A 144179-nucleotide genomic window follows, 5' to 3' on the forward strand; every position below is an offset into this window, starting at 1 on the left:
ATCATCCTTTCGTAATCCCCACATCACAGAACATCCAAAGCAACGACGCTGTAAATTAAATCCCGCTCCAGGATAAGCAATGGAAGTGTTCCCGTACGCAGCACTTTATTAGCAGCTGAACACCAAGACGATAGCTGCAACCAATTTCATGCCCTACCTACCTAACCCGAAGCAATCCTCTCTCTGTCACAAATATCTTGGTGGAAATTGATGAAGAAAGAGGTCAACACTGCGCGACATAATTAGTCAACCAACCAATTGGTGGTTGACTCTGTTTCTAGAGTTGAGTTGAGCGCCATAGTGTGTCTCACTATGGTCAATGATCAAATTGAACTGGTCTGCATATTGTTTGAGGGGCACTAGCGAAGATTGATCCTGGCTCTACACAAGTTCCCTATGGGAACAGACTAAATGTAAGGAAACCACCAAAATCTAAGCGACACCGAAAACAAAACTACACCAATAATTTTTCTCGGACTCACTCATCTGCTGCTTGTGGACAGATGAATACAACAAGAAAAGATTGAGCTCATGTTCTAAGCCATTAACAAATGGATGATCATCCTAAAACCACCAAGATGCAGTCCAAAGCCAAACTAATGCACTTATATTCCTGTGGACTTGCAAATTATAGTGGTCTGTCCTTTTTATTCATCAAGTGGATAATTACCTCAATGATGGAAGTCAACCACCAAATGCCATGACAGATAAGTCCCATTCACGAACCGACAAAAAAATCAGCACGATGGGTTCCAAAATGATCTTCAGTCCCTTTTTCGTAATCAAACATGCACTACAAAGTTAGTTATTTATATGCAAAGCTCCACATTCATCAGACTGCCCAAGAACTAAAAATTTCGGAGAAGCATTTCCAAGCACAAGCATGGGCAACTGCTTAGCTCTGAGAAAGGAAAATCAAGATTGTGAAAAACAGAAGGTAAAGTCCTGAGTATAGGACAGAACTAAAAGTCCAAAAGGCGAAAGTTTCTTTTCTAGATCAACGGATCGAGGATTACGAGGAAGCTGGTCTTCAAGAGTGAAGCTGATAATCAGTAGAAGAGAACTGCAGCAGATGCTACAGGAAGGAGCAGTTTCAGTAGGTGACCGGGGATTGCTGCTTCTTGAGAGAGAACAGACTTTGCAGAAAGTCAAATATTGATGACAGAGGTCATTATGAAGGATGGAAGCCTATATTACAAAGTATACCTGAATTAGACTCAGTCTCTCTCTCTCAATGATCTGAGAACGCCAAGTACAAAATGTTGCAATTAATGACATAAGAAAATGAATTTTTAAAAGTTAGTTGATGTTGTTATGTAGTTGAGTGTCTCTTGTTGTAATCGTACCACAACACAAGAATATGCTAACTATTAGTCTTAAAAGACAGCCATGCTTTTCTGTGGTTGGTTCAGTCTCGTTGGGACACCCTTTCTCCGTGTGGATAGAAGTAAGTCACAGCTAATAAAAAAGACATGAAAAATGGAGAAGGCAAAAAACAAGGAACACGTGATATGAATATAAAATGCCCATATCACCAAATACATGCTCAAGTTAACTAAATCATGCTAGCAAGTCAGAAATTATCAGTCGATGAGTTTGTTATCAATCAAAACTGTGTTTGCACCAGGTGATTTAAGACCAACTAATATACAGAAACGCCATCGTCACTCATGACTAAGGGATACCCAGCTCAGGGCAACAGAAAAATGCAGCAGCACTTTCAACCTTGAGGGGCCTCTCCCACTTGCCAACTTGGAGGAAAAGTTTAGATATGAACAAGAAAGCACTGAACTCTTCCTTAAAAGTTTTGTCAATCACTTAATGGTTTTTTTTTTTTCCCTTCCTTTTCAATTTGGCCAATCATGAACTATTTGAAGGCTCAATCACTAGCAATTGACTAACTATTCTTGATTTAGTTAACTATTACATCAATTATGACAACTTTAACACTTTGACAAAGGTTTGTCCTCTCGTGACATTTTGCCTCCTTGTCTATTGTTTTTACTCCAAGACTTGGAGGATTTCATAGTCTCAATCCTTCTTGCGGATGTTCTTTACATGTATGCAAAGCCCCAAAAAGCCAGAGGTATAACTAAGTGATGCTTGATGGTCACTCCTTAACCCTCTGAGCAGGTCGGGGGAAAATAAAAATAAAAAGTACCAGACGGGGCCACTTTTAGGGACCCGTCTTCCACTTTCTTGTGGAAAGCTTTATGAGATAGACGATCAGAAAAAATAAGTGTAATAGGGGCTATCATGAAGGCAAACAATGCCATGGCTTCCTTTAGAGCAGAGCCCAAATGGCTAAACAAAATAACTGTTTAGCCAAAAGATGGATTTCACTGGCAAAAGGATTCAAGAACTGAAGACTTAAGGAAGCCTTTATGTACAGCCTACTATATATACATTAGTTATTTCACCTTGGGCAAATAGCCAGTAATGAGAAGATGAGGAGCAACAGCAGAGCTCCATAGGATGCATGCAGACACTAGTAAATGCCACGTGATCATGGCTTAACAGGATGATCTTAAATTACAGACAATGGCAATGATATTCCTAAGATTTAGTGATCTAAGGAAAAATTTAGACATTATTTACAATCACTACTATCAACCCCTCCTTGAGAGCAGTAGTTGCATGGTGCACACGAGCCATTTTTTGGGCCTCTTTACAAGGAAAAAGTGAAGAAACATGAGCCTTAATCAATAGCGGGGCTGGTGCAGGGTATATCAACCACTGATCATGTGCATCTCACTGAGGCCCATGTGATCCACAGCTAAAAGTAGCTGTGCTCACGCACCAGATCATGCAAGAAATTTGACTCCTCTGGTCCGACAGTTTTAAAATTGGCCAAATTAGGTGCATGAGGCTTCTCACATTAATAGCTAGAGATAACCAGATGATTGCACATTTAAGCATACAATTAGCTATGAAAGCGTTTCCATTGACATGATATTCAGTAGTCTTTCAGGTCATTCAGAACGCTCAGTTCCACATCGTCCTGCTTTACAAAATATATTTAGCTCAAAGCACCCACCTTTGCCTCTATTTATATACAGGTAGTTTCCACTTTACAAAGGATAAGAGGTTCTTTATACACCATTCCTCCAAGTTCTAGGGATTTCCAGATAAGAGCTACTGTCCTTCCTTTCCACCTCCACGGCAACCTCATTACGACGTGTAAAAGGTAGCGTAAAAGGTGGATTGTACTGCAATAATATAAAAATAATAAAAGATTGAGAACCTTTCATTACTAAAAGTCTGCGGTAACAAGATCATCCCAAAAAATTTATGCTGGACCTACCTGTGCAACTTCCACAGAAGTACCTCCTTTTACCCTGAACTCTCCATCACTTCTTCAGAGCATCTCTAAGTTTTAACTCCCGTAGATAACTTCTCCATCAGTAACAAAACCTGATTTCGAAGAGAGATAAACAATCTACTTATGATTTAGAATTCTTATTACCAAAAACACCATACTATGTAACTAGTGAGTGTCCACGTGATTCTGGAAGACAGATTGCCCAGAAGAAGAAAAGCAGCACAAATGGCGACCAAAAATAGCTATGGGAAAGGGTGCATGCTTATCAAATTGCACACCTTCTACCGAAAGAAAAAAAATTGCTACCAGAAAAGATGGCGTTTATATGCACAAATGACTAATGCATATATGTCACATATCATATTCACTTAACAGTCAATATTGATTTACACATCACAGACTTCACTTATGACCACTTCTATTCATGTAATTCAGGATGTAAATCTATTTCAAGGAGAAAGGAATTTCATTGAAATCAAAGCTGCGTAGGCTGAGCTTTATCTGTTTATGGAGAGAACAAACCTGAAAAGGCAACAACAGCAACAATTTTCCTGGAACCTCTTTAACCCTTACTGATGGATCTCTAGGTGATGGTATATTTGGCACCATACTTGAGGGCATAACAAAGGACATCTGCCACTTCCTTCATTTTCCACCTACATTCAGTAACAAGCAAAACAAGTTTTGAAATGAAATGCCGAATCATCTCAGCATAAATACTTCGCTGCTAGAAAGAAAATTAACACAACATCAGGTTAAGTTCTTAATAACCAAAGGAGGAGAATCTGTTATAATTGTCATAGTTCAACATAAGGTACTGAAGCTGTAAAGTATCCTCTAAACTAATACTTAGAACATATTGCAGAGAAAAGAGTTTGAGATTCCCAAATTAGGAGCTAAAACCATTATTGATGTCAATAGATCAATGTGCCCCCAATGTCAAGAACAATCAGCCAATGCCCTTCTTTTAAAGAGTTAACAGGGATTGCATGGCATAGACTCTACCACACTCCATCTGCCAACAGCCCTCTAATTATCAAACTTGATGTCGACAAGGATATTGGACAACTCACCTTCTTTTGTTATTACGGGTGTCGTCATTTCCATTCGCTTCCATCAGATGGACTTTATGTATAAACAGGGGTAGTCATCTCCATTTGCTTTGTTGTGTTCTGATTGAAAGGTCCACATAAGCATATTAAGTAATGGAATGGTCATTTTGGTGACGTGATAGAGAAGGTAACTGAAAGGATTGATTAACTACCTACCGAAGAGGTACTCGGCTAAGACATTGAAGGATTGAGAAGCCCCATTGAGGTCGAATCCAGTCTTTCCAGGCATTGTCGTTTCCGCTATGTAGTAAGGCTATTCACATTCACAAATGCAAGGTAAGTAGACGAAAGCAGTGATCGGATACAAAAAGCCCAGGAGCAGGAAAACTTAACTAGAATCCTAATCATGCCGTTTATCGCGAGTACAACTAAATGAAGGGAACATAAATTCTCAGAGAGAAAGGACGCACGCTGAGCAGTTTATACCTCCAATTTCTTTATTTCATACTGCCCTCCTGCTCAAAACTTTGAACTTCACCGTCTCGAGATCCGGAACTGAAACAGGGCAGCTAACAAAACGAAAACCCCCGATAAAACATACAGTTTAGACTTCTGAATTATCCCAATTTACACCATCCCAAGCCTAGCTTTCCACCACGAAAGGCAAACTTGGAGTACCTGCCATCAAAGCCTCCAAATTGCGGCTCGAACCTCTTTCGGGAACACGTACTTCGCGGTTTCGGTCGCCAAATCCGCCAGAACTGCACCACAGATTACAGCGACCTAAATTGAGCCCGACATGCTCGCAAATACTCACGCTCGAGAAACGATGTGGAAAAAAGACAAGAGTTCGGCGGGAGAACATGTACGTCGCTGGGAGACGGAAGAGGCCTGGGAAGCGGGGGCGAACACGAGGGAGACCCGAGCCTCTAAGGCGGAGATGGGCCGCCTGCGCGAAGGAGGAGAAACGGCAGCGGCGGCGGCGGCGGCCCTGTCGGCGGCGGCCGTGGACATGACGGCGGCGCGGCCGGCGCTCGTGGATCGTCGGGGGCATCGTGAGGTCGGCACGAGGGTTCTCGAGAGGGATGGACCGAGCAACGACGAGGGCTCGCACAGAGACATGGTCCGGGGGGGTGGAGCAACGGAGTGTTCGAATTTCGGTTACGGCGGAGAGAGCGGCAGTTGCGGAGGACGAGTGGCGGTTACGGGCTTTCCTTCCCTGAACCGGCTTTGCTCGTGTAGCCGTCCCCGCGCGCATTGTTGTCTCCTTGATATTTTTCAGAATCTAATAATATAATTTCGTTTTTGCCCGAAATTTCTCGGTAATCGGTAAAGGACAAAGGACGTGACACTCAAAGAGTGGTCTCTTCCCGACCACTGGAGCAACTACAGCGTTTTGAAGAAGATGGGATGCGCCATCTTCAATCTTGCTGGAAGGGCAGCGCCGATGGGCAACTTGCGGGTTTTTTTTTTTTTTTTTTTTTTTTTTTTTTTTTTAAGGCAAGGGTTAAGAATATATTACGCTTGGATAAATATACAAGAAATCGGAGCCAAAAACTCCCACTCTATCTGCGGAAAACAGGAGGGAGAGGGAGCCGAATCAAAAGATACAAAGGCAAAAAAGAACAAGCTAAACAATCCACGGCACTACAAACTACCACAAACCATACCACCCTCAATCAAAAAGACAAAAGAATGGAGAGGGTGTTAGGGAAGATGTAGCCGAGTTAAACACTTGAGGATCAAGTCCCAACTTCTTTGGAGTCTTTTGTTTCTTGGAGTAGGCGGAGCATTATTAAACGTAAGAGCCTTGTCCTTCACAACCTTGATTAGGTGATCTTTAATAGCTGGGATCACCAAGGAATCTCCCCGAAAAATGATGGAATTCATCTTCTTCCAGATAAGGTGGCACATGGTCCCGAAAGAAAAATGTGCAATACTATGAAAAAATCCTTTCCACTTAGGAATTTTAATGCCCAAGACAAAAAGTTATTCACCCACGTCCTATTCCTCCAAGGAAGATTACACTGGAATCCCAAAAATATGCAAGAGTTGCGGAGGTCTCACATTCAAAAACAAGTGGTCAACGGAATCAGAATGAAGCGCAAAAGGTGCACACGAAAACTCAGCTTCTTCCATGAGAAAGGAGTAAGGTTGAGTTGGCAACCGATTTTTAGTGATTAGCCACATATTAAATTGAAACCTAGGGGCAATTGCATTATCCCAAATAAAAGAAGCCCAAGGCACACGTTCCTTTTTAATCTAATAGTATTCAGGGCGGAAGTAACTGAAAACAACTCCGAAGGGTCATTGCGCCAAGTGAAGCGGTCATGGGTCGTGGAGCGATCGAGAATAGATGCCCCACATTGCGAGGAAGAGTCTAAGCGATCGACCTGCGGTTAGGAGAAGAGATCGGCCACCACCGATAGCTTGGAAGGTCAAAACCGGCCCATAAGATTTGGTGGTACAAACAAATGTAATGGTCCACAAGTTAGCCAATGGTTGTGCCATAGAGCGAGTAACCATGACCAATCTGGCAAAAGAAAGAGCACGACTGAAAAACTTCAAATCTGAGAATTTTTCCACGCCCACGAACATACGATGGGTTGGGAAGAATTCCAAAAATTGTCCTTCTTTAAGAAATACGAATGAACCCAATGACACCATAGGAATTTCTTTATCGGTGAAGAGAAACCAAATATATTTAAGCAAGGAGGTTGTATTGCAATCTTTCAGCTTACGAATGCCTAAACCACATTCCTCCTTAGGAGACAAAATATCATCCCAAGACACTTTGGCCCCGCCACGACCAAGTGAGGTGTCCTTCCACAAAAATTGTCTTAACAATTGTTCAATCCCTATCAATGACAAGCAGGCAAAGAAAAACACTTGCCCAAAGGCCTAGATAGAATGCAACACTAACCTTATAAGTTGAACCCTTCCTCGCAAAGGATAAAACCGATGGGTCCAAGATTGACTCCCTTGCGGTGATGATCAATCGGCATAATACAATCACCTTTTCTCGAGTCTGTAAGAGATGATAGGAACCCCCGGAGTAACGAACCGGTAGTGTACCTTCCCCGGAAGCCAAATGCAAGCTGAATATTATCTCTAATAGAAACGGAACCACCCGAAAGAAACACTTCGCTCTTGTTTTTGTTTGGATTCAACCCACTCCAAGATGAGAAAAATGTCTAAACTTCTCTTAAGCATAGTAGCCGAGACCTAATCAGCTTGGCAAAAAAGAAAAAACGTCATTGGCAAAAAATAGGTGAGAGCTTCACTTTCTTGCAGCTCCAAAAGTATTTAAACTCCTTCACCGAAGATCGGGCATTTAAAATCCCTGAGAACACCTCCATAACAAGCGTAAATAGATAGGGCGACAAGGGATCACCTTGGTGAAGACCACAACCGCCAGAAGTTCACCATTAATAGATACAGAGAATTTAGGCGTTCTAACACAAACCATAATCAAGCGGATGATCCAATCGAAACCCGAAAGCTACAAAGCGTGAGTTCCAAGAAATCCCAAATCGACGGTATCATACGCCTTTTGAAAATCGACTTTGATGGCACATTTTGGTAGATATAGCTCTAAGTGAAACCAAAAAACAATTCTGAGCAGGGAGAATGTTATTTCGATTCTTCTACCTTTAACAAACGTTTTGGGGGCAGAGCTAATCAAATCATTTAACATAATAGCCACTAGATTAGCAAGGATTTTTGTAATAACTCTTTATAAATGGTGTTACAACACACAATAGGCCTATAATCCGTGATAGCAGAAGCATTCGGAACTTTGGGAATCAAAGCAAGGATAGTGTTGTTTACCTTTTTAGAAGATATCCCAAAGAAAAGAAGTCCTTAACTACTTCTAAGCTCCAGAGACCCGAATGTTCCCAATTGGTTTTGAAAAATTCGATAGAGAAACCATTAGGACCTCGGGGCTTTACTCCTTGCAAGAGAGAATAGTGTTTCCTTTATCTCGACATCGAATCGGACAAGCGATAGAGCAAGATTGCGCATCCGATAGTGGTCGGTGGATGAACGTCTTCAACTCTTGAAGAGAAGGCTTAGAAAGACCCACCCGAGGTGAAAGCATTTCGAGAGAAATATAATACAAACACTTGTGGCACAAGGAAAAGGGCCGTGATGATGGAGCCGGATGGATCTTTCACTAAAATGATGTGGTTATTGAGTTGTCTATTTTTCAGCAGTGGTGAAAGAACTTGGTGTTTTGATCACCCTCCTCTTTAGCCATTTCACCCTAGACTTTGACAGAAAAATGATTCTTCTTGGAGACGAGTTCAACAAAAGCACGACGCCGAAATTTCTCAAGGTCTACGCAAGAGAAGAATTAGTGGGAGATAACTCCAGGTTCCTTCGGAAATGGTAAGATCTTATCAACTTGAAGACCAACTTGAGTGCTTTGCGAAGAGCTTCTCTAGCTTCCACCGTTCTCACCGAGATGTTCGAGAAAATTCTTTGTTGAGGGTCTTGAGGCGACCTTTTACAATTTTCAGTTTGAACACAAGGCGAAACATGGTACTCCCACACCGGGCTATCCCAAGCATGATTGATAATCGATGAGAAATCTAGGTGCTCGGCCAAAGTCAAAGTATTTTAAAAGGCTTTCTTCTTAGCACCGGATCAAGAACTCTAACGATCATAGGAGTGATGGGAGATCCTGGTTAAGAAAAGAAGCTTTAGAGAAGAGAACTGCCGGTTCCAATTAGAGTTGGAGTAACTCCTGGGTCAATCTTTTCGCATCTTCCCGCGGCACTGCACGATGTAGACCCCGATAAAACGAAGTAACATAACGAAGATCCACCAAATCGGTCAAATAAGCATAATCAAAACTCATCAAAATTAGAAATCCAAGAATTTGAACCCCCAACCCTATCCGAGGGTCTCTTATGGCATTGGAAATCACTTGCCACAAGCCAAGCTAAGTCTTGCAAGACTTCATTGTAATGGATAAGATCATCCCATGCGTCACGTCGCACAAAGGTATGATCTCCATAACCGCCAAAATGTAGCAACTCATGCTAGAGATGTTGAAAGTAAGGTAACCATGAATAGCTTGTGCATTAGAAGAGAGGGGATCAAAAGTAACAACATTGGGGTCCCACCCGACCCATATTCTACCTCTGAGAGTAGTCATAAACTTCCATCCTCTTAATAAGGTCAAGGAGATGGAGTCAAACAAAGGTTCGGGAACATGTGTCTCAAAAATGCCAATCAAGCACAAATTATTCGAGTAAACAAGCTTCATGATCTCAGCTCGTCTAATAGGACCGAGAATACCCCAAACATTCCAAAACCCAAAAACATATTTACAATGGGGTAGGGAGAGAATCACCTCTTCTTAGAGGCCTTACGACTAGTAAGAGGTCGACGTTCACCGAAGGGGGCGGGTCCTGTCCGAGAAGCAGTTGCTCCCGGAGACTTTCGACCTTACATCCGATATACGGTGCCCGAGGAGAAGAATTGATGGAAAGTAAATCTTCATCGTCAAAAGCAGCATGTGGGACTACCAATTTCATCGGGCATTGGCAAGTATCCGAAAGGGGGAAATCGAGGTGTGAGCATTTTTACACAACCATCATGCACCTTGGAAGGGGCCTTCAAAGACCTTTAGAAATCTACATAGGTGGAAGGAGTGGTGGTTTAATTAGTGCCGAAGTCTTCAACTTCAACTTCAAGCCGCCCTACCTTCACTAGGTCGAGCTAAACTGGAAAGAATCCGCCTTTTAGTTGCGGGTTGCTTTTTCTTCTTCCCTTTTGCTTGTTGTCATCCCTCATCAAGCGAAGATGAATTAGTCACAAAAGGAGTTGAGGCGAGAGGTGTAAGGCCACCTTGCGAGCAACAACGAGTCCGATTGAGGAGCATTATGTTCATCAACGGGGTCGGGCAATCATGTGCCGATCCGAAGTGGTCTCCCCGCTGGGTAATGTCCAACATTCGGCCTATTAATAAATAAGGGATTGTCTCGCGTATTGTCTTTAGTCCGTACACATTGAGGGGCATTTGCATGACTCCGGGAGACAGAGCGGAGGGCAGGAACCAAAAGACACATATTGAGGGATCGGAGGTGCACGATCAGGGTCGTTGAACATTCTTTTCAATAGAATGCACAGAATCGGATTGCATTTATGGCCAAAATGCCACACCCTCGCACAAGTCGTGGGTCTATATATATTCTATATCAACCACGCATGATTCACCATGATGAACCACCTCAATTGATTCACATGAATGTGCTTTGCTATGATTTCTACGAGACTCTAGGATATGCTAACATTTTCATATGTTCCATTCTTTGGTCTACATAGAGCGGCCTCCCAACGGCGCTAGCAACTTTGCTAATTGCCTGAGAGGAAAAAAAAAGCAGCAGGAAGATTTATAAGCTTTACCCACACAGGAACGGTTAGAAGAGCATCCATCCTCAACTCTAGGGCCGGCCTCCATTGTTGAAGAACGATCATAGGCACTTTTGAGACGGTAAAAGGCCGCCACCTTCTAATACCTTCCTCCAAAAAATCATTGTCCGGAATGTGGAAAAAGAAAAATCCCTTTTCATTGGCCATAACTTCAACCAAGTTCACACCCCAAGCTTTCTTGGCTTAGCTTGATAACTTTGAAGGAATTCTCCTCCCAATATAGTAGCCAACAAGACAATCTTGAAGTTTAGGATCGGCGGCTTGAAGATCTTAAATCGATCATTTCAATAATCGGTTTATTATCAACATAAGTTGGAGGCGTAACTCAAATCGTATCTTTTGGTTGACACCTAGCCCCCACACTCGCCCAAACGAAGATTGAGCTCGTCGAGGTTGCTCGAGGCCGTGTAGAACTCAACTCGCTTTTTACTCCTGCCCTCTCGGCCCACCTTGAGCTTGGGTAGATCGAAAGCACGGCGAAGCATTAATCAAACCAAGAGGGGTCTGGGCGGTAAAACCCTATTCTCATTCACGGGACCACGCAGAAGGGATGGATCATTATCGGGATGGGGAGGGCTACGAATTCCAAACCCCGGCTCCTCATTTTAGGGCGAAACCATTCCGGAATCATAGCAAGTCTGTAAACGAAAACGCAGAAACGGGCGGAAAAAACCCTAGCTAAAGCCGGCCATCAAACCCAAGGAGGAGCACGTACTAGGCCGAGCTTGAATGGGTTTGAATATGCCTTCAAGGCGCCACGAGATCCCCGAGAATAGAGCCTCAATGAACGCTCAACACTTCGGGAATTAGTACGCAAGAAATCGGATGAACAGTGAAAAAATCGTCAAACTAGGAGTTCTTTGCTTCGTACGCAAGAAATCGGGCTTAATATATTAGAAATGCTAAAGATTTTCACTAAGTCATTTGTGGTGCATTTAGTAATGTTTCGCGTTAAAAAATTATTCCATAATATATATATTTATGTTCCGAGGAATAATACCACCGACCGTGGTGGCTCTATTTGATAAGAGCTTCATTGATCATTGCCTAAAGGCGAGGGGTTCAAATCCAGGTGGAGGCACTTGGTGTCTTAAGTGTGACGTCGAGATGGTGGAGTCCTCCGCTAGCGTCACTTTAGGGTTACTCGCCAGGCCGTCGGGCCGTCATTTGCATTCCGCTTGTACGAGGTTCCCCAGGTATAAATATATATATATATATATATATATATATATATATATATATTTGATAACTGCACTTGATAAACTTGTATAATTTTTTATTGCTTTTAATTTTTAATATTTTTATTTTATTTTTCTTTATTTTTATTTTTTTTTCTTCCTTTTTGGTAGATCGCTTAGCCTCGGCCATGGTCGGTAACCGACCGACGAGGGCCGACGGCAATCTTTGGATCCGGGCAGTGGGCTCGCCCGGTAAAAGCATGAGCCGGCAATGCTCCGGCGAGATCGTTGGCCATGGCCAAGGCGGCGACTAGCCAAAAAAAAAAAGAAAAGAAAAAAAAGAAGGAAAAAAATAGGAGAGAGGAAATTGTTTTTAAGTGTTCACCCGAAACAAAGAACAGTTTTTCTTGTTTATATTTCATTCAAAATTTGTTCTTGGAAGAAACAAAATCACAAACAAAAACGTAAACAAATGCATTTTTTATTTTTTTTTTTGTTTAAAAAAAACAAAAAAAAAGCAGAAATTGTGTTCATGACAAGAAAAAAACACAAACAAATAGGCCTTAAGTATCAAATTGGATAAAAATGATCATTTAAACGCTATCAACAAGAAATTTCGGCCAATATCATCACGTGAGTTTTATAAATAAAATTTTAATATAAGTTTGCATATTTTATAAACGTCGCACACTGTCGCTTTTTTTTTTTTTTTTCAATCCGTTGACTCTTTCTTTGAGGAAATACACGATATTGCCACCAAGGAGGCTGAGGCGGATGAAGGAGGAGGTGCGGCGGGTGGTGGAGCAAGCAAAGGAACTACAGGCCGCCGCTACAAATGTCGCCAGCACGTCGAGCAAGGAGCAGTCATTCAGCAGCGTACGCCCATGCTCGACTTGTACATTCATCGCCTTCGGGTGTCCATCAGTGCTCAGGCGAGCTGATAGCTGCTGGATTAGCGAGTCCTTTTGTAGCTGCTATTCACGTCCCTTTGGCACCTGATATTGACAGTACACTCCATCGCGCCTCATCCTCCTTGCGTGCCACCAATTTCGGCAGCTCATTTGCTCTCTACAAATTACCATCTTCACAACTCACTTTCAAGGCATCATCTGACCTAACCTGTGAAATTTGGCTTTCCTCGCTTGCATACACAATCTCACGAGCATTCCCACCGGAGGCAAAGAAAAAGTTTAACCTCGTGTGCAGGCGGCTTCGTGAAGGGAAGAGTGTGACTTTAAGGGGAAAATTATATTAGGTTTTGAATTTTACGAAAATTAAAATCAGGATTTTGAATTTGAGGCAAATGTTGAAAACATCATTGTTAAAGGTATTATATATGCTGATGAAGCATTCCAGCGAGCCACGTCAATACGAGATATTAATAAAAAACAAGGCAAAATTAGATTTGTGACGACTTCAAATCAAAATTAACATTTAAGTGATTTTTTTTTAAAAGTAACACTTAAGTGATCTAAAAGAAATTTTTAGCAACAAAGAAAGCGTTGCATACAACTTTATGCACCCCGGTATACTTACTTAACAACGTGCATTTGGTCCTTGGGGTGCAATGATGAAGACGACAATTGAAACTTGCTCTTTCAATACAAATGTCTTCAAATTTTTGATGTCAAGGGCACGAATGATAATCTTTTGTTCTTGAGAATAATTTATAGTCAGAAATATATTTTTCTTTTTCTTTTCTATTTCCTAAACGAGTTTCTAAGTAGAGATACATATTTGATAACGAGACAATTTTTTTCTTTCCAAAACAGAAATTTGTTTGATAGGCCCTTTTAAATATCTCCCTCTCTTGCTCTTTTTCATTCATAGTGCTCCACTCTTTGTGAAATAAAACATCCTTAATCAATTAAATTAAAAGCGTCAATGCAGAAATCATACAATAATAGACAGCAGGAGGCGAGTGCAAGTAATGCGAAGAGTTTTTATTTTTGTTTCTATTAAGTAGAGAATTTTTACTTATTTTTTCATTCCAAATTTTTTAGGCTAAAATTTCCTCATAAATTGAAAAAAAATTGTATTACCAAAGCACTTCTACTCCAAATCTATTCCCATAAACCAAAAAAATAAACAAAAATAAAAAGTAAAGAGACAAAATGATCATCATGCATGTCCTAAATATTCAAAGAGCAAGACTAAAAGATGAGTTGGTGACGTCCTTATACACGGCTGCCAATTCTGTCTCCTCTGCCGAACAAGTGTTTGAAAATCTGCCTTTTTGATCCGTGCTAAAGCTCCCTTGTGATCTTGAGCTACCACTCCTGCTACAGCCTGCTTCGAACCATCCATCCAGTCAACACTTTCTGAACATTTAACAGCACTCTTCCTAAGTTGCAGAAACTCCTCTACGGCCCTATTTATCTTTTCAACTATCGCCGCAGGTTCAGAGGATCGCATTCGGTACCTGCAGAGTTCCTCAAAGTGAATTCTGGTCTAAGCCTGACAGCAAATCGGGCCTCGAGAAAAATCGCCATTTGGATCTTAGGATCTAGAACATAAGACATTTGCCGCAAATAATAAACCGTCTTGACTGATGGAATTAACCGGGTCCCTACGAGATCCCAACACCCTACATCAATCAAGAAAAGATAAAAATTAATAACCCTTTCATCAAGCTGAGAATTCATTATCATGCTGAGCGTACAAAGTTACTTTTAATATTTTGACACAACGTAAGATTTAGCCAAATCAATTGCTTTCAGTGATTGGCAAGCTTGTTAAGTCATTTGCTTCTCGGACTTAGAAGGGTTCTGGGTCATGTATCCATGCTGATAAATCCTAAGCATAAAGAAGACGAATAAGAAATCCAAACTCAATCCAAACTAAGGCCTCTCTCAATCTGGTTCATAGCTCGACTGTCTACATGGTCTTTAGTGTAATAAACAGCCTCTTCTGAATAGGCGAGCAAGAACCCAATATTGGTAGTTGCACGCGATCATGTCCAATGGCTGAATTGATACAGAGAATCACAAGATAATGTCAAGAGATGATTAAACAGGCAAAGCCTGCTGCTGAGCATGCCACGCCACAACGTCTTTGTATGCCAAGTTGCCCCCGAAAATATCCAAAGCGCTTCCTACCGTCACATCCACACGTCCCATGCCGGCCACTTTTATCCTCTCCAGATCTTCCATTACCGTAACACCACCTGCGTAGGTCACCGGAATCTGATGTCCAAAACAGGCTGGTGTCAATGTTGCATGCAGAACATGCATACTCGATGCCCAGCAACCAACAGATAAACAGCAAATGAAAATAAAAGGAATTCTTTTTCAGTGATGAAATGAAACACGCGCGTCTTGCTAACAGAGGTAAAAAAAGAATAGCATTTCCACAGTTTCAAAAATGCACTAGGATGTTCCAGAAAAGAAAAAGGCCATCACACGATCTTGCCACGTCTTAAAATCCACTGAGGCCTAGGTGAGGCTCACCACCAGACGAGTCAAGAAACTGCAGGTCTTGGTCTATCTAAGTGCACTAAAACATGCAAAATGTTTATCTTTATGGCAAATTGAATGAATTTCTAACACGCGTCTGGAAGGAAACATTATCAACCAAATGATAATTAAAAAACATAGATAATAGCAAAGAACTCGCCCAAGTGGTAATTGACGTACTACTTACCTGAGATTACTTATAAAGCAAAGCCACAAGCTCTTCATCAATTCCTAATCTGTAGTAAACAAGCATTCAAAGGTTAGAATCATGGAGATCAGCACATATAAAATGTAGCAAAAGTCAAAGTTGCAAAAGCACAAGGGGACAATTCACTTAAAATATAAAGAAAGTTGAAGTTGCAAAGCACAAAGGGGACCATTGACATGGACAGCATGGACTCACTGCCCAACAGTAATTAGTTGAGAATCCGCGATAAAATTCCACATTTTACAAACAAATCACAGAACTATTTTTTTATCAGTACAATCGAAAATAATATTGCAAAGAACATGTCTATGTCCTTGTAAGAGTAAAGAGCATCCATTTGCTTAAGAGATTGGTAAGAGATGGCTCCTGGACTTGTTTAATGTTACTCAAAGATTTCTATGAAGGAAACTCAACGCCATTGACTGAAAAGAGAAACAGGAGTGAAAAATGAACTAAAGTATATTCACATTAAGAAGCTATGAATCATGACGACCAAAATCTGAATTTCATGGCAGATTAAGACAAATTAAATGGAAAACATTAGAACAACCAGGAATTTGTTTTCTTTATTTATCAATGAGAAAAATCAAAAATGTGTAGTTGGTTAAGTAGATGTTCTTTATGTAGATTTTCTTTTTGCATAAATGGGTGAACAAAAAAAAGATTGATTAGCATGTGAGAAGAATGTTTTTCCAGTACCACTCTAGAAGTGCTTTGCAACAAAAAAGAAAGTACACATGAAGCTTAGAACACCAACAAGGAAAAAAATTGATAGCTTAATAAAAACATTTATTTTGAAAAAAATCATGTTTATCTTTTGTAAAATATCATGTCTATTGAAATATAATACTTTTACCAGATTAACTTATTCTTATAATGGGTCAAAAAACAAAGGCTCAGCATCAAGCACAGAAAACCAAAATTCCTCTTCAACCTATTAGTCCTCCAGCAGTAAGAATAATTAATCACGGTTCAAGGTGACTTAAAACAGTGACGCCTAATAACAACTGCTATCTCTTAAAAGATGTCACATATGATAGGTTAAAAGCAGTAGACAAAAACAAGGCCAAGGCATTAATAGAGGTGCAGTTCTAAAGCAGAGAAGGGTTTTCCCTTTGCAATAGGTGAAGGAATCAAAGGTACATACTTTTTCCTTCCACGTCAACACCATGGACCAAGAACTCATCAGCATAGCTCGCAAGAAACTCTAATATCTTTCTCATCCAGATACACATCACTAAATTTCTGCCATCTGTCAGTGACAATTGCATATTTACCCTCCTGAACATAAACAAGCAGCGAAGATATAATAACTTGGTAATGAACTCACTGAACCCAAAAAGAAAAAAAGCCAAACTGAACATTGGTCTTGATGAAAACTTTGTTCAGCTAGTTTGACACACCCACATCTCAGCACATGGCACTAACTTTCAGAAAGTATAAGAAATCAGAAGTTCCTCCAAAGAAGCTATGCCAACTCTTTAAGCCTAATCTCTCGCGCAAAAGCTTAAGTTAGACAAAATTTATACAAAAGAAACTATATCAAACCTTCTTCCTGCAGCTAAGATCCAACAACACCAGACGGTCTTTTCCCACCACATGCACAAGATCCTTAAGCCTTTCAAGGTCCATTCGTCCATTATTGAACACATACTGTAACAAGAATATCAAAAGAAAAGAGCTCAATTGCACTCACTAGTACAGTTTTGATAACATGCGGAAGTATGACAGCTACAATGTTCAATTTCATTCCCATCTATCAGAAATGTGCAAACTTTTATGCTGCGAGTTAAGTGAGTGTAAACAAGCATGGGAATGATACCATAGAAAAGCTACATCTTGTATGACCTGACAGTTTAAATCAACATGTTCATGTGAGATCTGGAAACTAATTATCCTTTCGAAAAAGCCCATAACTGCTGCTCTGTTTATCCCCTGCTTTCACTAAATACCTAGCAATACAGTGAAAGGAAATAAGAACAAGAAAAGGACTGTCATATGAAGAAGGCTGAGCTTTTTTTTTTTAACAAAAGAGAACAGGAAATACTAAAGTAAAAAATGACATACCGATGACAATGACATGGCTTGCCCCTTCTTCTATGTAATTCAGACAATTTTCTGAATTGATTCCACCTCCTACTTGCAGACCGCCTAGCATAAGGAAGTCCTCACCATAAGTTCAGCAGAGGAAACATCTGTAAGTTTCAGGCGATAGTATCCACCATAAGATAAGAAGGAATGTAGTCACAGGCTTTTTAACCACCAAACCATGATTAATGAAGAGAAAGATGCTCAAAAAAATAGAATGGAACAATATACTTTATCCATGCCTTGCACACATCAGAAAACATTCTCTCACTTTTGCATATAAATAGTCTGCTAATCTAAGGTGAAGTTATTGAGGAGAACAGCCATCAACCTTAGTACCTCATAACCCCAGATTTTCATTTAGGAAATCACATGGAAAAGCATGGACATTTTCTATGGCGAGCACTAAGCGAAACAAAAGGTAGCTGAATTGCAAAACAAAGAAACAAGAGGAAAATTCATTTTTATAATTTAAGGACAATCTATAAGGATGGAACGGGAAACACCTAATACTCTCTTGAGTTTGTATTTGTAGCAAAAAACCTTAAGCTCAGTACAAATTGCATATAAGCAACTGTGCAAGTATGTATAATTAATGACAAAAACTCAACCTACCAGGATATGCATGCAATGCTTCAATTGCTGCAGCATTGCTTAGAGGATCTGCTCCAAGCATGATGACATGACCACCTGCTAGCCCATCTTCTTGGTATAATTTTGCGTACTCTGCTGAAGATACGTCTGATTCAAATTGGTCACAGGAGCAGATTCATTGCCCTTCAAATCACAAAGGGTCTAACCCTACAATTTGTTTCACTTTACTGATAACAATACATTGAATTTGATCAACTGGCTGCTACAATGACCAAGTGAAGATGCAGATTGTGTCCATGGAAGACCTCACAACAAATGATGCATCTAACTGAAAGGAACAAGCAACATCCTCCATTCAAACTGCATAGCACTGGCCTTCTTAACCCAATGAAAAACAACAGGCAACAGAACAGGTCAAACAATGATTTAAGCAAAATTGACTTCTGAGGCAACTTAAAGAGGCAAATGGAACTTATTCTCATGGAAGCTCTTGGCATAGATGCAACATATGGAGCAGTTAAAGATGCGAAAATGTGGATGGAACAATTGACCGATGAACTAAGTCAATTCGAAGAGAATAAGGAGAAACAAATTAGCCATTATTGACTCCTAAAAATCAGATAAGTCAAAAAGAAAAAAAAATTTACTTCCGGTAACAACAACACCCATATGCAAAATCAAAGATGCATTTCGGAGACAACCACGCAGTCTCCAGCTGGGAATTCACCATTCCTGAAGAGCAATGCTAGACCCACCAATACCCATTCAAATTTCGACGCAGCACTTTGAAACAAATTTCCGAAACAGTTATTCCTACACCTATTAAGCACCACTCCATGAAAGCTCATAAAGATAGACTTTGATAGCAAAAAAACCCCCGCAATGTTTTTCCACCCTTTTTCGCCCCTCTTAGAAGAACAGATACTCTGAACATACATGAAGTGCACTAACAAACAACCAAAGGAAGCTTACTCCATCGAAACCCAGGACCATCATAAGGCCCTTGCCAAAAGGAGCACCTTGTGTATATCGATGCAAGGACGGAATCGAACGGCGCACCGTACGGACATCCGCGCGGAGGATCCTGGGCAAAAGCAAAAGCAAGAATAAGATAAATAAGGACTTGAGGATTGCGATATGACCCAGAAACGCTCGGCATTCTCGCGCAGCTAGAGACCGTACGTACTCGAAATGGGCATCGTCGGGGTACAACGGCAGCCGTCGCGCGAGCCGATCGAGGAGCAGAAGCCGAGACGGGGCGAGCTGGAGATGGGGAACCGAGCTGGTGCGGAGGCTGCTCATCCTCATTCTTGTAGACTATAGATTTGAAACTGTAAAGACGGAAGCTTCTTTTGCCCTCTGTCTCTGTATTTCGATTTCCTCCTTTCAGGCTACCAGGTACGATGTCGAACTCGAGCTTTCGAGGTTGTCTTCTTTATTTGCTGTCGGCTTGCTCGTCGGAAGAACCACGACACGAAACGGGAAGGGAATTCGTAGTCCCAGTCAGTTTTTTTAGCCGCCGCCGCGGCCGAAACGAGGGCTGCACCCGTTAAATGGGGGATCCGAGTCGGGTTTGGTGAGAGTCATAAATGATTCGACCAAAATTAACTCATTTAATATATGTTTATGATATTTATCTAATACAAAATTTTTAGTAAATCTTCATAATCTCCGATTTATATTTGATCCATTTCGACTCATTTAATTTATATATATTATTTTTTAAAAAAATTGTATTATTAAAATATTTTTTTATACAATGTAAATTTAATAGATAATTTTTATAATTTTTAAATAATTATTTTTAAAAATCGATTTTTTTTTAAATAAAATAACGCGGTCATTAGGCCACAGCATGAGCTTCGAGCTCACCGGTTCGGGCAAGGCTCAAGCCTCACTCGACGCCGGGCGAGCTCGAGCCCGCCAGACATTAACGAGGCTTCCGCCTCGCTAGATCCGGTGAGCTTGAGCTCACCCGATTGGCTGATGCCGACGCAGGTTGAGTCTCATTGCCTCTCGCGGCGATCCGCCATCACTCACATCACCACATGACCGAGGAAGAAGAAAGGAAAAAATAAAAAATAAAAAAAATAAAATAAAAAAATAATTATAATTTATCACTTCTAGTAGGATAGACTACATCGTGAGTTATTTTTATTTAGTTGGTAAATGGGTTTTAAATAAGTACAAAATAGACCCATTTAAAACCCATAATTTTAGTCATTTTATTTTAAAATCCCATCATGGGTGCCTCGGGAAATAAGACTAACCTGTTTAATTCGACCTATTTAAGCAAATTGGTTGTGTACCCATTTTAACACCTCTCTACTGAGGGCCATTGCGCTACTATTTTTCAATTTTCATCCCTCGTCCATGGAAATCTTAGTCTAGCGAAAAGTGTGAAATATAGTCCTACATTGGCCCCTTCGAATCTCTAATTTTGTTCAATTAAGCCGTTATACCTTTTGAATCGAATCCGAGTTCTATCCCTATAATCAATTTGATTTTGCTTCGTATGTGACAATCAACTCGGTTCCAAAGCATACCAATAAGGGCTTGTTTGTTTTATTTTTGTTTTTGTTCCTCGGAACAAATTTTTTTATTCTTTTCGTTTCCGGAGAACAAAAAAAGAATAAAAACGCGTTTGTAAAAATTTTGTTCCCGATAACAAATTTGGAGCAGTAAAAACAAGATAAGTGAAAAAGTTGTTTCTTGTTCCTGAATACCCCGGGTAAAAACAATTTTTCTCTCCTCTTTTTTTTTTTCTTCTCTTTATTTTCTTCTTCTTCTTCTTCTTCTTCTTTCTTCTTTCTTCCTTTTACCAATCACCGACCTTAGCCATGGCCGATGTGCCGTGACCAATCGTCAGAAAGGGCCAACGACTCGCACGGAGCATCACTAACCCCCGAGAAGCCGAGCTCTCGGCCGACGCGCGAGAGGCTCGCCCGCCAAGCTAGGGCAAAGGCCGACCTCACACCGCCTAAGCGAGTTTGAGCCCTCGCGGTGGCCTTGATGACCAAGTGAGCCTCGCAAAGGTACAAGTGAGGCTCGGCGAGCTCGCCTAGCAAATAAACTGGCCGCTACCATGGCCGACAAACAGGCCACAAAGAGAAAGAAGGAAAATAAAAGAAAAAATGAAAAAATATAATAAAAAATATTGAAAACTAAAAAGAAATAACAAAATTATATAAGTTTACCAAATGAATGGAGTAAAAAAAATTGCGATTACCAAACGCATTCTTATACTTAGAATTTTTTTTTTTTGATAAATATTCATTCCGCACAACCAGAAAAATATACTTAGAAATTGTTTAGAGAACAAAAAAAAAAATTCTATTAAAAATTGTTCCTAAAATAAAAATGTTACTAAACGCGCCCCTCCACGTGCTCAAGAGGCACGACCCATGCTCGAGCAAATTCTAGCGAGGTACATGCTTAATCACAAAGCTACCATGTAAATTTTGTTATTTTGTTCCAGGGAATAAAAAAAAAAACGTTTGTTTAAACTTGTTTCCAATATGAGATTTGAAACATAAATAAGAAGTAGAAAAACTTGTTTCTTGTTCCAGGAACACTTCCAAGAAACATTTCTTTTTCTTTGGCCTATTGCCGACCTCGGCCATGGTCGACGACGCCATTGAGGTCCAGTGACCTCATCGGAGCGTCCGCCCTCGGGCCGACCTCTCGTTGGGCCAGCGCCAAGTCGGCCTAGCGATGGCCCGGCGAGGCTCGAGTATAGTCGGATTTGGGCTAGATGACCGGCCAAAGGAAGAAAGAAAAAAAAAGAAAAAGAAAAAAAGGAAAATGAATATTAAAAAATTAAAATAAACAAAAAAATTATACAAGTTTACCAAACGTGTTTCTATTATTTTTCTATTCCGTGGACGGAAATTTGTGCGGTTACCGTCGTAAATGTTCTCAAAAATTAGTTCCCTAAAACAGAAATAGTTTTTATATTCTCGTTTCAAGAACAATTTTAACAAAACGTTACCAATGCAACCTAAAACAGGTGGATGTCATTGAATTTGGCCGCACCAAGGGTGCAAGCTAGCGAGGCGAGGGTCAAGGGCCCTCCGACGGAGGATGAAAATTGGATAGCACAATGCTAACTTCATTAAAAACCTGTAAATTCTCGTGAGCATCTAACGCATGAGTGAGAAATGTCAGCGAATAGGGCTGGAAAGAAACAATGTTCATTCACTTGCCCCATGGTCCATTCTGCAGTATGTGTAACTCGTGTCTAGGGTTCTATTTGTTAATTGATTCTTTTTCTTTCTTCTGGGAGTAAAAAACAAAACAAATATTTTTTTGTTCCTGGGAATAGATTTAAAACTAAAAAAAAAAATTATTTTTTCGTTTAGAGAACAATTCCGAAATCAATATCAATCTAGTTTTCTTTTTTTCTTTTTCTCTTTTCTCCTTCTCTCCTCTTTTCCTCCCAACTCGGTCACCAATCATTGTCGACCGCTGCAACCGCCGCCGTCTTGTGGCTAACAACCGATCACAAAGGAGGAAGAAAAAGAGATAAGGAAAAAGAAAAGAAAATATAATAAAAAGTATTAAAAATTTCAAAGAAACAAAAAAAAAATTAAGAATTCTACCAAATGCATTTCTATTTTGAGAATAAAAATTTTGGGCAATTACCAAACGTCTTTAAATACTAAGAAATTATTCCTAGAAATAGAATAAAAAAGCAAAACTTGTTCTCCCAAACGCACTCTTACATAACTCACCTCCATCACCATCAATATAGGTAATAAATGTAAATTTTGTTATAAAAAAAAAAAGGTTATACAAGCTGCATATATAAAAAATAATCCTAAGTTGTTACCTCAGAGACATACGTTGATCCCAATGCTTCGTTTAGAGGTAGGAACATGGTATAACATAGAAGAGTGGCATCTCAGATCGACACCTTTGTTGAAACTTTTAGGGGACAATTTATACATGTTACCGGCAAGGGACTTTCCTGTGTATCTTTTGCCTTCAATTGGCTGGATCGGAGGCGTTAGCACATCTAAATTTTCGCCACCAATCGGTTTTAAGGGAAGATAACCGAAACTCTTCCACCACTACTTTTGTCTATGCTTCTGTGGAGATACAGCATGAGAAAATTGAACATCTAGTGAGTCAAGGTGCTCCACAGGCATTAGGAAAGTAAGAAAATCAACTGCAACCACCTTGCGAAGGGTCGGGCGAAAAAGAGGAGAGCGGCCATCCACTTCATTAACCAAGGTCCTCTATCAAATATACTCGGCAGCAAAATGCTTGCCGATGACGTGCCGACATAAATATGCATAGATAAAAATGTACGAAACAGTCTCGAGAAATATTTGCACGTTCCTTAATTGGGAAAAGAAAAATTATGGAAATCAAAGTCTGGTCATGTAAATGGTGAGAAGTGAGGAAGACTCGGAAAACCATCGATGCATTCCCCCCATTATCGTTGCATCCCCCATGTAACTTATGGACTCCATAACTACTACCCTCACTCAACATCGAATACGTCTACAGCCCACGAATCATCATTACACACTCGAAATGGCACGTGCGATATATGCAGCTGAAGCCTGAAACTCGCAAGAGGTTATCCAAGTGCACCCTATCGCCCGATATAAACTTCCAACATGGCGAAACAACCCCAAGCTCAAGAGTTTTAGAGTTTGTCACCACGCCATTTATCACATGCCAATAGCCCACAACGGCAGATGACCATCTCCACGATCAAAGTACAATAGTCTATCTCTTTCATCCAAAGAAATAAGATAAGCTAACTTTTGGATGAATATACTGACAAGTAGTTAAGGCTAACAAACTGTAGCCAACCCTAAGACTTTCAAACGTGTTGATGCAGCTTAAACATGACGGCCAAAAGCTGCACCATACTATATCATCCGATGGCCGTCCAGATAGAACAAAAGGCAACTCTAATACCTATAGAAAACGAAATACTACCAACATTTGGCTACATCTCAAACAAAACCTCAAGTCACGTAAGAACTATACACGATTTACAAACTTAAACCTCTCCTGAAAGGTAAGAAGCGGAAATCGCAAAGGAGGCAACTTTTTTGTGGTAATATAAACACATCCTAATAAGATCAAGCTCGGAAAGCGTGACGCCTTCTTCTTTAGGAACTCAGGGATTTCCACTGAAGTGCCTTCACCATATGAAGAGGGCCGCCTATTTAGTCCATCTCCTTGTATCTGGCCCGACTGTATTTTCAAAGAAACTTGATTCCGGCTTCAGTACCAAAGCAAACATGCATAACAAACAAGCACACAAATGGAGATACAAGAAGATAAAAGGAGCAAAATCTTCAGGGATTAGATGGTTGGGGAGGAAGGTAGAAACCTGAAGCGACCTTCCTTCGCTTTCTTCTTGGCGTTTGAATCCAGTTGCAATTAAAGGTATGCTGACCTGATGCAAAACAAGACAAATGTCCCATCAGAAAGTATTCTTCTCTTCATTGACATCTGATTGCAAGCAAGAATGACCAATCATACTTTGCTTCTGTGGAATACATTCAGGCAGCATAGCGTAAGTTACAAGAAAAAAATGGGGAAGGGACCTAACCTGTTTGTGATCTTATTAATGACATACATGTACGGTTTACCAGTTCTAGGGATAATAATACCTTTGGATGTCACTCCAAAGAACAAGATAAGTGCACCGTTAGCCACTATTGTGCCTAAGTGGAATGTTTACCATAAATTTGCTTTCTGTAAGCATATCTTCGTAATAATGTCTCTCTATTAGTGCTCAACAAAAATAGTCCCCGAAATGCCCACCCTTACCTGGCCAGACAGTGATGGATCAATCACTGCTCAAATATCAGATTGGCCGTTGGATCCACTAGGTCATATATGACCTCAGCAGCAGCATTGACCTGTATGATGGCCACATAAGCAACAGGACAAGGGAAAGTCAAGATCAAGATTTAGCAAGCGAGTATTCTACAGCATCAAAAAAGATCAAGGGACCAAATTGTTGCTCAATGAGGGCCCAACTTTCCAATTTTTCTTGCAAAAAAAAAGAGAGACTTGGGCATTTTGGAAAAGATATACTAATAGGGCCATTGCAACCAAGTTATCACTGAGCTAGAGACTTGGATGCACCCAACCTTCATCAGTTGGATAGACCCAAGAATCAAAGCCCAAACTGCGGCTAATCCTTCATTCATGATGCATACAGCCCAGATAGAACAGTTGACTTTCATCTTATAATTTCTTTATGCTGCTACTGACCATGCTTTGCACTGTGCCTTGGAAAATGAAAGTAGAAGCGTCTCGTTATCAAGCATATTGCTCTTGCTAGTAAAGAAATTTAGCAGAAGTCTGTCACTTATAACACCTACCGGAAAGGCTTAATTAGCAGCAGAAAAATAAATGAATCATATTGGGGACAGAAAAACATTGCATTTCCAGATAAGCTTTCTCACAAAAAATAAAATAAAATAAAAATTGAAAGTCAATAATAACAAATTGCCAGATAATGTGACTCATATATTTAAGTGTCCTTGTGGCCTGAAGAGCCAGGGTTTAGGATAGAAAAGCAAGGGGAATGCTCAAACTAAGATGGTAGGGAATACCTCAAACAAAGGTCAGGTCGCTTCCACCAGTTATGTTCCAAACTATTCCAGTAGCCCTCTCAATACCAATATCAAGTAATGGAGATTGGATGGCATTTAATGCAGCATCTCTTGCCCTTGTCTTCCCTGACAAAAAAAAGAAGATGACACCCAAGAATATTAATGAGTTAATCGAGAAAGCAGAAGTGGCTTTATTAAATGACACCACGAAAAGAAAATCATTCTTTTCATTTTCATTTATACACGACAAGTTCCATTATCATATACAATTTTGCTAGAACGGTAAGAGAGTCCATGTGGAGCTTCTTGTGCACATGAGGATAGGATGATGAGGCCATCTACTTAATTCTAATATGCTTTGCATGCAAATTACACATGAGTCTCTACTTCAAGTTTGTATTGCAAAAACAGTATATAGCTAAGATAGTTGGCTGCACCATTTTTTTTGTTTTTTTCGGGTTTAAGGAAAGTTTTAATGTAAATTCAAAGACCCCCTGGTTTTCATAACTAAGTGCAGTTCTACTCACAACAAGACACTCCGGTATAATATGGATTTGTTTGGAATCATGCTCGGCATATCTTAAGATCTTCCTATTGATTCTGGCAATCAGCAAAACTAGCCATCGGTCAGAACCGCATTGCATTAAAAAGTCTGTATTTTCTTTCTTAGCAATTAATTCTGGATTATATTGTAAAATATGTCATCCATTTTATGGATATATATGGCTTCACAACATGGGCAGATATATTGCTTCAGTAGTGCTTCATGCAGATTACACATTCTATGGTCAAATGAAGTTATGCTTCATGAAAAAGGGTATCTGTCTTGCATATGAAAGTAATATAGTCAACTTTGAGCTTTTTTGTGTCATCCTAGTTCTAAGAACTTTACTATCTTCTTGAGAATAATCTCTGAAAGAATAAGTCAAAACTTTTAGATAGCTAAGTTGAATACTACCTGTTGCAGTCCCTATCCCCATTAATGAAGATCCTGCATTAGCCATTATAGCCCGCACATCAGCAAAATCAACATTGACCAGCCCCGGTATCTGCATGTAAGATGATTCAGCATCATATAGAGTAAAACAACTACGCCAGTCCATAAGAGTACTTCAACGAAACATTAGTTCATCATCTGGAAATGGATGATGCAAAGGTTTTGCAAAAAAGAACTGTTGATTCGACCAAATCACAGTGGAGGACAAACGAAGTCCTGGTGAATGGAGGCTTAGGATGACCAAAGTCAACACCGACAAAGCAATGCTTAACTTAGCTATAGAATGAAGATGAGCATATACAACCTTGGGGAAAGAGGAATTAAGTTTAGTATCTAGCCATCCAAGATTAAAAAGAAGGAAATTGTGAAAATGTAAATGCTCAGCGTTAGTGGCTATAACAATATCTTTGTGCTGCTTCTTGTGCACCAGGGTCAGAGAAGCAATTTATGATTACCAACCTTTCGCATGATCTTTGTACTGAGCTACAGAGAGATTCGAATCAGAAATATCTGAGAGAGTGTCCAAGAAAATAAAGAGTAGAAAGGGTCAATTTGGTAAGAGCACATTGTTCTATGTATTTACTTGTGGTGAGAGTGAGCAGTGTAACAGCTAAATGTAGTTTTATACAATAAATATGCAATGTGTATAGTAATTGCAAGACAGAGATATGTTCCGCATAATTTGACATAACTTGGCATGCGCATGTTGATTGTCTTATACAATTTTCTTCTTCTACCCTCTAATAAGTTGTATCAGAGCCCAAAATACTAAACAAAGTATTCTTGCCACAACCTTTAGCATGAAAGGACTTTCAAACTTCTCAATAACAGGGACCAAAATCAGAAGAGGAATCATTGATCTGACTTAATATGTGTTTAGAAGGAGATCTGAATATAAGGGTTCATATTCAGTATGTCTTTTCAAGAAAAATGAGGCTTGAAGCATCAAGCACATCATGAACATTGACAGCTCTTGGCATATCTCCTCTTTCGTCTTGCTAGTATGCTTCATCTAAGTGACACTGAGTCTTGAAAGAAGGAATTTCGCCTAATTAAAGAGCTTCCAAAAGCATCTCATCATGCAGTGGCTGTAACTCAACCTATAATCCCAAACTGTCTGTATTTCTTTTGAAACTTCCATTTTTCCAGTGCATTACAAAAGAAGAGAAACTAAAGAGTCCTCAAAAGAGGTGGTAGTAGTCTATACCGTGATTATGTCAGAGATTCCCGAACGCCTTTGCCTAAGAATGTCATCAGCCAGATTAAATGCTTCTGTGACCGGGGTCGATGGCTAATCCGTCAACAACTTGTCGTTTGGGAATAACAATCAAAGTGTCCACATTGTCTCTCAGAGATGCTATTCCTTCCTGGGCTTGAACAGTTCGCTTTCGTCCTTCAAAAGAAAATGGGGTTGTCACAATACCAACGGTCAATATACCCATTGATTTTGCTACTCCTGCAATTATAGGAGTACCCCCAGTGCCGGTTCCTCCCACCCATTCCAGCCTGCACACGATAATTATGGAACAAGGAAATCAAATAAACATCTACTTACAATATGGGCCATTGACTAATGATATTTAATTGAAGTGGATATCATTGTTTGCAACACTGTTCCTAATCACCATGAAAGGTACAATGGAGGATAAATCAATCCTCGATGAAGATGAATAAGCAAAAGGCACAACAGGACGTCAACTATGCTAAGTAGCAGATTAGTCCATCCATATTATCACTCTCTATGTGCATCGCCATCCAAATCAACCATATCTTTAAAGTAATTATTTAGCACTAAGGTCAAGGTGTTCCACACAAAAATTATGTTTCAAGTGATGATTGATAACCACCATATTGGCATATCAAAGACCTGGGTCCTAGATACATCAACGGAGATGGTTCTTCAATGAATGGAGATAACATTTAATAGCTCTATATAAAGTTCATCTACCATTTATGAATCAGGATGCAACATTTAGAGCCACTTTATAAGTCCTCAAATAGAAAGAAACAGCAGGGGAGAAAATTTAAATGACAATTTGAAAACACTCAGCATATACTATCTATAGTAGATTGGAACTGAAACTGCAAGCTGAAAGATAGATTACCATGTAAAGTACAACCTACCGTGACAAAGACCATATCTGAGCCATAAAGTGCCTCTTCTTATTGCTTCTTTGCTTTCTTTGGCAGCATTCATGCCAATTTCAGGGTTCCCCCTGCTCCAAGACCTCTAGTCAGCTCTTGACCAATCTGCAAACGATTATCAGGAAACACAGGAGACATTCTCATGGCTTGGATATCTGTGTTCACGATCCAAAACTCCACGCCCTTCATAGCACTTTCTATCATGCGATTGACTGCATTTTGACCCACCACCTCCAACTCCTATAACCTTGATCTTAGCTTCACTGTGATTACTTTGGTTGGATGTGTCTCTTAAGCTTTCACCACATTTCCACCCAAACCATCATTCTGTTTGTTTGCTGTGTTATTTCCTCGCCTTTATTCCCCTCTAAGCATGGCAACTTCAGGGTGTGAATTCAGAAAGGATCTTTACTTTGATATGTGCTAACACTATGAGAGTTGGTCAGAACACATAATTTGAGGCAGAACAGACCTCATGTTGGCACCCAGAAAATTATTTCTTTGTTCCAATCATCTTCCCGGACTTCACTTCAAACCACCGATTCTCCACCAACACTCTGCCTCCTCTTAAATTCAACACTCCCTTACGGTTTCCACCAACCGATGGTGCGAGATTTGTCGATAAACAGGTCGACATGTCTGAATGGGTAGAAGGATACCCTGGATATGTTAAGGTGGCCAGGAAGTTTCCTCCCAAATTCAACGGACGGAGAGGCTGAAGTTGAAATTGGCCAAATACAGATTTTCAGCAGATACCTGTGTAAAGACGGCAGAAAATTAACGATGGAGCAAGAATAATCTCATCAGCGAAGTTATCAGCACACACAATTCACCAGAAATTACAAAAGACAGTCCTCTCCAGAGAATCGAGCATTACAGGAGACAAGCAACTGGCTTTAATTCCAAATGACCTTTAATGTCCTCTACTCAAAGTCGAAAAGAACAGGAGATAGCTCGAACCGAACAGCGAATTGCACTAGTTCCCTAAGAACGACCGCCGTTCCTACAATCTAACCCGTGCGCATGCCCCTCCCATCTCCGGAAGCGCTTCTCGTTAACACGAACCAATCTAGTCCGAACTAAGAACCTACATTAAGGAATAAAAAATAAAAATAAAAAACTAGGCTCCAAATCCGTCCTCCATTGAAGCAACCGGCGACTCAAGAGAGAACGCCACGCGCGCATAAAGGAATCGAGAATCGAAGGGCCGTTATCGACGCAGCGCCTCCGACCGTGCAGCATCGATGAAGGCGAACCGCGACCGGCCGGCGAAACGAAACGAAACGAAACGAAACGCATTGGTGAACCAGGACAAACGACTGCCGGAAGAGAGAGAGACCTGAGGTAGTTGCGGCGCTCGGGCACCGGGAGGGCAATGCAATTCGGAATCAGGAGATGGAAATGAGGGGCCTTGAGGCGACTTCACGAGAAGCGCAAGAAAATGGTGGAGGAGGAAGGAGGAGCAGTGGGAGTGGAGAGGGACAGGGAAGTGACTCCAAAGCCAACGGAGGAGACGTTTGCTGCTTTGGCGCATCTTTTCTTTGCTCATCCCTTCGTCGGTCGGTCTTCGGCCATCGCCAGTCGTTAACCCACAGGGTTTTTAGCTGTGGGCCGGGCTTTGTGGGGAACGTTTTGGGTCGGGCTTTGAGGGAATGTTTTGGGCCGTGTTAGAAGGGGAATGTTTTTTTTTTGGGAAATGACACAAATTGTCTTTGAATTTTAATTTAATCACGCAATATGATCTATCCATTTTTAATTTGCTTAGTATGGTCTTTGAACTGTGACCAAATGTACAATATGGTCCGTAAAATTTCAATTTGTTCAATGTGATGCCTGAACTATACGATGATATTCAATGTTATCCCTTAACTTAAATTAATAGAAAAATTATATTGAATATTTTCATATAATTTGGGATTAAATTAAGCATATATTAAAGGTCTCATTATCATGTCGAACTAATTAAAAATTTAAGAGTCGCTTTGCATGTTAGGCTACAAGTTTATGAATTACATTGAATAAATTAAAAGTTTTTAAATATCACATTGCGCATTTAACCAAAGTTCAAGCACCATTTATATCACTATTATCTCACACTTCTTTGATCAATGTCATAATTGTGATGTGAAATGACAAGAGTGTCAATTCATGTTCACGTTTCCGTGTCGATGTTAGATTAACTTAAGGGTATATTGGTCAATTCAAAACGACACGTTTCATTAATCATTTCCGGAAAGTTCAACCATAACACACGATTGTGTTCATTAAATAGGCAATACAAATATCCCTAGCATAGCATGTCAATTCGATAAGTCGAATTTGGCCAATCCAATCCGAACGTGACGCTACAATGCAAATAGCATTTTTGAGATGAGATTTAGCAGTTAAAATTATTATTTTTTCACAAAATTGACGTGTTTAATAAGTTAATATAAATGCTTACACAACTGAATTGATTAAAAAATATCAATAAGATCGTGAATGTCTTCTTTTGCTCTCAATTACGGAAAAGATCACAATTTTAGTACATTGTCAACTATGATGTGGTCAATTTCTATTCTTGCACCGTCTCCCCCCCCACACATCCTATTTTGAGGTTCTCTGGCCAATGCAAGAGAGGATCTGCACGCATTGAGGTTAGGCTTTATCATTTGTTGAATGGTTGCTATCCTTGAGTTCTTCGTTTCATTACCAATTTGGTTTTCATCAACACAAAGAAAAGGGATATGTTCAGCAAGTCCAAAACTTGTCCAGAAGATACATTCTGAACTTACAAAAAGCTCAATAAAAAAACTTGTCAGTTAGTTCAATTGAGTCATAATGTTAACACCGTTTAGCTTCTTTTCCGTTAAAAATGTTGACGTGTCATTTTCAATTATTTTTTATTTTCCACATGATTTTTTAATGATTTTTATTCATTTTAAAAAAGAATTAAAACTAAAAATTAATTTATTCATTTTATCTAAAAATTAAAAAGAAAAGTTATAAAAGTTATTTTTAAAATTGTTTTTAAAAAAAGCAGCCCTCTTTCTCCTCGCCGCCGCCACCCATCGCCTGGAGGGGCCGAGCGAGCGGTCGCCGGCCATGGGCGGTGGCCGACGAGGGCGAGGGCAGGCGACCGTCGCCCGCCCCGGGTGAGGCCCGCCCAGATCCGCGAGGCTCGCGGCCCAGCGAGGGCCGACGAGGCTCGCCTGTGGCGGGCGACGGCCACTCGGCCCTGTGTGAGGGATGAGACTCCGCCGCCCGCCTCCCGGGCGAGGCCTCGCTCGCCCGCCGGGCCGGCGAACCCTCGCAGATCCGGGCGAGCCTCGCGAGATTCGGAGAGCTCGCCGGCCCCGAGCGAGGGCCGACGAGGCCTCACCTGTGGCGGGCAACCTCGCCGCGCCCCCTAAGTGAGGGCCGGCCACCCCGCCTGTGGCCGGGCGACGATCACCGCCCTCCGGCGATGGGCGGCAGCTGAAGTCCACCGCTCTTTTTTTTGAACAATTTTGTTTTTTTTTAAATAAATTTAGATTTTTCCTTTTTAAATAAATTTAGATTTTCCTTTTTTAGTTTTTAATCTAATTTTTAAAGATTTTGAATAAAAAATAATTTTAAAAGCCATTTGAAAAATAAAAAATCATTTAAAATATGACGCCGCCACGTCAGCAATTTTCGTTAACTTTCTTAACGGTGTTAACTTTAGACTCAATTGAACCAATTGACAAAGCTTGTGACTTGATCAACTTTTTGTGAAGTTTTGCACTCACCGACTTTCTGATAAATTTTAGATTCCCGCTGAACATATCCCAAAGAAATGTTCAAGGACAAGTCGACAGTTTGGTCGATAGAAACCTGTCAAAAAAGTGATGAAGTAAGATGAAATCATGGACAATTTTCAATGATTTGTAGGTGGTGCAAATTTAGGCGATCTACTACCTGTCCCGCTAAATGTTTATGCATGTTACACTTATAATATATGCTCCAAATTTATATGAGATTTTGACATCGCCCACTATATTTGTTGCCACCATTCACTTTTTTCCTCGTGAAAGATGGCAAAGTCGTTCGATTATTTCTTAAATTATTTGTTTTCTTTATCGGTCATTAAAGATTGTCATTGATCGGAAAGTCGCATGTATATTTTCTTTATGATTGATAATGTCCTACTCACCACGTTGCAAATGAAAATAAATAAGATCATAACGTAATAGGAGATATGCAAGTTTATTTAGACATGCTTTCACCCACAGTTACTCGAGTAGACATTAAATAGAAGATGTGACAATAATAGATTACCAAAGCGAAGGGACAAACTGAATTTGAATACGAGGAATTGGTCATCTTCCCTTTCGCTCGACTAAATGTGACTAAGGGTCCGTTTGTTAACTTCCGTCTCTAATGTGCCGAAAATTTATATTCTTTTTGTTTCCGAAAGTAGATTCAGAATAAAATGCATTTGGAAAATTTTGTTCCTTCCGGGAGCCTCTCCTAGCCACTAGCGAGGCTCCCACGAGGCTCGCCTAACAAGGCATGCCTCGCCGAGGACCAACAATGCTCCAATGAGGTTGTCTGGCCTTTGTCCGGCCGATCAGATCCTCCCAAGGCTGGAGACCAACCACCTTGAAGAAGAAGAAGAAGGAAGAAGAAGAAGAAGGAAAAAATAAATAAAATTAAAAAAGAAAAAGATTCGAAGTAGAAATTTTGATTACATTATCAAAAACAATTCTATTTATGGGAATCGAAATTTTGAATAGTTACCAAACGTTTTAAAATGCTTAAAAATTGTTTAGGGATTGTTTCTTAAGGAAGCTACCAAACGCATCCTAAAAAGCCTCCATTCCCTTTCAGCATCATACGTGTAGCAATTTGATTTTGCCGAAAACTAAAAATTGTCCAAGTGTTGTAGCTTGACAGCTTGACGACAGGAACTTGTTAAAGGTAGTAAATACAATTATCAGTAGTGGAGTCGACGTCTTTCTGTCGTTTTTACTAAAAATATGTATAAGAACATGTATATTTTCTCGTGACCAAGATAGGTCCGGTCAATTCTTATAATGTAGTGGACAAACTTTTCTAACTGTATTTGGAAGTGCTGCAAATAGAGGAAAAGAGGTGGAAGAACCAAGCAAGCAGGAATTGGTATGGAAAACTACAACCTTTCCACACTGATACTTATTATGAAAATTGTGTTGTTTGGTGTAGAAATAGAACCTTTACAGGGAGAGAACTATGTTATTTCTTGTCCGCTCTGGAATATTATACACCTCTGAATCGCAGTAAAACAGTATAAGACGTGTAATGGCATGTAGTCAACAGGGTATGGTGCAGATTATATATGCAGACAGTTGATCAGGCTATGATCGATCAGAAGCCGGGGGAAATATAGGAAAGTGAGGACATGTACAGTGGACAGGTTCAGACTATGTAACGGCGAAGATAATCTACTCGAGCCGGATGCTTGAGCTTCATGAGCGCCTTCACTTCATGCTTGCGGACCATCTCCTGGATATGTTCAAGTTCCCGGCGATCTCTCCTAATGTTCGGTCACCTTTACCATCGAGCCCGTACCTCTGTCTGATGACTAGACTTTCCTTGGGCTTCAAGGAGTCGAGCTGCAACAAGAAAATATGCAGTCAAAACCATCTCAAATGAGGACCAACAAGCAGAAAATCTTTCAGCCCCATCTAGCGTGCATTGTCAGAAGTGGCTATAAATAGCTACATCGTTCTTCCTACTATCAACGATTCTATATCATTTAACATTAGTTTGAGTTTTGCTTTTTTGTTAGTATAGCCAGAGTTGGATTTAACATGTCACAAATCTAATCAAGTGGTCTGCAATTGGTATACATAATTTCTCCGCAGTCAATCTCTGGTGTTATACCAGAGTACTTCACATCCGAACAAAATCAGAAATCTTATTATGCCACACACTTCCAGATTAATTGAAGAAAAGAGTAGGCAGTGTTGTGCAAGCTTTCTTTGATTACCACATCATCAAGAGCAAGCCTGAGAAGAGCCGGTTGCCTCCTACTGTCTCCTCCAACTCCATCAACATCAGTAATTCCATAATGAACTCTTCTTTGTGTGACCGAGTGCCTAGAATGAAGAGAGAAAACGGGCCTTGAGGCCCTCATACTTCGTGGTACCTCTCAGGTGAGATACCGACTTTATCAATTATCTCTTCCTCTGTTGGCAATCTCTTTAGTTGAAACATCAACTCAAGTTTTGCCCTTTGGATCTCAACTCTGACCTGCAAAATTATCAAACTCATCAAACATTTCAATCATTTCAGATTGGCAAACTTTAGGTGTTCATTCCACTAGTTCCCACAAAATTTTCTTGTCTCTCAAACCGAAAGACAATTGGTCAGAGCCATTACTGAGCCTCCCTCTTTGTGAAAGGCAACATGAGACTTGAATTTGCAATTTAAACGAAAAACAAGCACCATTTACAGTAACAGCAACTTCAATCACTTGATATGCTCCATAAGCAAGGTCTGTCAACATATTTTAGTCTTCCATGGTAACAACAGAGACACTGTCTATGATGCATGAGAGATCTCAAACTAACTTGCCTGAATCTTTCTCTAGAGGGTACAGACAGTGAGAATGCATCCATGCTCATGAAATACATAAAACTGTTAGTGGTAAAGGAAAACAGACTTACCGACTCAAGGCCAAATGAGACACGCGTGAAGCTAGAAACGGTCATTGAACGTATAATGGCATGCCTGATCCAGAAGAGGCTATAAGTAGATAGCCGGAATCTCCTTTTTGGTTCAAAACGGTCAATAGCTGTGATAAGTCCTTTTACCCCAGCTTGGCAAAGATCTTGAAACTTCGGACCATTTGCAAAGTCTTGAAAATACTTATTCATAACAAACAGGACAAGCCGAAGATTATGCTGCAATAAATGCTAGAAGTCAATACACTTTACTTAATACATAGGCATATCATTCATACTTAAAACTGCAGAGATCAAAGTACATCTAAAGACAATCCAGCTACTACTTGTGCAGCAAATCATTAAAAAGAACATTGGCACCATCCTTTTGACTGGCAAAAGACTACAAAGGGAATAATGAGTAAGAGATAACTATGACAGAATGGGACCACAATAGCAACAGAAGAAAATTATAACATCCTTGGCAGTTTAAACAAATTGAACTGAATTAACAAGGTTGTTCAATTTTGGAGCTCCTTGAGGAAGGCAGACATGAACAGGATTCCTAAAAAGTTCCTCGTTCACCAATTTATGCATTGTACCATGCCAAAAAGTTAGGTTTTCCCATTTTCTTTCTTTTTAAATCACAATGAGCAGATATCCATAAATCAGACAAAACTTATGAATAAGATCCACAGCCAACAAGCCTTGGATACAGGAACCTAAAACTATTATCGAGTATACCCATTGTGGAGGATACTACTTATTTATTCATTTATTCAACAAATTCGATTGATTGATACGAGTTGATTTTCTGTTACGATAAATTGACGAAACAATAGCTAACCCAATAGCTGCTTCAGTAATAGCTATAACAAAAATGGAGAAAATATCTCCCTTTTAATTGTCGACTATCAAAAATATCTGAAAATGTTACAAAATTTATATTAACCGCATTGAGGATACTTTAGAGTATACCCATGGTGGAGGATCACTTTAGCGACAGAAATAGCTCAACACACATTGAAATGTCAACAGTTAATACCCTCCTGAAGTTCTAATATCCTCCCACAAGCATCAAAGCATCATCAACTTTCTATAAGAACTGATCACTTGCATCCAAGTTTCAGGGGATACTTAAGATCTAAAAAGAAGGAGAAGTATGTACCTTAATAAGTTTGCTTCTGGCAGCATGACCAACCTCCAGCTGTCTTCTTAATTGAGCTACGCTCATATTTGTTGCCTCAGCCATTTCAGCTTCTATTGGCTCCTATCCAAATCACTTCGTAAATTTTCCTTCACTTGAAGAAAGAGCCTGAAATTGAGTCGACGCAGATTAGCATGACAGCACTCCAATTTCAATTCACCAAAGGGACAACCAAATCTAAATCAATCTCACCCATGACATGGACCAGGAAGCTTTTATGTTGTTTTATCATTCAGTTGGACTGCTAAATGATAAAAAGTCTCACCTTCATTGGTTTGCATCAACTTGAATAACCAGGCATGTTCCGTAGAAGGAAGAACAGGAGGAATCTTCATCTTCTTCCAGTCCAAGCGACAAATCGGTTGAAGCTGAATAGTCCCTAACAAGCTCCAATCTTCTCTTCTTCACTCAGAACCTCTCTTTTCCTCTGAACTGAATAGGTCGCTTGTTCTTCCTTTCTCCTTTTATTGTGATCCTTCCATCCAGGCTCAAACGTTTTGTATTTCTCTTCCGGGTACGGACCACTCTTTTACTAGTTTTACTTTCTTCTCCCTTATCAACATCCTTAGTCTTCTTCGTCCTCCGTCTGCGTCTCCTCACACCATGATCAACATTTGCACCATAACAGGTTTCTGCCGCAGGTGTCAGCTTGTATATATTCTCAAGTTTGGCTGCGGCATCATTATAATCAACTTCCAAGGTAGACGGAGAAATTTCATCTGTACAAACAGCCTTCTCGATGGTTTTCTTGCATTTTTCTGTTTCTTCTGTTGCTCCTTATTGGTTTCTACAGGATAGTATGTCTGTTCATGATGCGTCAGCAAAAGCTGTTTTATTGTTCTTATCTGCTCTGAATGCTATGATCAAGGGTCTTTTTGTTGCAGATCTGCTAGTTGAAAACTTCGCATTAAATCCAAGTGGTGTGCGAGAAGCTGAGCTTGAGATAGTCACAACTCCCATTCCAAGTTGTCGGAGAGTATATAATTTGATAAATGGAAGCTTTCTCTCTGCAAAAAACTCTGCTCCAGTCAAACACATAAAATGAGATTTTAATTCCTGAATTGCAGCAAACTTTATGAAGCATCCACACTTGTCAGAGAAAGGCACGCCATGGCAACTATCTAAAGTAAAGGCGCATAAAAACATGTGCAACTAGACATGTGGAAGCATTTTGGCCCCAGAAAAAGCACATGAAATTTTGCCAATCACTTGCACTCATTTCAGGCCAAAAAAAAAAAACAGTCTTGGCAAGATATGCAGAAAGCGCAAAAGGCAAAAACAAACCCGATCCACACTGAATAAAAATCATTACTTTTCATGAGACCATTTTCAGCTCATTCACACATCAAAGAAAGATAAAAAACAGGCCGTTAGTGGGAATCAAACGAGTGTGAGGAGTTCAATTCCAGACAAGGGAAGAAACATGGTGGCGAGAAAATCAAGTGGACCATGCACGGTGGGTTGTCTGAATGAAAGGTAAGTTAACTTGGGACTTCTGAAAGACAGCGTTGGGCTTGGAGCAAGTTCAACTGGTTATAGTAAATAGGAACTTGATTCCGCTGCCAACTAGGATCATCGTTTCACTTCCCCCGAAGATTTCATTTAAGCAAGAGTTGCTACCTGTTGAATTACATGGGAGAACTCCTACACACAACGACTTCACCATAAAAAAATTTAAAAAATTTAAAAAAAGAAGAAGACAAATTGCCTACTAAACCAGGCCAGGCCAGGCCAGGCAAATGCATCAATCCATCAGTCCAACCCACATCACTGGAAGAAAAGCAACCCGCAACACTCGCAAATGGCGAGCAGACCGTGCACTCTCTCCCTCGTCGAGAAAACAAACTGACCCGACAGAAAATAAGTTCTCCACTTCCCTCGGAACTGCAGAATGCGACTGGGACACAGCTAGCGAACCGAAGCGACACAACCGATTCATCCGACGGACAAAGAGTCAACGAAGCAATGCAGAGGAACTACTTCAGATCACGATCACAACACTAACAATAACAACAACAACAACAACAACAACAAAACAACAACCGAAGATACCTTTACAGCGGACGTCTGAATTTCGCTTCAAAAGACAGAAACGTCGAGCTATAATCGGAGCAGAGACACGGAGACATTCTCCGGCGAGGGAGATTCTTGGAGTTTAATACCGCACGAAGCAGGAGTTCTCGAGATCACCATGTCCACAAATTAAATCGCCGCCCATGAACGAATCGACGGCCGGGATTCATGGCGCGAGAAATCGAGGGCGGATGCGACGCACAAGTCAGCGCGGGGAGACACAGAGAGAGAGAAGAGCCAAGAACCTGCGTGGCGAATTCTGGAGGAGGAGAAAAAGATATATTTTTTTCCTCCTTTTTCGGGCGGGAGCTGAATTTTATTTAATGGATTAGATTGATAGACGTGGTTGGCCGTGACTGGTGCCTTCGTGTGTTACACGAGTTTGTAGGTCCCAGGCGCTTGCCATGCGCACGTAGCCTAACACTGGCCACTTGAAAAAGTGGAATTTCTTTTATACATTTTCGAGACCCTCTTTTATTGTTTTAATTCTGGACGGTGCGGTATTGTCTTTCCCTCGTTAAATTTTGGGTTCTGATTTTGAGACTCTCGGCTTGGAGAAACCTATAAAATCGTAGCCACTAGAATAAATTCTTCGAAACTCGACCATTGAAAAATTATTTGTCGTGGATCTCTTAACTCTGATTAAAAGAAGACATTTTAGGTGATGCTCCGTCTTGTTTCGCAAATTTAACAATATTTTTCTATGTTTAGCTCAAGTTTAGAAATGAATTGAAGAATATTCTTTTGTCATTTAAAAAAGAAAAATCTGCTCTATTTTCCTAAATAAACATGCATTATTCAACATATGAGTTACTAGGGCATAGGTAATTAAGAGATCAAGCATGAGCGCTGGAGTCCTGAGCCCAGTCTCTGTGGATTTACATTGAGAGTTGAGGAGTAGGGCACAAAACGCTTGGGCTTCAGGACAATCGAGGCTGGGCCGTGACCATAGAGGCTAGGCTTGGGACCACGGAACCTTGGCCCCAATTCATGAAGATTGTGCCCAGACCCTAGAGAACAAGCCTGGAGACTCTAATGCCTGTGCCCAAGTCCTCACGCTCGCCCACATCCATCAAGCACAGCGCCTGCGTCCACGGCGCTTGCGCTGCCTCCAATGAGCGTTAGGTTCTTTGCGCTGTGCAAAGTCTCATGACCTAATCCCGACATGTTATGACTTAGGAATAGGCATTAGGATTTTTTTGTGGGCCCAAATGTAAAATCTCCTGTCCAAAAGAGTGGAGATGAGCTCAAGGAAGCGGTTCCCGACCTAGAACCTGGAACCGCCTGCAAGCGACCTGTTCGAAAATCTAACCGCATCCACTCGTTGTTTGCAGATAAATCGTGAATTTATCATTGACCCCGGTCCTGGCCCGGCCTCAGTGAACTACGGGAATCGGCCCTATCAACCACGGATTGAAAATCTTAATTAGTTTCAAATAAAATCCGAGAAATGATATTCTTATATAAAAGGCCAACATTCTCGCTATAACCTCGACAAACAAACCTAGAGAAAAATAAACAAAAGAATTGGGAAAGACCATATTAGAGTTCAAAGACTCACCAGAAGAGAATTTTGTCCGCAAACACTTCGGCAACTCTAAAACTTCCATAAGCTGCAATAGTGAACTACTACTATAAGATATGACAAGCGAGGGCATAAGAATCCGATCGTCACCCCACAACGAAACCACAGTTCGCAGCGACTAAGAAGTTAGATGGACAGTGTTCAAGCAATTAAAATTCTCCACTTTGTATAACCTCATGTCCATATTAGATATGCTGTGGATACTAGCAAAAATGTGGGGACATTGGGATGAAACCACACCATCGATGCCAAGTCATTGTCAAGCTTCCCTATTACCAACAAGCTCCAAGGCCTCATCCTGACTAAACCACTACTTGCAGATCTACTGAAAAAGCATTCTAGTCCAAGACGTACCTAACGACATCGCGAGTCAAATTACTTCCTCAAATGCCTATTATACTCGCATCACTTGCATCATCGTATCAACTTGCTCACTCAACCCAAGGATGGATGAGGCACGTATTTCAACACTCCATCTGACTCATCGAATTTGGTTTTGGTGGTATATTCTCTTTCGACAATTGCGTCCAACTACAAACAAGGGAATCAGCAACATCCTGGCACGCGCGACAGCAGAGCACGACCAAATTCACTCTTGTCGCGACGAGAAACCGGAGGAACGAGAAAACAAAAAGAAAAGAAAAACAAACGGGAGGGCTCGAGACTCACGGGTCGTGGCGTATTCCTCGAGAGGGATGGTCTTCCGGTTGTGCTCTCCCTGGCCTCCGACTACCGTGGCAGCGAAGTGAGCGCGAGCGTGAGCGGCAACGACAGTGAAGAGATCAAGATCATGAGCCTCAGCAAAGCGCTGCTGAGCCGGAGGGGCGAGCTGGGCTTCGCGACGTCCGGCGCCGGTTTGAGGCGGCTGCTGGACGGAGAAGACAAACCGTTGAGGGCGGGTTTGCGGAAGCCCGGACTGAAAGAACACTTCAACCAGTAAACCGGAGAGACACGCTGCTAAGTGCTAACACTATCTAGGGTTTGTTTTGTTTTAGTAATTTTTTTATATTAAAAATTAATCGGTCCGGTTCAGGCAAGGCGAGGCGTGGCGGATCCGCCTGGTGGAACCGGGAATCGGATCGGTACCCACCGGCTCAAAAATTAACCGAACCGGACGGGCCTCAAGAACCGCCTGTTCCGGTGTGGTTCCGGTCCGTTCCCGGCGGTCCTGGTGTACCTGGTTTTTGCACACCCCTAGTCCAAGTGTTGATCTCCGTCGTATTTTTAAAAATGATTTCTACCTGTGAAAAAGAACATCATTTTTCCTAAATTTAAGGATTAGTTTTTCATGGACTTATTTTCTTTTTAGCGATTTAAAATAGCAAAGAATGAAGAATATGGTTACTCTAAAAAATTCCCAGCAAACAAATGGAGTTTAGATTCTTCCTTTGTTTGCTACTATGATAGCTAACACAGAACGAACGCATGCTCGGCACATATGTTTACGAGTTTTAAGAAAAAAAAATTTAAAAAAAAATTGCTTTTATTTTCTATAAATAACTGTGAAATAAACTTCATCATGGTTATTTGTATGGTTGCTGAATATAATAGGAAAATATCAAAGTTGAGACATCAATTATAGAGCATCAAAATTGAGAGATCTTTATTGCATTTCTTAAGTTGACTTGTCGTTGTAATAGCTGAAGATATACACATACCCTCGTAAGTGAAATCTCTCATCACGAAAAACAGGCATCTTCCAATTTTGAAGAAGAAGGATAAAACATTTTGAAGTGTTCTGCAAGTCAGATTAATTTTAAACCACAAAGTAACTTTTAACACTTAGATTTTCAAGTAGTCTCTTTTTACTTTGAAAATAAACTTTCACGAGTCTAAAGAAAATTTGTGGGATTTTATCATTATTATATGGGAGAGGATGTTTATATATATATATAATCGAAAACACAACTTACATTTAAGATAACGAGTTACAACCTGAAAGGAAAGCATCAACGGTTACAAGATCAAGTAAAGCCAACGGGAAAAGATAAGCTGTTATGGGCCGAAGCTGATTTTGGGCCTTAGCCCAGTCAAGGGCATCGAAATGCTTACGGGGAACCGGAAAAAAAAATATAACCTTAAAAAATGACATGTGAATTCAAATCTTTTTCCAGACCAAAAACAAAAAAATGAATTCATAACTGTTCTCTCTCTCATATTTTCAATTTTCACCTTCCTTTCGACGATTAACCCATCAATAATCCTATGTTTATTTCCTTTTTTAACTTTTTTTTCCTTTGATAAAAGCTTCTGACCAATTTCACTGCAAACATAGGATAGTGACGGAACTTCCATTCGAACATGTATTCATGTCCAAAACGACTTTCGCGCATGAATCATTAACATGGTCCGCCTTTTTCAGATACAATTTCTTTTTTTTAAGGAAAGTTTTAGCAAATATGTTTGAAATAACTGTAATTAAGAAAAACCTTAGAAAATGTGGTTAAATGGGTGCATGGAAGATTTTCCCAAAGTCGATTTGCTCGTTAAAAAATGACCAATTCGATTTTTCTTAGAATTAATACCCCGAGAAATCCCAAACTAATACACCTTTAATAAATTTATCCCTAAAGTAGTACATTTGTAACAAATTTATCCTTTGTTAATTTCCGTCAAATTTTACCATCAAATTATTGAATTGAACGACACGTGATAGTGAACTAATGTATTAGTTTGGGATTTTACTATATGCTTGTTATAGTTGCAACATTTTTGTAGTTTTTTGTGTTATTTATCAAATTTAACAAATGGTATATTTGTCACAAATATATCAGTTTAGGGTTTGTAGTGGTCGAACAAATTAATTTAGGGTAAATTTGCTACAAATGTAACGGTTTATTTTGAACTTGATGTAAATTTATCATAAAAATACTCCAAATATTTCCGAAATTCACTGCAAAATAAAGAACAAATCACGGATAAATCGCAATTATGTTCGTCATGCTCCCACCAAAGGCCATGATGTCAAAAAGGACGGAATTATTCGGGGCCGGCTAATCGAGCCGTCCACACGAAAGGCTCGAGCGAGCCGTCCCTCGCACTTCCGGACTTGCTCGCTGGCCCTTCTTCCCTCATCCTCACCTCTCTCCTCTTCATTCAGCTCCTCCTCCTCCTTAAAAATCCTCTTCATTCTCCTTTTACTCTCTCCTCTTCATTTTGCTCTTCCCTCCTCTTTTTTCACCTCCTTAAAAATCCTCTTCATCTCTCCTTTTACCTCTCATTTTCATTTTGCTCCTCCCTCCTGCTTAACTCACCCCTCTCCCTCTCTCTTTTCTGTTCACCTCTTCCTCTTCTTCCTTCCTCCTCTCCATTCCTGTAAAACATGCCATCTCAGCAAGAGCTCGAGAAAATGACTAAAGACGTTGAGGATGGTATTGCCGAACTGAACAAGGCGATAACTGAGGAGTGGCATCAAGATGAAGATGCTCGGGATCTTCATCTCCACCGTAGGATTGATCATAGGTCACGTCCACGCCAAAGGCCTAGCATGCAAGCACTCTTGAATGCCTATAGCACTCACGGTGCTGGTTGCAACGCCATTTTATACAATGTTCCTAAAGAGAGTTTTCGAAAGCGTAGGGTCGAAAAAGAAACTCAGGGTCCAAAAGTAGCGGTTATAGCATCTCAAGTAAATATAGTTGTCGGCGCCACAACTGTCATCTGGGCCATCGTCGTTGGTGCCACCGCCGTCATAATTGGGTTATGACGGACAGCTGTCACCACCACTGGAGCCTCCAGCGCTAGCGTTGGAAGACGGATCAATCTCGTCTGGGGAGGCGACGTTGGCGCAGGATGTTGGAGTTTCATGAATCATGTATAAGAAAAATCAACAAAACGCAGCGGAAACAAAGATAAATATTACATGATTTTCCTTAGGCGTTGTTCGCCTGTGTTTTAATCAAAAATCTAAACATAAAAGAGAGTTAAACGAAATACCTCTCGAAGCGCGCTTTAAACAAGTCGGTTCGGATGTTCTACAGTTCGAGTCCCACAAGTGTCAGACCTCTAGTTCGACACACCAACAACGAACGTCGAACGGAAGAGAGAATTTCAGATATTCACCACCTCGATCGTGCTAGCAATCACGTGGAAACAAAACCGTCGTATCCTTGATGTATAATAGTCACGACCCGAACGAGATAATGTTCTTCTTTCTCGCGTCTCAAAAACACAAGAACACGCACACAATTTGCTCTCTCAAGTTTCAGCAAAGCATTTTCTCTCTAAAACACAAATGCACACCCACCTTTTCTCTCGTCTTTTCAACCCGTTTAAGTGTCGCAAAAACAACTCTTTAAACTAAAAATATAAACCGATCAGCAACGCTATCAGCAACCGTTGTTAACGTCCCACTCATGCACGAACAATCGTGCATGAGCGGTTGCTCATGCATGACACGTGCATGATGGCCGCAACCACCGACCGTTCATGCACGACTGCGGATGATGGTCAGCGGTTGCTGACCATCCAGTTTCATGCATGTGCTTCAGGCACATGCTGTGAAGCTTTATATATATAATTTATGTTGGTTATTAAAAAGTATTAATTAATTAATTAAATGAACAAATAATTAATTAATCAATTCCTTTTTGGGCATATATCTAACAATCTCCCACTTGCACTAAAGCCAACTTATTTGGTATGTTAACATATATCCACTTTGGGCATGCGTGTGCATCATATGCAAGTAGGCTTGTAACTATAATACAAATTAAATTAAATCTCATTTAATTTAATTTCAAATCGACTCAATTCAATTGTAGTAATTGCAAACACATTTGCAATAATATTTCTCTTGTTCCACGTCATCCTAATTGTTTATGGTGTGTGACATCCCTAGGTTTATCACTAAGCCGGGTAGTAAGACTTGTACTAACACATTAAGACTTCCAAAAGAATTAATTGTCCCGATTAATCTTTGGGTCTTACAAACCACGATTGACATCTAAAGCAATATGTCATGGCTACCCAGATAGTGTGAATACTTTAAGAACATAATGAACCCGCCAGCTTTGGCTACAAAGTGTAATTCAATCCTTCTGTCTTACTGTCCCGATCAAACAAAGATCATGGAATATCAGTCAAGTCATTAATTCGATCATATGCACAAATCTAATTGATATGCATTTTTATTCGAGACATAAACAATTTATTCTCGACATAAACTCGCCGAAGATTTTGATGCAGTGTCACAATTAGATCACATAGGACATCATTACTTCATAACTTGCATAAAGAAGGGAGACAGATTCCATATTGCGCACACGTGTAACTTCATATATGAACAAATTATGACCATCGGGTCTAAAGACGGATCAATGACCCTGCATCATGCACCCGTGAACCATAGTTGTTCAATACACAAGTTAACACCGTGCCTCAAGGTCTAAGGATTATTTACACAAGACCAAAACATGAACAATTAGACATTGACCACGCTAAAAGCTTCCATGTCGCTAATCGTTCCATATCGTCACGTTCAAAGGAATTTGTCTAATACAAACACTTGTGTTCTAACGAGCATCATAATACCCAATGACATGTGACTCATCATTCCCTTAAGTATCCAATACTTAATGGCGAAGTTAAGAACCCACTCAATAATCCATCGACCGGGAACAATTTAAAGATTCAGTCTAACTATGAACTCATCACATATATTCTTGACATCTCAAGAATATGTCTAGTTGCAACCGATCTTATGGATCATTCATCAATATAAAATAATTGGACAAATGAATGAATACGTCATTGCCATTAGTTAAATAATAATAATGAAAGTACAACTGAAATCCCTAATATGTAATTATTACATAGCAACTTTAAGGCATACATCTAACAATTTCTCATTTACACTAAAGCCAACTATGTCGGTACCTCAAACCTATTTTGTCAATATGTCTTTCAAAAGAAGATTGAGGCCTTAGTGAAGGATCGCTACGTTTTCTCGCGAGGCAATTTTTTGCAAGGCGATATCACCTCTCCCAACAATTCTCCCGATGAGATGGGCGTCTCTCCAATGTGCTTGGACTTCTCGGGTAGAGACCTGGTTCCTTAGCTTGAGCTATCGCCCCATTGTTGTCACAAAACAATGTGTCGCTTTGCTCCCAATTAAAGGAACGACTCCAAGTTCAAAAATAAACTTCTTCATCCAAGCGGGCTTCTTGCCGCTCGAAGCAACTTCATACTCTCCCCCTCGGTGGTGGAATCGGCGGTTATACTTTGTTTGGAACTTTTCCAACTAATCGCACCACCGTTGAATGTGAAGACAAACCCCATACGTAGACTTATAGTCATTAGGATCCGATTGAAAATCGGAATCGCATAAGCTAGCAACTTTAAATTCTCCTTCTTCCATATATCAAGAATAAATCTTTAGTCCTTCGTATAAGTTCTTAGAATATTCTTGGATCGTTAATCCGCGTGCTCTTTTCTCTCGGGATCGATCGATATCTCGCTAGTAATACTTACAGCAGTAATATCGAGGTCTAGTACATAGCATAGCATACATTATGCTTCCAATAGCGGATGCATATGGTATCTTTGCCATTCGCTCTATTTCTTCGGGAGTGTTGGGACACATCTCTGTGAGAAAACGGATCCCTTGCCTAAAAGGCAATAATCCTCTCTTGGAACATTGCATGTTAAACCGTGTTAACACTTTGTCTATGTACGTAGTATCAGAGAGGCAATCAATCGTCTTGATCTATCTCTATAGATCTTATACCTAAAATGTAGGTTGCCTCCTAAATCTTTCATGGAGAATTTTTCTGTGACAAAAATAGTTTTATTGATGATATCATTAGTACATTATTTCCAATCAAAAGTATATCATCGGCATACAAAACTAGAAATGCAATTGCACTTTTGATCTTCTTGTATACACAAGTTCATCCGGATTTTTGATGAAGCCAAACGATTTGACTACCTCATCAAACGGATGTTCCAACTTCCGGAGGCTTGTTTGAGTCCATAAATGGATCTCTTAAGCTTACACACCTTATATTTTCACTATTGGATTCAAAACCCCAGCTGTTCCATATAAATGTCCTCATCGAGAAAACCATTTAGAAAAGCCGTTTTGACATCCATTTGAAATATCTCATAATCAAGGTGTGCGGCTATAGCCAACATAATCCGAATGGATTTTAGCATGGCCACAGGTGAGAAAGTTTCGTCATAATCAATTCCTTCTTTTGTGATATTCTTTCGCCACCAGCCGTGCTTTGTAAATTCCAATTTGACCTTCAACATTCATCTTCCTCTTGAAGATCCATTTACTGACCAATTGGTACAATACCATCGTGCGGGTCGGTCAAGGTCCAAACCTCATTGGAATACATTGAATCCATTTCGGATTTCATGGCCTCTAGCCATTTACCCGAATCAATGTCCAACATCGCCTCCTCATAGGTTTTAGGATCACCGGGTTGATCACTATCATTCATAATGAATAATGGTTTGATATGATCAGCAGTGTTTATAACGAGCGGGTGGGCGAGACATTCTCGCACTTCTCCTAAGAGGTTGTGCCATTAGAAGCTCCCACTAATCGAGATTGGTATCCGAACCTCGGTTGTTTTGATACTTCATTATTTTCTTTCTTGTAAGACTATTTTCCCAAAGACCACTTTCTTGACGAACCGATTCTCCAAAAGAAGCGTGCTGCATACCAAAATTCTTTGTTTGAATGAAAATAGAAATAATATCCAAGAGTTTCCTTTGGATATCCAATGAAGCGACCTTGTTCAGATCTTGCCTCCAATTTTTCCATTTTCAGCTTTTCACGAAAGCATTTTGGACAACCCCAAATCTCAATATGATTAAGACTAGGTTTCCTACTATGCCATATCTCATAGGGTGTAGTTGGAACAGATTTGACGGCACTCTATTCAGTATATACAGCAAGTCTCAAGGGCATATCCCCAAAGGATATTGGCAAATCGGTGTAACTCATCATAGACCGTACCATATCTAATAAAGTACGATTTCTTCGTTTAAATTTTACCATTATGTTATGGAGTTCCGGGAGGTGTTCATTGTGATAAAATGCCATTCTCTTTAAGAAAGTCAAGGAATTCGGTACTAAGGTATTCACCTCCTCGATCCGATCGAAGAGCCTTAATACATTTTCCGTTTGTTTCTCAACTTGACCTGAATTCCTTGAACTTTTCAAATGATTGATTTATACTTCATGAGGTATAAATAACCATACCATGACTGATCATCGGTGAAGGTAATGAAGTAATTATAACCACCTCTAGCGGTTTCATTAATTGGTCCACATACACTATATGTATTTAAATTCTAATATGTCAAGAGCTCGCGCACTTTGTCTCAAAGGCGCTTTGTCATTTTCCTAGAAGACATGCCTCACAAGTCGAGTATGACTCAAAATTTAAAGGATCAATGTATCCATCATTACTCAACTTATTAGTGCCTCTTCTCCAATATGACCTAATCGGAGATGCCAAACATATTTTATTTGGACCGTCTCTAGGCGTTTATTAGTTATGGCATTTATATCAATTCTATTTTGCTTATTGACATTGGTAATCGCATTACGAACATTGTAATGGTATAAAGATTATTGGTTAATAAGCTAGAACCAACACATATTCTATTATGATAAATAGAACATACATCATCAACAAAAGAAAATTCATAATTCTCTTTACCCAAACGAGGTATAGAGATGATGTTCCTAACAGCATTCTTATAATGCAAACAGTTCTTTAAAACATTACATGTCCGGAAGGCAAACATAAATGAAAAGTCTCTTATAGCTAATGCAGCAACTCTTGCTCCATTGGCAAACGTCGAGGACAATCTCATTTCGCCTTAGCATCCTGCTTATTTCCAGATTCTGCAAAGACATACAAATATGTGAAGATTGCAGCATGAATCTAGAACCCATGATTTGGATTCAGCACTAACCATAAGATTAGTTTCAATAAGCATAGACACTATACCTTCATAAGGTCGGTTCTTGGGCTTGACCTTCAAGCTCGCGAGGTACCTCTTGCAGTTCCTCCTCCAAAGTGCCCTTGACACCACAAAGAATGATATTTCATTTTATCAATCATGGGTTTTGGTTGCACAACGGAGTTTGTGAGCCTCTTCCATTTATTCTTCTTTAAAAGCAGTCTACCCTTTGAAGAAGAAGCCTTAGCCATAGCCACATTTATTTTGGCCTCGTGTTATGCATTTCCTTCTCATAAACTACCAGCATGCTATGTAACTCAGCAAGAGTTTTCTCCATCTTATGCATGTGGAAGTTTTGGACAAAACCGAGAGAATGAATCGGGTAAAGATTGGAGGATCAAATCTGACGCTAACTCATTATTCATAACGAGATTCGGCTTAGCCAATTCTTCAATGTGCTAGATCATTTCAAAGCATGATCATTAAGCATGATCCTTGAGCCATCCTCATATGGTACAATGCCTTAGATATCTCATATCTAGAGGTTCGGCCATTCTCATCAAAGTATTCCTTTAAGTGCAAAATGATCGACCCAAAGATCTTCCATAGATTCATACTTTATGTAATTCATTATTCATAGAAGCAAGCATATATGACCTAATTTTAAGTCATCATCACGCCACTTATCATAAGTGACAAGCTCCTCTTGGGTCCCACCCTCGGGAAAGGAGGTTGGCATCTTTTCATCAAAACACATACCCAATTTTTCTGAATTGAGAACAATTCTCAAATTCCTCACCCGGTCGGTGAAATGGGTCCAGTCTAAACAATTCTTTGTCAAGTATAGAAGCGAGTGGGTTTGTGGTCATCATTTTCAGAGTAATAATATATCTGTTGCAGAAAATAAATTATTAGCCATTATATCTTTCAAAGTAACTATTTCATTTGGCCTTTAAATGAAATAGATCCTCCCACTAAATTTATATTCGAATCCTTCCATACTCGCTTAAGATGGGAAGTGGTAATCTTTGTTGGGTAAAGATTACTAGTGGGGATTGGAGTCCCACTAGCCAAAGTTCACCTCACCTATGAGTTATTTGGTGTCCTATGAACTTAGTGAGTGAAACCAGCTTGTTCAACGCATCATATGCGAGTCCCAATCATAACTTCTAAGATCTAGACCATGAAAGCCTCACCTAACAGTTATTGGCATCACGATCATAATTAAGTCTAGCCCATCGTCTCATGCAAGTATTGAAAACACAAAAATTCCCTCACCTAACAGTTATTGGAAATCATTTAGCTCCAACCCCACAAAAGCATCATATGCATAATGGAGTGGTCAATATTATAAATGGTAATTAACCCCTATGTATCCATAACCGGTTAATTAACCACTATAATATTGGATCAAACCACGACGATGGAAGGCCACGAGTCCGAAACCCGTTTCGACTTAATATTCTTTTGTAAGGAGATTTGAGTCATTATTAACGGTCTCACTTTGCACATTAACCGGTTTAACATGCACGATACCATAAACACAATAAATAAATAGATATCACACATAATATCTATCTTATGTGGTGATCATGGAATTATGGTTCAATGGGTCGGAGCCAAAAAGACCCATTTAGCCATTTTAATGTTTTAATTATATGGACCTCCGCTCTTCACTTTTTCTTCAATCTTTGAACTCTTCAAAGACCGGGCCCAAAGAGCTCACCGGTTTAATGGCTCCTCCAATGGCTCCTCCTCTCTTGTAGTATTTACATCAACAATTGAAATACTAAACTATACTAAAATTACATATCAAGAAAAATTAAAGTAAAATAAAAAGGAAGAACGCAGCCTCCATTTAATAATTACATCCCCAAAAGAATACTTGTAATCATCATACATTCATCCATACAACAATCACAACAATTAGGATTTTTCCATGATCACCACCCTTCCTTACGAGCCATAAATTCAAAATTTAAAGCTCTGGAAGGCATGCATAAAATTCTGCATATCATTTGCAATATATAAACATCAAGTATAACAAGTTACGGATTTTTGATTCAAAATTGATTTAGTTCTAATTTTGCTTTGTTGATTAAAATTATCACATAAATCAATCAACTTCTATAGGCCACATTTGAGCAAGAGAACCAATTCTCTTAATAAAAATAAATTGGCCATTAGAACGCAAAAACATATTTGAACTATAAATTAATTAAACGACGAAAACGCGTTAGGTTAGCTCGATACCACTTGTTGGGGTTTCATGAATCATGTATAAGAAAAATCAACAGAATAAACGCAGCGGAAACAAAGATAAATATTACACATGATTTTCCTTAGGCGTTGTTCGTGCGTTTTAATCAAAAAAATCTAAACATAAAAGAGAGTTAAACGAAATACCTCTCGAAGCGCGCTTAAACAAGTCGGTTTGGATGTTCTGCGGTTCGAGTCCCACAAGTGTCGGACCTCTAGTTCGTACACACCAACAACGAACGTCGAACGGAAGAGAGAATTTCGGATATTCACCACCTCGATCGTGCTAGTAATCACGTGGAAACAAACCGTTGTATCCTTGATGTATAATAGTCACGGCCCCGAACGAGATAATGTTCTTCTTTCTCGCGTCTCAAAAACACAAGAACACGCACACAATTTGCTCGTTTTCAAGAAGCATTTTCTCTCTAAAACACAAATGCACACCCACCTTTCTCTCTCGTCTTTCAACCCGTTTAAGTGTCGCAAAACAACTCTTTAAACTAAAAAAATATAAACCGATCAGCAATCTAAGCAGCTGGGATCGATGGACGATTAGCAAACCGTTGCTGATCGTCCCCACTCATGCATGCACACGTGCATGAGCGGTTGCTCATGCACGACAGGCATGATGGTCAACAATCGCTGACCGTTCATGCACGAATTATGGATGATGGCCGGTTGTCGACCATCCAAGTTTCATGCATGTGCTTCAGGCACATGCAGCTTTATATATATAATTTATGTTGGTTATTAAAAGTATTAATTAATTAATAAATGAACAAATAATTAATTAATCAATTCCTTTAGGGCATATATCTAACACGTGATTGCGGGCCAAAATAGGGCATAATCTCGGACCTAGGAAGCTACAAGAACAATATTTCATTTTCATTGCTCAGGGCCGATAGGTATAACATCTCTTTGCTTTGGCCTCGTGGCCACTTCGCTTGGGCACTCGGGAAAATATCGAACCATAAGTGACTGTGTTTCTGTATTTCCTTTGCTTGGCTGATTTGTGTTTCGTGAGAACATCTATATATAAAGTTTCGTATAGTAGCAGTCTTCCTTTATTTCTTTTCCATAATGGTATGTTTCTTCCCAAAAATGCATCTCTTCGTTAAATTGCTTCTTTTGATATGACTTAAACCTTATCGATTAGAAATCTCATCTAGTTAGTGCTTTCATTACTTTGTATTGATTTTCTCCCATGCAGTTTGTATCAAAGTTTTGAAGTTCTATGGAAAATTATCTTCCGAGATCCTTCCCACAGCTTTCGAGAATATTCCATGTCATTATTATCGATTAGGTTTTCTATCGCCTTGAATAAAAACTATGTGAAGTATTTTCAAACGTAAAAGAATGTCTTCTCTTTTCATTTTGTTTCATTTTGGATACATCTCTCGTAACATTTTATTTGGAACTTAATTTGTAAATCCCGAAGAGCACTTGAGAGTCCAAAGTGATGTCGTAATAACCGAGATTGACAAAACTTGGTAGAATTATTCCGATTGTGTTCCTTGGGGTATGTTGACTCGATTTTTAGAGGAATTCTTTGCATCTCGAACTTTTGAAAATATGCCGATTCCATCTAAAAATACTCCAAATATTTCCAAAATTCACGCAAAATAAAGAACAAACCACGATAAATCACAATTATGCTCACCATGCTCCCACCAAAGGCCATGACGTCGGAATATGACGGAATTATTCTGGCCGGCTTGAGCAAGCCGTCCCCGATCGACCTGAAAGCCGTCCCTCACTACCTGCACTCACTCGGGCCGCCCCTTCTTCTTCCCTCCTCCTTTCACCCTCTCCTCTTTCATTCTCCTCCCTCCTCCTTAACCTCACCTCTCTCCCTCTTTTCTTTTTTCACCTCTTCCCCTTCCTTCCTCCCTCTATTCTTGTAAACATGCCGTCTCAGCAAGAGCTCGATAAAATGACTAAAGACGTTGAGGATGGTATTGCCGAACCGAACAAGGCGATAGGCCGAGGAGTGGCATCAAGGTGAAATGATGTCGATCTTCATCTCCGCCGTAGGATTGATCACCGTAGGTCACGCCCACGCCAAAGGCCTAGCATGGTGCACTCTTGGATGCCTATAGCACTCACGGTGCTGGTTGCAACGCCATTTTGTGTGATGTTCTTGAAGAGGGTCTTCGAAATTGTAAGGCTGAAAAAGAAACTCGTGTGGTCCGAAAGCAAAGTGAAAGACCTCAAGCAAATACAGCCGCCGGCGCCACAATCAAGCCATCGAGGCCATCGTCAGTTGGCGCCATCGCTGTCATAGTTGGGTCACGGCGGACACAGCCGTCACCACCATTGAGCCTCCGGCACCGACGCTGGAAGAGGGATCGGTCTCGATCGGGGGGAGGCCGGCCGCTGCACCGGCTTTACTGCCAGAGGAGGGCATAACTGGACCAGGAGGCTACGCAACAATATTTTATTTTCTGTTGTTCGTAGGGCTGATAGGTATAACATTCATTGCTTTGGCATGTGGCCACTCCAAGCTTGGGCACGAAAATATTGGGCCATAAGACTGTTTCTATATTTTCTTCGTTTGGCCTAAGCTTCGTGAGAACATCTATATATATAAGGTTTCGTATAGTAGTGTTTTCCTTTATTTTCCGTAATGGTATGTTTCTTCCCAAATGATGCATCTCTTCGTTAAATTGCTTTTTTTGATATGACTTGAATCCTTATCGATTAGAAATCTCTATCTAGTTAGTGTTTTCATTACTTTGTATTGATTTTCTCCCATGCAGTTTGTATCAAAGTTTTGAGAAGTTCTATGGAAAATTGTCTTCGAGATCTTTTCCGTTGGTCGAGAATATCTATGTCATTATTGTCGATTAGGTTTTCTATCGCCTTGAATAAAAAAACTATGTGAAGTATTTTCAAATGAAAGAATGTCTCTTTGATTTTGTTTTATTTTGGATACATCTCTGCAACATTTTATTTGGAACTTAATTTGTAAATTCTAAAGAGCACTTGAGAGTCCGTAAAGTGATGTCATAATAACTGAGATTGACAAAACTTGGAAGAATTATTCAGTTGTGTTCCTTGGTGGTTTAGCCAAAGCAATAAACTCATTACAAATTGAGAGCATCACTTGAATATAAAATAGAAAATAATCTTGGGTGGGCTTAGTGAGTGATAAGCCGTAAAAGATTGAGATATAAAGTAAAAGGCCAACTACGGAATTTTTATCTGACGAAGAAGAGAATTCATAAAAAAGTGATATAGAGAGTTCCACGCAAATTCGGGGAAAAAAAGAGGAGAGAGAGGGAGATACGAAGATCCTTGACGAAAGATTGAGCGATTTATTTCTCCCATCACTTGTTTGCACTCAAATTCGGTTTGTTGGAAGATGAAGTCTGGAGGATTTGATTTTCGAAGCAGAACTCTTATCTCTTCACGCGTGAACCATCAAGCTTAGCTCCTCCGCCGCGCAACACTTCACCTGTGATGCTCGTCGACGAGTTCCAAGGTTGCCGGCTCGAAGCCCATCTCACCAACCACCACTCGCCTAGACGATTTCAAGGACCTCAGCAAAGAGATCCCAAAGTCGGAGACCCTTCACCGCAGCTAGCCCTCCGCCGATTTTGGGCTTGGGTTCTCTCCATTAGCTGTCGTCCTCCTGCCCGGTTGCTGTTTGCCACAATAGATCCCGACACCCGCGATGTCGGCAAGCTCCTCGGTTCAAGGATCACTCACGGACTTTCACGAAGTTACTTCCTCTTGGGATTCCTTGCAGTTCATTAACGAACCAACAAGCTACCTTGCTGTGTTAAGCACTTGTTCCATGAGCCCAAATTTTGTCGGCACTAGTAGTGACCCGATGTTCTAGCATTCGTCTCGATGCCACTTCGATGCAAATTGTTATATATATATATAGGTCGTAACAGGGAAAATAAATGATGGCCCCATGCTCGAATGTCACAATGCACGCACTGGCTCGTTTCTAATGTCAAGCAAGGTGGCACCCCAACCGCCCCATGTCGTGGGAAAATGAACTTTTGTAACACACAATTTAACCAAAAATCAATTTTGGTATAATTTCTACAATGTCATCGGTTAAATAATATAGTTTTTAGTTGTACAATAGATATCATATATCGGTAAGGTTTGGCAATAAGATTTTAAGTAGGTTGTTCCATAGAAGAAGGGAGCAAAAGTAAATGTTGAGGCCGACTTGAAGAAGTTAGTCAGTAAGTCTGAATCACGTGTTGCCTTGAAATTGCGCGTTGCTGTGAAATCATACTCAGCCTTAAAATTGTATACTTGACTTTGAATTCTTGTTATCGCAATAAATTTACACAATAAACATTGACCGAGGCCACATCTTATGAATGCATGTTACTAGTAGCGTGCATGCTAATATGACATGCGTATTTGTTACAAATTGCATGGTGTTATGAAATGCATGCCGATACCAAAATTGAATGTTATCACAATAGAATTGATTTGTCCTTGTTAGTCATTAGTACACGTGGTGTTTCCGCTTTGGCATTGATTCATGCACGTGCTCTGATTTCGTGGGATTGGATTCGTTTTGTTAATTGCTTCGTATTCTCACACGCTGGTTGCATACACGAGGCGTATTGTCTTTTTTGCATGCTGGTCCGGATTCATCCCTACTGCATTGATTTGGACCGGATTCTTCCTGCTTTTGCTTTTCCGTCGTCGCAATGTCTGATTGATATGGATTATATTCATCCTTTGGATTTACTTTGAGAGCGATGCATGTATTTGAAAAGACACTAATCATGCACGTCACGAGGGGCCGGCAAATTTGTAAGTCGTCAAGACCCAAAAGAAAACTATGCGATCTTTGGGTGATTAATTGACTTCCTCCAACACATTCCATTTTGGGTTCTCAGTCGACCCTAGAAATGATTGGTAGAGACTCTTCAAACGATTTTAAGATTTGAATCAAAGTAGCACACCCCAATTTAGAGAAGGAGACTCTAGGTCAAAGATCACGAAACGTATTTTTTTCCAAAATTGCATTTTTCTTTTTCAATTTCGAAAGCAAGCTACTTTCATTCGGAATATCTGGAACGATCCCAAAGCCCCGAGGCGCTTCCAGGCTGGGAGTCTGGGATTGGTTAAGAAAGGACACCTGAGAGGATTCGTGCCACCGTTGATGCTCGGCACCTGCTCCATGTACGAAAAGACCCGAATAAAGTGCCAAAAGATGAAAAATGCATGGGAGATCCTCTGCACTACAAAGTGAACTTCGTTTTGAACACCAGCAGTTCTGATATTCCCACGTAGCTCCTTGGCCTTTAACTCTCTCTTTCTAATCACTCCTTGCTCTTGATGGCAAAAGATGCACAAGCAAGATCAGGAACAAACAGTACCAAATTCTCAAAGATTCCGCCATGATTGGTGGACGGTTCGATGAGGCAAGCCAGAAAAAGGACCTGGCTTTGATCTCTTTCTCTCTCTCTCTCTCCCTTCTGCTTCTTTCTTACTGTCACGAAAAGAAAAGAATGATGCTCATAATCGCTTCTGCGAGAGAGGGCAGGCCAAATAAGCAATTAACCTCTACTCCTTTGGCCAACATTTCTTTATCAGCTACGATTTGTCAGATTCTTTCTTTTTCTCTTCTCTCACTTTTAACGGAAATGTTCCTTCTCCTCCTCTATCACCTCTTTCAGGGCCCATCATAGCGTCGATTATTCGAAAATGTATAGGGCTGGTTAACCGATGAGCCGCGCCGTGCCTCGGCGGTTTTCTATAATGGCAAGAGACATTGGGAGAATGAATGACAAAAGCTTGCGGGAATTTTGAGTCTTTTGAAATCTAATGGATTCAAGCCCTGCCTTGAAGACGACGGAGCCGGTCCCTGACAGCATGCCCGAGGCGCCCAGCCAGAGCCGGTACCATGAAGAGGTGCTTCGCCAAGTACATGGAAAAGGGGAGGAGGATAATGAAACTCCACCACTTAATGGATGAATTGAAAGCGCCATAGACGCCAAGACGGAGAGGAGCGCATCCTGGGCAGCGATCTCGGGTACATCCTATGTTACACTCAGGTTCGTTCGTTCCCACCTAAGACTCTCTATTCTCCTTCCTAATGTTCTCCGTTGATATGATTGTTAACTCTCATCCCAACTGAGGCATCGCAACCTGAACGTTATTCCCAGGAAGCCCTTGTCGTCCCTCCCACATGGCTTTCGCCCGTGAGACGGAGTCCTGAAACTGGGAATATGTCAAAGTCAGTTCTGACTCTCTGTCCGTGGAAGGCATGAGTGCCGCTGATTACTTGAAGTTCAAGGAAATGATATACGATGAAGAATGGTTCGTAGTCTGCTTGATTTCGAACTTCGTATCATATGCACTCACTCATGCTGTGTGGAGCCATAGTTTATGTTTTTTCCATTTTCCTCCACCTACTCTATGTTCTACGGGCTCGGAGCAAAAAATTTCTGTGTCTTGGCAGGGCAAAAGATGAGAATGCCCTGGAAGTGGACTTCGAGCTCTTGACTTTTCCGTTCCGCACCTGACCTTATATTCATCTATTGGGAACGGAGTCGATTTCATCTCAAAGTACCTCTCCTCAAAGCTGAGCGGAACACTGACAGCGCACAACCCCTTTGTGGATTTCCCTAGCATCCATCAATTATCAAGGAGAAGTACGCAAAACTCATTCGCACTCCACAAAAATTTATATGCGCAGATGTAATTCCTAACCTGAAGGATGTTCTTCGTTTCCAGAATCTCATGATAAATGAAACACTTGACACTGCACTCCAAGCTTCAGATGGCCCTGATTGTAGCTGAAGCATCCCTTGCATCAGTCCCAAAAGACACCCCATTCCAAGACTTTGAGATGAGGTAGTTTCTCACTTTTCTTGACAAATCCAGGAGGTCGCTCACTACCATCTGATGCCACGCACATTTAACAATAACTAATGATAGGTTCAAGGAGTGGGGCCTCGAGAAAGGATGGGGCGATACTGCAGAGAAAGTCAAGGACACGATCAGATGGCTCTCGAAGTGCTGCAAGCACCAGATCCAACGAACATGGAGAAGTTCTTTAGTAGGCTTCCAATGATATTCAATGTTGTGATATTTTCCCCTCATGGTTATTTTGGCCAGTCAGATGTGCTCGGCTTGCCAGATACCGGTGGACAGGTAGATATCCTCATCAATCCTCACATGTATCCATGTTCGCTGTCACATAGCCTGCTAAATATTTGGCAACAACAACAGGTGGTTTATATTTTTAGATCAAGTGAGGGCCCTGGAAGAGGAGTTGCTCCTCAGGATTAAGGAACAGGGATTAATGCAAAGCCACAGATACTCGTGGTCAGTTTCAACATGGCGCAACTGCCTTCCTGCAAATATATGCCAGTTCAAGGAGTTGGTTTCACAGTGTCTCTTTAACGTAACAGGTCACACGACTTATCCCCGATGCTCGTGGAACAAAATGCAACCAGGAGTTGGAACCGATCATTGGGACAAAGCATTCCAACATTCTTAGGTTCCATTTAGGACCGAGAAGGGGGTGCTTCGACAGTGGGTTTCTCGTTTTGACATATATCCATACCTTGGAGAGATTTACCCAGGTAGGGATTCCAAATTCAAAACCAACCATTATCCCTGATCAACTTCTTTCTTGCATGACGGTTTCCTTTTGCTTCTGTCGTCGCTCACCAGGAAGCAACCATTAAGATACTGGATCAATTGGAAGGAAAACCGGATCTCATAATTGGAAACTACAGTGATGGGAATTTAGTAGCGTCACTTATGGCTAGTAAACTCGGGACAACTCAGGTGCCTTATTGCTTCATCAGTTTACCAGCTAAGTGCTAATTCAGATTATTGACCATTCTAGAGTGCTTGAAAACCCAGGGAACAATTGCGCATGCACTGGAGAAGACTAAGTACGAACATTCCGATGTCAAGTGGAAGGAGCTAGACCCAAAGTATCACTTCTCGTGCCAATTCATTGCTGACACAATAGCGATGAACGCAACAGATTTCATCATAACAAGTACATACCAGGAGATCGCTGGAAGGTCAGAGAAACATCCGAATAACGTTACCTGTTGTTGAGCTTTTAGCTAGGATAAACATATGATCTTCCACATCGTAGTCAATAGAATAATTAAAATGAAGTATATTCTTAATATGCATCATTGAAGAGTTCTCAAGATTAGGTGGTATTATTTGCAGCCACGATAGACCTGGGCAATATGAGAGTCACGCAGCATTCACACTCCCAGGGCTCTGCAGAGTTGTTTCAGGCATCAATGTTTTCGATCCTAAATTCAATATTGCTGCACCCGGTGCTGATCAATCTGTTTATTTCCCTTACTCGGAGAAACAGAAACGACTCACACAATTAAATCGTGCAATCGAGGAGCTACTGTACAGCCGTGTGGACAATGATGAGCACATGTAAGTATTGCTATTCCAGGCCATGTCGTGAGCTCCAAAAACAGTGTCCTAATTCATCTGATAGCTCTTTAATCACCATCGGATTTGACCATTGTGGCAACAGTGGTTATCTCGCAGACAAGAAGAAACCCATCATCTTCTCTATGGCAAGACTTGACACAGTGAAAAACATTACCGGTTTAGTAGAGTGGTATGGGAAGAATGCAAGGCTCAGGAGTTTGGTTAACTTAGTCATTGTTGGGGGCTTCTTTGATTCTTCCAAGTCCAAAGATAGAGAAGAAATGGCTGAAAAAAAAAGATGCATGATTTGATAGCGAAGTACAAACTCAAGGATCAGATCCGATGGATAGCTGCGCAGACTGATCGGTACCGAAATGGAGAACTCTACCGATGGATCGCAGATACAAGGGGAGCTTTTGTGCAGCCTGCTCTCTATGAAGCATTCGGCCTGACCGTAATTGAGGCAATGAACTGTGGGTTGCCCACAATTGCCACTAATCAAGGCGGCCCGGCTGAGATCATTGTTGATGGAGTGTCTGGATTCCACATTGACCCCAATCATGGGAAGAGTCCAGCAACAAAATTGCTGATTTCTTTGAGAAGTGTAAGGTGGACAACGAGTATTGGAACAAGATATCTGCAGGGGCTTGAAACGCATTAATGAGTGGTCAGTGTAATCTTTGCAAAAATCTCGCACGCTTTCATGGAATTGACTTGACCAGAACTCATTTGCTTTGCAGCTACACCTGGAAAATCTATGCAAACAAGATGTTGAACATGGGATGCATCTATACCTTTTGGAGGCAACTGAACAAAGAACAGAAGCAAGCAAAGCAGAGATATATCCAGATGTTCTATAGCCTTCAACTCAGGAACTCGGTAATTCCTTTGTTCATTCTCCCTTTTTTCTCAGGCATGCTGCAAAACGTCATGCCCTTCAGAAAATCAAGTGCCGGAATTCATGTTTTATGTAACAGATGAAGACTGTTCCCATCAAAACTGATGAACCTGAACAAGCAGCACCAAAGCCGCCACCAAAAGTACAGCCCACGATGAGGTAATTTCCTAGGATAATTGCTGCATCTCTCAACACATTCAAGTCTCAAATAAATCATAGGATCAGATTCCTCCTACCACATGCCTTATCAGGATTTCCTGTGAAAAGCTGAGGCATTTGTTTTGTTGTTGTGTAGCACAAGGAGGACGCAGTCGCGGATACATAAATAAGGATTCAGTGGCCCTACAGCTACCATTTAAAATAAAATTCAGTCAGCGATGGCGCAAGCAACATCACTTTGAAACTGAATTGCACTTTACTTTTCAGAATGCTGGGAACCTAGAGGAATAAAATAAATGAGGAAGACATTGATTCAAACTGCAGGCAATCCTCCGCAATTTAGAGCTTGACTGTGCATTGTCTAGCTGCTTAAAATATAATCCAATATGCGTGGAGCAGCAAAATGTAATAATATGAAACTAAGAATGGAATAATACAATGGGCATTCTTTACTACCTCTGCTTCTCTCGTCTGTGTATGTCATCTCCTGCATCAGGTACCAGTTTCATGCCACCAGGAATGCTAATTTAGATTGTTTGCAATGGACGAAACATGCACTCATCATCACGTTTGGGAAAAAAGTTAATTTGACCTTAGAAGACAGAAAAGGGGAGGAGGGGAGAAAACGAGGGAAACCAAACACACCGTCAATGAACTTGATTCATGTATCTAAATGCTATGCATATTCACGTTGGCAACACCAGCAAACCCTTCCGCCACGGAGTATTAGGCAGGCTCGTTCAAGGAGCGACTATGATAAGCACCACGCACCATACAGACAGCATAGGGAGAAGCTACTCATGCAGATGAGGCATCTCTTCTCACCCAAGGGTATTAACAATAATTGTTGACTTGATGGAACACTGGGCTCACCCTGCAATCAAAAGAGTCACTTTTCCATTTTGACTCCCTTTCCCACTTTGAAAATTTCATAAATCTTTCTTTTTCTTTGATTATGTTCAAGCACTTCCAACTATATAAATGATGACAGAGCTCAAATGCTGTGTATCACAGAACATGACTCGACCAGAAGATAAACCTTTTCATGGAATGTCCTGGAAAGACGTTGTAGTTTTGTAATAGTCTTATATATTCCGAAATGTATGTAAAAAGCTTTTGCAGTCTTAGGTGGACTCAACTTGGACCATGGATATCGCTAACAAATTTGTCTCTGGTCCACATTGCATGCTGTATCGCGTCTATTATTATACAAAAGCTCGATTTCACTTAATCTCTTTATCGCGTCTATAATTATACAAAAGCCCGATTTCACTGGATCTCATTCAGTCTTCAAGCTCTGCTTTATCATTCATCTTCTCTCTCTCCCTCCCTCCCTCCCTCTCTTTCCCAAACCTATTATAGTAACCCAATTGAAAATGAAATCAAAGTTGAGAAGACTGAAAAGTGGATGGTTAGAAAAGCTATTTATTCCCGGAAACAGCTATGTATCAATATGAACATACAAAAACAACCACCTTGTGGTAATGAATGTTCCGCTTGAAAAGAATTTTCACTGGACATCTGCACTAAGAAATAGCCGCAACAACGTTGTTCATCTGATGCTCGGATTACTCTTTAGAAAATTTTCTTAATGGGAATTGATTTATCTAACATTTTACAAGTAGTCATGATTAGGCACTAACAATTCTGAAAGTAGCACGAGAGACGCTAAATGGTGCTTGTAATGATCAGCTAATGATATTGGGAGTCGTCGTCTAAAGATGGTGACCACGGATGCAGGAGGGTTGGTGGTCAATAGTGGTGACCAATCAACCATGGCAACAAATCTGAAGAACAGTTATTTTATGTTAACAACACAGAGAGCTTTTCCTGAATGCAGGAAATCAGTTTGCAAGGAGATGAGAGGCGAGCCGTAAGCAGAACTCAAATGTTAACCAGAGGAATTCTGTATCCTTGAGACTTCCTCCTAAAGAATCTCAAACATAATCTAGAAAGTGATTTACTGCCCCGGCCATTAGAGAACTGCCTCTTAACATTTATTCAAAGTCACAGTTGAGTAGACCACAGTGAAGAGACAACGAAAGAAAGGAGCACCATGAGAAGAATTTCTCCTATGCCATGATCAGCATATTTATTTCATGACTTTCTGTACAGTTTCTTTACAGCAAATGAATTCTAGGATTTTCTAATTCTAAGAAATCAAGGACATAAATGACTAGAACGGGAAAAAACAAGTACTAAGACCCATAGTCATCGATGATTTGCCCGTGCAACTTTAAGAAACACACAAATGTGGAGAAAATGTTCAGGGTGCATTAAGTTGTTCACAACCCAGGAGAAAGGTATCTCCAATTGTGGCTCAATGCCGTGGATTCTTAAAAGCTTTAATTCAGCAGTATTTGACGAAAAAAGAGGCTCAACGGCTTCACAGTTTTTCTGTCCTATCTTCAGCACTTCCACTCACATCTTGGTTGTCCTCTTGAGAAACACAAGGAGCATTCTTGTCATCCTCAACTTCTGTTTTAGACACATCCTCATCGATGAATGATTTGTCGGTAAAAATCGCAGGTAAAAGAGCCTTCACTGCATCGCCTAGTGTGAAGTATTTCCCTACATTCCATGAGCTAAATTAACAATCTTATTAAAAAACAAATCTCAAAGTGGTTGAGACAGCTTGTCATAATAGACATCTATCCCGACAAAATTAAGGAATGAAAAGACCACCATATTAAACGGGACTGCATCTGGATTCAACAAAAAGGGCCATGCATCACAAAATGCAGCACACATAACATGAAGTCTCTCTCAGTATGGGAAGGCCTCAGGGTCAGAACCCTTTCACTACTATTTTTCCTTTAACCTCTTCCTACATGAAAAATAGTTTTCAGCAATGTTTCTACCATCTACCCAGACTGATAAATGTCATGAGAAAAACTATAAGTCCAACAACTTAACCTGAAGTTTGAAGCATTATCCCATCCATTTTGACCGTCAGAATGAGTTTGAGCATCTCTCATTTGACAGTCTTTGCACTTGGGCAATAGAATCTAGACAAGCATCAAGTCCCTGGCCACAGCTAAAGTGTCAAGGGTTATGTTCAGATCAAGCATTTAAGGAAACCCAAGCCTGCCCAAAATGTCCCCACATGAACAAGTTAACCTGAGCTGATTAGCTGAACTAAAAGGTTTGGAACAAGTTGGGTTTCCGGTTACCTGTTTGTTTTAGGCACTTTGGCTTTTATCATTTTCAAAAGTTTCAGATGTTTTATTTTTCCATTGAAAATGAATGGCAAAAATTATTCAGTATAGAAGAAAAACTTAATAAAAAACACAGAATTAGATCAGCAAGAATCTGAGTAGTGGACTTCCTTCTTAATTTTTTGTTGAGGCTTGAGACGAGGACAAAACAAACAGCAATCTGATATTTTATTGTTCATCACAGCAATATGATTACTGATTCACCAGAAGTGCATAGATACCGGTTATGCCTTGAAAATAAACAGTCTGGGGATAGAGAGAGAAGAAGTCGCTGATCTGCTTCTCATTTCATCATTGGGGAGAGAGAAAAAGAAAGGGGGGATCATCAGAAACTGCCAGACAAGTGGTCGAACATCGTGAATCTTCCTGGCAAAGTCCACAATTGCTTGCATTCTCATCAAGAAATCCTTGCTCAAGCATCAATCTTTTTTAACATAAGTTTGTTCCTTTTGCAGATTTAAGACAGAATGTATTGCTATTCATCTTCTTTTTTGGCCTGGACATGTTCCCTAAATTTGTTTTGGTTGTCTGATCTGCTGAGTTTTCATGTTTTCTTTTTCAAATTCTTGGGTCATTCTGCTATTTCAATTTCCAACCAGATGCACGAACGAAGCCTTGCAAGTAGGCTGTTTTGTGTAGCCCAAACACAAATTATGTTACCTCAACCAAACCGGAAAAATCCAGTTCGATTTCTCAGGCATCCTGGATATTTTTGTACACTCCTAACTGCAACTAGCAGGAGAATAGAAAGCAATAGCAATGGTAGTTCCTATAAGCAATTGAATAATATTCATGATAGGAAATGACCATGACAAGGAAGGCTGTTATCCTGGGGGAGAAATAAACTAACCAGGCAAACAACCAGATATAACACAAGGGTAATGCTTCCAATTAGGTAAAATCAAGGCTGCCATGGTTTACCTTCTTCTTTGTGAACCTCAACAGGACGATTTATGTAAGAGATCTTGTCCCAATTATCAATTTCAGGTGCATCCTCTAACTCATCAAAATCTTCAGTGGCACCGCAAACATACAGTCTGACTGGAATTCTACCTGTACAGAGAATATTGATATCATTTAGAGACAAGCATAACAGAGAAAACAAAAAGCCATGCAGCAGTGACCCTTCTTTTAGAGGGAATGTTTACCGGCCTGAGTTCAAAGGCACATGCATGGATGTATAACTCAACAATTCTTCACAAATAGATGCCTGCGTTGAGTATTTCTAATACAGTGAGGACTCTGCAAACCTGTCTTAGCTTGTCCAGCCATATCTGTGTCAGCGCTGCTTTCTTTGGATCTCAATGAAATTGAATTCTTCTTTACAATGTACTCATCCTCAAGTACACCAAATTTAAGCTTTAGCGATACCTGCTGGTAGGCTTCCAGATCACCTGAATAAGATGCAATACTGATCACCAGATACCCAATTGTTCCCAAATCTCAAACCAGTAAGACAGAAAAAAAGTCCCATTTACATAATCTGAAAAGATATTTCTTGCTTCCTGACTTGCTTATCTGATTATCATCATACTAAACCGCTCCCAATATTTCTCCATATATGTGGAAGGACCATGAAGAGGCCTCAAGGAAATATAATTCACAGGTGTCTTAATATAAGAAAGCAAAACAGGGATGCTCATCATAATGTTGCTCCTAAACAACCTGCAGAGGTCAGGGAAAAATCGACACTGCAAGCGATGAAAAAGGCTGCATACATTTATTTGACAATTCAACCCAGGTTCCATAATGTAGAGGCTGGTGCAGTAATGTGCACTCTTGACATATATAGGACATTGAAAGGTGAAATCATCATTGACATAGTCTAGGTGGCCCTTCAATGATCCTAATGGAAATTTAACTGATAGAAGAGCTAAAACAAAGTAAGGACCCTTTTGTTGCAACGTCTTATAAAAACAAGCTATGTATTTTCCCACCAAAACTTAAAATTATCCAAATTAAAAAAAAAAAAAAAAAAAAAAAATCTAAATAATTACATGCGAATCTACATATTCACATTTGTATGTTTAGAAAGCCTTTAGCCATCTCGAGTTAAATAAAAGTCAAAGTGTGAGTGCCACAAATTTGCAAAAAGCCCAAAGTTAAAAGCCAAAGTCACTCCAACCAAACCCTAAACTATTTCAAGGAAAATGAGTAAAAGGTTGGACATCAAGTTATCAACCATACCCTAATTGAAAAGGCTAGTACCACAACTGACTTCAATTTAATCTTTTTGTTTAAAATCAGCACGTCTCAGAGTTTGTGTTCTTGTCCAGGAGCAAATACCAGAGTTCTTTTTTCTTGTCCAGGAACAACTATTAAGTTTAAGTTCTTTAAAGTCAAACAACACCAGTGCATTGAAATTCCTCTGTCTAAAGCACCAAAATACCATTCAAACTGAAATGGAACAGATCCAACACTAGCACAGGACTCTCTTAAGAGCAAGGCAGACTATTTAATTACAAAACGAAAAAAAGATGTATCCAAGATGTATCCATAAATCAAATATTGTCATGGCACAATATATATAAACTTTTAAAAGGAATTTATTAGACAAAATTGCAATTATGGAACTCCTCTATTAATGCATGTCAAAGCTACTCTTCAAGTGCTCTTCATGATTTACATATGAAGTTTCAAATAAAATGTTGCAGGAGGTGTATCCAAAATGACACAAAATCAAAAAAGACATTCTTTCATTTAAAAAAAACTTCACATAATTTTTATTCAAGGTGATAGAAAACCTAATTGACAATAATGACATGGAAGATTCTCCAGCCAATGGGGAAAATCTCACAAGATATTTTTCCATAGAACTTCTCAAAACTTCAATACAAACTGCATGGGGAAAATCAATACAAAGTAATGAAAGCACTACCCATATACAGATTTCTAATCAATAAAGATCAAAGTCATATCAAAAGAAGCAATTTAAGGAAGAGACACTTCATTTGGGGAAGAAACTTACCACTACGGAAAAGAAAAAAAAGGAAAACACTACCACATGAAACCTTATATTTACATGTTCTCTCGATAAATACTCAGGAAGAAGAAATATCCATGCTAACAGAAAATTAGGACTTCGGACTTTTAGATGGAGACATTAAAGACACTTGATAGAAAATAAGGTACCGAAGAGTCAATTTTTCGTTTGCCTTCAGAATGTGATTAACCTAAAAAGCCCATCCATAGGTTTGAAAAGGATTGCCCCGCGATTTTTTTTTTTTTTTTTTTTTTACCTTGTAGGGCCACAAAGATCATCATTATACTCAAATTCATCTGACCTCCAGCTGCAGAGTTTTTAAGATCAACAACAATTTATGATAACTGAACTTTTTTAGCAGAAAAGGCCTTTTGGCTCTTGAAATAGGAATCCATACCATTCATTACACTTTGCCAAAGCTCTGATTGATCAGATTGGGACATATTCATGACATTTTTGCAATTTCCATTAATAATATAAGCTGCCTGCAAATATAATAGAATGTATCATTTGTCAAGGACAAAATACATACTGTTCTTCACAAGTATTTCATTTACAAATTTAAACAAACAAAGAGCTTCCAGTAGTTCATTTCAATTATTCCCTCCTATGATCAAGTACTTCCAAACTAGCCAATGAATCTTGCACAACTTGCCACAACAAATTATGTCACGTGTCTGTAGAAGGAACAGGCCCATCCACAAGCTAAAGTTGAAACATAAACTCAGCCACACATGAACTAAAAAGGACACTCCAATCCCCAAGGTCATGCCAGATGAGAAAATTAATTTAAGATAATCTTCAATCTAAGACAAGGGCTGAAAGCCGGGACAGCAGAAATACTTTTCAAGCAAGAGAAAAGTTACCCCTCTGACTTTATATGGAGAAAAGCATCAATTTCTTCCCTCTAAATAACTAATAAGCACCGCCAATACCAAAAAATGCAATTTTTCAAGCAATAATTTATCCGCAATGGAGTTCTCTTCTATTCCTTTACAATATCCTAAGCAAACAGGCAGCAAGTTAAAATTACAAACATAAACAGACCTAAACAAACAGATAAACAAAGAGATCTTTTACAATTTACAAATACTTTTAAAAAAAAAAATTAGGAATTTTGAAAACGTCTGTATAACTCTCATGCAGTAACAACCAACAATTAATTAAAATTTAAATTTGTACAGTCCCACGATTTCTCTCGCAAAAAGCACAAAAATATGTATGCCAACCTCCTTTAGAGAATTGATAAAACTCCACTTTACACTATCTTCACCTTCGCAGGGGACCAATACATTGCTTGGATATCCTCTGAAATGTACCTGCAGACCATTGATGTTTCATGAGATGAATATGACAAGATCTATTCAAATTGCATTTATCGGTCCCTTCCCAATTCACCAATAGGTCCACTGCTTGGCCATAGTGCCATTAACCTAAAGTATCTTAATAGCAAGAAACACATTTGAAGAATGATGATTAATTGGTCATAAACTAGCTTTGACCAGCAATTAATGTTGAGGACCACGGTGAAAACAGTATATATAAGAGGCACACATGCAATGCAGCATGAAAAAGGAAAAAGCACTGACATTGTACAGTGAAGAAGAACAAAGAAAATAACGAGGTGAACCAACTAGTTTTTGTTTCTTGTGCCAAAAAAGATTTCTCACAAATTCGCTTTGTTTTTCTTCGACAAAAGCAAACCATCACATATAGTGGAATTTCAACACATTTTAGTGGAAGGATGTAAAAAAATTAGAAAAATTAGTCAGCCAAATGCCAGAAACTAACACGCAACAAAGAAAAAGTATCCACATAATGATAATGGAGATGGCATCACCCATAGAGGGCTCTGGCATGAAGAAGAAGAGAAGAAGAGATGGAGATGTCATCGCTGACCAGCAGAGAAGCATATATACCAAAGAAGGGGAAAAAAGAAAGAACAAGATAATGGAGATGGATCGGTTCCGGAAAAGGATTTGTGGGCTTCACTATCTCAATTTTCATAAGTCGAATTTGTAAATTGGACTGAATTATTATCTCTATCATATCCCCTTTCAATGGATCACTCCCCACAAATGATGCCATGGTACAACAATGACAACAATTACATGGCCTTCCAGCACTGCCAGCATATAACACTTCTTGCACTGGTGGTGGACGGAACGAAGCTCTTGAAACCGATCCATCAAAACTCAAATTGAATATCTCCATTTCTTTCCGCATGTATGAATCGAAATTCCGTTTCAAACATACAGCACGCAATTATCCTTACACGTCTCTTGACACTACGTAGCACGCCATACATTGTCCATTAAATCCTCGACACAAACCGCAAACCCTAACATCTGAATCATAAAAAAATCCGTTCCTAGTTACTGAACGCAAGCAACGAGAAAAGAAGTCCATACCGTCAAATTCCAAGGTCTCTTCGGTTCGGGGCATAAAGGTCGAAAAGGACTCCCGTCGGAATGAACCTGCGAAGCAATCCACGCCAATTCGATCAGCTCCAACCAAACGATCCACAGACGCACGGACGATTCGACGTCCACCCAGTCGAACCACCGCGCCGCGACAGCATCATCGAATCGGCGAAACCGGCAAACAACCCGGCGTCGGCCGAGAAAAGAAAAGGGCCGTTACCATTTCAAGGGCAGGCCGTTGTAGTCGAACCAAACGGTGTCCGCGCCGGGGGAGGGCGCCGCTGAAGTGGGGCTTGACGCGGGGGATCAGCAGCGGGAGGTACCCGATCCGGGGCGCCAGAATCTGCGACGCGCGAACGTTCGGGGAAATTAGGGTTTCTCTCCCGAATTCGAAGCAGAAACAGTGAAAAAAAAGAAAGATGAGGGGATTGATGCGATGCGATACGAGGAGAGGAGGTGGCGGAGGGAGGGCGGTGACTTCGGACTCGTGGAGGTGGATCTGCAGCGGGATCGCCCCCTTCCACACGTACTCCCGCGCCTCCATCGCCGGCCGCCGCCGCCGTTCGAGGCCGGCGGGCGAGGGAACCGCCGCCGCGAGCTCCGGTCCGATCGTCCACCGCCGCGCGCCCCGAGCTGACCAGGCTTTTACAGCTCGGCCGAGAACTGGCCCGTCAGCAGGATCGCTTCCTCCTTAAATCGCGAAAGTCACTGAATTTTTCTTATTGCTATATTCGGTACCGCCTTTGAACTTTTTTCATTCAATTAAGCCCCTGCGCCATTTATTTTATTCATTTTTTGGTCCTTCCCAATCCCCCATTGAATATCAATGTGCGGGATGTAGATTGAATACCAACACGCGATGTTTTATGAATCATGTCATAATAATCTATTCAAACATAACGTGTTCAATGGATTACCCAATTCAAAGATATGAATGATTAATTGTGTTTACATACCATAAGAATTTTCAAATGTATCTAAATATGTCATGTTAACACACAAAAATTTCAAGTTATTTAATTAAACAAATCCAAACGTGTTTTAAACGAGTAAAAGAATCAGTTCATACTTTTAAGCATTTGGTATTCATTGCAATTTTTCACATAAACATATTAACAATTAACACATGTGACATATGTCCTATCAAGCAATCATATAAAAAAAAAAATACTAATCCCAAATTAGGGCCATCAAGATTTATCTTGGAAAATATTTGATAACCTTCATAATAATCTAGTGAAGATTGTTTGAGATTATTTAACACAAAATTGAACAAACAAATAAAGTTCATAAAATGACAAATCTTTAACAGCTACGTTAGCAATTCTTGTTCGATCTTAATTGGAAGGACGACTTGACTAAATGAAAATTATTCATGGACAACATTAAATTGAGAACAAATTCGGAGATGGTATTTGATAATGAACTAAAGTTCAAGAGCCCTCATGCTATTACTCAAAAAGAAATCTTAAAAATCGGTTAGTGTTCATTTAAGAAATTGTTGTTGCAGTATTAGTTAAACATGCATTGTATCTAAATACAAAAAATTTTACATATCATTTCAATAGTGATGATATTGTAAAGAGTAAAAATTTTCTTTTAATTTACTATATTACTACCTATATATTGCATCAATAATAAAGTACAATGAAAGTCACCTCACTTCTTGCATTATAAAGGTACAGAAGTTGTGAATCGCCTTGACGGTGGCTGCGGAATCCAAAGTTTTCGCAGAGGATTCGAAGTCGTGAAGAGAGGGACTGGGCGAAATGTTCACGAACGATCGGAGGCAAGAGGAGCGAACGGGAAGATATGGAACCCCCAGGCTGCAGTACCTCCAGGTTCCGTTCCTCATCAAGATCCCGCCTTTCCCCCTTTTTCTGCTGCCTTAGTCTTCTTCGGTTCGTGGGTTGTTGGTATTCTGTCGGCCCGACATCGATTTTCGGGGCTTTTGGGGTTTGATCCTAGCTATGTCATGCGGAACTGACTGTTTTTTCGTTTCTTGAATTTGAATGGCGGGCGACCCACTTCCTCGGGCGAGCTCCTGTGTCTATTTCTCATTCTCTGATGGAGTTTAGAGTCGGCCCTTTTGCGCTTAATGTCTTTTTCTCGTTTTGTTTCAGGATTTGGTGAGCCAGTTCCAGAATGCTACAGCTGAAGGTAAATGGGATCTTTGTGCGTGCATTATCTGTTTTTGGTGAGACCGATTTGTTCTCACTGGGTGATCGCGTTGATGGATGAGGAAGGTCAGGCCAAGCTGTGGGTTTTGCACAGTAGATAAAACTAAATTCTGGGTTGTAGCTGTCGAATGTAAAATGCACGTTGATGATTTGTTGAGGGTGGTGATTAGGGAAATATGGCATGGGATTATCTGTTTAATGAGGAAACTTAAAGGGCCTCGTTCTCTGGATGGATTGCAGCTTAATTATTTGAATGTGTTTTCGTGTGTCCTGCAGTTAAGTTAATCTTCTCTTCTTCTTTTTTTCTCCTTATGTTAAAGGTTTCTTGATCTGGTTTCCCTTCCAGTAGTCATGAAATATCGTGACTGGTTTGATGTAAATGTATCATGGCGATGCAGTTTTTTGCATTTATTTATAAAGCAAACCTTTAATGTGAATGATTTGATCATGACTAGTTGTTTCCTTGTTTCCAGAAATGAAAGAAAAAATCGCTGCCAATTTGGCAAATTTTGCTTATGATCCCTACAATTATACGTTCTTGCGCCAGGTCTAGAACCTCTTTATTCTGATTACTCAAAAGGATAGTTTCTTCAGCTAGTATTATGATATTCAACTAATTCAACCTTTACTCTGAAACAGCTCAATGTGTTGGAGCTTTTTCTGGATTGCATGACTGAACCAAATGAGAAACTTGTCGAATTTGGAATTGGAGGGATATGCAATTCATGTGCAGGTGAATTCAGAAATTCCAAGTTGTAGATGATAGATCAATCACGCAAGTCGTGAAGTGTTAATGGCTAATTTTTGGTCTACTTAAAAAAAAAATGTCTTTTTTTTTTTTCTATACAGAGCCAGCAAATGCTGCAATCATCACTCAGAGTGGTGGAATCCCCCTCGTTATTCAATGTCTGTCAAGCCCTGTTAGGAATACTGTGAGTGGAGAACCTTGAATCTTATGTGAATGCTTTGACTCTTTAGCCATAAAAAGAGTATATTTCAGTTTCAAACTGAGCTTGAGATTGAGTCCTTAAGTACGTGCATACTACAGCACAATGTAGTGACAAGCTTTAGCATGTTCTGCAAACGGAGTAAAGTCACAGGCATCTTTAATCAGTTATGCTGAAGTGGAAATGGGATGCTTTCAACTGCTTCATTTACAATTACCCCTGCACTGCACCCCACCCAAAAAATGAAAAAAGAAACTGCTTCACCTACATGGAGATGGAATGCATAGATTAATTGGAGATAATGAAGTATATAGTCGGTTCATTGGTATGGGTGTGCCTCTTGAGTTGGCCTAATGATTTACAGGTAATGTATGCCCTTGGATCTCTTTACTACTTGTGCAATGCATCCAACAAAGAAGAAATTTTGAAGCCAGAAGTAATTGATTTGATCAAGAAGTATGCTGCCGCTGGAGATGTTAACATCAACTTCAGTAATCTGGCTAATGCATTCCTGGATAAGCACGTCTCAGGAAACAAATGAGATTGGTAATGGCTACTGTCATGGTTGACATGTGAGATGGCATTTTGAACATGCCTTGTCTTTCTCACATATCCTTGCTGCCAGTAATTGCATACCTCCTGCCAAAGGTCATTACTTTCATTCACTTTGCTGCTTTGACAAAATTTTGGTACGAAATACTAGCTAGTGAAACCTTTATACGGTCAGGCAAGTCGTTACCTTCTGGAGTAACAGGATCTCCCGGTGCAAAAGTAATTTGAAAAGGTTTGGCACTTCATTTGCCTTTCGACATTTTGAAGATGTAACTTTTGTAAAGCGTTGTTGGACCACTATATCCCCATCTTCTAATGAATCAGGTGGAGATTATCTAGACGTCATTTGATTGGCTTCTCATCCCCTTCTGGTAATATTTTGAACTTGTTTCCGTTGCATGTAAGATGAATTAATCGGACTGGTTAGTAGATTGGACAGATAATCGATATGAGCTGAGGTCTGAAGTTTGTGCTGGCCTCTCACGGTGGAGCAGATTCAGAACTCCTACGACGCATTCATGGGATTTTGGATAGATGAGACCATCATCTCTCTTGAGAAGTATATGTTAATTGTTATATTACAAATTTGCAAGCTAAGCTGCCTAGGAGTGGTGTACCTCGTAAGTATAAGAATATTATTACTCTGTATTCTCCCTCGTACTTTGAGGAAGTTGATAATATTTTCCCTGTATCTCGGACAGAATTGCTAAATAAACCATTGTTACGATTAAACTTTCCGATGGGGCAACATGATGACATCTTTATAAATTGATCATAACATTTTAACAAGTGAACAAATTCGTAAAAATCACAATCTGTAGAGGGAGTGCCCTCCATTTTTCATGAATCATCGATGCACGATTATTGCCAAAACTGCGAAGTTACAGATGAATTGAAGTGCCTCCGGATATTTACGATACAATGATGGATCAAGTTGATGTCCAACATCAATGCCATGCATGAAGAACGATAAACTTGGTATTGAGTTATTGACTAAAAAACTTCTGAAAGGATATCAATTATGGGATTGACCCCATGTTTGAATTGAGAGAACAGATTGATAACGCAATCATCCATCTAGAGCTTTAAGCCAAAATCACCAGCCGTTGGATTGCCAAAGCCATCATATGCATCCCTGCTCCATCGTTAGAGTGCGAATTGATAAAAGAGGGGTTAATTCCAAAAAAAAAGCACAAACTTTAGGTTACTGGCCCAAACTTTTTTTTTTGTCTCATAAAAGAGCACCAACTTTAGATCGAATTACAAATTTGGCCTAATTTTTTTTTATCAGGTAAAAAAGTACCAACTTTAAGTCAAGTGACAATTTTAACCCACATTTTTTTTTTTTGAAAAAAATCACCAACTTTCACTTAAATCCTAAATTTGGCCCCTTTGACTGAGATTCATTAATTGTCCTTACCAATAAATCCATGTGTACTTGCTGGCTAACACCATCCATTGTTTTCTTCTTTGAGCCACAATTTGAAGGATAACAATGAAATTGTGTCATCTCATTAACAAGTAAAAAAATCTCTAGATTAAATTTCTTTAGCTAGGCTTTATCGTTTCATCGTAATATGAAACTATAGATCATCACTCGTCAAGAGAAACCATGAATTAAATCCACCAACCTCACGATTAGAACCTTTTCTCTTGAAATAAGGTTAACTTTAAAAAGAAAGTTAATGGTAAAGGTTAGATTTTGGATAAAAGTGAAAATTTGTGATTTTTTATTAACAAAAAAAAAAAAATTATGATCAAAATTATCACTTAATCTAAAGTTGGTGCTTTTTATGAGACAAAAAAAAAAAAAACTCAGGCCAGATTTGTCCATTGACCTAAAATTTGTGCTTTTTTACAAGACAAAAAAAAGTTTTGATCAAATTTGACCATCGACTTAAAGTTGATATTTTTTTTTATGGAATTAGCCCTAAAAGAGAGTAACAAATCTCCAGACACCGTGCCCTACATCCTTTTCTCGCACTCCATATTTTTTTTCTTTTGTGGAATGGGTCTTCTGATTTTGCTGGTGCATTAAACTAATCAAAGCTTACTTTCCTTTTTGTAATCGCAATGGGAGGGAGGCGGTTTGAACTTACTGCCTAGGCACAGTAGAATTTACTGAAGTAAGATGAAATTCTGTGACTTGCTACCTAAATACTGTCAGTTTGCAGGCAAGGCGCTGATAGGAAAGTAGGACTATACGTAGCTAAACACACATGTCACATGATCTCCTCAGACGTGGTTGCTCCTGGGGGGCAAGAAATAACCAATGTATTCTGCAATACTCATTGTCCAATTTCTAACCAGGTCATATGTCATACTCAGTCACACACAAGCGCACGGGCACAGAGAGAGAGAGAGAGAGAGAGAGAGAGAGAGAGGGAGGGAGGACGATGGAGAATGTTACCTTCATTGCATCTGTCTCAAAATTTTAAGCTGTCCATGCAACAAGATCTACAATGCAGAAGTTAAATAATGTCCTTTAACAGACGGTCCTGTGGCCACATACAGATGGTTTATCATCTTAAATAGCAAGCGCCTTGCCCTTTCCATCCAGGAAAGCAACTCCAGCAACCCTGAATTCAGAAAATAATAAATAAATTTAAGTATGAGGACGAGTTTTATTTAATTTTACCCTTAAGAAATTTGCCAGTAGAATATACATACCAAGGACAACTCTCACTTTAAGGTAACTCAAGTTTCCCCTGAGTTTGGAAAAGAGTACTGCAGCCGCAGAACCTGAAAGCGCTATACACGTAGTGTTAGATAGTGTCTTCTTCACAGATTGAGGATGACAATGCAACAAGAAAAATGCACCCAAGCGATTTTTATGCTCTAAGCAATTTCTCAATTAAGAACCATCCACCTTGACCTCCTGCCTCGTGATACAAATTATAAGCCACTTTGACAATACTATGAAATCAATCCTTCCTCGTTGTTTCCTCCTTCCCTCTCTCTCTCTCTACCCCACAACCCCCTTGCGATTCCGGCCTGCATCCGGGAATGCACACACTTGGTTATGCACAAAAGGGGCACTGCTGCCTAACGTATGCTTTCTACATGCAGGTGCTCATGGCCCATTTCTAGGAACTCCACCATTTAAGACCTCACCTTGTTGGATAGTACCCACCATTGCTGTCAATTTATCTAGTTTAAAGAATTAAGACATGTTTTGATCCTTATCCTGGACCTGTCTGTTATAGGATGAATCTATTCTAGGCCATATAGACTTACCTGCAAAAGAACACCAATAACACAAGCTCCAAAGTTCACTCAAAGCCAATCCAAGAGCAGATCACATCAATGAGTAAGTTATTGCATAATTCAAGTAGTTTTACCAGATTGAGTAGTTGGCTCTTGGAAAAGACCGTAGAGTGCAAATCTTGCATAAGTTAACAGCCTCAGTCGTTGAGAAGCGCATAACTTGCGAATGATTGCCCTCAGTAGCCCACTGGAATAGGAAACCAAAATAATAAGACTAAGAAATGTAGAAACTTGACTCACATGGTAAAAAAAATTTAGTTGTTTTCCGTACTCTGCACGTAGTACTATTAAGAAGTCTGGAGGCAGGGCTTCCACAAATGATGAGACATCCTCCATTCGTAAGGATTTGAGATCTTTCTTTAACTTCCCTTTCTCCTCAACTGACATAGCCTCCCCAAGAGCTGATTTACTGTCCATAGCATTGTGAAGTACAATTATTAGTATACCTTTTGTCATGAAAAAGATAGGCTGTTTCATTGAGGAGAAAGTTAACACCAATAACCAAAAGTATTGCTACAGATATGATATAAATGCAGTGAACTCTCAGAAATTAACTTCAATGAAAAATACCCGAATTCTGTATGATATTTCTTGGATTGGTGGTCATTCCAGATTTTAAATTCTTCAGGTAGACGGCATATCAACACACATATAACCAAACATCACAAAAATTAGCATTTGAAATCTGCAATACCCTCCCTTCAGGGATTCAAGAACTATGAGAACATCCTTAGGAAGAATATCAGTTTTACAGTTTGCAAAGCCTTCTGGCAGTTCACAAGTCTCGACAAATTGTCCCTACCATTTAGAATTATTAGATTAGAGTACTGTCATATGTTTACTCTACAAGCAGTGTTAAAAACTCATGTTCACTATTGTTTGACTCTCTCTAACAAGTCATGGACACAAATAAGGATTTAACATCCAAAGAATGCCATTGGGGAATGCGGAACACTTGGAAGGCCTCCTCCTCTCCCCTTCCTATTCTTTTTCTATGAGAATAACTCAAAACAATTTCTAACAGTGAAATTTCCATCCTTGTTATATAATGAGTAATAATCTCGCAGCTATGTGGAATTATCTCCCAATGTGTAAATTGTATGGAATCTAATCCAAAATAAAGACTTATCAATAAGCGCTATGTCCCAAAAAAGATTATTGCCACAATGAGAATCCAGATGTAGCTTCTCACTATTTGAGACCTACATGTACGAAAGATTAAGGAATTGGTACTCATGGTCCAGGCATGTGTCTGTGTTCATTGCATAGACAATGTGCCAGAAATTGGACCAAATAGCAAAGAATTTTGTCATGGGTATTCTAAGGGCAATCAGTGAGTCAATATGCACAATATTTATTCCATGAAAGTGAAAATGGAAAAAGGTGGATAAACCTTAGATATCCCAAGGAAAATATACCCTGAAATTAAGAACTTTCCATTTCTAACTGTACTTATTGTATCTTAATTAATATGGGCACCACTCAACAAAATCTATGGAAAAAAAAAATTAGAGCCTGAGTATACACCTGATGAAAAACTTGCAAGTTGCCCTACTAAACAGAAATTGTCTCCTGAAAGGTGGATGACAACTTGACAGGAGTCAAATGTTTGGCACAGCTTTACTTGGGATAGGCAAACAGCAAGAAAGGTTACTGCGAGGTAGATATTGCAACTCTAGCCATAAACAAAAGGCAGGTATCGATAACCACTGGCAACAGCTGGCTAGGTAGACTATTCAAAGGTTTTCAGTCCTCTATACCACTATTTTGTGACATGTCACAGCCAGTCTTACATAATATTGTTGAAAAATTTCCTCTGGGTATCTGCTATCGATTACATAGTAAGTCCTGGGAAAGTGTTGCTAAAAAATAACATAAGCTATTGGAAGCACTCTAATTTTTCTAATGATAAGTAATTGAACTACCAAATAACTCATAGTACAAAAGTAAATCTTTCACAAGAGTAGGATTACAAAAATCACCTGTCAATGGTTCTTCCAGTTAAAATGAGAGGGAAATATCTAGAATACTTGCCAACACCAAAACATTCGCTAAGCTGCTGTACTCTAGTTGAATCTGAAAGAATCAGAGCTTTCCAGAGCTGACAATAGTCCAATCTAAATTGCTCATCCAGTTGTTTGTAAACCCCATGATCAAGAATAACTGTGTGGGAGTAAATACTTAAGTGGCTTCATGTATTTAAAGACTCGTTAGTGAAAACTTCAATGGGAATGTATTAAAGAGATAAAAATCTATATTAGCCCTCACCTAATGAAAATCCAGATTTGCCCTCTGGAGAAACTAATATATTACCAGGGTGAGGATCTCCATGCACAAACCCATGAACAAATATCATTTCAGCAAAGACTTCCACCAGTGTTCTTGCAACCTTAAAGGCATAAAAATCAAGAGAAAACCATCAGATTCACATTAAAAAACACAGGTTTTGTCAGGGGATTTACAGTTAATTTGATATAATACAATCTTTCTCTGTTGTAAGCATAACTTAGAAATTAATATACAAGTGCAAGACTAGCAGATTGCAATTCTTTTATATTAACAGTTTCGAGTTGATCTGATGGTGGGACCAGTTTCACAGATGTTGATATAAAAAGTATAACTTGACATGGTTGATGAAAAAGTTAAGTCACAATTGTTGTTATGCCATCAGTTGAGAATAACTAATTTCCCTCAGTTGCATCTCAGTCTCTACATTTCTAGAATATTCTTTGTCACAGCAATTATTTTTTTTTAATTCTTTTCATATTTAAAATTCTAGACCCTTTCTCTGTCTCTCTTTTGCATTAAATCCATTCTGCAGTTTTAAACTGCTACAAGTAATAAAGGTCACACCTATATGTTATTGAATGATTGAACCCTCAGCACTATGCTTTCAGATCAGTTGAAATCTCAAACAAAATTGACATTATCGCTGGGTGTCCTCAACTTTAAGCATTTGGAGACCAATGCGAGTTAACAAAGCTATAACTAGTTGCTGATGAGGGAAGACACAAACCTTTGTTGGATCTATTCCCATCTTCTCCATATATTCTAAATCATCAACCTACACATTCAAGAAACTTATTGTCAACACACACACACACATAGCTGCAGCATCAAGAAAAGGTGACCCATGCTCCTAGGTGCTTGGACAAGGCAAGATTACACAGGTTGCCGTCCCTGACCAATCTAGGAGATTCAGTTTGGTAATGCAACAAGCTATTTGCCGCAAGGACATAGGACCAGAGCACCAGGACAGGAACTGCCGCCTGTTATCATACAATGAATATTCTGGTGGCACAATCTATCAGGTGCATGTCCATGTACTAACATCGAAAACACTCAATGCTCAAATGACCGACAAGAGAGAATCATGACACATATAAATAGTAATGAGAATTGGGATATAATGCAGTCTTTTTCCCAAAACACATCCATTCCTGTGTCAATTTTTTCAATTTCTTTTCAAAGTAACCCAATTATATTTCTTAAGCATTAACGCAAGTCAGAGACGTTGATGCATATGGTCCTGACAACCACAACATAACCCAACCAAAATATGTCTCAGAAATTTTATGGTAATTACAACACAAGTAGGCAAGTACAAGATTTCATTTTCCCCAGAACACTTGTTCCAAGGCTTTCATACAGGCCAGACACTAAAACTGGAGTAGTCCAGGTACAATAAAAAAAAAGACCATACCTTGCTTCCCCTGCAAAATTCCATTGTCAGGACCTGGCTCGTCGTCAACTCCTGCAAATTTATCATGAATGCAATAACATCTGAAAACTCAAATAAGTACATGAAACTCTTCAATAGTAACTGAAAATTGAGAATCTGAAAAATCTTACCCATACTACTTTAGGGACCTTGACCTTGTCATTGGAGATAAAGTTCTTGGCAGTTCTCTCAGCATTTTTTCCCTCCTGGATAAAATCTTTATAGACAATGTCAATGGTAGCTTGGATCAATCGAAACCTCTTATTAGTATTATCATGTGTACAATTTATCATATCTTCACAAAATGAACCAGCCAAAATGTCTACCATGATATATAACATTTAGGCTGACTGATGCCTACTTTTCCTACATGAAATATAGAATTAGGCAAACTGATAAAACTCTCATCAAAGAAAGCACTATAACAATACTTCCACGCGCAATTATCATACCCTAAACATATACCACATAAAAAATTTTCTCCAGTTCTGTAGAATAAATTAGATATATACTATTCTAGTGAAGTCAAAACCTTTGGCCAATTCTCATTTAGATACTTTTGCAGTAACAGCACACTGCCCATGAAATCACTTGGGTGTGGCTGGTGATCACGGAAGCACCCAACAAAAAGCATTTGGTGTAGTTCACTTTCTTTAGGGCTCTTGAATCTAAATAAAGGAATCCACAAACAGAGGTTCTTAGCTTAAAACTCATTACATGAAAATGGGTGTCCGATATCTATTGGCAAGTGTGGTGGATCAAAGACGCTCATTAATGAAAAATGGAAAATGCTCCCCAGATGTTACACCTGAAGGTATTATATTACTTTCAACACAGATACTACACTCTGATGCTTACCAAGTTCCAAGGAGATAGCTTTGACGAATTCTCCCACAAGCCACTCAAATCTGTACTCTGGAAAGAGCTGCGAAGGAAGAGAAAGGATCATTTTTCTCAACTGAGAAAGTCAGTGAATAAACTGAAGAAATTAACAGCACAACTGAGCACTCTAAATAATCAGCTTATTTAGATATCGTATTAGTGCCCTGAAACCAAGTGGCATTAAAAGTGGTGGCTACTTAGGGCACGCATGATAAAATTTCTACTTCTCTATTTCTTTGTTTCTCTGTTCCCCAGAACAGGTTTGAAACAGAAATCCGTTTGGTAATGCAATTTGATTTTTCTATATCTAGAACAGATTTCTATTCCAGAAATAGATATGAAGAATAAATCAAAAACTAAAATTTTTAACTTCTCAATTTCTAAAATAGAAATTGAGAAATCAATTTCTATTCCAGAAATTTTATCATGCGCACCCTTTTTAGGATAATCATTTTGAGAAACCTAAGACAGTCAAACATGACAAGAGGATTCCTTAGCAGTCTAAATTTAAGTTGATCAAAACTGCACAAGCATATAAAAAAAAAAAAAAAAAAAACCGAAACGAAACGAAACAAATAATATTATGATTGTTGTCACTATAGTGATTATGAAGATGATGACAATGAAGTCCCCAGCTATTTCCACAGCACAAATGGCAGTGGACACAGCTTTTAGAATTAAAAGCGAAGGTATATTAACTGGTATATTAATGCATAATCTAGAAACCCTGTGTCGGTTTTCCCCAGATTTCAGAATCTGACCCGTTATTTGGTTTTTATATCCGTCTTTAAAACAACTAAACAAGCAAGCTTGTTGTGCTGTTTTTCTTTTCTCCCATGGGTTCACTACTTTTCCCTTGAATAAAAATCCATAGAGATACTGCAGTATCAAATTGCTTCAGCATTACAACATGTCTGTGACAACTAAGCATCCTAGAGACTATCATTTCAGAGCAAATTATCCTCTTTCAGATATTGATTATTCTATGCCAAACCTCCTTGCTCCTCATAAAAGGAATCTGCAATCACAAGCTAGAAAAGTGTCATGAATACCTAGAGATACTGCAGTATCAAATTGCTTCAGCATTACAACATGTCTGTGACAACTAAGCATCCTAGAGACTATCATTTCAGAGCAAATTATCCTCTTTCAGATATTGATTATTCTATGCCAAACCTCCTTGCTCCTCATAAAAGAAATCTGCAATCACAAGCTAGAAAAGTGTCATGAATACCTAGGTTTCTACTGGTCAATTTATATTGCAAGCTAAACTTAAGCTACCACACGTCCATAGGCCTAACATGTTACTATCACTCTGGTTTAGAGCAGTACGTGCGTTCCTCGAGAAGTTTCAGGGAAGGCATGGTCACAACTGCGCATGTGCAGCAATATGGACGTTGATGGTTTTCATGAAAATTCTCTCATATAAGGGGAGAAAGTAAAGGTCAAGTTTAGATTTCTGAATCTGTAGAGGTAGGATAAGCATTGGCACTGACACATCGGACTGATGTATTGTTAATTTATCTCAAAGGGCATATCAGTCATGATAATTTTAAACAGCTGAGACATAATAAACACAATAATCACATAGCAGAAGAAAAAAAATGATAAGAGCATAAGATGAGTCACATGTTGCCTATTGCTCGTCATACGGTATCATATCATTGCTAGAACAGTATGCAGATATGCCGCCCCACATTTATTAAAAAAAGGAAATTGCACGATGTTAAGCAGACACACATAAGAAACTAATGATTCTCCATAGGAACCTAGGTATCTCACAGGAACAGATAACAGATATCACAAAAACAATTCAGCAAGGGGTACGAAAATAGTTCTGACCCACGTGATGGATTTTGAGAGGAAAGACATGATCATCATGTCTAGTTTCATCTGGCGGTCTAACCCTGGGTATTGTACCTATCATCCAAAATAACAACATGAAAGAATCAATTTGCTATGCCTGAGTCCATAAAAATTCTAGAAACCAACTACTATGCACCATTATTAATAAGAAATATCTACAGCGAGCACACGGGCAGATTGCAACAAGTTTTTTCTTCACTTATATTTTTTGGTTTTAATAACACTAAGCAAATCACAAAAGCGCACACAAAACAATTGATTTTGCAAGCACTTGAAGATTTTCCTTGTTTATTTCTTCTCCCTGATCAACATTCTCAAATACCAGCAAGAACTGATAGTTCACTGCTGCTAAGCAGGAAACTAGTCATAGTTTTCCAGTAAAAATTAAATTCCGATCCATAGCTTTGGGAGGAAACATAGATAGAAATGCCAGTTATGTAGGCCAGGTGTCAGAGGTAGGTTATACCATTTTAATTAAAAACAGCCTGTTTCGGAAATGCTCAGGCCATGTTGACCATACACAAAGATGGATAACTCCTTTTTCTCCATACATCTACTGGTAAGGCTCTTCTTTTTATTTTTATTGGGTTCACAATTAATAATTGTTTATAGAAACTTAAATAAGCTCATTTACAGCTGTCCCATATACAAACTATTTTTGTTTCTAAATGACAATGACAAAATTATGAATGAGTTCAAAAGCCACTATCGTGTACAATTTTCAAGATATGAGGCGCTCAATATCTAGTAATAGTCAATTCCAAATGTTAAGTAAAATGAAACAGCAAAAGCAAAAGAATAAAGAATAAAAGCATCTCAAACACATCATAAGCATTTTCTGAAACAACCGTACCCTTTCTAGTACCAAAAGAGTACATTCATGTGAGAGAAAAACAGATAACAATCCTAACATGTTACATTCGGATTCTTTCCTAAGATAGCTCGACTTCTGTCATATGAATACACGACTAATGAGAGTAAAGCAAAAATTCATGTCTTAGGCTTTTTATTGCGTCCACAATCATACCACGTATATGCATGTTACAAGACAAGTCCCACTAATTTTGACAAAAAACCATGCTGGCAAATGTGAACAATAATCATTAGTACCAAAATTGACTAATGTCCTAAAAAAATTACATGCCTGGTGAGAACATGTCATGTTCACAGGTGCCCTCAGGATAGTGATAGGAAACTTTCAATTTCAAAACACTAATCATACACATTTCAGGAAAAGTGAGCACTTCCGAATTGGAAGTTTCTTTATTTAGTTACTTAACTAATGCCCTAAGGCCCTCATTGACAAAATCAATTAAAAATCGTATCTATGTCATGTGGGATTTATATCTCACTACTAACAATAGTACTCCATCATCCTTAGAGCTATACTGGATGTAATGACTCAATATGCAACTCCAAAGGCCACAAACTACCATGATAGCCATGACCAAGGGCAACATAGGGGGCCACTGTAGGGTGCTGTCCCCTACGGCTAGGCACTTGTGTATTTTTTGGTGAATCCCCTTTATATACCCTACTACCTATTATTTCAGGTGAAATCTCTTTATCTTGTTGATCTTCAGATAGGACTTCTAAAAATTCCAATCTTGCCACCAATAACTTGAACCTCCATGTCCATTCATTGGTCTGCGATTGTTCAAAGCATCAACTTGCAACACAAAGATGCAACAGGGTTGCATAGATCACATGGCCTTCATTTTATAACAACCTACCAGGAAGCATGTGAATTTTATCCCACGAAGATGCACTTGAGGTGTAGATCATGCAATGGGTTTTCACTTGCATATTATCCCACAATTAGTTGCAAAGACTTTGATCTCAAAAGAAATTTTAAGCATAATGTATGCATGTGTCTTTCGAGGTGAACAAGTGCGTTCAAGGCAGGGAAAGGGAGACGGAGAGACTAAGGACAAGCAAGTAAGAATCTAAATCATAATCTGTGAAAATAAGTTCTCAACAAAGAAATTCAGCGACAAGAATGGCAACAATCGATGACAAGAAATTCGGTAACAAGACTTAGTGACCAACCTTAACTGCTACTTCATTACTGTCTTTTAGCACTGCACGATGAACCTGAGCTATAGATGCAGCAGCTATTGGCACTTCATCAAATGAACAGAATCTGAAATAGCAAGGTAATGTGATCATTTTGTTTCAGAAAATATATCTCACTGTAAAAGCACTAAAAATTTACAGGAAAATTGAAGTTGTTACTAACCAACGAAATGATTTCAGATATCAGATCAGAACAAGAATAGAAACAATAAAAGATAGTCTTAAGGTTAGTAATCCAACAATAGCATTTCCTATTTAATCATTTTCATGATACATAATTCTGGCACCCTGTACCTTTGAAGTCTAAAGCTAGAGCAGTCACCCATTAGCCAAATCTTCCAGTAGGAAAATCTAGAATATGGCCAGCTTACTTATATGCTCTTAAATAGGTAGATCAGTAGAAAAGAGACACTTTACAAATGTTGCAACCAGCGCTAACATCATTTTTAAACTGCTTGGACTATATATATCATGGGGAAGGTGAAAATTCAATCTACCAAGTAACCTTAACCAACCCAAAATGCGAAGAAAAAGTTTCATAATCCACCAAAGCGCAGTCATAGGGACACAACTTGCAAAAATTTGGAAGTTTGGTATATGCTTAAGAATTTGTTAAGGTCCAGTAACAGCTGTTCAAGTAATCTATTTCTGAAGTGTAATAAATACAGACCTTAGCAAATATGTATTTACAGAGAGCGCACATTCATTATCTGCATTTACTAATTAATAATTATATGAATGACAGAACCCACAGATTAAAGGACCTAAACTTCAAAATTCTTGCAACCAATTACATACCACCTCATTGGCCCCATGCATATACCCAAAAAGAAAAGGATATCTTCAAAGAAGCAGAAAGAAGCCTACTAGTAAATTTAACCATCCGATCATATAGGACCACCTTTTTCCTCAGTTAAAAAGTCTGCAGTGAAAAGCAAGAGGGGAAGGGTTCTTATTAAATGTCCGTGCAATGAAAGTCTAGGAAAGGCACCCTTATAAACTTTTAACTCACCGAGCATAAGAATTCCATCTTAAAAGGTTATTAATGTTGAAAGGATCAAACTAAACAAAATGTTCAAAGCAAAATTATGACAGAGATATGAAAAGAAATAACCAATAAGTATTGATGGACAACTTACATGCATGATAAATCTTGTCCAAGGTTGTTGATCAGTACATCTCTTATTGCCTTGAAAGGACAAGGGACTGCCTAAGGCATCATTCGTTCATGTGTAAAAAAGAAAATCAATTACCAAAGCTGCAAATAATAAATCAAAGCGAAGAGGAAAAAGGATAATTTGATTAAAGATGAACGAAACCTTATTCTGTAATGAGGAAAGCTTCGATACATATTCCTCAGGAACCTGCCTGAGGGCTGCAACAAATTGACCAGCTTTGACGTAGAAGCCTTTGTTGGCTTCACATAACTCCAAAATTCTCTTAGCTGACCGTGAATGTACCTGAAAGCGAACCCTGAGCAAACTTCAGTGCACAAACACACTCTCACAAAATGCACAGGACAAATAATTTTTCCACACAAAACAAATCTGTATTATACTGATTTGTTGCCATGCAAATGAGTAGTGAGACGGGCAATTCTGATTTGCAACTTTAGAAAACCAATGCAGTTCATTAAAATGGACTGTTGCCGTACATGTATACGAAGTGCTTAGTGACAAAGCTCAGCTATTATATTCCTGTTGCTGAGGATCATATGTCCTGAGCAGGGAAATGTAAAAGGTAGCTAAGTGTGCGCACTTTGCCATCGTCCGTCAACTCAATAACTTCTTATGCCTCTCTTTCCCTCTTCATATTAACTAAATCCTACTCGACACGCAAACATTCAGAGCTTTCGCTCGTCAGCAACTAAACGCACCGATTCCCACCTCAAGAAACACTCTAATCACCTTCAGAACTCTGCTGCGGCAAGCGACGGAGAACTAACCTCAGATAGTTTGCGAAGATACTCCTCGGAGTCCCGCGAAAGGCCGCGCAAAGAGATCTCGTAGTCCACGACGGTGATCGCGACCTGCGAAGCGGAATCCGTCAATGGCGGCGGCGGAGGCGGCGGCGCGAGCGGCCAAAACGAGGAGCGGAACAAGGAAGGAGAGACGGGGAGGAGGAGGAGGAGGGAGAGGAATCGAGGACCGTGGAGACAGCGCGAGAGGAGCGCGAGACGCCGTCGATCAACGCCCCGACCTTGCCGGCGAGATCCGCCGTCGCCGTCGGAGGAGGAGAAGAGGCGAGGGGAGAATGGCGAGAGAGCGGGAGAAGGTCGGAGGCCGAAGCGGCTTGGAAGGTGAGGCCGGCGGCGGTGAGCAGCACGAGCGAGGCCTTGGCCTTGGCGGGAATCTTCATCATCGCCGCAGCTCGAAGAAGGTCCGCCTCGGACGGCGGAACCGCTCCCTCGCCGCCCGTCGAGAGAAAACCGACAGAGGCTGGGAACGAACCGGAAGATCTCTCTCTCCCTTTCGATTCCCACCGCCTTTGTAGCTTTGACCTTTTTTTTGGTTTTTAGCAAAAATTGACTCTCGGAATAAGGCGGTGGATTTTGAATTTGACTAGGCTGGCCCCATTTACCCGCTTGTAATTCTTGTCATGTCATGTTTTGAATGAACTCTGCAAATGATGTTGAGGAAAATCAGACCTAAGCACGTCTTTAAACTGCTCTCCTTCGATGAAGAAGAGGTTCTTTGGGACTTTTTCCAATGAGAAGGGAATCAATCGAGATAGGCAGATCGCCTTGGGAGTAGCCCTTGTAACCCCAAGGAGACGTTAAATAGGATCAGGGGTAGAGGCAATTTCTGTACCTTGAAAAATATAGTGGTTGGGATAAATTCTCGTAGGCCTGATCCTGAGCATGACCTTAAACTGCTAAGTCAAATCTTGCAGGAGCACCCTACCTGCAAGACACGACTTAAAAACAAGACGAAAATAGTCCAAAAGTGGGGAGACAAAGGAGGAATTTCCAAAGTTATCTCTCGCATCTATAAAATTGATCCTAGGTAGAGGCAACTCCCACACCTCAATAAAAGATAGTAGCTGGGCTAACCACTCGTAAGACGTGGACCTGAGCAGGTCCTTAAACTGCTCCGTCTATCGGAGTCAACCCCAGACGTAAAATGGGGTAATGATAAATCGCGGGGGGCTTTGTAACCAATATGGGAACTTCCCTCGGGCTGGATTCCTGCGATGAGGCCGCCTGGCATGCCAGTCAACACGATGGTAGGGTCCAGGACGCCTTACAGGAAAATGAACTCTGCAAATGATGTTAAGAAAAAGATTTGCTAACCTAACCATAAGTTGACTCTATATGTCCAGAGTCCGCCTACATCAAAGCCTTGCTCAGCTTCCCCAATAAGAGCCAGTCATATTTTATGGAAAAGCACCCTTGGAATTATAAGTGAGGGAGGAAGGATCCATAAAGGCAATTCTCCCCGCTACCTAGATCATTATCAAGACTTTTACCTATGCTCCCTCCAAAGAAGGACGGTGGCAAAGGAAGTTCCTAGAATAACCCTGAAATTTGTTGGATTTAACATTATCAAGTCATATGAAATATTGTAGGGGAGAGACACGACATAGCACGGATAATCATCTTACCCTGATAATCAAAGTGCAAAATTTGCTTGACAAAGAGATTTTGTCTATTAATGATGTTGTGCTTAATGTACAACAAAATCTTTTGCCTAATTATCTCAAAGGTATAAACATAATTTTGAAGGAAACCTATGAGAACAAATGAGTGCTCCTAGTATTGAAGAGCACCACCACTCTCTCCTCCCACATCTTTCTAGAATTTTCTAGCATTGGTTATAAGACTCTAGCTTGTTAGCGAGTAGGTGAAGTTAGCTTATTAGTAGACCCGTTAAACGGGTGGGTCGGGTCGGGTTTGGGTCAAGTCATAAATGGTCCGACCCAAATCGACCCATTTAACCCGTTTATTGCAATGCAAAAATTTTGACCCATACCCGACCCGACCCATACCCAACCCATACCCGACCCATTTAATTAAACTTAATTTATTATATATATAGATATATATATTTAAAAAATGGTATTGCTAAAATAATTTTATACAACACAAATTTAATGGACAATTTTTTTAATTTTTAAAATAATTATTTTAAAAAAGGAATTTTAATTATTTTTTTAAAAATAAAATTTTAATTATTTTAATTTTTAAATATAACTTTTCTTTTTCTTTCTTCTTCTTCTTCTTCTTCTTCTTCTTCTTCTTCTTCTTTTCTTTTGGCCGCCGCCCACGATGACGGCCAGTAGTCGGCCACGGGCGAGCCTCGAGCTCGCTCGACGCCGGCAAGCTCGAGTCTCGCCAAATCGGCGAGGCTCGAGCCTCGCGCACGTCGGCGAGGCCTCCACCTCCCTAGATCCGGCGAGCTCGAGGTTCGCCGGCGTCGGGCGAGGCCTCCGCCTCGCCGGATCCAAGGAGCCGGAGGCTCGCCGGCGTCGGGCGAGGCTCAAGCCTCGCCGATCCGGGCGAGCCTCGAGGTCGCCTGGCCGGTCGCCGGCCATCGCCGTGTCGGCGATCGAAGGAAGAGGAAAGAAAAAAAAGAAGAAAGAAGAAAAAAAGAAGAAAGAAAAATAAATGGGTTGCACAACCCATCTTTAGACTTTAATGGGTTTGTAAATGGGTACCCATTTAAGACCCATTTATTGCAATTCTTTTATTTTTAAAACCCATCAAGGTACCTTATTTCTTAAGGCCTGACTCATTAACGACCCATTTATGCTTAAATGGGTCCATAAATGGGTTGCACAACCCATTTAACACCTCTACTTATTAGTGAGTAGGTGAAGTGCGTGGCTCAAAATAAAAAAACAACAAAAGATCTCGCATGATGGTCTAAGAGTTGCATAATAGACTGAGACATGTCTTTACTATTAGTACATAAAAATGTCAGTGAAAAGTAACTATCAATAGGCAACACTACCCTTCCCAAATAGTTAGTGAGTGTTAGGGTGAGCATGGTCCGGGTTAGGTTAGTCTAGCACCTAACCCAAGATCCAACACACATAGTGTCAGTCCTGAATTTTTGGGATCAATAACCGATCTTGTTGAGCTTGGAACCGAAGACATTCGAGGGTTAACCTAGAACTAATCAATAATTTTTTTATTTCATTTTTTTTTTGTATTCCCTGAAAAAACAAACCTACTATTATAAATTACACATCCATCTACCATGCGGTGTTAAGCAATCAAACTATAAACACCAGTACATATTTAACATAAATTTAAGATAAGATAATAATATAAATTTCACAATTGTTAAAAGTAACAAACCACATAAATGATCAAGGCTTTGGAGGATGCTATGATTTCCTCACTTTTGACTTGTCATTGAATCATTTTTCTATTTGGGAAATAGAATGAGATGGGAAGTTTTTTTTTTTTTTGGTCAAAAGGTGGAAATTATTTATATCATAGGCGGAAAACCGTGGAGGCCCACTACCGGGGCATCTACACATAATAAGGCCCAAAGGGATGAGGGAGGGGAGGCCCGCCAATTCAGGGGAATAGTCTTCATTTGGTGGTGGCGTGCGGCCCAGTCCGCCACTGAGTTGGCTGAGCGTGGACAGTGGGCCAGTTCCACTTGCGGCATCTCGCCGAAGAAGTATTCGGCTTTCCTTCAACGCCCCACGTGCGGTTGACTCAGCTTGGTGTTCAAAGTTCAAGTTGTCGACCACGAGTTGACCGTCAGTTTCCACCACGTCTTCGTCGATTGCATTTTCCTTAAGAAATTTTAGGGCTTCGAGGACGCCTAGGGTTTCAACCTGAAAACTCGATTCCGCCCATACCGTCTTCGTAAATCCGTCTAAGAGAGTGCCGGAGGAGTCTCGGACGACACAGGCCACTGCTCCCTCCGTCGATTCTTCCCCCAGCGACCCGTCGACGTTCAGCTTAAGGCAACCGGTCTTCGGAGCTCGCCAGGTAGGTGGGTTCTTCGGTTTGGCAGATGTTTCGACTAGTTCTTCACTAAATCCCCACTTTCGGTAGCTATTTTGCTGAGATCTTGCTAGATCTACTACTCTACAGACCTCTGGTGTTGTTCCTCGGAAAATAAAATTGTTGCGCTCCTTCATACCTGCCACAGGAGGTAGCCGATTGTTTCAAGAGAAGGTAGGTGCGACTTCTTGCTTGTAAATTTGAGCAGCCATTCATCCATTCTTTTAACTTCTTGTACATCAATTCGCAGGATAGTTTCCTGGCGACTCCACACTTTAGCAACCCAGGGACAGAGGAGGAGTGTGTGCTCGGCCGTTTCTACCTTGGTTTTACATAGATCACACAGCGGATTAGGTAGGATTTTTCTTTTCCACAGATTTTCCTTGATTGGTAGGGCGTTTTGACAAGCATGCCATGCGAATAACTTCACTTTTGGGTTGGTTTTCATATGCCAAATTGCATTCCATAAAGCTGTAGGAGTTTGATATGAAGAGGAGGGGTGCTCTTTTGCTCTGTTTTCTGTGGTGGTGTCTCTTAGCAAGTTGTAGCCATTCTTGACTGTAAATGAACCATGTTTTGTGCCCATCCATAATAATTCATCACCGAAAAAAGGGCCGTTAATTGATATTGCAAGGATTTCCTGCGTTGTCTGCTCATCAAAAAGATTTCTTAGCAATATTTCATTCTATCTTTGAGTCCCCGGTAAGATTAGCTCCGAGACTTTCTAGGGATCATTCATGTTTGCCAACCCTCCTATGTAGCCTCTTTTCAGCCATCTATCTGTTCTGATATTAACAAATTCTCCATTTCCTATCAACCATCTGATTGATTCCGCAATGACTTCTCTTCCAATAAGTAAACTTTTCCAGCCCCATGAAGGATTACAGCCAGTTTCAGCATGCCAGAGATCTGATTGATTGAAATACAATCCTTTCAATAGTTTACTCCATAACGCATTTGGGTTTTTGACCATCCTCCAGGCTTGCTTCCCTAATAAGGCTTTGTTAAGAGTGATCAAATCTCTGAAACCCATTCCCCCTCTACCTTTCCTCATTTTCATAATTTCCCAGCGTTTCCAATGCAAACTAGCCTTTGAATCACTGTTTTTCCACCAAAAATTTGCTATTTTTTTTCTCTATAGCTTTACATATTGACATTGGGATTTTAAAAATTGACATGGCATATTGTGGTACCGCCTGCACCACTGATTTCATGAGAGTTTCTTTACCAGCTTTTGATATGAGTTGCTCCTTCCAGCCCTCCAATTTCATGTTGATCCGATTCAAAATCCACCCAAAAACTTGCCTCTTTGATGCGCCCCAGTCAGATGAAAGTCCCAAGTACCTTCATGATCTTTCTAGCTCTGGTACCCTTAGTTCACTCTTCATATTGTCTTTTAATAAAGCTGGACAGTCTTTACTAAAGAAGATCCCTGATTTGTTTAAGTTAACAGCTTGTCTTGAAGCATAACAATATTGGTTAATGATAGTTGCAACGTTTTGGCATTCCTGGATAGAGCCATCTAAGAAGAAGACTGAGTCATCTGCAAAAAATAAATGAGTTAAAGTAGGACAGTATCTATTCAGCTTGATTCCCTTTATGTTCTCTTCCTGTAGCGCATTTCCCATCAAAATTGATAAAGTGTTTGCTACCAAAATAAATAGATAGGGTGAGAGAGGATCTCCTTGTCGAATGCCTCTAGTTGGAGCAAAAGCAGGAAGAGGTTCCCCATTAAGCTTTATATTAAATGTGACTGTGGTAACACACTGCATTATCCAATGAACCCATTGAGCACAGAAATTTCAGCAAGCAACCTTCTAGATAATCCCATTCAATCCTATCATAAGCTTTCTTCGTGTCAAGTTTTAGTATCGCCTGGAAGTGCTTCTTCCTTTTTCGCTTCCTCAATTGATGCAACACTTCTTGTACGATGTAAATGTTGTCTTGAATCTGCCTTCCACTAATGAATGCACTTTGCTCTTCTGAAATCAGCATAGACAGCCATCATTTCAGTCTGTTTGCCAAGATTTTTGCAATAATCTTGTAGGCAAAATTGCATAAGCTGATAGGGCGATATTGGTCAAGTGTCTCCGGATGGGGAACCTTTGGGATTAAAGTGATATGCGTTCTGTTAAGGGCTGGATCCAGAACCCCATATTGAAAAAAATCTCGAACTTCCTTTAAGGTATCGGGTTTGATTATGTCCCAGTGATGGTGATAGAAAAGTCCGTTTAAACCATCTGGACCCGGGGCTTTCTGAGGTCCTAGTTGGAAAACAGCAGCATGAATTTTTTCCATAGTTACTTCCGCCACTAAACAATCATTTATATCATTTCCAATTAACGTAGGCTGTTGATCTAGGACTGGAATGTAGTTGCGTGGGCCTACCGAGGTATATAGCTCCTTGAAAAAAGACATGGTGAATGCTGAATTTGCTGTTTCCCCCTGACCCATTGATTTTCTGCATTTTTCGGCATATGAATTATGTTTTTTTGTCTCCGTTGGATCGTTGTAGCATGGAAGTACTTTGTATTTTTGTCTCCCCAACGAAGCCAATTGATCCGTGATTTCAAACCCCAAAACATTTCTTCTCTGCGCCATAAAGTTTCCAGCTCTTCTTTAATACTCTTGATTTTGCTTTTGTCTTGACAACTCCGGTGTCTGTTTGTAATGGCTTGGAGCTCCTTCTTTAAGGCTGTAATGCGGGTATTATTATTGGGAAATTTCTGTTTGCTCCATATTTTTAAGGCTTGGCTGGTAGAACGTAATTTGTCTCCCAAACCTCCCTGGATGCAAGATTGAGATTGCCATGCATGTTTGACTATCTCCTGACATTCACCATCTTCAACTCAGAATACTTCGAAATTAAACTTTTTTTGTTTCTCGACAGATTTGGCACTACTTACCACAAGGAGTGGACTATGATCAGATCCCACAGCTGGTAGGGCAAAAGCTTCAGCCTCCAGGAACATAACCCACCAATCCATTGAGCAGAATACTCTATCCAATTTCTCCTGAACCAGATTAGCCCCTTCTTTAAGAGAAGAGAATTCTGGGCAAAAAAAAATATTTACTAGGCATCTTCTCATATAGGCATCTATCAATAATACTCGTAACATTATATGCAAAAACAACTCCTGCAATCAATCAAGTAGAGTCCAATCAACCGATAATGGAGTTTCACACCACTGGACACAAATCAAAAAGCAAAGTGTAGTTGAAATTTACCAGTGAAATAATATTAAACCATAAGAAGTTCAAAATACTTAATTCTTAAATGATCACTTCAACTTCTGAACACCTGAAAACAAAACAAACACACATAATTAATACTTAACCAAAGTTTTAAATTGAAATTAATATTAATGCCATTGATAGAACATATCACCATTTATATTCATTAAACTTCAATGTGTAAAATCTATTTATTGATGATAATATCCTCCGTAAGACAATCCATATCTTAAAAAAAAGAATTCGTTCATTAAATATACAAAAGAATTAACAAGTAAAAAGAAATATGCATGATTTGAGCTTATCCAATTCAAATTTTTTGGCATTCTCAACGTGCTCTTCAACATTAATAAGCACGAGAGCAGCTCTCAACTAATTTTAAGTACAAATTAAAGCTTCTACAACTTAAAGGGTTAAAAAACTTTGAAAACCATCAAATACACAGCCCGAAGTATTAAAAACCAACTCTAAAGCAACGGTAGTTATATGAATAAACAAAACATCTTGAGTTATCAATGATAAGATATTATATTTCGAGTACTCTTCCACCACATCAAAACGTGAATATCAAGAATAGCTTCACATTCCTCTTCAAGATACCGTTCAAACTTCGATTTGTTGTTATTGCGCCCTATTTTCTTTTGAAGGAAAATGTTTTCCACCAAGCTTTGATGTTAACCTCATCGTTCTCATCATTTCCATCAATATCGGAAGCATTGCTACTACCGGCAGTGATAGTTTGACCACCCAAATATCGGTTACTATGACTAAGAAAAAAATATTTATAAAATGCATACAAATGCTCCAACATGCACTTCATCTCACAATTTTTGTTCATAATAATACCTTACATAATGCAACTTTTTTGTGGGATTTAAAACCATTACAATCAAAACCATCATGTTTACTTTATCCAAACTCCCATAGTATTTATCAAACTTCTCATTCATCTTCATACCCATAGTTATTAGCTTAGGATCGAAAAATTACTCGCATCTTTTAAATACTTATAAAAAAGCTAATCCTTCAAATAATCATTTGAAATAATATATAAACTCCCCGACATTTGATCGGTAGCATCATAAAAGTGTTTTAAAAATTTGGAAAGAATAATAACATTTTCCCAATCTTCATTATTAAGAGAATTATTGTTAAGTTTAGTTTCAAAAGACAAATCATCTTTTGACATTTTCTTAAAAGCTTTTTTGAATTTTATGCTTGTGTTTAATATGAGATAAGTTGAGTTACATCTAGGGACAACATTTAGACAAATTGAACTCTTGTAGGTGATTCTTTCAACTTCAATGCAAGATTAAAATGTTTTAGCTCGGGAGAACTCCTCATATATCTAACAATGTTTTCAATATATGCAATAGAATCATGTACCTCAGACAAGCCATCTTTTACAATCAAATTTAATATATGAGTTGTTCACCTTATGTGTAAAGTCTATGTATCAATTGTGAATACAATCCTTAACCTAAGCTGACAAAAATAAGTTTTCAAACTTCTTTCATTCATACGACTTAATGCAATCTCTAGCCACTAAAAATCATGACAAATGCATGAAGAGAGGTTGTAAATTAGTGACAAAATCACGAAATTCAACACGCTCAATTATAAAATAATTGTTCATCAACGATGATCGTCTGAGTAAGCATGCATCGTTAAGATATTATCACCACTATTACTAGCACCAGTATCTTCCCCTTCCTTGCTAGTTATATTTACATCACATGGTATAAATAATTTTTACTTCTTATCTATATTAGAATGATACTTGTTGCACTTTTTCAAGTGTTTTAATATTGTTGAAATACTTTAGTTAAGCATATGTGTACTCCTTCCCACGTGCTTTACCATATAAATTTTTTAGGTCTTCTCATCTATGATTCTCGAAAAATTATTCCATACAATGGATTTATCTATTTTTTGCTTCTTACAAAGATGAGGATGATTAGTAATTATCTTGATCGACTCTTTTAAATCTTCTTCACATCCATGTAATTATATCATGGGACTCATTATATATTCCGCCACTTCAATTGATATGTTATCTGAATTCATCCAATTCACATAATATTTAAGTACTAGCATGTGGAAGTACAAAACTATTACACAATTCAAGCCTTTTTCACCTCTTGCAAACACACATACAAAATAGCTCTTGATACGTATCACTAGTTGTTTAACTACTTTACTGAGAGTAGTCAAGTCACACAATTCATCAACTAATAAGTAATTTACGAAGAAGATACCTAAAAATGTTTCAAATGGATGACAAACGAAGCAAAGCCAACACATGATTTATGCTTGCATATATTAAATACCCAGTATAAATTGAGAACATACACGAGCTTGAAGCTCTAAAATCAAGTACAAAGTAATACTTACCAGTCAAGTTGTGTTTGAAAAGGCGAGCGAATAGAGGCAAGCCGCGAGCATTGCTCACAAGGGAAAAAGGGTTTTCAATTAGGGTTTTGTTCATTTCTAATTTACTCAGCAGCAAGTGAGGCCATCGAAAAGAGGCAAGTTGCAAGGTGAAGGGGGAGCGATGAGCAGGGCGAGTGTTGCTCATCGCGAGGTTTTTTTTTTTTTTTTTTTCTTTTCTTTTCTTTTTTCAGTTTTACTTGGCAAATTGAAGAGGATAAAAAGAAAAAAAGAAAATAATAGAGTACAAAGTGGTACTCACCAGCCAAGTTATGTTCGGAAAGGTGAGTGAATAGAGGCAAGCCGCAAGCATTGCTCACGAGTAAAGAGAGTTTCTAATTAAGGTTTTGTTTCTTTATAATTTACTTGGCAGCGAGCAAGGCCAACGAAGAGAGGTGAGTTGCAAGGTAAGGGGTGAGCGGCGAGCAGGGCAATTGTTGCTCATGAGCAAAATTGTTCTTTTCAATTTTAATTGACAAGTTGAAGATGATAAAAAAGAAAGAAGAGAACAAAGTACTGAAAGAGGAGAATGAGTTGACACTATTAAGTTATAGTTTATACTTTAGAATAGGTAAAAAAATATTATATATAATATTAGATATATAATATATAGTATATTTAATATATATTATCAGGATTAGTCTAGGTCCTAAATTTTCAGGAACGATAATCAACCCACACAATGTATGATACATGGGTCCTAGGACTAAGGATCGACCCAATCCCTCAGGGAATCGAACTAAATTCGACAAGTTTAGGTAGGTTTAGGATCAGTCTAGAGTTGACCCTAAACCAATGCTTACCCCTATAAAGTGTTGGATAGTGTGTTAATATTGTATAGTGAGTGGTGTGAGCAGAGGTAATGTAGAGTGCAAAGAAAAGAGTCAAAGTTAAGAGTGTGTAGGCGTGTAGAGAGAAAAGTAAATAGTAGAATAGTGAATAGACTTTATAGAGATATCATATTGTATGAGTAATGTAATAGAATATAAAAGAGAATTTTATTTTAACCATGTTACACAATTCAAATGGTGTCCCAAATAACGAATAAATTTAGAGTCTTATATAACGTGTTGGATAGTGTGTTGGTTTTCTATAGTGAGTGATTTAAGCAGAGAGTGCCGTAGAGTGTGAAAAAATGAGTCAAAGTGAAGAGTGTATGGGCGTGTAGAGATGAAATGAAAGAGTATAAAAGTGAATAGAGTTTATAGACATATCATGTTATGTGAGTAATGTAATATAGTGTTTTTTTTGTCACAAAATGAATTTTATTATAGTCATATTGCGTAATTTAACAAGTGGTATCATAAATAGTGAGTGAATGTAAAATGTTATATATAGTGTTGGATAATGTGTTAATGTTGTGTAGTAAGTGGTGTGAGTAGAGAATAGCAAAAAGTGTGAAGAAAATAGTAAATTTGAAGAGTATGTAAGTATGTAAAGAAAAAATGATAGAGTATAGTAGTGAATATAGTTTATAGAAATATCATATTGTATAAGTAATGTAACATAATGTTTTTATAATAAAAGAAAGTTTTATTATAACCATGCCATGCAATTCAATAAGTAATATCCTAAATAGTGACTGAGTGTAGAGTGTTGGATAATATGTTGATATTATATAATGAGTGGTGTAAATAGAGAATGGCGTAAAGTATGAAGAAAAGAGTCATAATGGAGAGTATAAGGACGTATAAAGAGGAAATGAAAGAATAGAATAGTGAATAGAGTTTATAGATATATCATATTATATGAATAATATAATAAAATATTCTTATAATAAAAGAAAGTTAAATTATAATCTCGCTACGCAATTCAACAAATAGTATCCCAAATAGTGAGAGAGTGTAGAGTATTGATCCACATCATCTCCCATTGCTACCAAGTCTATTAGAACGTCCGATTCAGTCCAACTGCTTCCCTACCATGCCAGCTGGATGCATCTTAAGGCCAAGGCTATGACGTTGGGGCTCCACTCCTCAATTATAGGCTCTATTTTGTCATTTTCTTGCAATCCTATCATGTCCCTCCCTCCATTACTGGGGCATTTTTTTGCTACAATCTTGTCATCTCCTCTCCTCTCTTATTGCCTACATAGCAACAGGACATGTAGCATGTCTCAAGAGGTTCTTTCATTGATTTTTTTTCTTTTTTATTGTTCGCTATTTATTATCGACGTAGTGCTCTAGTTCTTTGTATTTTCAAGTTCAGCCTCTCCCATTGTTCTCCTCATTTTTTTTTATCATTCTCCTTGATTTCCATGACAATCGGTAAATGGGAGCTCAAAAACAATATTACTATTCTTCTTAATTTCTTTAATTTACTATACTGAATATTATATCTTCTTCACAATCCTCCCCTCAAAATTATCATCCTCCAGAAAAATAAAACGATGGCTCATTGATCCACGGCTCAGTCTTGGTCAGTTCTTCCATTCTCTATGTGTTTCATTTCTTATTCACTGCTCGTTATTTGTTGTTCGTACCATTGATAGACTTAGCTTCATAAGGCATCGTCACACTTTTGGACTACAAGCTTTCTTTGCATGGAGCATGACAAGCATAAATAAAGATTAAGAAGGAAGTGAAATAAAATCGGACAAAAATGAATCACATTACTTTTACCTCCATTAGGAGTGGTAGAATTGATAGAGGACTTGACTGCTATATTGGCGAGGGTTGCTACCTACGCCAATCATCTTCAATGATGGTGGGGCAATGGCGGGAGGTCCCTTACATTTGCCCTTGCCTTTGTTTCTTTCTTTTTTGTGTTATTTTAAAAAATACCATTTTTATTTTCTAATTTTATTTAGTTAAGATTTTATTTAAAAAATTAGGGTTTAGTAAACACTTTTCATCAATATATGAATAATTTGTCTTTGTATATAGAAGTGTAAAATCTTGAATTGGCCATCTTATGAGGGATGAATTCTTTCCATTTTGGTAAATTTTGTTTATATATAAACATCTAGAATCTAGATCCCTTTGAATTTCTCAATTTGCGGTTTCCAATACAATGAATCCTGATAAGAAGCTCAACTTAGAACACGAAAAACTATTTTTAAAATCGACTTAGAATCAATCCAAATGATTTTGTAAAATCATATCAATGAGTTTCATTCTCCCAAATTTGAAGGAACTGGTGAGTGCGACTAATGTAGGAGCTCTGACTAGAATTCTCCCTAATATGATTTGCTAGGAGCTTTAGTGCATTGGTGTTATGTAATGAGTGGCATGAACAGAGAGTGACATGAAGTGAGAAGAAAAGAATCAAAATGGAAAGTGTGTGTGCATACAAAGAGGGAATGAAAGAGTAGAGTAGTGAATAAAATTTATAGAGATATCTATTGCGTGAATAATGTAATAGAGTATTCTTATAATAAAAGAAATTTTTATTATAGCCACGCTGCGCAATTCAACAAATTGTATCAGAGTAGGCGATCGAGGACTGTGAACCCAATGATCGAGATTGTGGTATGCAAAGACAGTGGTTAATGACCATTATGAATAACCAATTGATCAGGGATCGTTAAGCCAAGAAGCGGAGTACACCAAAGTTTTGCCATGCACAATTAAAATTTGTGAAGTCGGTTGATTTGGGACAAGGCTTATTTGGTATAGTGTGGGTATTACAACCGAGTTATGATGGCGAATTTCTCGAGTTTGATGAATGACGTTGAAAAGCTCAAGATCTTTAATTATAATAATTTGAGTATCCTTATGCAGTATTACTTGCTGGGTCAAGACTTGTGGAATATCATTGGCAGCGGTAACACCACACCACACCACCCATGAATGACAATGAGTTAAGAAAACAAAATATCAAATTTGGTAGGGCTTTTTTCGCTCTTGCCATGACGGTTGAAAATGAATTATTGTAACACATAAAAGGCATCAAGATCTCAAAGGAGGCTTGTGAGGACTTAGCGGTGCTGTTTGTAAGAACAAATGATGCCAACTCTTCTCAATCTTGTAATAAAGTATGGAGGTGAGACAATACAAAGATAAATCTATTTGCGAAGAAATTTTAAATTAGATCCTTAGAATGCCATCTTCGAGACAAGAATGTGAAAAATTATTCATGGGTTATAGTTAGAGTATAACGATATTGTTATGGCCATCCTGAATGGGCAAACGAGCTAACTTTGATCAAGTTGGAGAATATGTTGGCCAATCAAGAGGCCTTAGATAAACAAATCTCTAAGGTCGTGGTGAAAGATGATGAAAGTGTCATCTTTAGTAATAAAAGAGAATTCAAAACTGGATGAGAAATGGTACAAATATTGAAGATGGCAAACATAAGAAAAGTCGTGGAAATTGAAAGAAATGACAAGAATGGAAAAATTTTTCAACTAGAATGAATGAGTTATCAACTAAAGGGAGCACATCGAGATTGCGATGAGGATGACAATGAAAATGAGAGCAACAAAAGGTGTAGCAAAATATATTACGTTTGTAGCAAGGTTGGACGCATTGCTAAAGTTTGTTGGTTCAAGTAGGAAGAACTAAATGTCGTAACTTCCTTTAAGAAGGAAATTGAAAGCGAAGAAGAATTGGACTTTTAAGTGCTTATTACAGTGAAGGATTGAGAAGAGTTGGCAATCACTTGTATAATTGAGTCATATTATCAGCAACTCTTGTCACGTCATTGAAGAAGAGCAAGCTAAGGATAAACTTGAAGAAGTAATAAATGATGCCAATAAGCAATCGTGAGAAGGAATTGTAAGAGATGTGGGAGATGATGAAGAAGCTAAGAATCTAAAACGTGAAAATGGAGAAGATGTTGAAGATGAGAGATACAATGCTGAGGCAAAAGGACAAGGAGCTTAAGGCAAGAGAAATGAAGCTCAAGAAGCTCTCGTGTGAGTTTAAAAAGTTACAAAAGCTTAAGAAATTCATGTCCACTATGAAGTTCCCAAATGATCAAACTTGGAGAACCAACAAACGAGTCCGAGACAAGTATAAAAACAAAACTTGGCACGGGAGAATTTAAATGTTAAAAATTAGGAAAGTAACACTTAAGTATCAAAATTAAAAAAAAACGAATCAGTTAAGTGTCAATGGTGAGAAAATCCAACCAAAATGCCGACGTGACAATTTTCCGATGAGGCAAGTGCAAAAGGACGTCGTTTTGCTGCAAACGTGGTTAGATAATAAATATAAATATTAACTAAATTAAACTTGAAACCAAATTTAAATACTAAAAAGAAGATAGAGATTGCAAGCAGCAAGGGCCGAGGAAGGGTCAGTGATGTTCGGGGAAGGGTCGATTGGGATCGCTAGGCCTTAGGCGGTGGCGGCAAGGGTTACTGCAATCTCCATTTTCCTCATTTATAAAATAAAATAAAATATAATTAATATTTATATTAAAATTCAAATTTGCGCTAAAACAAAGTCGTTTGGGAGTTTCTTTGCCAAGTCAGCTCTCCGAGTATTAATAAAAAAAATTGTCATGTAGAATTTTCGACGGGGTTCGTCGACTTGGCACTTAGGTGTCCCATTTATAAAAAAAATGATACTTAAGTGTTAATTTTCTAACTTTTAACATTTAAGTGTCTCTCGTACCAAGTTTTGGTACTTATGTTGTTCTTTTGTGGACAACAAACATGTGAAGGAGAAAAAGAATGGTTTCTTTGAGAAAAGGAGGCCATCTCCATCTTATATCTTATGGTGCAAGCATCGATGGAATAAGATCAAGAAGAATAAATCCTGTGAGAAAAAAGATCAGGATGTTTCCATTGAAATGCTTCAAATGGGATTAAATAAGTTGAAGCATGAAATGAAAGTCATAGATGAGAGGCTTGATCAAGTGAGTTTCAAACTCAAAATTCTTATAGGAGATATGCCAAATACGAAGACCGAATCAAGTGAGAAGAAAGAAAATGAGACTAAAACACAATTTGAACTAATAGTGTGGAAACCCAAATTTCATAAAACCTAATAGAAAGTTGTAGTAAGAGAAGAAATTGAAGATAAAGCCATAGAGCCATCCTATATGAGGAAGCTTCGCAAGGTGTGGATGGAGGAAAACGGTTGAAGAATTCGAAAGCAATATCAGCATGGCTACTAGATTTGAATTAAGAGGGAGTAGTCGATGAGAGTGAGGGTTGAAGAGTACTGTCTGTCTCTCCTCTCACATCTTTCTAGAATTTCTTTTTCTTTTTTTTTTTTTTTTTGGAATGGCTACAAGACTCTATCTTGTTAGTGATTAGGTGAAGTGTGTGGCTTAGAATAAAAAGTAACAAGAGATCTTGCATGATAGTCTAAGAGTTATGGAATATAGTGAGACATGTTGACCATGTCTTCAACATTGAGTAAAAAAATGTCGATGAAAAATAATTATAAATAGGCAACCCCCATTATTAAATAGTGAGTGTAGAGTATTATATAGAGTGTTAAATAGTATGTTAGTGTTGTGTAGTGAGTGATATCAGTGGAGAGAGTGGTGTAGAGTGTGAAGAAATGAGTTAAAGTGGAGAGAGTGTGAGCATACAAAGAGAAAAGGAAAGAGTATAACAGTGAATAGAGCCTATAGAGATATATTATATTGTGAGTAATGTAATAGTGTTCTTATAATAAAAGAAAGTCTTTTTATAACAATGCTGCGCAATTCAACACATGGTAGATATCATTAGATTGTACAACACATTAATGTAAGTTGGGCACTACGTGGAATGAATAATTTATATAGGAAATATTTAACGTATAATTATGATATTAATTTTTTATGATATGAAATTAATTTTTTATGATATGAAATTAATTTCACAATAGTACTTGATGTGAAATGATTTTAGTCATATACACATGAATGACATCAATTTCAAAATGTTATCATAATTGTCCTATCTTTTAAATATATATGGCGATGCAATCTCTCTATGTATCAAATTCAAATGTATTGAATTTCACCCAATTGAGAAGATGGGTAAAAATTGTGAGAAATAAAAGAGTGTGTTTATCCCTAATAAGTTGTTTGTGAGTTGTATTGGCAAAGATATTTATAATGTACATTGTACTTGTCACTCTTTCCTTTGCTTCATTCTTGTCCTATTCTTTACTATTTCGTTATTATGCTTTTCTTATCCTAGTCTTCTCTTTTAGGAACCTAGATGAACATAGACTTATATATTTTCGTGAACTTTTTGCTTTTTTTTTTTTTTAATATGGGTAGATTATAATCAAGACAAGAATCCACAAAAATAAAATCAAAAAGGCAAAAATTTGTAAGCCTTGAAGGGAATTGGTATTTCCGGCACTATTTAATTTTTTTTAGGCCCTTTGTTTTTCTCTCTTATTATATATTTCTATGCTCTCACCTCGGGACAAAGTCCAACTTACCATGAGTGAGAGAGTGTTGAAATATTTGAATATCAAAACATGCTTTCATTAATTAACTTAAGCTTTCAAAACGGTTAACCATAAGTACACACAATCTTCTAAAGTGTATCAACATGTTGGCAACTTTTCCATCAGAGTCAATTCTCAAATTTAATGATCGGGAAACGAATCAACTAGTTTTAGACTTGGCTCGAGAATCGAACCTAATTTTAGGTGATATAACTATTAAATTAAGAAAATATAACATGCGAAAAATTCGTGGCACAACAGTTAAGTTATTAAACATTTTCCCAGGTTCAAAGCCCATCTTGATATAAAAATGGTCAAGTCCAACTCTCCAATTTTTTAACGAAGCCATTTTATGGAAAGGAAAATGCAATTTTTTTTCATTTCATCTTCCACGTAGTCGTTGCTTACCAAGCTTGTGTAAAGTAGAAGGATATAACTTTGTAGCCTATACATACATATCGTGTCTAAGGGAAATGGCATAAATAATCCATAGTTTAATATGCAATGTAATATCTGAATTTTTGCCTTATTTAATGTGATTTATGAACTTTAACTCAATGTGTAATGTCGTTTTCTAAATCCTTAATTTGTTCAATATAGTCTTTAAATTTTTAGTTATGTTCAATTTATGCTATCTTTTGTAAATTTCAGGCACTATATTGAATATATACTAAAAGTTCATAGACAACATTGAACAAATTAAAAATTTAGAGACCAAATTATACATTAAGCTAAAGTTTATAGACCATACCGAATAAATTAAAAGTTCAAAAATTACATATTACATAGGGTCAAAGTTTGTGAAACATTTATGTCATTATTCCTTTTGTCTAATTATTTAAATAAGCAATATGAAAATCTTTTAAATAACATGCTCGATCGATAATCATAGATAACATCTACTTAAGTTTAGGTTGTAACATTTCCTTTTTTTACGAAAATCAAGCATAAAGAAATACATTTATAAAAAGTAAAACTAGTATACAAAAAATAAGAGTTAGTACCCTGAAAAACCTTAAATTAGTATACTTATGACAAATTTATCCAAAACTAATTTTTTTACCACAAAAAATCCAAAACTAGTACACCTTTGATATTTTTTTTTTTTAAATTGATACACTTATAACAAATTTATCATATATTAGTTTATATTGAATTTTATTATCAAATTACTAAGTTGAATGACACTTGACAGTTGACTGGTATATCAATTTGCAATTTTATTCTTCATTTGTCATAGTATTTTTTGTGATATTAATCCAATTTAATGGATGATATATTTGTCACAAATGTATTAGTTTATGGTTATCAGTTTATGGTTTTTTATGGTCTGTTGGAATAAATTTATTACAAGTATATTAGTTTGGGTTTTTTATGGTAAAAAAATTAGTTTAGATAAATTTATCACATGTGTACCAGTTTAAAATTTTTTTGGTATTAACTCAAAAAATAAGTAGTAGCATCTGGAAATATCTAAAATATAAAATAGGCTTATTCTGAAATCCATTGAGAAGGTGAAGACCTCTCTGCATATTCCTCGTCTAAAACATCAGCTGCGCCTCCCTCTCTCCTCTCCAAGTCTTCCCTCGTCTCTCTCTCTCTTTCCTCCTCTCGCCGTTGCACGCTCTAGCTGCCGCCCGCCGCCGCCCGCCGCCGCTGCCGCCGCCGTCGCCGGACGTCTCTCGATCTCCGACCTCCGCTCGCGGCCGCGCGACCCCAGCCGCTGCGCCTCGCCGGCTTGATTGGCCGTCGAAACCGGGGTGAGTCTCGTCCGTCCCCACTTTGTTGTGTGTGCCTGCTCGTCTGATCGCCGGGAGGCGGTGCCCCCGCCCGGGGCGATCGGAACCCGCCGGTGCCACGTTCCGGCACGAGGCACGTGGCGGCGGCGGAGCAGATTTTCCGCGTCCAGTTCTGTTTCCAACCCTAAATTGAATGGACTATCCATGGCATGTTTTGGTGGTTGCCCCTCCCCTTGCATCGTGCCGCTATTTTCCATATGCTTGTCGAATTAGCATTCGTCTTTAGCGCGTCTTTCACTGTGAATACTGCCTCGTCTCTGACACTCAGATCATGTGCACTTAATGTTTCCTGATGGCCTTCTCTGTCATGACTCTGTATGCGTGTTAGGCGCGCTTGAAGATGGGTGATTCTCAATATGTGGAAGGGATTTGATTTTTTTATGAGGATTCCAGTTGTGAAAAGGGAGGCTGAGGCCGAAGCCATTGGATTTATTCATTCTTGGTTCATCGGGGCATAACGGTGAATGTTTGTGCATCTATTACAGGGGAAGCTTTCCCAATATTCTGCGCCCGAAACTTCTGAAAGATCATCGAGAACCTTGCAGGGATCAGGCATCTGGGTATTGCGCATGCGAGAAATGGATCCTAATCGCTACAGTCATCAGCAAGGATGGGAAAATAACAGCGTAATTTGTGGTTTCCTCCTTAATAAACACCTCTGTGGGATGATTTCACAAGAAAATTCTAGGGCTCATGTGATTGTCCACATTTTTGGGCCTTAAAGAAAAATGATAATGGAGTGGGCCTGCGTGGAAATGAAGTGGAGTTTGCCTAACCTCATTTCATGTTGATTATTTGTTGCTGACTAGCTTATTCTCTTCAATCCACAGGCTTTGGAGGGTTATAGTTCTGCGCATGAGCCTAATTTTAGGTTGGTACTGACAGACTTTCTTGGCTCATTGTTAAAGCGCTATTGATTTCCAAAATTAGTGGTACCTGGATCTTTTTCACCTCTGTAGGTCAACTACTTTGCACACATGCTCCACCTTTTCTCTTGCAATAGTTCTTTGAGTTTTACAGATATTTCGTTTCTTAGTTAAATTACATGTTGCTGCCTTCATCCCATCACTTCCTTTTCTTCCAGGGTTGGTTCATATGATGAGAGACGGTTTTTAGATGACAGATATGCATACCCTTTGGAGAGGGATGCTTATCCACCTCCACCTTCTGCTGGTGGGTTTTGGGCCCAATCAAGGCGGAGGAATTATGAAGATGAATATTCACTTGAAAGAGAATCTAGGCGACATGAGAAGCCATATGTTGATGCATATGATGAGATGGATACATTTCACGATCGCGATTCATCATTTCAAGATTATGACAAATTGCGAGATGGCTATCCTGGAATTGACAATTTTCGTGGTCGCGATCTTGATCGACCTGCTAGGTTTGGAGGACGAGATCGTGATGACTATCCATATGATAACTATGGCCATAGGTCACGTACTTCACAGCATAGAGAGGGTAGCCGTGAAAAGGATTATGGCCATGGTCGACATAGTTATGACTCTGATTATGACAGAAGCAGTAGGAGAGATGTGAACTTTAGGAGGCGCGATTATCGTGACCGTGAACATGACAAAAGAAGTTCAAATCGGGAAAGGGATCACAGTCCATACGGAAGATACGAACCATCTCGGTCTCGTTCGAGATCCCAATCACCATCTCGATCTAGGTCTCATGGACGTGATGATCATGTAAGGTCTAAGTCTCCTAGAAGTAGAAGCCGTGGTCGCAGTCATCGTGAGGATAGTTATGATGATGATCGATATGATAGGTCTGAGAGACGAAGGGACCGTGAGGACAAGCGCCAACGTGAACATTACGGTGTGGTATGTGAATTATGTATTTCCTTTCTTTTTCACGTGTTAATTTTTACAGTTGTGGATTGGACTTACGTGGTGACCCTCCCTTTCCTAGGCCCCATCTGCTACTGTCGTGGTGAAAGGTCTCTCGCAGAAGACAACCGAGGAGGATCTATATCAGATCCTTGTATTGCCCCTCTTAATCCTTGCTGGTTTCTCCTTAGTTCTCACACCATTCAATTTGCTAATTCCAAATTTACCAATTATGAAATCAGGCTGAGTGGGGACCTCTTCGCCATGTACGTGTGATTAAAGAACGAAATTCTGGCTTGTCACGTGGGTTTGCTTTTATCGATTTCCCTTCTGTGGTATGTATCCTTGCCATGTGTGATCCCTGAATTTATGGTTTGAAGCAAATAGATGCAGGCAACTAGAGATATCTTTTGCATTATTGTTTTGCCTAGTCCTTAATCTAATCTTAAGCCTTTATTCTGTTCCTTCTTTGGAAGTGGGATCTCTTCCCACTCTTAGCATTTAGTTATGAAAAGTGGATGCTGATGCCAATTATTTTCGTGTGTAGGGAGCAGCAGAAGCAATGATGGAGAAAGTTGGGGATGATGGCCTTGTTGTTGATGGCAGGAAAATTTTTTTTGAGTACAGGTATACTATTATATATGGAGGATTCATTAGAGTAGTGTGTTTCCTTTGTAGACACAGTACCAGTTCTACTGGATGAGTCTTGGTTCTGATTGTTTTATATGAGCACTTCAAAGAAATAGAGCATATTCTAAAGCACAAAACGTTATTCAGAATCAGTTCTGCTATTGACTCTGACATTATCCGACAAATAATAAGACTTGCAACTTGTATTGCTATGCAATTATATTTCTTTTTATTGGCCAGTTTAGTTACAGTCAATTCAAATGTCTTGCTGCAGTAGTAAGCCAACTGGAGTGTCAGGCGGCTTTGGTCAAGAGAGTACTGTCAAATCAGGCCATGGTAGCTATAGGAGTATCATGGTTCCTTCTGATTGGATGTGCACGATTTGTAATTGCGTCAATTTTGCAAGGCGAACGTCTTGCTTCCAGGTTCGTGTCTTCCTGTGATGCTCTGTAGTGATCCTTGAATTGTGACTGGGTAATTTAATTTAAGTTTCCTCTCTGTCAGTTTCAATGGATGGATGCCATCCTAGTTTAGTTTACCATTTTAATGTGGAAGTGGGATGGTGCATACTTTTGTTTATGTTTTTTGGATAATTGAAAAGAATTCAGTGATAAAAGGTATGATCATAGTACAGTCAGTTGATGATGCCTAGTCTATAGTGAAGTATTGTGGAACAGTAGGTGATCAGTGAATTTTCTCCTTAATTCGCATTTGTACCAGTGACTCGAACTGTATATTGTTTTCTGATTGTATTCAGTTTTCAGTGTTACATTTATTTGGGCAAATACCACAAGAAACCCCCAACTATCCCCGCTTTGACACAAATACCCTACTTTTTTTTGGTTTAACTAAAAACCCTAAATTCACCTATTGTGACAAAATAATCCAAATTCTTTTTGTATCATAAAAAACCCTGAACTTATGTTAGTGTGACATGCTCTGAATGGAATTGAAATAAATGATATATACATCACGTTGACATAGTTTTGGATTTTTTGTGACACAAAAAAAAGTTGTGGGTATTTGTGTCACAATGGGCAAGTGAAAGGTTTTTGGTGAGACAGAAAAAAGTTAAGGGTATTTGTGTCGCTGTTGGCATAGTTTGGGGTTTTTTATGATATTGACCCTATTTATTTTTGCACCAGTATGTGTGCCTTCAGGTCAATGCCTTTCTTTTCCAGTTTGGTGATAGCCTGCATTTTAAAATATAGATGGAAAGAAAAATATTATTGCTTTTCTGGTTTGTGTATTGTCTTAATCTGTTCATTCGTTTTCTGGGATATCAGTGTAATGAGCCACGAACAGATGATGCTCCACCAGCAGATGTGATATCAAGTCAATCAACATTAGGGAAGAAGGGATTGGAGGCAGGTATGTCCATGTTGCCCGATTGATATGCAATGTGCCTTGACATGTTTTTGGGTATGCTAAGTCAATTGAGTGATCAGGGCCAACACATGTTTTGGTGGTGCGCGGGTTGGATGAAAATGCTGATGAAGAAATGATTCGATATGAATTTTCCAAACATGCTCCAATTAAAGTAATATTCCTTGTTATCTCTTTTTGGGGCCTTTACATAAGATGACTTTAATGTGCTCTGTTTTTACTTATAGAAGCTAATATTATTTTTTGCAGGATCTTCGTCTTGTCAGAGACAAATTTACTCACGTTTCAAGGGGATTTGCATTTGTACACTTCTACTCGGTATGTTTATTCTGATGCATTTCTCCATTGTATTTCCCGTCATCACATTTTCTCTTGGTATGCCATGTTCATGTCTTCTTTCTTTATAGAAAAACCTGATCTCAAGTCTGTAAGGAATTAAAGTCAGGTTATAGGGCTGCTGAGTTGTTAATGGTGGATCTTTAACTTCAATATTCAACTGGATATACTGTCAGAATTTAGTGCACAGCTGTCTTTGGAAACTTGCATTACTGTAAAGCTTTAGGAGGAACACGTTAGTTGATTTTTATGGTATTTCCAGTTTATGTGCTTAATCTGGCCCATGCATGAATAAGGAGCCAACTAATCAGTGATAGGTAGGAAGATGTTTGATCGAGTCACTAGATCCCAGAAGTGGTGGTAACTCAAGGGTAACATGTTTGTATGAAAATGATCATTCTCTGTTCGTAGATTTTCTAGTCAACAATGATTTGCTTCATCTGACCTCCTCCAAGTCATTTTCTCCATGCAATTCTTTAAAAATTGGAAATGGAGCATATAATTCAGTTTTGTGTCTGATAGTTCTTTTGTATGCACTTATCTGCTACCTCTGGCTTCTAGTTATGATTTTCCCCTAAAACTTTGAAATTTAAATCTAATCTAAGTGTGGAGAGTTATGAATAAAATTAAACATTTCAAGTATTTTAGGTTAAATAAAAGTCAAATGTGAATTCTGGAAAATGTCAAAAGTTAAAAGAAATGAGACCATATCCACAGGAATGGCATCTGACACTAAAAATAATGTTTTTTTTCCACCCTCAGAGGGAGCTGAAGCTTATTTGTACGGAAATAGGTTACATGATGAACCTTAATCTTCATTAAAAAATAAAGGTTCCTGTATTCAGGGCATGTTTACCTACTGTTACGGTCCAAGTTTGTTCACTTGCTCCAAGACCGGTCTGAGTGTGCTATCCTCTTACTCGAATTGTCTGGCCCTATTCCATCCCACCACTTAAGGCTTAGTTAATCAGAGCGTGTAATGGACTGTGGTTTTCAGAAAGGCATGACACGTTGCATGTCTTATTTAAGCGATAGGCTAACCTCTTGCTTTCAACCATTCATATTCAATCACAGAATTGAATTTATCAATCTGATTACTCCAAAGTATTTCAAATTCATGTATGAGGGAGGGATGGAGGGGCTCAATTTGATAAGATTGACCTATTTTGCTTTTGCACTTTTATGCTGTGGTGAAGTAATTTTGCATTGTCGGCTACCATTGTTTACTTGTATGAAAATTCATGATTTACTTTCACCTTATTATATATCTAGCTGTACCATGCTTTGTGAGAATTTAATAGATGTTGTTGCATTAATGGATTTTTTCAACTAATAATATACTCGGCTTTAATCTTCTTTCTTCATTCTGCTATCTATTACCATGTGATGTGAAAAATCCAGTTCAATGGTTTTTCAATTCTTGAATCTACTTTTTCTTCATTATGAGAAGTCAGTTGGTGATGTGATGTTTGTTTCATTAAATCTGAAGCCATGCGGTTTTGCCTTCTGTAGGTTGAGGATGCAACTAAAGCTCTTGACGCTACAAATGGGACGACACTTGAGAGGAATGGGCAGATACTTAGAGTAGCATATGCAAAAAGTGTTCTTGGTCCAGGATCGGGGCCATCAGCGTCATCTCAGTCAAGCAGCCTAGCTGCAGCAGCAATTGAGGCAGCAACATTTGCTCAGCAAGTAATCTGTTTCTTTTTGTCGAGTCTTTTCCCTTGTTTTATTGCTCTATAATTTTTCGGATTATGCACTTTTTAGGATGTTGTTGGTCAATCAACCAGTTGACTTGTTTCCTGTATCCATGCATAGAAATGGATGAGGAGTACCCTTAGTTTGAGATTTTTCATACACGTGAGGTTTTAATAGCAGTGGGACATTAATCTGATTGCTTCTCTCTGTCATTCAAGTATGATGCTGTTGGATGGGCCCCAAAGGAATATAACCCGGAAGACAAACAATCTACCGGTGGACAGGAACATGGGAGTGGAGAGATTTCTGCTAAAAACGATGGTTCAGCTCCACAATCTGGCTTCGTATGGGATGAAGCATCTGGTTACTATTATGATGCTGCATCCGGGTTCTACTATGATGGAACTTCAGGTTTCGTGTTTTTTCCCTTTTTCCTCTGATTCTCTGATAAATCCAGATTTCTTCTCGCTCTTGGGCCTGCTATCTATCAGGAAGTGGATATGCTTGTTGTAGAGGGAATTACATAGTTGTTGAACAAGTAGTTGCTCTCTCTTGTGTGGACTTCCTGATGAGCTATTGGTTCTTGACAATTTCATGATCTCAGTGGTATCATGGCTTCAGTTCTTTCATTGCAGAGAAGCTTTTGTTTTCTATGTGGAGGATTCAGTGGATGAGAAAATAGTTCATATGCTTTTTGTCTCCCAGAAATTCTTTACCTTTTCATAGTTCTCTTTCTAAAGAGTTTGTGCAGTGGGTTAGTTTGAAGTTATTTGATTTACTTAAGCGTGGCATGGATTACAAATACAAGCATCAGAGATAGCATGCAAAATAGATTTCCCCCATCTTCATTGTTCAGTGCTTACTGCTTAGCTATCTTTCTTATGGACCCAGGTTATTTGTGTTGTTTGTGCCTAGCCCTGTGTCTTGACCGCAATGTAAGGATCTTGATAGGATCCTACTGCAGGCAAAATATCCGGAGTTATCCAAGAAGATGATAGTTTTTCTAGTCAAAGTCTTGGTACCTTTTAGATGAATATATCTAATAGCTAGTCATTGATAATATTGATTTTTTGGTGTTGTCAGAGGAGTTAATAAGTGGATATGATGCATCACTTCTTACTGTGGGTTACCTGGTTCCATAAGAACCTTAGGCTTCTAATACGGATCATCACAGTATTTTTCATAATCAACCACTCTGCCTTTCCGGTGGAAGAAAGAGAGAAGGAAGGATATTTTTCTTTCAGTGGAATGGACTAGTTCTTGATTCCATTTTGGTTGGGTGGATCTGCAGGTCTTTATTATGATGGTAATAATGGCATCTGGTATACATTTGATCACCAAACTCAGCAATATATTCCTTGCACCGATCAAAATGCCAGCTCCTCATCTAATAAGCAAACTGAGCCGACTAAAGGATCAGATAGTTCCAGTAATAGGAAGGTTGTGATCTCTGCGCCAGCTGCAACGATAAGCTCAGCTGAGAAGGCTGCTTCGCTACCAGATGCAGTCCAGGCTGCTGCTGCAGCTGCAATAGCTGCAGAGAAGAAAGAGAAGGAGAAACTGAAGGAGATCAAACTTGCATCCAAAAGTAGTATCATGGCCAGCAAAAAGAAGATGAGCAATGTGTTGACAATGTGGAAACAGAGGAGTCATGAAGGACAAGCGACCCGTGTGGCCCTGGATGACAACCCGCTGTCTGCTTCTGCAGATGACAAATCATTTGGCGTTGGACAATCCATCAAGGGGAAGGTTAAACCCGATTTGAATACCATAAGGAATGGTACCACATCAAAAGCAGGAGTTAGCACTGCTATACCTGCGGTCCAGAATGTTACTCCGGAGTCTCAGGGAAAACCATGGCCTGTTAGCAATAGCTCAGGCGGGGCTTTGATGGGTGTTATTAGGGGCTCCGGAAGAGGTTTATTGAATCAGATGTTTTTTCAGGGTCATTTGGTGTTGTTTCAATGTCTTCAACTTTTGCTTCTGCTGCAGGTTCATCTTCTTTGACAAATACCGATGCATCAACCGCTGTCACTCCATTCAAAACAGATGCATCTGCTTTGGGTTCTTATACACCACCTTCGGCTGCTGGAAGTGGCAAGAGGAGATTCTCTGAAATGCCTTTGAGTTCTGCTTCAGTTAACAAGGAACAACCTCAGTCGAGCTATAGGGATCGAGCTGCTGAGAGGAGGAGCTTATATGGTTCTTCTGTTGGAGATGATATGTTGGACCATGACACCATGGATTTGAGTAAGCTCACATAACTTGTCATTGGTGTTAAACCCTTCCTGCTGTCCTTCCTTCCCTTCTCCTCGTCCACTTCCTTTTCCTCTTTTCTTTTCATTCTAGTCTTGCTTCGCAAGTGCAATTTGAGAATTTTAATGTTCATATATCCATTATCCTTCCCCTTTCCAAAGAATGAAACCTAGGCTTGGTTAGTCCATTGCTTGCATGTAATGTCGAAAATGTATTGACTTGTGAGAAATTCTGCCCCATCATTTCTTCATCTATTGGAGATCGAGATTCGGCCTTCAAAAAGAGTTCTTTGGATTCAATGCCATTTCCCCCTGGAGTGGGGGGCTCACGTGGGGCTGGAGATGCGAGTGTCACTGCTCAGAGCTATGAGGTGATTACGGCAGAAAAAGCAATTGATGAGAACAATGTAGGGAACCGGATGCTCCGCAGCATGGGCTGGCATGAAGGCTTGGTACTGTTTCCCACCTTTATGTTTTTTTTTCTGCTTTTATGGTGCCACTGGTAAATACTATCGGCATTGCCCCCACCCCAAGTAACATCTTTAACAAAATCAAAGCGGACATTTTTTTCTTGTAGGCTGACATTTCCTAGTTTTATATCAATAAGTTAGACCTTTTTGCTCAAGAATCCTGATGGCATCGGTGGTAGATTTCTTTTAGGCAGAAGTGACCCTGCATATGACTTAAAGAGAATTTTACGAGCAATAAAATCAATTATTGGCCACAGTAAACTATAGAATGTAGCCTTCGTTTTTGGGTCGAAGAAAGTATAGTCTTTAGGGTGACTTAACTTGGAAAAGGATAGTTCCTTTTCCTGCCGAAACATGGAAATTTCAGGCTAGTTTGCATGCAGACCACTGATTTAATCTTTTATGCTTTAAAGAATTGGCACCGTGCCCCTTATTTCACATAGGATGAATTAGCCTGTACACAAAGTCCTTGATTTTTGGGACCAGTAGGCAATCTGAAATGGGATGTTGCCATGCTTGTCGGTACTTGCCGCTGATGTGTTCAGTGTGTGTTTGTGTCCTCGTGTATATGACATGATGCGCAGGGACTGGGGAAGGATGGCAGTGGCATGATAGAGCCTGTCCAAGCACAAGCGATGGATAGTAGAGCAGGTCTTGGGAGTCAGCAAAAGAAGCTCGATCCCAGCCTAGAGGTGCAAGCTGGGGATAGCTACAAGACTCTCATTCAAAAGAAGGCCCTTGCTAGGTTCCGGGAAATGTCTTAGAGATTGAAGCATGCTTGTAAACAATAGCTGATCTTAGTTGTTGTTGATGTATTTATTGGAAGCACATTGGTGTTGGGTCTTGGATGGGTGGTGTATGGAAAGGTAAGGAGAGCATTAAATTTGCTTGTCATTCCCCTTTGAGAGTTAAATTCCAGAAATATCTTCTTTTTTGAGAATTAATGATCGAAATGTAACTCACATGTAACTTAAGCAATAAAATGTTTTCGCTCGAATTTTGAATCTTTACCTATAATTTTTTGGATAAGTGAATAGCCCGATTAAGTAAGCACTGTGTTTTGGTTTTAAATGGATTGGCCTGTGGAAAGGTAGGGGAGAGCATTTCCTTACTTGTGATTTTCCTTAAGAGAGTTACTATTAGAAAGATGTTTTCTAATGAGAAATTGTGATCGTAATGTAATTTAAGATCATTTCCTTGGAGAGTTAAATTTCAGAAATATATCATGTTTTGAGAATTAGTGATCGAAATGTATTTATTAGGGATGTCAACGGTTCGGTTCGGTTCGATTTTTCAAAAAAAATCGAACTGAACCGTTAAAAAAATCTTCTGAACTGAACCGAATGAGACTCGAACCAAATGCGAACCGAATTAACCGTTAAAAAAATCTTCCGAACTGAACCGAATGAGATTTGAACCAAATATGAATCGAATAGAAATTTTGGTTCGGTTTGGTTTTTCGTTTTCAGCTTTTGATTTTCGGTTTTTTTTTTCGTTTTTTGTTTTTTTTAATAATTCTCAGTGAGGCGTTTCAAAAATTGATAGAAACAAATCAAAAGTCAAGTATGCGATGTCAAGCAAAAGCCCCAACAAGCCATATCAGAAAAGCCGAATCAGCCATGCTACAGCCAAGCCAAGCTATTCCGTCGATCATTCACGAAATGCGGCCGGTACATGCCTGCACAGAAAATGATCGGCATGACCCGAAAACAGAAGGATGAAACAGATTCCGAATCGCAAGCACCTCGTCGGCCAAAGCAAATTCAGAGCAAATGGCATCCGAGAGGGGGGAGACCCTAATCTCGCGCACGGGAAACGACGGACAAAGTCGAAAGGAAAAAAAAAAAAACAAAAGAGACAAAAAGGTGCGGTCGAAACTCGCTGCTGCTGGAAAACGACGTCCGGACAGAGCAAAACAGCAATCTCGACCGAGAAAAATTCACAAAAAAATTCAAAAAAAAGAAAAAAGAAAAAGAAAAAGAGGAGGTGCAAATGACCAGGAACTGAACGACGACGACTCGAAAAACCCTAAAAGGACAGAAATCGGAGGGAAATCGACGGCGTCTCGACGGACGATCGAGGTTCTACATTGGCATTCTTTATCGCCAAGCAAGCGAAAAGGTCCAGCAAAATATAGAGATTGATTTGATCTTAGCCCCCTAATTTTTTCCATGATAAGAAGTTATGCTCCGGGATTGCGCATATTTATTAGCCGATTTTTAAGGAATAAATGATATTAAAGAATAATTTACTAAAATAGGTGTCATTGTATGAGCAAATGAATATTAACTCTTTTTTTTTTTTTTTTTATACCATTCTTAGCCTAATTCTCTTCCACATTTTGTTGTGATATGTGTTTGACCTAAAAATATTTCTAGAATCCTATACTCTCACCAAATGCTGATGGTATCTTGGATCATATCATAATGCTCCATCGCTCGGCTCATGGACGGATCTAGAATGAAAAAAAAGTTTTCATAAGATCAGATTGCAAAGCTTAAAGCATGACAAACTGACCCCTATACAAAAGTGAGGTACGTGTTTGAAATGTACAGTTTTGTTGGTTATGCAGTATCGCATGACATTAAGGTGTGGACCTCGATGCCATTTTTTTTTTTTTTTAAAATATCAAACACGTGGGGACTGTAAATTACTTCCGATTTATGATATGAAGGGAAGAGAGAAGAAAACCACATCTAACACGCTTTATACCAGTTCAAAAAAAATTAAGTTTATGATTGTAATGGCGTTATATAATAATAATTATTCATTTTACCATTGGGGATTTCCATTGATGTTAAGTGGCGAGAGGGAGGAGCGAGAGGTGTGTGAGCGTGGGAGGGTGCGCGTCACGCAAACCGCAAGAGAGGAGGAAGGAGAAAGAGGTTTGCGGAAAAGGGAGAGCCAAAAAAACCGAAGAAGAAGACTCCGGGACGCCTGAAGAGAAGCTCCGGCCTCGCGTTGATCCGTCCGGCGACCTTCCTGGCCACGTCCCCGAGCCGACCAAGTAGGTCTCACTCTGCCCCTGCTCCGATTTGGGCACAGCAGGCCGGAGCTTGCAGCCTCGTGGCCTGAGATCCCTCAGTCTCCTACATCGTGCGGCGGCCTCGCCGGCGTAGGTTCAAGGCCTGGCTCCAAGTTTTTCTCCAGCAAGTAGATGAGATATATAATTATCTTATCACCAGCTAATAATTCTATCTACAATTGGTAATAATGACTAATGTTTAGTGTTGTTAATTTTCATTATTTGGTGTTAACACCTATATCAATATCGATATAAAGGATATCAATAGATGGTATGCCGTGAATTATTAGGTTGGTTGAGCAAGTCATATGCCACTTTCTACTTGGTGAGCCATGGAGTTGAGTTCAGATCAGCTTTATTTGTTTTTTCTATAGAAAAAGAAAGAAAATCGGGCATGCACCTAATTTGTTTTTTTCTTTAAGTTGGAAAGTTACTATTTAATTGTTAATTAAAATAATTAAACAAGAAGGCTGTGCAGATTTTAGGATAGGACTTACTACTTAGCCTATTCATTGTGATCACGAGTTTTACTCTCTTTTTTTCAAAATTGGAACAGAGTCCCCAATCACCGACCCGATCTAGGATTCAGATTCCAGATCTGATATATCTTTTAAATATTTCTTTATCTCTAAGGCACTACAAGAGATATATATGGCAGAGAAGAAGGAGACGACGCTCGACGACGCAGAGGAGGATAGCTCAGTGGTGGTCTGCAACATGTTTCGCTTCTTCGATCCAGAAGACGACGCTGTGGAGGTTTGCGAGTCGACTCGGTTGCTGTTTAGGTTTCAGGTTTTGTTTCTGAACGCATCCATTGATTATTATCTTCATGTGCAGCAGGTGAAATTGATTTTGCCTTTGCTGAGGGTAGAATGGAAAGACCGTGTTATTTTCAATGGCCCTGCCATCAACGAGATGAATGGACGGGTATACCTTCTTTGGCTATTTCTTTATACCGGTCTGCTTTTCTTTTTTGGGTCGAAATACCGGTCTGCTTTAATGAGTCGATAAATTTGGATCTTCTGCTGGGCGTTTGCCTTTTGCGAAGTTGTTGACTTTGTTGAGTTTTGCCTCAAGCACAACACCAAGAACAACAAGAATCGTGTCAGGAAGATGGATCTTAGCCATCTTAAGGCTACTATAACACGGACCAAGCAATTGATCGGACAAGGTAAACAATTTTTAAAATTAGGCTCATTATTTTGCTTTCCGTACTGCCCTCGTTGTGATAGTACTTTCTTTTTTTGTCAATTCAAATCAGCATGGTCCATTTTACCGATTAATTCATATGAAATCCCGTGTTAGGAAAATCTATAGGTCAACTTTGTCGTAAGAAAATTTCTTGAGAAAATTGTAAAACCCTAACTAATCGTGCAGGCTTTCGAAGATTTACAAGCTGGTACCTTTATGCAGTGAATATGGTATTCACGAACCATATATGTCGGGTCAAGAACGCCTCAAGTGTTCCTTTGATGTGCGTAGTGAAAGTTCATCTGTACGAATTCGTTTTTCCGGGAGGTCATAATTATGGCGTGACACATCGATGGATGCTCTTCGACAAAAAAAAGAAAATTCGGAGATGGATAGTCGGCCATGAGTTAATGCCCGGAGATTATATGGACGTGCGATGTTGGTCCACACGGGGCACTTCTGTAAGCTACGCGTGTCTCCATGTTTACCCGAAGATAGCAGGAGAGTTTCCTTTCCATATGTATGGATCCGACGAAGACAAAATTGTCTATCCCAACGGAGTTAAGGCTGTGGATGTGGCAGGATTCTTCAAAGCTTGGTGCTGGGATGGGCCATGTGAAATGTCACTCACTTGGAAGGGCAAGGGCAAGGTGATCGGTCACGTAATGGGCAAGGAGATAAAATCAGTTATTTATTGATTTAAGTATCCGTGCTCTTGTTAAGATTGGAGATTCTCGTCCTTGTTAATTTCTCTATTATCAAATTTGACGTCCTTTCGCCATAGTCAAACTTTGACTTTATATTTCTCAATTAAATACCGTCTCTATTTCTTCTTAACTCAGTTGCCTCCTCTCTTGTTATGGAGAATTGGTCACAAATTGATCTATCTTTGACCTAAGAATATTGCAATAGAACGCTATATCCTCTGCAAATGCATTATCAGTATATGACAAACTGGCTTCTATATAAAATTACTTTTCAACTTAGGTTGAATACCGCAAGAAGCGGCATCTACATAATTTGCTGCCAATCTTGTTTCTCTTGCAAAAGGCCGCAATATTACCCCGTGGACCTATGGTGCCAACATAGGCAAATTGGTAATCCTAACGACACGTGAGATCTATCCTAGACAAAAACTCCATCAAATAAAAAATTATTAAGATGATTTACTGCAAAAAAAAAAAAAAAGAGCTAAATAACTCGATAGCAAAATTGCAAGTCGTTGTATGCGATTAAAGTAAACATCGACGTAGGCAAAAGAAATCTAAAACCATTGCAATGCTTGAATAACTGATGTCCTTGAACTTTTAATAAGTGATTCAATGTGGTTCCTTTCCTTAGAATCATTGAGGCGGAGTATTTCGCTTTGTTTTCTATACTTATCATCAAATTTGTTCAATTTCAATCTCATGCTTTTATTCGCGACTTGTCAAATTTAGATTCAATCCCAATACACAACGTTTTATTTGTTACGTCACGATATTAAATTCAAACAGAATATGTTAATTTAATTGCTACACAATACAAAACATTTAAGATATGAATCCTTCGATACAAAAATGCTTACTTGCGTTTATGTGTTGTAAGTTTCTTCACATGTATCTAAATATATCGTGTTAGAACATGAAACGTTTCAGATTATATAAATAAACGAGTCAAAGCACGTTATAGATGGACAAGATGGTCAATTCACGCTTCATGTGTTTGTTCTTCATCGTAATTAATCTTGTATTAACCTTTTTTTTAGCTTGGGTAATGCATGGCTTGTCAAGGGATTGCGTTAAGAGCTACAGAGTCCTAAATTAGAGTGACCTGCATTCCTAGAGGAAAAAGCCAAAAATATGCAAGAAGCGACAACAAAATTTGCGTTAAGAGCTACAAAGTCCTTCGCTCATCCTAGCGCTGCTGTTGTCCCGACATTCCAGCTGTTGTCCAATTTAATCCCTTCGGGTTCTTCTTCTTGTTTTCGCAGAATCTGTTTATGAATTCGATAACCATACTAGCGAGTTTGTTCCCCGCAGGTCCTTGACTCGTTGGCCGTGAGCGCCCCACCGTCCAGTTCCACTAGCGGCCGGCCACCGTCATCCGTGAGCACCGTTCACCGGTCCATCTTCGGGAGCACAACATTCGAACTAACTAGCTAATAATCTGGTCTCGATTTGATTCAAATATTTTATTTCCTAATTTGGTGATATCGATATCTAACGAGCATATTAGGAAGTCTTTCTAGTTACCAATGCACATATATAATTTGTAATTCTATCTTTTAGGCTTGAGATCGGTTTATGGGTTGCACGGAAAATCTAATAACCTGATATTTATGGCTTAAGATTGGTTTATTGATTATATTTGCTACCAAATTTCATTTGAGAGAATATTCTTCATTTATTCCACTGGTGGGATGCTTATCTCTTGCGATTTGATGCTACTTCATTTGATTATTTTACGCAAAATAGATTGCTTGATAGGTTATGTTAGAATTTAGATAATATGGCATGTTCAATAGATTTTATTCACAATATAGATCACACGTTAGGATAATATCTATCTAAGTTAAGATAATTATTTGAAAAGAGTAGGATTTAATTAGATTAGTTTCTAATTTAAATTGGATAATATTCTGTCCTAGACAGTTTATTTTCATTAATAAATAACGTGCTCTCTTTTCATTAGATTAGAGGATGGACATAAAGGAGAGTAAGTAATGAGTAAGATCATTGTTGGTCCAGTATATAATGGTGAGTCTCTATCAATCCGTTTGATTATGTTGACCAAACATCTAGCAGGTGTTTCCAAGCCTGATTAGTGTTTGCTATGCATTGAAAGATACTTCTAAGGAACGAGCAAATATCATTGTTGAAATTTCAGATGGATTCTAGAATTCAATGAGATATAATGATTGTAAGAGCTTTCTCAAGAAGTACATGGAGATCAAGTCAAGATTGACTCTCTAAAACACTAGGGAGCCTATCGGTTGGTAAATATATTGTAGTATAATTACAAAGATAATGATTGACAATTAGGAAAAAAAAACACTTTTAATGCTACCGTCAAAGTGAAGAACTATCAACCTATTGAATTTGTGGAAATTAAATTGGTAAAACAATTGAGTACATTTTGGCTAATCCGAATCTAACTAATTGGAAGTAAATATACACGATCCCCCAATATTTCTTAAATTGAACAAGTACACATTTCGATTGCTCACTCTTTTAATGGTGTGTTGGTAAAGACATTTACCATCCGACAAGGTAGAACATTGAAAGGTTTTGCCCTTTTATACGATTACCATTTACAACATACTACGGCCAGTCCTCCAACCTAATATCCTCACAAAGGTATTTGCTAATTGCTGTGGGAAAAGAGAAGTGATGGAACTTCTTAAATCACTAATTTGTTTAACATATGCAATGACGTTCTCACCCGATTTACAAGAAATCAAGCAAAGTGGGTCTAAATAAAAAAGAAAGAAAGTTTTTGACTTTTTTTTTTTTTGACATACGTTTATCTTATTCTTTTCATAGAAAGCCTATATCATAAATTTGCCTAAATTACCTTGATCATTAACAATAATGGAGTGAAATTCATTAGACACGCCATAATCGATTTGGTGGAATTTTTGTTTGCCAACACATGGATCTCAAGTTTACAATTTAAAAAAAAAAAAAAAAAAGAAGCCTAATGTTCACTGATAATCAAATTGGTGGATTGGACTGCATTATCGTGTTATTGCAGAATCAAATACATGTCCTGCCTAAATGCAAAACTTCAATTTAAAAATTCAACCATGGCATGATATTAAATACATCGCATGACATAATATGTTTGAGAAATTGACTCTTATATGATATTAAATGCAAAAATTCAATTTAAAAATTCAACCATGTCGAGCGTCCAAGTTGGGGGAAGGGTTTTGAGTCAGGATGCTTTTGCAACCCAGTCTGCGGCTTGATTTGCTTCTCTAGAGCAATAGGCTATGCTTACATGGGTCATCTGGGCCAAAATCTGTTTGGCACTCCCGAATTAAGTCCTGCACAGCCCAAAACTCCACTGTCCGTCCCAGAACGAGCTCCTCTAGCGATTAGATTACGTTTCTGTTCCTGTACTTCTCCCACGTGAGGTTCTTCTCTCTGTTTCAGCAGTTGCAGCAGTCCATGGAGCAGAGCTAAGGTTTCCGCCTACAGGGATGAAGAGGCGTGGATCTCTTCGGCAAATCCATCGACGATCACTCCGTTGGAGTTTCGCAGAATCCCAGCAATCGAGCTAGACGAGTTGCCTTCCACCCACGAGCAGTCGACGTTCAGCTTCAGAGCTTGGCTATCTGGCGCTGTCCAGCTCACAGGTATGGACGTCGTTCTTGCCTTTCCTTTTCTCGTACTTGGGTTCCATCGACTAAAGCTTCGACTTTGTGCCATGGAGCTGAGTTCAGAGATCAGCTTTATTTGTTTTCTCTATTAAAAAAGAAAAGAAAGAAAATGGGGCATGCATCTAATTTGTTTTTTTCTTTAAGTTGGAAAGTTACTATTTAATTGTTAATTAAAATAATTAAACAAGAAGGCCGTGCAGATTTTAGGATAGGACTTTACTGCTTAGCCTATCCATTGTGATCACGAGTTTTACTCTTTTTTTCAAAATTGGAACAGAGTCCCCAATAACTGACCCGATCTAAGATCCAGATTCCAAATCCGATATATCTTTTAAATATTTCTTATCTCTAATCTAAGGCACTACAAGAGGTATATATAGCAGAGAAGAAGGAGAAAACACCCAACGACGCAGAGAAGGATAGCTCAGTGGTGGTCTGCAACATGTTTCGCTTCTTCGATCCAGAAGACGACGCTGTGGAGGTTTGCGAGTCGACTTGGTTGCTGTTTAGGTTTCAGGTTTTGTTTCTGAACACATCCATTGATTATTATCTTCATGTGCAACAGGTGAAATTGACTTTGCCTTTGCTGAGGGAAGAATGGAAAGACCATGTTATTTTCAATGGCCCTGCCATCAATGAGATGAATGGACGGGTATACCTTTTTGGCTATTTCTTTATACTGGTCTGCTTTTCTTTTTTGGGTCGAATCTGCGTTAATGAGTCGATAAATCTGGGTCTTCTGTTGGGCGTTTGCCTTTTGCGAAGTTGTTGACTTTGTTGAGTTTTGCCTCAAGCACAACACCAAGAACAACAAAAATCGTGTCAAGAAGATGGATCTTAGCCATCTTAGGGCTACTATAACACGGGCCAAGCAACTGACCACACAAGGTGAACAGTTTTAAAATTAGGCTTATTAATTTGCTTTTCATACTGCCCTCTTTGTAATAGTACTTTCTTTCTTTTTGTCATTTCAGCATGGTCCACTTTACCAATTAATTCATATACAACCCCATGTTAGGAAAATCTAAAGGTCAACTTTGTCGCGAGAAAATAATTGCTTTTTGCGGGACTTTTCTAGAGAAAGTTGTAACCCTAGCCAATTGTGCAGGCTTTCGAAGATTTACAAGCTGGTACCTTTATGCAGTAAATAGGGTATCCTCGGGCCATATATGTCGGATCAAGAACATCTCGAGTGTTCCTTTTATGTGTGTAGCAAAATTTCATGCGTACGAATACGTTGTTCCGAGAGGTCATAATTATGGCGTGACACATAAATGGATGCTCTTCGACCCAAAAAAGAAAATTAGGAGATGGATATTCGGCCATGAGTTAATGCCCGGAGATTATATTGACATACCATTGTTTCCCTTATGGAGCGTTTCTGTAACCTACGTGCGTATCCATGTTTACCCGAAGATAGCAGGAGAGTATCCTTTTGATATGTATGGATTCGGCGAAGACGAAATTGTCTATCCCAACGGAGTTAAGGCTGTGGATGTGGCAGGATTCATCAGCTCTGGGTGCGTGTATTCGTCACGTGAAGTGTCACTCAATTGGAAGGGCAAGGTGATGTGTCACTCAATTGGAAGGGCAAGGTGATAAAATCAGTTGTTTATTGATTTTAAGTATCCGTGCTTTTACTAAGATTGGAGATTCTCGTCCTTGTTAATTTCTCTATTAATAAAGTTGCAATAGTCTTCTGACGGGCTATCAAATTTGACTTCCTTTCGCCATAGTCAAGCTGTGACTTTATATTTCTCAATTAAATATAGTCTCTATTTCTTCTCAACTCAAATACTCAGTTGCTTCATCTCTTGTTATGGAGAATTGGTCACAAATTGATCTATCTTTGACCTAAAAATATTACAATAAAATGCTATATCCTCTGCAAATGCATTATGGTTCAGCTGAAGTTTTAGGTCGAATGTTGGCTTCTGCATAATTTGCTGCCAGTCTTGTTTCTCTTGCAAAAGGCCGCAATATTACGCTGTGGACCTACGGTGCCAACATAGGCAAATTGGTAATCCTAACCACACATGAGATCTATCCTAGACAACAACTCTATCAAATCAAATATCATTACTACGATTTACTGCAAAAAACACTAAATAGTGGCATCAAATCATTGAGTCTTATTTATTTCTCTCTATTCAATCAATCTCAATAGCAAAATTACAAGTCTTTGTATGCGATTAAAGTAAACATCGACGTAGGCAAAAGGAATCTAAAACCATTGCAATGCTTGAATAACTGATGTCCTTGAACTTTTAATAAATGATTCAATGTGGTTCCTTTCCTTAGAATCATTGAGGCGGAATATTTCGCTTTGTTTTCTGTACTTATCATCGATTTTGTTCAATTTCAATCTCATGCTTTTATTTGCAACTTTTCAAATTTAGATTCAATCCCAATACAAAACGTTTTATTTGTTATGTCACGATATTAAATTCAAACAGAATATGTTAATTTAATTGCTACACAATACAAAACATTTAAGATATGAATCCTTCGATACAAAAATGCTTACTTACAATGATCAAATGTTTTTGCTCGAACCATACTTCATCAGTTATTTTTCGAACCTTCACCTGTAACTTTTTAAATAAGTGAATGGTCCCGATCAAGCAAGCATTGTGCTTTGGTCTCAGATGGATTGGCGTATGGAAAGGTAAGAGAGAGCGTTTCCTTACTCATGATTTTTCCTTTATAAGGCTAATACCAGAAAGATGTTCTCTATTGAGAACTTGTAATCCTAATATAATTTAAGATGATTTAATTTTTCCGTTAGAATATTTCTTTTTAATAATCATTTGAGTCTTGAAACTTCTTCTGTAATTTATATTCCTGCTCGCTGCTATAGCTATCAAAGTTTTGAGATACATCAGATGACGCCGATGAACATAGCGCGATCCTGAGTTTCTGTTATTTAGCAGTTTTCTCGTGATGAAGATTGTGCAATGTCAGAATTTTCCAGTACATTGCAGGTTTCTCGCTTTCTGGCAATGCAGGCGACACAATATACCATATGAAAGTAATGAATATTAGAAAGTCGAAGTGGATTTTCTCAATAATATTCCCAGCTCATAAAAATATATCTTTGATATCTTTTCATCATGACAATCTCAACGTCGAAGCCCCCATCTTGAATGTTTTGTTCGACTTATTTGCACGCAGTCACTGGCGTAGCACAGATCACATTTGAGAGTATGACATATGAGCAGGGGCTGATTAGAGAGACAAGCCATTTAATAAAGAAGCGATTTTAAAGAAAATACGCAAGTGGGGAAATGGAGTTTGCGATCAAGCTTGTCTAGAAGGGAAGTTTCAAAAGGAGTATCACCTGGAAAAGAGAGAATGACCAGAAGAAAGTGAAATATGCTTAGGGAGGACTGGGATGACCGGGAGGAGAAATTAGAGAAGACAAATCTAGAAATGATTACATCCAAGGAAAAAAGTGTCCGTAATGATGTAAACGGTCAATTTCAGATGACTTTAGATTAAATAAAAGGATAAGATTGCTGTCCATTATTCATGAGAGAGAGAGACGGAGACAGAGACAGAGAAAGAGATTCCAGTCTTCACCGAGGAATTTACTGGGTTTAAATGGACTAACTCCCCAACTCCAATTGGTTTTCCAATTTCACAAGTGGTGTTCGGATTTGTTTTTATTCATATACATCGAGAACTAAAAGATCAAGGTACTTTAAGTGGAGACAACTATAGAACGTGAGGGGAAAAAGGAAAGGAATGGACAGAGAGTTGATAAGAACTCATGAACAACAGGATGCAGATCGCGTTTCTTCAGAGCTTGTATCTGCTAGAACCATTCCCGCTGGCGCTGAATTCTGCATAGCCTGAACTCTAGGCAACCTCTTTGCTGTTCCCAGCACAAAAGTAATATCAGTTAAAGACCGTCCAGAATATACAAATGCTACTATCAACCAAGAGAAAATCGCAATATTATATCATGAGTTTGCCCCAAAAAAGAGCTATGATGGAGGCAAGAAAATCACAAGGGCAAACCTTCTCTGCTCATACAAATGCAGTTTTCCCAATTTCTGCTAGATTTGATTTTGAATTAGCAGGGAGCAAAGCTAATGGGTATATTGTCATGATAGATGTCAGTGTTGATGATAACACATCCTTATGCAGCCAGAAAAATAAGAAGCTAATGCCAACAAATAGAGGGGGTATGGCAGAAAGGGAAAATGCAGCTATCTTCTCGAAAATATGGCTTCTAATAGAATGGACACAGGTTTTTGGGTCTCACTCCTCCAGGGTTGACAAGATGATGCTTATTTGTGGGGTTGAACCATATTTTGCCCCCAGATCATTGGGTTAGTCTCCGTATATAAAGAGAACGATGGGGAAAAAAAGCTAGAACACATTATTCATTTTTTCAATGCTTCCATGGAAGAATAGAAGCTTACCTATTTCATAAAACAGTTTGCTAACATTAGTGGCAGTCTTAGCAGATGTTTCTATGAACACGAGTCGCCTTTCTTCTGCATACATGCGTGCCTCCTGCAACATCGTAGCATATTATGAACACGCAGAGGCTTATAGAGCTGCGATGCAGAAACTGAGATGTTACCAACTGAAAACAGTTCTGCAATAAGACCAATTCTGCATAGAGCACCAATTTCCAAACTGAATAGAACAAAAATATAAGCTGGAAATTTCTTCGAGCACATAAAGCTATCAAAAGACTCATCCTTGATGGTAGCAAAAGCTAACTCTACCATAACCAAGAATTCTTGCTCTTTAACTCCATTTGAGAGTAAGTGATTTACAAAATGCCTTTACATAATTATTTGAATCATTAAGGTTAGGAAACTGCAAAAAACAAATAGGAAAAGATTTATAAGATCCTTCCTTTATGGGTAAAATGCTAACAAGACCAGGCTAACTACCTAAGTAATATTTAACGAGCTAGGTGGTTAGAGATTAGCCTACCATTACACCCTGAATCCCTTTGAATCAATCAAATTAGTAAAAAATCTACAAGACTTATTGAAGTGGCCTGTGACAACTTGTCATCGAGATAATAAAAACAAACAACGGAACAGCCAAGAAAATGCACTCCCATCTTCTTGATGAGAAAACTACCCACTTCTTTCTCTAAGAAGCTAAATGAGACAGGACCACAAGAATTGCAGAACAATGAACCAAAATGAATTCCCCATCAAACTCATCAAAACAATTTAAAGAAATATCAGTGTTTACCTCAGCTGCCACTTTTCTTTTATCCTCCATATCAGTCTTATTTCCAGCAAGTGTTATTATCAAATTGGGATTTCCTGTTATAACTCAAAATTCACAGTAAGCAACACATTGAAGTCTAAAACAATCATAAAATCATCTCTTATTGAAAATCGTAGTAAATTCCAGAATGACGACAGACGACGGTATCGTGACTTGAATCACATTATAAGAATAGAAGTTAAAAAATGAGTAGGGAAAAAGGAGGTTCTGTGCCGCAGTGCAAAAGGCGAATTGAGATAAGCACATATGCATAAGCTAGAAGTAGCTGCCTGCTCTTCTAAAATGGGAGAGGGAGCTCACTAAGAAAAAAATGTAGATACAAAGTAGCTTTTTTCCAAACACAGTGTAGAAGGCTGCTTTAAGGGTCGGTTCACAAACATCGTAAAAAGAACAAAAACCCCCTGTCGAGTCATTCTTGTAAGGATTCAAAAATCAACATCATAAACTCTCCAAGATTCAAGGACTTGATTGCACTTCAAAATATTTCAAGACCACATTGTGAGCTGATATTCTTGCATTGTTTCCAATAGATCCAAGAATAGCCAAAAAAAAATTCAGTAGGTGCTTTTCGCCAAATAATGATATTTTTTATATGCATTTAATAGAAGAATCAATTACCAAAAGACTGAAAAGATATTTGGATATTACAATAAGGTTTGTGCAATAAGTTACAAGCCCTGTAAATTTTCTCTTTACAAGGTAAACAAGTTTGAGGATAAGCAAGGCACCTTGCTTGTGAAGTTCCTCCACCCACTTCTTAGCCCGTTCAAATGACTCCTACAATGCACAAGAACTTCAGACAGAATGAAATTAAAAGGGACCAAAGCTATAGCATGTTGGGTCGGTGTATTGTTTGAACTTTCCATAATTTCTGTCGTACTCATTCTGTTCTAAGCCATCTATTTAACATTACTTCCACATTTCCTATTACCGCGTTTCTATCCTAAGGTTTAAAACTTCTAAGCTATTCCTAACAGAAGAGATAATTAACCTTCCTAACTGATTGTTCATTCACAAGCACAAAACTTACAAAAGATGAATAAAAGAGAATGGGAAGATTACATACGGTGCTAGTGATGTCATAGACAACAATAGCTGCAGCAGCGCCTCTGTAGTACATAGGAGCCAAGCTGTGGTACCTTTCCTGACCTGCAGTATCCCATATCTCAAACTTCACTGATGCATCATTGACACCCACTGTCCGCGAGAAGAATGCTGCTCCTATAGTTGATTCCTACCATCATCAGTAAGTAACGACAGAAATAAAATCACTGAGAACAGGATGAGCAAACATTCCAGCAGATCTGCAGCACTGTTGACTTCTCAGAATGGATGGATGGATGGATGGATGGATGTAATGAGACCCAATAGGTTGGATGAATGGATAAATGGAATGAGACGTAATGAAGGGATGGATGTAATGAGACCCAAGGCGTACCCTGCCATGGTACCACCCCCTCCCTCTCCAAAACAAACATCTGTGGTTCCATCTCAAGCAGAATGGGAATGGGATATAGCACCCCAGAGAGACATAATGGGAAACAGTAAAGTGAATATTCTCCAAACCACTTCAAAACATGCAAAATCTTTTCATGACTTTAGTTTAAAACAGAACTGGAGGCTTGTAAAGTTATTACCTAGGAAAAGAACAACTAGCTTGCTCATTTCCAAGCATGCAAACTTTCACTGGATAGCTCTCTCTCCACCCTATCACCATTGAAGAAGGAAATTGCTATGTCAAGAATTCTCCACTTATTTAATCTATTGAGCTATCATCCTTCACATGTTAAGAGTTTTCCCCATCACACTTAAAAATGCAATCTTTACAGTACTTAATTTGCTGGATCTATCTAGAGATGATAAAGTGATCCAAGACCATTTTCATATTTTAATTCTCGGGTGCATCCCTCCCACCCTCCTTTTCCAGTTTCCAATCCTATCCAAACATAGACACGCATAGTGAAGTTGAAAAGTCTGCAATGAACATACGGTAGTTTCTCAAATCTCACTCTATTAACCATGCCAACTTTCATCCCATTCTCCGATGAAGCTCCGATATAGATTGGCAAGGGAACTTGCAATAGGTTATTCCATTGCATTACTTTACCGTGCGGACACTTCCTACTATAGACGCAGAAGACTGAGACAAGAAGGAGCCTTATCTCCAAGGAATCCTTCACGAGTCTCTCTCCAAGCATGAACCAAATACTGCTAAGTTCTACAGAAACCTAACAATATCGCATCCCCGTTTACGTTCTTCAGAAACCCATAACATATGCAAAAAATTAAGGTGGCAATCACCACCAATGCATGTGCGAGGGGTAATCTCATTATGTATAACAAGCCATTATTGCTACATACACATCCTCGCAATCACTTTGAATTTTCAACAACGAATGCCAAAAAAAAAAAAAAAAAAAAAAACCATAATATACAGATATCAACCTAATTTTCAATACATGTCATTTGATCTCTCAAACCTCTCCAAAAAAAAAAAAAGGCTCGCAAGATTCAGGTTTCATCCTCAATATCAACCCACACAATCAAATTGCAAATTCAAACAAGAAGAAGAAGGACGAGAAATGGAGGATGCGCAAAAGAAGACCTGAAAATCAAAGAACTGGTCCTTGACGAAGCGCAAGACCAGGCTGGACTTGCCGGCACCCATGTCCCCCAGCAACACCTGAACAAGAAAACAAGTAAAGCCCTCCACGAGTCATTCATCGTTCCAGCGGAAATCGGCGGGGGTGGGGGAAACCCAGCAAAAAGAGAAGAGGCCGTCGTCACGAGAGACTCACGAGCTTCGCATTGATGGTCTTGCTGTTGTTCCCGAGAATCGCCGGCTTCGGCGGCGGCGGATTCGAGGAGAAGGCTTCTCCTCCGGCCATCGCAAATCGAATCGAATCGAACCGAATCGGAGCTCTCGCCCGGTACGCCGCCGAAGAGAGTAAGTAATCTCAGCACGCGAAGTGCTTCCTTCGTTCCTTCCTTCCTTCGTTGTTTCCAGCACGCGATAAACACGACAGCTCGCCCGTCGCAACGCAACAAATGAGAGACGACGACGACGACGACGACACGGCAGGGGGAGAGAGAGAGAGAGAGAGAGGGGGGATCTTAGGATTAGCTGCCTACAAATACAAGGGCCGAAATTTGGTCAAAACAATCCAGGTTTTTTCTTTTTCTTTTTCTTCTTCAAATCGATTAACGTCATTTGTCAGTTATCTAGAGGTGGTAAAATGGTCCATCATGATCGCTTCGACTATATATTGAGTATGAGTAGGGATTAAATTAATCTATTTTACTTCATCTAAACGAATTTTCATGTGATGTGGATTTTGTGATCCTTACTCAAATTAGCGGGGGTGCCACCATTATTGGACTGCCCAAATCAATAATCGCTTAAATCGGACCGAACCCGTCGATTGGGTCCAACTCTCACGATTCCATAGAATTGAAAGTAGTGATTGTTGATTAGGTTCCTGATTCCGAAGGAGAATCAGATCGAATTGGACAAATTCTATTTTTTAAAATACATTTTTTGACTTTTTAAAAATAACAATAAATCCTAAAAATAGTAACAATTCTAATATTTTTAAATTTTTTTGCTAAGTAATCGGTTCCATGAGATCAGACCACACTAGTCGGTCCGGTCCAGTCCAGTCCTTAGTCGTAGGACCATTCAGCCTAGTTCTCGATCCCACGAATTAGGAATAGGGAACCCATCATCCTTAACCTTAATTCATCCGAGTTTTTCGAGTTTTCAAAGTTTGGCGTATGTTGACTCCTTCACTATGTCGAGGCACTGTTTTATTGATATGATAGCAACTGATTCGCCATGTTCATGTAGAGGGGGATCATGATTTGATTGACGGTGGGCGGGCAGCTACTTGCCCGACCCCTCCAAAGCAAAGAGAGAGTTTGGAAAATGGACTGCCCAGGATTAAAAATGTCATAAAAAAAACAAGTTGCAAATAGAGAAAAGGGGCTGGGCCACGGCCACCGTCCGCCGTGGATGTCGCCGCAACTGAGCAACGTGAATGTGAAGCAGCCCTTTTTTTTTTTTTGGTTTTGTCTTCTTTCTCTTTCATCAACACCGGATTGACAAGAAAGCTCTTTATTGAGTTACGGTTGAAGGCAAGCCATATCCGAACCATCACGAAACGATCCATACACGATCGTGCTTTATTTTTTTGGAACCTAAAAGTGGAGTTTTTTTTTTTTTGAACAGTAAAAGTGGAGTTTTAACTATTACTCTTTTTGCAATTAGGGTTCGTCATGAAATGCGTGATTGCTTTTATTTATTTATTTTATTATAGAATACCAGCTAGTAGTAATTATAGTAATAATAATAAAGAAAGAGATTTTTTGCGCATTTATGATGAGGTGTTCATTAAGAACTCTTTCTAATCTTTTTTTTCTCTAATAACTCAATTTTTATCTTACCTATTATCCGATTAGTAATTGCTCATAATGTGATGCTTTTCGCCCTAATGCCTCGGCAGGAATTTAAAGTTAAAATTTTCAGGAAAAAATAAAGAATATGACCATCAAAGCAACCGCTTTCATTTTAAATCAGGTACTATATACAAATTTGAAAATAAAAATATAGTTCGCTATTCACGTTCATATCTTCTTTTAGAGAGCTCTTTTCTTTTAAGGACTTCCCTAACGCTGCTTCAATCCAACATTTGAATGACGAAATGGCTTTACTTGTCCCTACCCTAATAGAGTCAGCGGCATAGTGATTGAATTTCTTCTTTTAGGACTAGCTTTTTCCTTGATAGTAAAAGTGACTTCTTACTTTCCACTTTACGAAAGGCCTAGTGAATTATGAATCGAGAGAAACATTAGATTCAACCTTTGTTATCATTTTTAATAACATATTTATACCTTTCTAAAAGTTGCTCTATCTTCCATGTTATTTTTAATTACATATTCTATGTCTTATACCTAAGTTTTGGACGTCTATTTCCTTAGTATGCCTAAGTAACAAGAAACCGTGTTGCTTGTTCTTTGTCTCGATAGCTTGTACCGTCTTACAAAGTTTCAAAATATTTTTCTAGTGACTAAAAAAATATAAATATTGTTCACGTTAAAATGCTGTTCATATTCTTTCTTATGATTAATATTAACACATTCACGCAATATTCAAAAGAATTTGTTAAAACATGATTTGCCTTGGGCTAATAGTAAGATTATATGCCATTTTGATATCATTGTCCGTCGCATGTTAATGAGGTATTATTCTGTTCACTTAATAACATGCAACTGGAATTTGTTCAATTATTAATGACCTATTTTAGCTACAGAATATTAAAATAAATTCAAGAGCCGGTCAGTCTTTTTTTTTTATAATTAAATTTAGCAAACCATTATTCTACATGCATTTTATAAACAATAATCTTTTTTGGCTTGCAGGAGCGAAGGTTGGGGTTGGGCCGGAAGAATTAGAAGTACGAACTGATTTTGTTACCTACAAAATCAGAAGTTATAAATTTATGATAAATAAGTTTTTTTTTTAGCCTTATGATATTTTCAAATGGAAGTAATACTTTATTTCAAATTTTAGGAAATTAATATTAGGCTATTTTCCGAAAAAACATAGAGTAACTTACGGAGTCCAAACTAAGTTTAATAGTTAATTTGATAACTCGTTCTATACTTGTCGTCATGGGAGTTTCACAGAAGAAAATAATTCAAATTGATGGTTCCATTAGGCGTACGTTGTATCAACTAAAGTGAGGCTTTCCTTCTTCATTTTCCCGTAATTAAGATTCAAGAGTTTGTATGAAGAGTTTTCTGGAATCAGATTTGCCGGCACCAAAGTAAGTCTCCATAGATTATAGGACTTGAAATTAGCTCCAAATTATTGATATATAGCTGAATCTTCATTTTTAGGTATGTTTAGAGGGTGAACTTCCTGTATGACACGGTCCGTGTAGCCTTATAGATTTTACCAAACTCCAATCTATTCACCGGCTATACTTAGGTCCCTCCAAGCATATTATACTAATTAAGTTATCCAATCTGTTCTCCTGCTTGGTCTGCCCACGTACCTTGCAATCCCGATCCACTCTAGCACTATCTACTCACTTTCTTGTTCTCCATTTACAGAATAAGAAAGCTCTTCACTAACATAGTGTCTTGATGAAACATAAACATATGAAGTTGTACACTCGAATATACCAATTAATTCACAGAGGATGTTTTCTCATCCTCCAAGTACATAGCGAGTTTTCCCAACCGTGTTGACATGATATTAATGATTTGGAACTGAACCAAACCGAAGGTGTAAGTTTGGTTCGAGTAGTGATGTAATTGGATTGATCTGAGTTTGGCTCGAGATTTTTCCAAATAGATAAATCTGGTTCAGTGATCTATGGTGCCTCTTCTTGCATGGATAAGACTTTTACGGGAAAAAAAAAAAAGAACAGGTTTAATCTCGGTTTTGCAAAACTAACCAAAAAAGAAATCTTGGTTTTGCATTTACTTCAACAATGAACTGTTTCTCCTATTACTATATTCACTATTGAAGTGATTAAAGGGCTTTCCAAATTTAACTCTCGACCTTTATACAAGTGGCCACTCACTTGCACGTAATTCAAACTTTAAGAACTTCGATGTATCGGCTTCCGTCTCAAATTGGATTAGATCAAAGCGATCGAATACTGCGAAAAGATCACTAATTTGTTCATGTATCTTGCAAAGGAAAATTTGGCAATATGCTATGAAATGAAACTGCAAATGAAAATCGAAAAAAAAAAACCCTTTGTTGGTAGATCTTTTGTAAGCATGTCACGCAATCTCGAGTTACGTCTAGTAAATGGGATTCTTTTCTTGACCAAATCCTGCATCATTCTTGTACAACTGAAGTTATGTTATCCTGAAAGTACTCTAGCATGAGACTCTTGGTTGACTTGTAAGAGCATTTCTAGAAGCAGACTCCTACATTGAGATCATAAGTCATGACAAGTAACCATCAATTTGATCCAGCTTTTAAGTTGTTCGACGAGAGATCTGAGTATGTCGCCACACCCTGAACTCATTAAGAGTCAGAATATGCAGAATGGCAAACTTGTCTTGCCTTGACTCTTACCTTAAGCTGTTTCTCTCCTTTTTCCTGTTTTTGGTCTCGTGTGAGTGTATTTCTTTTTCCTTTACCTGGGTAAGCTCATCAGGAGTTGATGATGTCCGATGAGGCCCTGAGGTTTAGCTTTTAACAGCCCTCATTCCATAACACATATGCAAATCACTTACCAGGAGCAATTGATCTTCCACTGATGTAAGCGCCCTTTTAACAAAGTCAATATCACATTCATTGTCATATTCCAATTTGACCTTAGCTGCCTCTTGCCATTCTTTCCTTAGTATCCTCTTCATTTTTCCAGCCCCAAATGCTAAAGCAACAGCCGATGTCTTTCTGACTAGGAACTCCATTTGCTCTTGATGCTGATCGGTGATGATCGCATATTCTACTGATGTACTGAGCAAGTACCTATTCATAAAACTGCAAATTGGTACTGGCTTGAAGTGAATCGGCCCAAAAAACTCGATCCTATTGGAGAAACCAAACCGAGTTTTGATGTAAATTCCATTGCTCGAACCTCATGGACAGAGGATGGCATCAAGATAACATTTCATTCTCCATCAGATAAGGGGCAATTTTAGTTCAGTTAATCTATGCGTCATCTGCAGATTCTATGCTCTCATTGAACTTGTTTTGCAGGCAAGAATCGATAACTTTCATTTTGATTATTCTTTGCTGGATTTTCTGGCCATTCTGTTTACAGTCAGAAGGCATATGCAATGCCGAATCACAGAAAAGAAATGGTTCGAAGTCTACCAGAAATAGGATGGTCCTCCTCTGCATATCCTCATCAATGCAACAACCGTCCATGATATGCAAACTATCCAACGTTGAACATCACATCATCCCATCAAAAGAAACTATTTCAAGCAAGTTCGTGGTTGCTGCAACTCCTATGCTTAGATAAGTCAAACGTTAATGCTCTTGCAACAACTCCTGGAATTAGATACAGAAGCCAATTAAATTATTCTTTTGGACTCTGACCGAGATTTTATAGTAACGAGCAACAGACTTGATACGCACAAGCTGGCTGGATCTCCATCCTGGCTTCTGTATAAATAGATGTTCCAGTTAGTTGCCGATACAAACCACACCATTTCCAACACTCAACCTGCATTGTAGACCAACACCGACTATGGCTTTCATTCAACTCCTCTGCCTTATTGTCTGGCTTTCCAATGTCCATAACAACCTCTGTCTTGCCAATGATCTGTCTTCTCTGATTCAATCAGGGGGGCAGCGACTTGCAAACCTACATTATCCATGTGACTCCTCCCGACAGTCATGACTCCTCTGAATTGCAAGATCAGAAATCCTGGTACCACTTGTTTTTGCCAACAAACTCTACCGCCTCGGAGAAACTGCAGCATGTGCTTTACTTGTACCGCAATGTGATGACTGGTTTCACTGCCAGACTCACTCTGGATGAAGTCACTGCAATGCAGGATAAGCCAGGATTCGTGGCAGCTCACCCAGAAAAAATATATCGCCTCCAAACAACACGCAGCCCCCAGTTCTTGGGCTTACCATTAAGTCAAGGATTTTCCAATGGTTCAACTATGGGAAGGGGAATAATCATTGGCGTGATGGACACGGGTGTAATGCCCCACCAACCTTCATTCAGGACCACCAGCCAAATGGAAAGGGAGGTGCGATTTTAGGCATTCCCAATGTAATAACAAATTGATCGGTGCCAGGACCTTTGACAGCTTGGCAAAAGGAAATGTTATCACGCCTCCAATTGACAATGTCGACCATGGTAATCACATGGCAAGCACTCAGCCGGTGCTTCTGTGGAGCACGCAAATACGCTTGGGATGGCCGAAGGCACAGATGTTGGCATGGCTCCACATGCTCACCTGGCAATCTATAAAGTGTGCTTTACAGAATTTTATTCTTTGGCCGACATACTCGCTGGACTTGATGCTGCCCTCACAGATGGTGTTGACATAATCTCGGTGTCACTTGGTGGTCCCTCTACTCCATTCTATATGGATGACATCGCAGTAGCCACTTTTGCAGCCACCCAAAGAGGGATCTTTGTCAGCTGCTCTGCCCGAAACTCTGGCCCTCACTCAGCCTCTTTACACAATGTGGCTCCATGGATGCTTACTGTCGGGCAAGCTCCATTGATAGGAGCATTGTCTCCAACGTAGAACTCGGGAATGGAGTGGAATATGAAGGTGAAACAGTATATCAACACACCTTCCCTTCAAGTTTATTGCCTCTGGTTTATCCAGGGATTGATGGTACAGGAGAATCCAGTAATTGTGTAACGGGGACAATGAGAAGCAGTGAAGTGAAAGGGAAGGTTGTCTTGTGTGGACTAGGAAATTGGGACCGCTTTGAGCAAGCCACTAAGGTGAAAAGAGTGGGAGGGGCTGCTGTGATTTTGATGAACCCAAAATCCGATAAATTCACTACCTTGGCCAATGCTTACGTCCTTCCCACGTCTCATGTCAGCTACTTCGCAGGTGAGAAGATCAAAACCTATATTAATTCAACTAAAAGTCCTACTGCTACCATCATGTTCAAAGGAACCACGTACAGAATCCTGACTGCTCCTGCACTTGCTGCCTTCTCTCCGAGAGGCCCCAACTCAGTCACCCTGGAATTCTGAAGCCGGACATAATTGGTCCTGGTTTAAACATATTAGCAGCATGGCCGTCTCCTATCAGAAATGATACGAAAGCAAAGTATTACTTTGACTTCCTTGCTGGCACTTCCATGTCTTGCCCTCACCTTAGTGGCATTGCGGCTTTGATAAAGAGCATTCATCGGGACTGGTCCCCTGCAGCGATCAAATCTGCCATCATGACTTCAACTAAACAGTTGAACATCGCGCAAAACCCAATCCTGGACGAAATGCTGCAACCTGCGGATATTTTGGCCATTGGTGCAGGCCATGTGGATCCGTGAAAGGCCATGGACCCTGGAATGGTTTACGACATTCAACCCAAGGATTACGATCCTTATCTCTGTGGTCTTGGATACACGGACAAGCAGGTGGCTGTGATTGCCCACAAAGGAGTCAGATGCTCATCCTGCATTCCCGAGGAAGAGTTGAACTAACCCTTAATTTTCGGTCATTCTTGGACCTGCACAGACATTTACCAGGACTGTACTGTGACTAACGTTGGCACAGACCGTTCATCTTATGTGGTCACAATGGTTCCCCCGCCAGGCATCCTTGTCAGCATGAAGCCTGCCAAATTCAAATTCTCCGAGTTGCACGAGAAAGCAAGGTATTCGATCACATTCAGCCATGCCAATTCCACCAACATGGCCGCCAGTTTCACCCAAGGATATTTGAGGGGGATTCCTTGAAGCACTCTGTTAGGAGTCCAATTTTCGGTTAAGTTCAAGTAAGAAGGATCTGCGAGCAGGATGAAAGAAATCCATTGGCTTGTTGGCTAGTATTTTCATCTTACCATGATTCCCTAATGAAAAAACCATGAACCACAGTATCTAATTTCCCTATGTCCGCGTGAAAATTTAAGGAAATGGTTTTCCTAGATTACTTTTGATCAGCATTCTGTAAGACATGCATAAATTTGTTTTCATTCCGGACCTAAAAACAGAGATCTACCAGCTAGTTTGGAGTTGACGATCTAGGGGGAGAGAGAGACGATGGACAAAAGGGTAATCCAAATATGCATGACACGGTATTGCTGAGGATGTGGTAGACTAATCCCTAATCCCTAATCCAATCGCTTGCAGAGACAGTATTTGGCATAGATAATCAACTTCATACCATTGCAACACCCTCTTGACTTCACCTCAATCACAATGTCCTTTATCCTAACGAGATTCTAGGAACTCGATGGGGAAAAAAACGGCAACTTCTTGTTCTATTGGCATGTATCCCTTCAAAGTGCTGTCTAAAAAGGATTTATCGGTCCTTCCGCCCAAGTGCTTCCAATCAAAGTGACGAAGTCTTTTTCCTTTTAACTTGGAATGAGTCGGTACCTAATTCACTACCATGGGTTGGTGTCGAAGAGGGAATTCACTTCCTAGAGAGGGAGTTCGACATTGGAGGAGACAATTCTGGGCAATGCACCGTTATGTGCGAATGTTTAACACCCATTTTGATATTTGCTTCACGTTAGCACCTAGCTTTTCATTATCTCATTTTACGGGAAATGAGGTATCTGATATAAATGCTGGTACTTCTGTTAGAAAGTCTCATTGCATATTATAAAAGCCAATCTCGAGCTGAAGAGAAGAGCACGCCCACAGAAATTCATTCCAAGAAAACATTCGTTTTTCATTGCATTTTCATCTCTTTGCCCATTTCGATTCCCTGTATTTTTCCGTCTTTATCTTTTCACTTCCATATGCATTTCGGTTTCTAATGATCTCAAGTCCAATGCCTGATGTACTCTCGTCGCACTTGCGTTCGTAGAATTCATAGCTCCATCAGAACTCCATTCACCCGCATTATGCTCAAGGTAGAACCGCGAAACGGTCTCGATTGCTGTCCAATCTTTTGCTTTGTTAGGCCGAGGTGGAGGTGCGGTTCTTCTCGATAGCTCAAATGGACAATTCTCAATCACGTTCCACAATTTATAATCGCTTGATTGAACAAACACTTTCACAAGACAAAAATTCAAACATACTGTCTACATTTTCAATAAGCGTATTTATTTCCATCAATTTTTGGTGTTCTGCTAACAGGCTGACCATCACTAAAAGATGCTCCTATAATGTCAGTCACTATGGGTCTTCCGCTTTAAAGCAGAACACTTCAAAAAAATTGAGCACACGGGCTTGGATACCATTTGAAATGGATTGAATATAACAGCCAAGTGGGGTGGGGGGTGAATTTTGAACTTTTTCACGTTTAAGTGCAAAACATGTAAAGGATGAAACAATAGTTCTGGAAGAAACACGCAATGCAAAGCAAGTATCATCCACCACTAGAAATGTAAGTAAGGCCGTTCGTTTCACCCGATTCCAATGAGGTCGAGCTAGCTCAAGGCCGGCATGCTCAAGCCTCACCCAAGGTCGCTAGAGCCTCATTGACCTCAAGTGAGCCTCCCCTAGTTCGCTGAATCTAGTGAGGCCCAAGCTCACCGAGGTTATTGAGTGAGCTCAAGCCTTACCAACCTCCGTTGACATTGGAAAAGGCTTGAGCTCACCTGTGGCTAGTTGCTTATCACTGCCATGGTTGGTACTGGGCCAAGGAAGAAGGGAAAAAAATTAAAACTAATTTAAAACTCAATTTTTTTTTAAAAAAGAAAAGAAAAGGAAAATGTGTTTAATTGAAAAAAAGAGTGCCGCACACTCCAAGTGCCAAAATTTGGCATGATGAACATTTAAGAGCCAAATGTTTGAAAAAAGTATAATTAAGTGTCAAAATAGGAGAGAAATGGATCATTAAATGCCAATGGCGAGAAATTCTGACCAAAATGTTGATATAATGTTTTTTCGGTAAGATAAGTACAAAACAACATCATTTTGCACGCTGATGTGGCTAGATTAGCCAAAAACAATATCGTTTTACACGCTGACGTAGCTAAATAAATCAAAAACAATGTTTTTTGACTCAGATTTGAATTTTAATATTAATATCTATTGAATTAAATTTAAAACTAAATTAAAAAAAAATAAAAAGAGAAAAGAAGAAGAACATTGCAAAACCCTTTCGGGAGGACTATGTAAGCCCTCACCGTCACCTCCCCACCATCGCCAGGAAAGGTTAGGACCTAAGGGAAGGCCATGATCCTCGCCCTAAATCTAGGCAAGGGCTTGCAAGCCCTCGCCATCAATCGGCCAAAGCCCAACGACCCCAGCCAACTCTATCCCCACCATCACCAGCCCTTCTCGGCGACGATGGGGAGGCGGTGGTGAGGGCTTGCACAACCCTCAACAAAGCATTCTGCAATCTTTTTTTTTTTTTTTAATTTAGTTTAAATTAATATTAATATTCAAATAAGTTGTAAAATGACATTGTTTTGAGTCTTCTTTGCTAACTCAACTTTCCAACAAGCCCCATAGGCGACTTATACTATTAAAAATAAGTCGCATCAAATTTTCAACAATCTCTGTTGAAGTTGACACTTAAATGCTCTATTTTTCAAAGAAAATGGCACGTGAGTGTCCTCCCGTCAAGTTTTGGTATTTGTGCTTTATTTCTGCCTGAAAAAAAAAGTGTTTGGTTTAGAGGTGAAAGAAAGAGAATGGAAAAATGGAAAACATTTTCCCTTAAGGTGTTTTTTCCATTGGCCAAAATATTCTCCTTGACTAGTTTATTAACCGCTAAAATCGGAGAAACGTTTTACTTAAAATAATTTTTCGTGAAATGAACTTTGTAAAAGATTTTGCAAAGCAATTTAGTGGTTTGGTCGTTCCACTCGGCCTGCTCCCTTATCTCAGCTCCAACAGCCACGAGTGGAATCCACTGCTGCAATTTTTGAAGCCGAATCCGGATATTATCTTTTGCATTAGATTTTTGCTGCGAGCAATGCATTCTAACAAATCAAAACCATGGGAGACAGAGGTGAGAAATCAAACTTTTCAGCACAAATCATTCATTGCTTGAATTTTCAAATTATCCTTGTCCAGAATATTTATTTAGTAAATGTAAATAGATTTCACGGGGGGCATGCCAATGCTTCACATCCTTGAGATTTGAAGAGGAGATGAAGCTTGAACGCTCTCCACCCGAAAAGAAGCCAGATTCACGTTCTGTATTAAACCACCGTGGTTCAATAGCAGCCTCTGACAATTCTCAGCTGCCATTACTCCGGCCGAGTAAGCCCCGTGCACGGATCCCTGATGGTCCATGCTCACGGCTTCCCCTCCAAAGAAAAGGTTGCCAATTGGCGCTCTCAGTCTATCATATAAGTCCATCGGCATTCCCACCAGATCATAAGAGTAGCAGCCGAGAGAGTCGAGGTCTTTACCCCAATGGGACACGAGGTACTTAACCTGTGTCGAAAGGAGAAAATGATTAGCATAAATGACTAGAGTTCTACTCAATTTCAGACCCAGACCTGGTGATGGTAAACAATGAATCTTTGAAATAGGAAAGTGTGTAGATCCAACTCGTAAAAAGCAATCATAAGTAATGTGATGGTGATAAAGCAATAAATAATTATGACAGAAAGTGAGTGGAAATGACAGTTGCTACAATTTTCTCATCACCTAAAAATAAGAAACTGTCATTCTCGAGCAAGTTACAGACTGCAAAATAGCACTTCTATGTTGAAATCAAATGGCAATATGGCTGGAGTGTTACTCCATAGGCCAAAATGTGAACGCCACTCTCAGTATAAAAAGAAAAGTCGTCGTCACCATCATCTTCTCTCAGACAAAACAAGTCTGTCTAAATAATAACCAAGTAACACAAAGATCAGAACAAAGAAAATAAGCACATATTGGGCAAGCAAAACCCTCCAAAGGTGGGATCATTGTCCACATCAAAGTTCCCCCTCCTTAGTGTGGCTTATAACACATCTCCTAGGATTTGTCAACACTTACGTAAGGTGTTTTGACCTCCAGCTCTGTTAGTATGTTATGTGGAAAAACAGTAATTTGTTTCATATGTTGACAGGAAAATTCAGCCGAGTAAACCCAGAAAGACTTGTCTGATAATCCAAAAGTTGATCTATTAAAGGTTGCCCAGACTATTCATTTACCTTCAAGGCGTCAGATAAAATTAGTTTGGATGCTATAAGATGATCGATAAATACAAAGTTCAATGAGAACAACTTACCGGCTTAGTCGCATGAGGGAACATTTTCTTAAGCAGCGACATGACAAAACCAGCAGCAGACTCATCAGATAGATGCTCGAGATAGTGAGCACACATCCCCGCAACCATAAAGACAAGAACAGGATGACCAGTTGCCTTGTGAAGATTGAGAAAATAACCACAAGCATCAGAAGAGGAGGCAGCAACACCTAGTAACTCCACGTTTGGCCAGAAAACGTTATCAAATAGTAAGGCTATCTTATTTTCATTGCCCACTCCAAGATCTGTGATAGCCGAAACCTTCCACTCTGGCAACCTAGGCTCAAACTTAATTAAATTTGCTTTGAGAACACCAAGAGGAACTGTAACTATAGCTGCATCCGCAACAAATTTCTTTCCGCCCTCAACCACGACCTTGACCTTATTGCGTCCATAATATATCTTTGAAACCCTAATCATCAAAATGCAGAAAAAGGGGGAAAATGAGATAAAATTCACAAATCATGAGTCCTTTGCATTGTGTCTGGATCTTTTATAGACATACTCAAAGAAACTTTCCCAAAGACGATGCTCCAACTGGCAATATTACCTGTGGTTCAAGCGTATATCAATGTCCTTGGCAAGAGCCTTTACTACAGGATCATAGCCTTCCACCATAAGTCCATGACCACCAGAAAGAACCTGTTCCTGCAGATCAAGAACAACATCCAACCGTTTAATAATATATGGGCATGACAGTACCACGTTTCCATTTGACCAGCCACACAAGTTTGCATGAGAGATCCAGAGAGGGGCAATGGA

General features: G+C 39.2%; 8 protein-coding genes, 1 long non-coding RNA gene and 4 pseudogenes across 15 annotated transcripts in view; 5 read left to right on the plus strand and 8 right to left on the minus strand.

Annotated features, from left to right (window-relative positions):
• Nucleotides 1–3092: 3092 nt before the first annotated feature.
• LOC120288744 lies at nt 3093–5612 on the minus strand (annotated as a pseudogene).
• Nucleotides 5613–15653: 10041 nt separating this feature from the next.
• Nucleotides 15654–17233, minus strand: LOC120289020. Its single transcript, XR_005546958.1, has 3 exons — nt 17208–17233; nt 16807–16940; nt 15654–15687 (listed from the first exon to the last, which is right to left on the minus strand). It is a non-coding gene; the product is annotated as an uncharacterized LOC120289020 (long non-coding RNA).
• Nucleotides 17234–24341: 7108 nt separating this feature from the next.
• On the minus strand, nt 24342–30450 carry LOC120288745 (annotated as a pseudogene).
• A 3835-nt stretch (nt 30451–34285) lies between these two features.
• On the minus strand, nt 34286–38082 carry LOC120288885 (annotated as a pseudogene).
• A 20421-nt stretch (nt 38083–58503) lies between these two features.
• On the plus strand, nt 58504–61700 carry LOC120288976 (annotated as a pseudogene).
• A 1600-nt stretch (nt 61701–63300) lies between these two features.
• LOC104422203 (autophagy protein 5) lies at nt 63301–70519 on the minus strand. The gene is given in 11 exon segments (XM_039303936.1): nt 63301–63649; nt 63720–63814; nt 65383–65514; nt 65712–65855; nt 67842–67929; nt 68674–68763; nt 69856–69893; nt 69896–69921; nt 70088–70138; nt 70140–70210; nt 70313–70519. Coding segments are annotated over 11 exon segments (1029 nt in total). The 5' UTR covers nt 70412–70519; the 3' UTR covers nt 63301–63454.
• A 1011-nt stretch (nt 70520–71530) lies between these two features.
• LOC104422206 (armadillo repeat-containing protein 7) lies at nt 71531–74278 on the plus strand. The gene is made up of 6 exons (XM_010034452.3): nt 71531–71708; nt 71991–72027; nt 72521–72594; nt 72687–72780; nt 72897–72979; nt 73359–74278. Exons 1-6 carry the CDS (start codon nt 71637–71639, stop codon nt 73533–73535), a joined length of 537 nt encoding a protein of 178 aa, XP_010032754.2. The 5' UTR covers nt 71531–71636; the 3' UTR covers nt 73536–74278.
• Nucleotides 74279–74385: 107 nt separating this feature from the next.
• Nucleotides 74386–87843, minus strand: LOC104422207 (aarF domain-containing protein kinase 1). 5 transcript variants are annotated; one of them, XM_010034454.3, is made up of 17 exons: nt 87507–87842; nt 87304–87387; nt 86678–86818; nt 86498–86568; nt 85332–85425; nt 83259–83336; nt 81393–81459; nt 80666–80751; nt 80517–80567; nt 79830–79877; nt 79082–79202; nt 78796–78976; nt 77085–77222; nt 76888–77000; nt 76217–76297; nt 75957–76125; nt 74386–74681 (listed from the first exon to the last, which is right to left on the minus strand). In XM_010034454.3, exons 1-16 carry the CDS (start codon nt 87717–87719, stop codon nt 76004–76006), a joined length of 1689 nt encoding a protein of 562 aa, XP_010032756.1. In that variant the 5' UTR covers nt 87720–87842; the 3' UTR covers nt 74386–74681; nt 75957–76003. The 5 variants fall into 5 exon arrangements, with proteins under 5 accessions (XP_010032756.1, XP_039159652.1, XP_010032755.1 ...); XM_039303718.1 differs by lacking the exon at nt 74386–74681 and having other exon boundaries at nt 75939–76125; nt 80666–80740; nt 83263–83336; nt 87507–87843; XM_010034453.3 differs by lacking the exon at nt 74386–74681 and having other exon boundaries at nt 75939–76125.
• Nucleotides 87844–105864: 18021 nt separating this feature from the next.
• Nucleotides 105865–115742, plus strand: LOC104422208 (SUPPRESSOR OF ABI3-5). Of its 2 annotated transcripts, XM_010034457.3 has the most exons (17): nt 105865–106093; nt 106461–106758; nt 106963–107003; nt 107217–107964; nt 108053–108124; nt 108213–108305; nt 108518–108597; nt 108875–109025; nt 109887–109971; nt 110049–110140; nt 110236–110304; nt 111835–112014; nt 112239–112431; nt 113312–113938; nt 114013–114270; nt 114537–114727; nt 115330–115742. In XM_010034457.3, exons 2-17 carry the CDS (start codon nt 106597–106599, stop codon nt 115507–115509), a joined length of 3222 nt encoding a protein of 1073 aa, XP_010032759.1. In that variant the 5' UTR covers nt 105865–106093; nt 106461–106596; the 3' UTR covers nt 115510–115742. The 2 variants fall into 2 exon arrangements, with proteins under 2 accessions (XP_010032759.1, XP_018719649.1); XM_018864104.2 differs by having other exon boundaries at nt 105866–106093; nt 106618–107003.
• Nucleotides 115743–118158: 2416 nt separating this feature from the next.
• On the plus strand, nt 118159–119697 carry LOC120285948. Its single transcript, XM_039303112.1, has 4 exons — nt 118159–118526; nt 118611–118697; nt 118848–118941; nt 119148–119697. Exons 1-4 carry the CDS (start codon nt 118422–118424, stop codon nt 119657–119659), a joined length of 798 nt encoding a protein of 265 aa, XP_039159046.1. The 5' UTR covers nt 118159–118421; the 3' UTR covers nt 119660–119697.
• Nucleotides 119698–123036: 3339 nt separating this feature from the next.
• Nucleotides 123037–125122, plus strand: LOC104423740. 2 transcript variants are annotated; one of them, XM_039303365.1, is made up of 6 exons: nt 123037–123303; nt 123686–123808; nt 123893–123979; nt 124122–124215; nt 124436–125003; nt 125042–125122. In XM_039303365.1, the coding sequence occupies exons 2-5, from the start codon at nt 123770–123772 to the stop codon at nt 124924–124926; spliced, it is 711 nt and encodes a 236-aa protein (XP_039159299.1). In that variant the 5' UTR covers nt 123037–123303; nt 123686–123769; the 3' UTR covers nt 124927–125003; nt 125042–125122. The 2 variants fall into 2 exon arrangements, with proteins under 2 accessions (XP_039159299.1, XP_039159300.1); XM_039303366.1 differs by having other exon boundaries at nt 123711–123808.
• Nucleotides 125123–126796: 1674 nt separating this feature from the next.
• Nucleotides 126797–131697, minus strand: LOC104422210 (ras-related protein RHN1). Its single transcript, XM_018864439.2, has 7 exons — nt 131391–131697; nt 131198–131275; nt 129659–129826; nt 129321–129369; nt 128554–128627; nt 127758–127851; nt 126797–127204 (listed from the first exon to the last, which is right to left on the minus strand). Exons 1-7 carry the CDS (start codon nt 131478–131480, stop codon nt 127098–127100), a joined length of 660 nt encoding a protein of 219 aa, XP_018719984.1. The 5' UTR covers nt 131481–131697; the 3' UTR covers nt 126797–127097.
• A 10485-nt stretch (nt 131698–142182) lies between these two features.
• The window catches only part of LOC104422211 (polyamine oxidase 5), a 5071-nt gene continuing 3074 nt past the window's right edge, over nt 142183–144179 (minus strand). Inside the window, exons 8-10 of the mRNA XM_010034460.3 lie at nt 143968–144065; nt 143400–143829; nt 142183–142612 (exon numbers count right to left, since the gene is read on the minus strand). Coding sequence (XP_010032762.1) covers nt 142298–142612; nt 143400–143829; nt 143968–144065 — 843 coding nt within the window. The 3' untranslated portion in view covers nt 142183–142297. The remainder of the gene's footprint in view (nt 142613–143399; nt 143830–143967; nt 144066–144179) is intronic.

Source organism: Eucalyptus grandis, chromosome 10 (assembly GCF_016545825.1).
Source record: "Eucalyptus grandis isolate ANBG69807.140 chromosome 10, ASM1654582v1, whole genome shotgun sequence".
Taxonomy (NCBI): Eukaryota; Viridiplantae; Streptophyta; class Magnoliopsida; order Myrtales; family Myrtaceae; genus Eucalyptus; species Eucalyptus grandis.

Excerpts from the sequence above, each read along its gene's own strand:
- LOC104422206 (XM_010034452.3), top strand. The coding sequence starts at position 71,637 with ATGTTCACGAACGATCGGAGGCAAGAGGAGCGAACGGGAAGATATGGA. Across the intron at positions 72,595-72,686 it reads ATTATACGTTCTTGCGCCAG|CTCAATGTGTTGGAGCTTTT; the intron begins GTCTAGAACCTC and ends ACTCTGAAACAG. Across the intron at positions 72,980-73,358 it reads CAAGCCCTGTTAGGAATACT|GTAATGTATGCCCTTGGATC; the intron begins GTGAGTGGAGAA and ends AATGATTTACAG.
- LOC104422207 (XM_010034454.3), bottom strand. The coding sequence starts at position 87,719 with ATGATGAAGATTCCCGCCAAGGCCAAGGCCTCGCTCGTGCTGCTCACC. Across the intron at positions 86,569-86,677 it reads TTTCCTCATTACAGAATAAG|GCAGTCCCTTGTCCTTTCAA; the intron begins GTTTCGTTCATC and ends ATGATGCCTTAG. Across the intron at positions 79,878-80,516 it reads AATTTTGCAGGGGAAGCAAG|GTTGATGATTTAGAATATAT; the intron begins GTATGGTCTTTT and ends TTGAATGTGTAG.
- LOC104422208 (XM_010034457.3), top strand. The coding sequence starts at position 106,597 with ATGTTTGTGCATCTATTACAGGGGAAGCTTTCCCAATATTCTGCGCCC. Across the intron at positions 107,004-107,216 it reads GCGCATGAGCCTAATTTTAG|GGTTGGTTCATATGATGAGA; the intron begins GTTGGTACTGAC and ends CTTTTCTTCCAG. Across the intron at positions 110,305-111,834 it reads CATTTGTACACTTCTACTCG|GTTGAGGATGCAACTAAAGC; the intron begins GTATGTTTATTC and ends TGCCTTCTGTAG.
- LOC120285948 (XM_039303112.1), top strand. The coding sequence starts at position 118,422 with ATGGCAGAGAAGAAGGAGACGACGCTCGACGACGCAGAGGAGGATAGC. Across the intron at positions 118,698-118,847 it reads TCAACGAGATGAATGGACGG|CACAACACCAAGAACAACAA; the intron begins GTATACCTTCTT and ends TTTTGCCTCAAG. Across the intron at positions 118,942-119,147 it reads CAAGCAATTGATCGGACAAG|GCTTTCGAAGATTTACAAGC; the intron begins GTAAACAATTTT and ends CTAATCGTGCAG.
- LOC104423740 (XM_039303365.1), top strand. The coding sequence starts at position 123,770 with ATGTTTCGCTTCTTCGATCCAGAAGACGACGCTGTGGAG. Across the intron at positions 123,980-124,121 it reads TCAATGAGATGAATGGACGG|CACAACACCAAGAACAACAA; the intron begins GTATACCTTTTT and ends TTTTGCCTCAAG. Across the intron at positions 124,216-124,435 it reads CAAGCAACTGACCACACAAG|GCTTTCGAAGATTTACAAGC; the intron begins GTGAACAGTTTT and ends CCAATTGTGCAG.
- LOC104422210 (XM_018864439.2), bottom strand. The coding sequence starts at position 131,480 with ATGGCCGGAGGAGAAGCCTTCTCCTCGAATCCGCCGCCGCCGAAGCCG. Across the intron at positions 131,276-131,390 it reads AGACCATCAATGCGAAGCTC|GTGTTGCTGGGGGACATGGG; the intron begins GTGAGTCTCTCG and ends TTTCTTGTTCAG. Across the intron at positions 129,827-131,197 it reads ACCAGTTCTTTGATTTTCAG|GAATCAACTATAGGAGCAGC; the intron begins GTCTTCTTTTGC and ends TGATGATGGTAG.